This window comes from Dipteris shenzhenensis, chromosome 5, assembly GCF_047967505.1.
Source record: "Dipteris shenzhenensis isolate YYH24624 ecotype China chromosome 5, Dip_SZ_1.0, whole genome shotgun sequence".
In the NCBI taxonomy this organism is placed as follows: Eukaryota; Viridiplantae; Streptophyta; class Polypodiopsida; order Gleicheniales; family Dipteridaceae; genus Dipteris; species Dipteris shenzhenensis.
In genome coordinates this window covers 54297458-54441636 of record NC_141600.1, presented here as the reverse complement: position 1 = coordinate 54441636, position 144179 = coordinate 54297458, and the positions used below count along the sequence as shown (strand labels likewise).

General features: G+C 42.7%; 2 protein-coding genes across 6 annotated transcripts; both read right to left on the bottom strand.

The window, feature by feature from the left end:
- Positions 1–57200: 57200 nt before the first annotated feature.
- Positions 57201–60521, bottom strand: LOC147902208 (uncharacterized). 2 transcript variants are annotated; one of them, XM_087375261.1, is made up of 6 exons: positions 60372–60521; positions 58624–60248; positions 58358–58528; positions 58180–58245; positions 57929–57997; positions 57201–57691 (listed from the first exon to the last, which is right to left on the bottom strand). In XM_087375261.1, exons 2-6 carry the CDS (start codon positions 60100–60102, stop codon positions 57626–57628), a joined length of 1851 nt encoding a protein of 616 aa, XP_087231387.1. In that variant the 5' UTR covers positions 60103–60248; positions 60372–60521; the 3' UTR covers positions 57201–57625. The 2 variants fall into 2 exon arrangements, with proteins under 2 accessions (XP_087231387.1, XP_087231388.1); XM_087375262.1 differs by having other exon boundaries at positions 58624–60242; positions 60388–60512.
- A 17544-nt stretch (positions 60522–78065) lies between these two features.
- Positions 78066–141417, bottom strand: LOC147902207 (uncharacterized). 4 transcript variants are annotated; one of them, XM_087375311.1, is made up of 6 exons: positions 141198–141417; positions 110088–110152; positions 79885–80423; positions 79249–79726; positions 79049–79109; positions 78600–78736 (listed from the first exon to the last, which is right to left on the bottom strand). In XM_087375311.1, exons 2-6 carry the CDS (start codon positions 110139–110141, stop codon positions 78729–78731), a joined length of 1140 nt encoding a protein of 379 aa, XP_087231437.1. In that variant the 5' UTR covers positions 110142–110152; positions 141198–141417; the 3' UTR covers positions 78600–78728. The 4 variants fall into 4 exon arrangements, with proteins under 4 accessions (XP_087231434.1, XP_087231433.1, XP_087231435.1 ...); XM_087375308.1 differs by having other exon boundaries at positions 78066–78736; positions 79049–79726; positions 110088–110157; positions 141198–141415; XM_087375307.1 differs by having other exon boundaries at positions 78066–78736; positions 79049–79726; positions 141198–141415.
- Between the last annotated feature and the right edge of the window lie 2762 nt (positions 141418–144179).

Below are 144179 nucleotides of genomic sequence, written 5' to 3'. Positions count from 1 at the left end.
GTGCCCATAAGCACAGTTAGGTGGTGGTAAGCCACATAGGATGATTGAGAGAATCTAGGAGCAGATTGAGGAGATGATTGTGGAGCTATGAAGTCATCAATGATGTCAGTGAGCATGTAAGAGTGCCTACATAAGGACCTCGCTCTTCTTCATTCTATATGGAAGTATTTTGAATTTGTGTTCACTCTACTCTTTCCTTTCAGTTTACCAACATGGTATCAGAGCCCTTTGGTCCCCCTTGATCCCATTTCTACCACATCATCATCTTCTTCTCCATCTTCTTCTTCACCATCTCTTCCTCTTCTTCCCAAATCTTGCTTAAGCTTGTTCTCCTCTGTTTCTCTTGCTTAACTCCATGCTTAACTCCATGGTAGCCAAGTGGTGGACCAAACTGACCTTGCTAATGTTTCGAATGATGTTGAAATACCTAACATCATGCAATAATGCCTTGGACTTTAGCAGTTTGATTGGCCCTCAAGGAGAAAATTTGCTATGGAAGACCATGATGTGTTGTGCCACTTCATCGAGGTAATGGGATAGAGAATGATCTTGCCCAAATGCATTACAAACATGGCCCCATCGAGATGAGAGCTTATTGACCCCAAATGACTCTTTTAACAATTCAACAAACATTAGAAGACCAACAAAACAAGTTATATGAGAAGAATATCAAACCACAAAACATTGTTCCAATTTACCACTATAGCGTCACCATCTTCTATTCCTTCCTCCCTTGGAATGTTGATGGATCTCTATGATGTATCATGTTCCATTTGAGAGGTGGAATCTTTCTATTGTTTTGTCTTGAAAGTGGAAGCTTTTGCATCGGAGGGATGTGCATCATATATTAACATGTCTACATCTCTCAACTTAACTAGGGTTGTCAGCAGAAAGTCTTTCATTTTGTAGCCATCTAAACTAAAAAAATTTGAGATCTTGGACACTTGCATCAACATCAAACCCAGATATGGCTCCTAGTGCCTCGTCTCAATTCCAAAAAGCATCTCGATGTCATAGAGGAACACATAGTCTTTTCCAGTAACAATGAGGAGGGGGGACAATGACCATATGTTTGATGCTGGGTCAGTAGTCTCGGATGCAAATGCTTACCCTATGCTTGTAGGGGGGGTCTTGCAGTAGGTCCAATGCCTCAACTACTTTGATCTCCTCCCTTTCCTAGTCTAGATTCAATTCCACGTACAGGTCAGTATCTGATCTAGGGATGAGGATATCACCATAGTAGCCACAAAGACTTTGATATAGGGGCTTCTTAATGATAAGGATTCTCACAAAAAAGGGGTGAAGCACTTCGCAAACTTGGTTTCATCCAGGAAATTGATGTAATCTATCAAAACTCATCTTTTCAAAGACACATCAAATCGATATGAAAAATTAGTGAATTCTCTTACATCTAGTTGATGAGATCTTAGAAGTCATCCTTGGCTCATATATATGTGTAGGTAAGACATCTAAGGTCCTACTAAACACAAAAAAAGGCTATGTAGTTCATGTGATGAAATCATGGAAACACAGCTCTTGTGGAATCCATGGAACACAACTCTTGTTGAATCCATGGAAGATGTGCTCAAACAGTGATTGCGGGAGTGAGATTGTTTTGAGGGTGGGAGTTTCTATTGCTCTCTAAAAGTGAAAGTGAGGATGTGTGTTGGGATATCTCAAGGTGTATGCCTCAGGCACACCTTGGTTTCTATGTGTGAGTGCTAGAGGCACAATTAGGTGCCCATAAGCATAGTTAGGTGGTGGTAAGCCACATAGGATGATTGAGAGAATCTAGGAGCAGATTGAGGAGATGATTGTGGAGCTATGAAGTCATCAATGATGTCAGTGAGCATGTAAGAGTGCCTACATAAGGACCTCGCTCTTCTTCATTCTATATGGAAGTATTTTGAATTTGTGTTCACTCTACTCTTTCCTTTCAGTTTACCAACATGGTATCAAAGCCCTTTGGTCCCCCTTGATCCCATTTTTGCCACATCATCATCTTCTTCTCCATCTTCTTCTTCACCATCTCTTCCTCTTCTTCCCAAATCTTGCTTAAGCTTGTTCTCCTCCGTTTCTCTTGCTTTAACTCCATGGTAGCCAAGTGGTGGACCAAACTAACCTTGCCAATGTTTTGAATGATGTTGAAATACCTAACATCATGCAATAATGCCTTGCACTTTAGCAGTTTCATAGGCCCTCAAGGAGAAAATTTACTATGGAAGACCATGATGTGTTGTGCCACTTCATCGAGGTAATGGGATAGAGAATGATCTTGCCCAAATGCATTGCAAACATGGCCCCATCGAGATGAGAGCTTATTGACCCCAAATGACTCTTTTAACAATTCAACAAACATTAGAAGACCAACAAAACAAGTTATATGAGAAGAATATCAAACCACAAAACATTGTTCCAATTTACCACTATAGCGTCACCATCTTCTATTCCTTCCTCCCTTGGAATGTTGATCGATCTCTATGATGTATCATGTTCCATTTGAGAGGTGGAATCTTTCTATTGTTTTGTCTTGAAAGTGGAAGCTTTTGCATCGGAGGGATGTGCATCATATACTAACATGTCTACATCTCTCAACTTAACCAGGGTTGTCAGCAGAAAGTCTTCCATTTTATAGTCATCTAAACCCAAAAGATTTGAGATCTTGGACACTTGCATCAACATCAAACCCAGATATGACTCCTAGTGCCTCGTCTCGATTCCAAAAAGCATCTCGATGTCATAGAGGAACACATAGTCTTTTCCATCAACAATGAGGAGCGGGGACAATGACCATATGTCTGATGCTAGGGTAGTAGTCTCGGATGCAAATGCTTACCCTATGCTTATAGGGGGGGTCTTGCAGTAGGTCCAATGCCTCAACTACTTTGATCTCCTCCCTTTCCTAGTCAAGATTCTATTCCACATACAGGTCAGTATCTGATCTAGGGATGAGGATATCACCATAGTAGCCACAACAACTTTGATACAAGGGCTTCTTGATGATAAGGATTCTCACAAAAAAGGGTTGAAGCACTTCGGAAACTTGGTTTCATCCAGGATATTGATGTAATCTATCGAAACTCATCTTTTCAAAGACACATCAAATCGATATGAAAAAGTAGTGAATTCTCTTGCATCTAGTTGATGAGATCTTAGAAGTCATCCTTGGCTCATATATATGTGCAGGTAAGACATCTAAGGTCCTACTAAACACAAAAAAAGGCTCTTTTTTGTGATTTGCAAATGTAGTTCGTGTGATGAAATCATGGAAACACAGCTCTTGTGGAATCCATGGAACACAACTCTTGTTGAATCCATGGAAGATGTGCTCAAACAGTGATTGCGGGAGTGAAATTGTTTTGAGGGTGGGAGTTTCTATCGCTCTCTAAAAGTGAAAGTGGGAAGGTGTGTTGGGATATCTCAAGGTGTATGCCTCAGGCACACCTTGGTTTCTATGTGTGAGTGCTAGAGGCACAGTTAGGTGCCCATAAGCACAATTAGGTGGTGGTAAGCCACATAGGATGATTGAGAGAATCTAGGAGCAGATTGAGGAGATGATTGTGGAGCTATGAAGTCATCAATGATGTCAGTGAGCATGTAAGAGTGCCTACATAAGGACCTCGCTCTTCTTCATTCTATATGGAAGTATTCTGAATTTGTGTTCACTCTACTCTTTCCTTTCAGTTTACCAACATGGTATCAGAGCCCTTTGATCCCCCTTGATCCCATTTCTACCACATCATCATCTTTTTCTCCATCTTCTTCTTCACCATCTCTTCCTCTTCTTCCCAAATCTTGCTTAAGCCTGTTCTCTTGGAGATACACCTCGAAGGGGTGAACCCTTGGCTACAAGGAATTAACGAATCATTGCCTCTGCTTGTCATCATTTCACGCAGATCATCGACTCTTCTTCCTATGTTTTCTTTGAGAGTGCTCCATGCTTCTCTAATTCCTTTTAGAGGGAGCTTCTCCATACCTAGAGCTATGCTGTGCTGAAATCTGAGCAGCAATGGTTGCATATTCAAGCTGAAAACAGAGAAAAACCAGTCGAAAATGAAGAGACAAGCTATGGCGCTTTGACGTGGATTTGTGCCCCTTCTCCTCAGTGGACCTTCTGTTGTATATAAGCTTTCTTTTGCCTTAGAAACCCCCTTTTTCTTTGCTCTGGAGAGTGGGATACAAGCCCTCCAAGTTCAGTCCTTTGTTTTTGACAGTTTTGATAAGTTTTTGAAAGTGATGCTACATAAGATGCTACTTTAGCATTTTTGAGTTTTTGAAGTTTTCAATAGCATCAGTACAACTGTGGCTTCAGCTTTGCTTTGAGTTGCTATACCTGGTTTTGACTAGAAAGATTTCATTTAGCCACCTCTGTGAAGCATGTAAGAAAAAGCATCATTGATTAAAATTTGGTCGCTAGCCTCTCAGTTGTTATTCTAGCCTTGTAAGAGAGAAGACACTACCCAATACCTGGGTTAGACCCTCTCATGGCTACCATATTGAATATAGATAAGTTCAATGGAAAGGGCTTCCACACATGGCAGATGAAGGTGAAATTTGCATTGATGAGGGAAAACCTCTGGGGACTTGTCAAACTGACTTCAACTTCTTCTTCTACAGCCTCCAATGCTGGAGAATCCTCAGCTCTGACATGCCCAGCAAGGGATCCCGCTAGAGAGGAGAAAGCATATGGTGTCATTGCTCTTGCTTTAGGAGATGATTATATTCATCACATCTCTGACTTAGAGTCTCCTTCAGAAGCTTGGCAGAAGCTTGACATGATTTTTGGTGCTAGCTCTCACATCTCAAAATTATCACTTAAAGTCTCTTTCTTTGAATTGAAGATGGTTAGTGGCACTCCTTTGGCAGCCCATGTCAATTACATGCGGAGTCTTATGACTCAACTTGCTTCTATTAACTCTCCTATCACTACAGATGATGCTATGGTAGTGTTGCTTAAAAGTATGCCTAAAGATTATGATCATATTGTTACCACTTTCAAAAATCTTCCTTATCCTAATCTTGAAGGTATTATCTCTGCTCTCCAAGAAGAAGAAAGGCACATGGTGTTGAGATATCGAGCTCCACTCGCGATATGCCAGGGTGACTGTTGTGCATTTATGTCACCGACTTGTTAGCTGGAGATGCGGTTGGTACACCGCTCACGAATAATAGCTGGATGATAGCTATCCTTATCCACACTAGTTCGTGGCTCAGTTAGTATGCCACCTTAGTTAGTTGAGTTTGGTTTGAGACCCACATATAGGGTTCTTCTATTTTCTTTGTACATGAGTTCTTTTGGCTTTCACAACTAAGAAGAGGAAAACTGTTTTCAGCCTCCACCTTTGTGTGTATTCCCCCATTGTGCATGTGAGAAAGCCACAAGTGAGACTCCTTCCCTCTCTCCCACAATCTTCACATGGTATCAGAGCCTTGTTCGTGGTAAGGAGCTCAAGAAAGCAAGCCAAGTTCATGGTGTCCTGGTAAGAGGACCAGTGTTGCTTTCCTATTTCGAGTTTGGGAGCAAATCTCTACAGGTAGCACAGCCAGAAGTGCAGGAGTGCACTGTTTCAGATTGAGACGCCCTTCGCGATGTGGCGAGAGTGCAGTATATGCTGCGAGATAAGGGCAAAGCCCTTAGTGACTTTATTTTTATGATTTGAGGCCGTTTCGGGGCCCATTTTGAAGGCGGAAGTTCTTCGCAGGCACTCAGAAAAAGGCCCAGTTTTTTGCTGTGCGACCATCGTGCGCGGCTAGTCTCGGTGGAAAGGTGCCGCAGAAATTGCATCGTATGCCTGTGTGTAGAGATATTGGGAGTTGCAAATTCATGCCTGTTGCCTGTTGATGCAAAATCGTCACTAGGAAGTGACTGTGTGGTGAAATACCACTTTTGTCAGTTTTGCAGATTTGCCCGTGTGAGGCAAAAGCTGTGTTTTTTTGCAGTGACAGAATATTTTGCAATGTTTTGTAATGGCATCTGATTCTCTTTCATAGATTGTCACTGAAAAGCTTGACAAGAACAACTTCCAGGCATGGAAGTTTAGAATGACGAATTTCTTGATGGGAAAAGGCTATTGGGAATTCATTACAGGAAATGAAGAAGAACCTGTTCTTCCTAATGTTCCCAGTCAACAGGAAATGCAGGCATTTAAAGGATGGCATGAGAGAGCCAGGAAAGTTATGTACTGGCTGTCTATCATTATTTCGGACTCCATGATTGTGCATATTCAGGATGCAAATACGCCAAAGGAGGCATGGGATACTTTGGTAAAAATGTATAGCATAAATACGCAAGCCAGGAAAATGCAACTCAAACAGGAGTTGCAAAATGTGCAGAGAGAAAATTTGAGCATAAATGACTACCACATGAAAGTGAAGAAAATTGCAGATGCACTTGCTTCCATTGGGTCGCCAGTGGATGATGATGATTTGGTTTCTGTGACCTTGAATGGTCTAGGAAAGGATTATGCATAGTTCCGGACATCCATTGCCGTCCGTGAAAAATTTCCTGATTTTGAGGAGTTGATTGCTCTTCTAATTTCTGAAGAGCAGAGAAATGGGGGTGCATCTTCTTCACCAGGAACTTCAAAAGAAACTGTCTTCTACTCAAATGCTGGCAGAGGTAGAGGAGGCCGATCTGCAGGCCGTGGTAGAAATCAGAATATGCAGCAAACGCAAGAAAACCAGTCCTATGCAGGAGGACGTGGTAACTCTAGAGGCAGGGGGAGCCAAAGAGGCCGTGGTGGATGGCAGAGAAGCCAAAATGCAAACAGCAATGTTGAATGCTACTATTGTGGCAAAATGGGTCATATGGCTAAGGACTGCTACAAAAAGTAGAATGACATTATGAATGGAAAATTGCAGCAAGGCAATTATGCATCTTCTAGCAGGCAGGGTGATGATAGAAATGAGCATCTTTTTATGGTGCAGCATATGACCAATTCTGTGACAAGTGCAGAAGAACAAAATGATGTGTGGTATGTTGACTCAGGTGCGTCAAACCACATGACAGGTCATGCAGAATGGATGCAAGATATAAGGAAGATGGAAAAGCCAGGATTTGTGGAGACTGGTGATGATACTGCACATCCTATTGTGCAGATTGGCAAAATTCCTTTGTCTATGTAGGATGGGAAAAAGAAATACTTGTCTGATGTATTTCATGTCCCGAACATCACCAAGAACCTGGTTTCTATTGGTCAGATGGTTGAGCAGGGCTTGCAAGTCAGATTTAATCCTCATGGATGCTTTGTTGAGGATATGAAAAATAATGGTCGCTTGATAGCAAAAGGAAAGAAGAAGGGCAGGATGTTTACGTTGGATGCAGACATGCCTGAATTGAGTGCAGCAATGTTTGCACATGGGACCGGTGTAGTTGCAGATATTGATATCTGGCACAAACGCATTGGTCATGTTAATATACAGCGACTTAAATTAATGCAAGCCCAAAATATTGTTGCAGGATTGCCTAAATTCAAGGTTGCAAAAATGCACAAGGTTTGTGAAGCCTGTCAATTTGGGAAATACGCAAGGAAACCTTTTCCTAGGCATGTTCAAGAGAGTAAAAAGCCATTGGAATTAATCCACTCTGATGTGTGGACTACAAAAGCTACATCTATTGGAGGCTGTCACTATTTTGTCACATTTATTGATGACTTCAGCAGAAAACTGTGGGTGTATTTTATGAAAAAGAAAAGTGAAGTGTTTGGGCACTTCAAAGCTTTCAAAGCTATGGTTGAAAAAGAAACAGGCCTGCAAATAAAATGCCTAAGGTCAGATGGAGGGGGAGAGTACCTCTCAAATGAGTTTGCAAGGTTCTTGCAGGAGCATGGTATAAAGCAGCAATATTCATGCAGCCATACCCCACAGCAAAATGGAATTGCAGAAAGAAAAAACAGGCATATTGGAGAGGTATCTCGGGCTATGCTAAATGAAAAAGATCTACCAGATTATTATTGGGCTGAAGCAATTGCTACAGCAGTCTATATAATGAACAGGACTCCCACTGCAGCAATACATGGCATGACGCCAGAGGAGATGTATACTGGTAGGAAACCAGATATTTCTCATTTGAAGATTTTTGGTTGCATTGCCTATGTCCATGTGCCAGATGAGTTGAGGTCCAAGTTGGATCCAAAAGCTGAGAAGTGCGTCTTTATTGGTTATTCTCTGCAGCAGAAAGGGTATAGATGCTATAACCCTTCTACACGTAAGTTCACAGTGAGCAGAGATGTTGTTTTTGATGAGATGAGCAGCTGGTATAAACCAGTAAATGTGATGATTGATGTAGATGCACAAAATGGTAATGCTGCACAGAATGCACAGCAGCAATCACAAAATATCAGTGGACCTGGAGTGTCCTCTACGAGTGGTTCACATACTTCGCCATGGACAGGCAGATTGAGATCAAGAGAATCCCCTCAAAGCAATGCAGAGAGTGGTACGCAGGTATCACGAAAAGGAAAAGAGAAGGTAGATCAGCCCATGTATGATGTGAATGCAGGTCACTCTTGTGTGGATGGTGAATCCAGTGGCTCAGAACAAAGCATTGATGATGAGTTGGGTATTCCTTCTGTTGTTACACCTGGAGTAAGGAAGACCAGGGATGTTTTGAGAGCACCTGGAAGTGAGCCTATTTTGCGCAGGTCTACCAGGGTTAGGTATCCTGTGGATAGGCTGAAATATGATGGATTTACAGCCATTCACTATGCCTATATGGTCAAAGTGATACAAGAACCAGAACCCACTTCTTTTGAGCAAGCCATGGGAAATGAAAAATGGGAGAAAGCCATGGATGAAGAAATGGATGCCTTGGATGCTAACATGGGAATTGGTGCCTTTGCCTAAAAAGAATGCAATTGGTTGTAAGTGGGTTTATAAGATCAAGCACAATGCAGATGGTTCTGTGAATAGATACAAGGCAAGATTAGTTGTCAAGGGGTATGCACAAACATATGGCATTGATTATGAAGAAACTTTCAGCCTAGTTGCAAGGATGGCAACCGTAAGAGCAGCCATTGCTATGGCTGCATCAAAGGGATGGTCTTTACATCAGATGGATGTAAAGAATGCCTTCTTGCATGGTGATTTGCAAGAAGAGGTCTTTATGGAGCAGCCAGCAGGTTATGTTCATGCTACTCATCCTGACTTTGTTTGCAGGTTGAAGAAAGCCTTGTATGGCTTGAAGCAAGCACCTAGAGCATGGTCTGACAAGATAGGACAGTATCTTGTCACTATTGGCTTTCAAATTTCCAAGGCAGATTTCTCACTCTATGTGAGAAAAACAGAGAAAGGGATTATGCTGCTGGTCATTTATGTTGATGATTTGATCATCACAGGTGATAGTGATGAAGATATCCTTCATGTGAAAATGCTATTAAGGCAGAAGTTTGAGATGAAGGATTTGGGAGAGCTGCGTTATTTCTTGGGCATTGAGGTGATTAGATCACCAAGTGGGATACAGCTCTTGCAGAGGCAGTATGGATTGGACATGCTGTCCAAATATGGGATGACAGGCTGTAAGCCTATTTCAGTTCCTTTGGAGCAGAATGTGAAGCTGAGCGCAGATGCAGGTGAGCTTCTGGAAGACCCTACTATGTACAGACGCATAGTAGGAAGTTTGATTTACATGACTATTACCAGGCCAGATTTGAGCTATGCTGTTGGGTTGGTAAGTCAGTTTATGCAGGCTCCAAGGAAACCACATTTGGATGTGGCTAGACGCATACTCAGGTATGTGAAGTCCACATTGCAGTATGGACTATTTTATGAGGCTGGGGTCCAGATACAATTGCATGGATACACTGATGCTGATTGGGCTGGTAGTATTTTTGATAGACGATCTACCAGTGGATATGTGTTCTCTTTTGGGAGTGCTGCAGTCACTTGGAGTAGCAAGAAACAGCCTACAGTTGCCTTGTCGAGCACAGAGGCTGAGTATAGAGGTGCATCAATGGCTGCATGTGAGGTAGCTTGGTTGCATAAGCTACTCTATGATATGCATCAGGGCCAGTTGTCATTTATTGTGACAACATGAGCAGTATACACTTGGCAAAGAACCCAGTATTTCATGCTAGAACAAAGCACATTGAGGTGCATTATCACTATGTGCGGGAGAAGGCTTTACTAGGTCTTATTGATCTAGTTTATGTCAGCACAGAGGATCAGGTAGCTGACATATTCACGAAAGCATTGGGCACAGAGAAGCTGCGCAAGTTCAGAGACCTGCTTGGTGTGCAGGAATTGGGATTGAGCTCGAGGGGGAGTGTTGATATATCGAGCTCCACTCGCGATATGCCAGGGTGACTGTTGTGCATTTATGTCACCGACTTGTTAGCTAGAGATGCGGTTGGTACACCGCTCACGAATAATAGCTGGATGACAGCTATCCTTATCCACACTAGTTTGTGGCTCAGTTAGTATGCCACCTTAGTTAGTTGAGTTTGGTTTGAGACCCACATATAGGGTTCTTCTATTTTCTTTGTACATGAGTTCTTTTGGCTTTCACAACTAAGAAGAGGAAAACTGTTTTCAGCCTCCACCTTTGTGTGTATTCCCCCATTGTGCATGTGAGAAAGCTGCAAGTGAGACTCCTTCCCTCTCTCCCACAATCTTCACACATGGAGCTCAGGAAAGGCAATGACACAGCTTATGCCATAAAAATCCAGAAGAGCAAGTTTTCACCTTGCAATCATTGTGGGAAGACAAATCACCTCTCAAAGGACTGCTTCAAAATCAATCCATGCAAACACTGTGGCAAAAACAATCATCATGAGAAGTTTTGCAGAGCCAAAAAGGAAGCAACTTCAAAGACAGAAAATGCCAATCTACTTTCAGTTGATGTGCCTCCACAAGATGAGGCATCCTTTGAAGATTATGCTTTTTAAATCATCTCTATGTATGCTCCAGATCTCTCTTTTTATGTTGAGTCAAGGTACTCAGCCTAAATAGTCCTCCAAAATGAATGAAATAAACTATTGTGTTTTGTTTTGTAAACAGCTCTGGTCACCTTATGATGTAGGCCATGTGTATGTGTGTTTTGGTCCATGGTACCTCCTACAAACATTGTGTGCATGTACATGCAGGGGAGATAACCATTGGAAGGTCTTTTTGTATCCCTTTTGTTTACCTTACACCCATGGGAACCCTTGCTAGCTTGAGATCCTAGCCATTGATAGATCCATGACCACCATGAGATGGCATGAGACATCTTGTGCTAGCTGTATCCTTGCATAGCCTGAGGCATTCTCTTGAGGGGGGGTTTGTTGGGATATCTCAAGGTGTATGCCTCAGGCACACCTTGGTTTCTATGTGTGAGTGCTAGAGGCACAGTTAGGTGGTGGTAAGCCACATAGGATGATTGAGAGAATCTAGGTGCAGATTAAGGAGATGATTGTGGAGCTATGAAGTCATCAGTGATGTCAGTGAGCATGTAAGAGGTGCCTACATAAAGACCTCACTCTTCTTCATTCTATATGGAAGTATTTTGAATTTGTGTTCACTCTACTCTTTCCTTTCAATTTACCAACAATGTGTTGACCTTTACAAGCCATCCTTTCTTCCCAAACTTGAACTTGAAGATGATGCCCTTTCACTCATGCGAATATCCCCTCTATTTCTCTTGGGAAGCTCATGTGCACCTTTGGACGATCCCTTAATGAATATCCAATCATTCAAGCTGTAGGGTGCATGGGATCCACTCATTCAATGCATTTTTGGTGTTGTGGAAAACACAAGAGCTCACAACATCACTTTTTCTTATGCCCTTCTTGCTCAGGGGGTTCACCTCCAAAATTTTGGTGTACCATGTGCATTCAAAAGGAGGGGTATTTTAATCCCATTTTGGAAAAAAAATTACTTGAAAAAAAAACCGTTAGTTCATATGTAAAGAGGGCTGGTTTTATTGGGGAAATTTTTTTAGTTGATGGGCTTTTAAAATACCCCTTGAACGCATGTGATACGTAGGATTTCTTAGTAGTGCACCCCCCAAGCATGCATACAGAGGTCACAACAACCACACAAATGGGAGTCCTACATAGGTGGTGTAGCTCAGAGGGAGAGATCAGCTCCACCATAGGTAGAGAAGAGGGAGATGGAGAGTCACACACATGTGCATGTGCACACACACACACACACACAGAGAAGCTACTATTTCCAAAATGAGTAGAGGGGGAGGGGCTAGAGCAAGAGGGTGTAAAGAAACAGGGAGCAGAGGGTAATTGTGATAGAGGGAAACCCCATATTCAAAAAAAGGAGGGAGAACATGCTAGATTAGGATAGTGGACCAGAGAAAGAGGGTTAGGCCACCTAGAGAGAGGGGGGGAATCAAAGCTCACCCAAAAGGACCCACCTCCTATTTAATGTTATTTGGGGCTGATTTGGGGAAGGTGCACATGGAAGGAGGGTCAAGCATGGGTTAAGGGGGGGGAGGGATTGTTTGGGTGATTGTGAATTGCTTGCAATTGTTCGTGCATTGAAACATTGGAGTTCAAGTGGATCACCAAAGTTTAAGATATGTTCTTACCCAACCTTTGTTGAGCAATAAATGGAGATCATGGATGGATCTTATTTCTGAACATGACTTTGAGATTAAATATATTGAGGGAAAAGAAAATAAGGTGGTTGAGATTCTAAATAGACATCTTCTTGTGAATGCTTTAACTGGTGTTCATTCAAATTTAATGGAAAACATTAAGGTTGAAATTGAACAGGATTCTTTTTATGTTCTCATTCTTGAGAAACTTTCCAAAAATCCTTTTAAAAGAGCTGAGGGAAATTTTCACTTAGTATTGCAATGACAGACTTTGTGCACCTAGTCAACCTTCTTGTAATGCTAAAATTTTGCATGAATGTCATGATGCACCATTCTCTAGACATGTGGGACATAGCACATACATCAAGGTTAGAAAATATTTCTTTTCTCCTAATTTGAAGAATGATGTCCCTACTATGTTAGAGAATGTTTGCATTGTCAACACGTTGAAATTGAACAACACATAATGCCATGTGTAATGGAACCCTTAGAAATTCCCACTTTAGTGGACTTTATTACTAAACTGCCTACTACTAGGGCCTAGCAGTATGACACTATCTTTGATTATTTGACCAAAATCGCCCATTTCTTTCTTATGGAAAAAGAATGATGGCACCCTTGAGGTGGACAAATTGTATGTAAATGAAATCTTTGGATTACATGTTAGGACAAAGGGTATTGTTTCTAATAGAGATTCAAAGTTCACATCTAACTTTTGGCAAGTTACATTTAAAGCCATAGGAACTGAGCTTAAAATGAGCACAACACTTCACTTGCAAACAGATGGGGAAATTGAAAAAGCAAATCAATTTTTAGAAGACATTATTAGAATGTATGTCAATAAGAGGAAAACCAATTGGATTGAATTCTTATCTTTGGCTGGGTTTGCTTACATAGCTCCATTCAAATGACTCCCTTTGAAGCTGTATATGGAAAAAACTATCATTCAATCATTTTTTTGATTATGAGAACAAAGTTGAAGTTTCAAAACCAATGCTTGAAATAATGGGTGAGGAGGTAAAAACACATTAGACATTGTATTAAAAGAGTACTTGATAGACATAAATATTAATATGATAAGAAACACAATTTCAAAAAATTCAACCAGGGCGAATGTTCTTTTTGAAAATTATTCCTAAGAAAATTAATTTTAGTTCTTGGAATGGATACGAGACTCTCGCCTCATTTTTCAATACCTTTCAAAATCTTAAAGTGGGTGGGCTCTTTGGCTTACCAACTTGAATTGCCTTAGAATATCAAAGTCCATCATGTTTTTTATTTGAGTTTGTTGAAAGTTATGTTGCTAATCCCTCTTAGGTTTTGCAAGACACATCAAGAAGATGGAACTTTGAAGTTGGAACCTCAACTATTTTTGGATAGGCAAACAAATCAAATTAGGAACACAACACTAGTAGAAGCTTTAGTAAAGTGGGATAGCTGCCCTGTAGATGGTGCTACTTGGCTAGGTTTAGATTCATTGCTTGTTGAGTTTCCTTCTTTTAGACTCTGAGAAGAGTTTTCAAAGAGAGGGAGATTGTGACACTTAATAAGGCAAAATGTTGACCTCGAGTTACTAGCCAACGCGGGTCAAGTATAGGTCACCATGGCCAAATCGGATGGAAACATGCATGAAGGCATAGGTGAAAGTGACCAGCAAGTAGTGCAACTCTGAATCAATAGAAAAGGACAACAAGGACAACACAAGGAAACCAATCAACAACAGTGGTTTAGTGAGTTCTGAGGTCTTGTTTAGGAAGGCGGTACATCTTAACTACCTAGATCCATGGGTATTTAAAGGATGAGTCTGATCTAGAAAGGGGTCTCTTCCCATCCTCTAGTTTCATCTTGTTAGGAATTACACAAGCTAGAATGAGTTGATTTTGGCTTCTCTCAGAGAGTGTGTTGCCTTAGCTAAGATGAGAGAAACAAAGTGTCTAAGCATTGAGTTTGCAACTAGTAGCTATTTGTAATTGAGTGGTTCTCTTCTATAATACAAGTAATGTTTGCATCTTTGGTTTCCTTTATATGCTTTGTAGCACTTTTATTACTGCACATGCTTAATTACCTATCTCCATGAGGTTTTTCCCATGCAACACAAACCCCATGTTAATCTTTCAATGTCTAACTTATGCATCCCAAGCACCGTGTCTACTTACCCATCATCACTTAAACCTGGGGTCCCAACTCAATATGTATTATGTTATCACCCTCATCCAAAATCTAGGGATGGGGGGAAAAGTTTCATATATAATATACTTGGATTTCCTTTAAAAAAATTAAATATGCAAGGAAAATATATGAAGATCTCTAGTCCTCCCTACCACAAAGCATAAGGCTTATACTTCAAAAAATATGAAAGATTTTGAGATTTGCACATACTTTTCATAAGACCCAAGGGAGGGGGTCTTTTTGATGAGCGGGGTTAAAACAAAAAATATAAAAAACAAACTCCTTTCAAAATTATATCTCTTTTATGTGTTACCCAAATTTCAATATGTAAAGACATATTCGAAGATCTTTTAGTATAGAACACAATCATGTTAATTCGACTAAGTTTTACTCATGGCATATTGTTAAATTCATATCATACTCAAGTCTTGTTACATTGGAGCACTATGCACTACACTGAGCATGAAGTTAGGCTTTACCAGTCACCCCACAGGTGAAAGGAAAAGGCCATCAACACCATCCTCATCACTTGAGCTAGAGTCAAAATTATATGGTTTTGCTCTCTTCCATCCTAGCATCTTCATCCTCTTTCACTTCTCTTGATCTCACTGATGAGATTTTGTACCTTCTCTTGACTCATTACTCTGAATGGTCCCTATAATTTTATCTTCAAAATCTTTGCGCAATGTCAAAGAAGTTCACCTACTCTCTAGTATCAAAGATCTTCACATCAATACACTTCCATATCAATGTTTCAATATTGAAACCCATTTGATGTAATACTATCATCCATCCATTCATTAATACAATTTTAACATATCTTCTATTAGGGTGGTATTCTTTGCCTTTCAATAGTCCACACATGCTAGATTTAATCTAGCCTTTTCTCTTTCTTGGAATAATATATAAAGGCCACCTCCCCTATCCAACAATATAACCATTGTAGGTTGTAAGCATGACAATTCCTCCTTGGATAATTTGATCCGTAACATTAAATTGATGGCAATGCCCCTTTTATAGTTTGACTCATTCCCAGGGGGGTTGGGGGGGGCTCTATGTAAAAAAACCATATAGCATGTGCGATTAAGGGGTTATTTTAAAAAACCCCACCTACAGATTTTCATAACCTATATACACCCCTTTTGTAAATTTTGAGATGATTAAAGTATCCCTTATGTATGAAATTTTCCACTTTTTGAATTTAAAAACCCCTTATGTATGTATACTTTATGTAACTCCATAAAAATATAAAACCCCTTTTGTTGATTACACATGCTATCTTACATATTTCTTAGTGACCCCCCTGAGGACTCATTACATAGAACCATACCATGAATACATTTGCAAGTATATCCCCAAGTGCAGATGCGAAAATAGCACATAATGGATCCCATTCTGCTTTTGTGATGATCTTTGTTTCTATGCCAAAGGACCTTGTATGATAAATCTTGTAAGTTAAAAAGTCGTTGACATCCCAAGGTCTTGTAATTCAGCAAAGAAGAATAAAAATGGCATCTCCCAACCATTAGTCATCATCATCATGAAGTGGTCTACATCAATGCCATTGATAAGTACTAATTTTGTAGCATCCTTTGACAACAAAATATGATATATCATAGGAGACGCTATTGGTTGCATCCTACATGGTGCTCACCATGGCTTTTGTCTCTATCTTTGCATACATTTTCTCTAAAACCTTTGGAACCTTGGTTCTTATATCCTTTGTTGGTGAGTTGTTGGTGTACCATAAGTTCTTGATGACTTCATTCACTTAATAGCCCAAGTTTTGTCAACCATTTGAACAAGAGCACTGACAAAATATGAAGAGGGGAGAGGAGAAGAGTGGAGATGAGGAGAGAGGGCACAACTAGAAAGCATGCCACAAATGACTAACTGTACACTAGATTTAGTTGAAAATGTAGAATATATACAAATCCATTTAGGGTTAGGGTTAGGGCATCTAACCCTTTCCTTTATAGCATTCTATTGGGTTAATGCTATGCACATATGATCACAGGATGTTGATCTTGATCTCTCAACACCTTCCCTTAAGATCAACATCATGAAGTAGGCCGTTCCTCAAGATGATGATTCTGGGGAATCAAAGAAGGACTGAGCATTACATTCCATCACAACCCTTTAATTGGAATGTCCTTCCTCCACGTCAAACCAAGAGCTTGTTAGTGTTTCTCGAAAAGCTCTTTACCGAGTGGTTTGGTAAAGATGTCTACAACATTCTCTTTGCTATCACAATGTCGCAATGTGATGTCACCAAGTAAGACTCTTTCTCTGATGAAGTGTTCTCTGACATCAATGTGCTTTGTCTTGTCCAAAGTGGTATATTGGATTCTTGGCTAATGCTTGAGCCGATTGGTTATCACAGTCTATTTACTCATCAAAGTAATCTATTTTTGACAATAGTCTTTTGAGCCATATAGCCTCACATTCACCTATAGTGAGTGTCCTATATTTTGCTTCAATCGAAGACAAAGAAACAGTTGGCTGTTTGTTGGACAACCATGATATAGCACCTTGACCAAGGAAAAATGCATATCTCTGTGTGGATCTCCTGGTCTCATGATCTCTGACATAGTCACTGTCACAGTATCCATGCAACCATGGATGACTTCCTCTATATTCTATCCCAAACTGTCTTGTATCTCTGATGTATCTCAAGACTCTTGTGGTTGCATTCCAGTGAGACTATCTGGATTTGCCATAAATTGTGCAAGTGAACTTACTGCATAACAAATATCTGGTCGTGTGATAGTCAAATATATAAGAGATCCGATGAGCTGGATGTAGTATCTATCATTGACTGTCGGCTTTTCTAAATCTTTAGTAAGTGTCAAACTCTGTTCCATGGGAGTCGACGAAATCTTGCAATCTTCCATATGAAACTTCTTCAGGAGACTATCAACATACTTGAGCTAACTCATAAAGGTGCTATTTGAATCTCTCTAGAACTCAATACCAAGACAATAGTGCATAAGTCCAAGATCTTTCATGTCAAACTCTGCACATAAATCTTGTTTTAGCTTTTTGATGAAGCTATATTTACTTTCGGTCACAATCAGATCATCTACGTTCAAAAGTGCAATAGTAATGTCTTCCCCTTGAACTTTGTAGTAGAGAGTATGATCTACATTAGATTTCATGTATCCCAGATCAGCAAAATACTTGTTGATTCTACTGTACCAACTTCTAGGTGCTTTCTTTAAGCCATAGAGACTCGTTTTGAGATGTCAAACCTGATTCTCTTTTCCTGGTTCAACACAACCTGCTGGTTGTTGTATGTAGACTTCCTCATCTAGGTAACCATTGAGAAATGCATTCTTGACATTGAGCTGGTACACATTCCATTTGCTGAGTGTCGCAGTGATATCAAGAACCGTATGGAATCCATCTTTGCTACTGGAGCATAAGTCTCATCATAATCTTGACCGTATTGCTGTGCAAATCCTTTTGCAACTAATCTGGCTTTGTATCTTTGAATACTTCGATCTGGATTGTACTTCACTTTGTATACCCATTTCTCTGCTATGGCCTTCTTTTTTGGTGGAAGGTCGCATAATTCCCAAGTATTTCTCTTATACAAAGCATCCATTTCTTCATTCATAGCAGTTTGCCATTCTGGCTTGTCTACTGCATCTTCAAAGTACACTAGCTCTTCTATAGCCATGATGGTAGTCATAAGAGCATAGTTGGTGGTTTCAACCTTGAATTGCTTTGCCTTTCTGAGCATATGTCAATTTGGATGGAGGTCTACTTTCCCTAGTAGACCGTCTGAGTTGCTATGGCTCTGCTTGGGGTATTTCTGGCAATTCTTGCTCTTCTTCATTAACCATTTTTGTAGATGACTGTGAAATCGATGCGTAGCATGGTCGCATCAACAAAATAGTCAAATAAATTGTCAGAATTGAAGCTGCTTATCTAGCATTACATTGGATGAGGAGTTAGCCAATAAAACATATGATGTGGATAAGAAAAAATCACGTGCCCTTGTTCAAATGGTTGACAAGACTTGGGCTATTATAGAATTAGGATGAAGAGTTAGCTGATTAAACATGTGATGTGGATAAGAAAAAAACACGTGCCCTTGTTCATATGGTTGATAAGAATTGAGCTATTAAGTGAATGAAGTCATCAAGAACTTATGCTACACTAACAAAGTTTATTAGAACCAAGGTTCCAAAGGTTGTAGAGAAAATGTATGCAAAGGTAAAGACAAAAACCATGGCAAGCACCATGTAGGGTGCAATCAATATCTTAATCTATTATATATCATATTTTGTTGTCAAAGGATGCTACAAAATTGGTACTTATCAATGGCATTGATGTAGACCACTTCATGATCATGAGTACTAATGGTTGGGAGAAGCCATGTGTGTTCTTTGCTGAATTACAAAACCTTGGAATGTCAATGACTTTTTAACTTGCACGATTTGTATGAGCGATTAAACTTGTTATAGATAAAATCATGAAGAAGATATGTTGCAAAGTCTTAAATGTGAATTCTTATTTGGAAAGAAGGACAAGCATGGCCACATCAAGAAAATGGTCACCCAAATTATCAGAATTGAAGCTGTTTATCTAGCATTACGTTGGATGAGGAGTTAGCCAATAAAACATGTGATGTGGATAAGAAAAAAATCACGTGCCTTTGTTCAAATGATTGACAAGACTTGGGATAATTAGGATGGAGTTAGCTGATAAAACATGTGATGTGGATCAGAAACAATCGTGTGCCTGTTGAGAGATCACACTCAATATCTTGTGATCACATGTGCATAGCACTAAACCAATAGAGTGCTATAAAGGAAAGGGTTAGATGCCCTAACCCTAACCCTAAATGGGTTTGTATATGTTCTACATTTTCAACTATACAATTAGTCATTTGTGGTGTGCTCTCTAGTGTGCCTTCTCTCCTCATCTCCACTCTTCTCCTCTCTCCTCTTCATATTTTGTTACGGTATTAGAGCTCCCTTGCCTTCGTAAGGCATTGAGATCCTTGTGTGAGAGCGTGAGAGAGATTGAGAGATTGAGAGATTGAGAGTTCATCTTTCATTTCATTGATGAAAGAAAATTCAGTTCCGTTCATATGAGAATTTCTCTTAATATCCTTCCGTTTTCATTCATTCGAAAGCGGAATTTCCACTCATTCTTCTTCCTTTGTGTGAGAAAGAGAGACTCTGATTATGTGAGTGAGATTCCTTCTTCACGTTTGAGTGTTCTTAATTCGAGAGAGCGAGAGCAAGAATTCCGTCCATTTTTGTTCTCCGAGAGAGATAGGGAGAGACTATTTTAGGCTCCATTGTGAGAGATAGCCGGCTCCTACCAGCTTCAGCCACCTAGCAACTACGCAATTCTAGCTCAGCCGACTTGCAAGCCAAGTCTCTAAAGAAAGTAAGGCGGAAAGTAATAGAACTCTAAGGCGGCTCCTTCTCCAACAACAAAGTCAAAGGCGACTCAGCCTTGCAAACAACTTCTTGAGCTTGACGACCAACGACCTTCTGCAAAAAGGCGACATAGCTCCAACAACGAACCTCAACAGGCAAGCCTACAAACGTCTCGCCTCAGCAGCAAAAGCCTTCTGCACGGCCGACCATCAACCTAGTTGCTCGACTGCCTCTCCAACCATCGCCACAGCATGCTTCGAAAGTACCTTGAATAGGAAGGGCAGATCTGGTTCCCAACGTTCCAAGACCTTTTCGCCCAAAGCTTGTGGATTTTCTGCAAGCCAGTCTTAAGAAGCATGATAGCTTGCTCGCTATCGTCTAGCGCAATGAGTGAAGGGACCGACTCGTGAGTGCCCATCCACAATTCGGCATACAGCTTGTCTTCCAGCTTCGCATTGCACTGCAATGAGTAAAGGCGACCCACTTCGCTTTGCTCCCCGATTCGGCCCCAATCGTAATTCTGAGGGATGCATTTGATCTTGAGGGTTCTCCTCCTATCTGCTACCTTAGCCATGCCCATCCTCCCAGAGCTAGTAGAAGCTTCCTCAGTGCTTTGACAACTTTCAACTGCGTCTACAACTTTGTCCAACGCTCCAAAGAGCTGCCTCAACAACCGGCTGCTCCACCGCCATCTACAACAACTGTGCCACCAGCCTTCATAGAGTCTGCTCCACGGGATCTCCAAGGTCCACGACCAAAAGCTCCACGATGAGAACTCCACAGAGCCTTCATAGCCAGTGGCCAAGTGATCATCACTGACTCTCCAACAGCGTCAGCTCCTCCATCATACGCTCCTACGACACAGCACACGGGATTCCAAGGAGCCAAGTGGCTCCCCGACGTCTTCAAAGCCCATGCTCCAACAGCCCATACGTCCAAAAGATGCTCAAGCTCCCAGCTCACATGCGACTCAACTCATAGAAGACGACGTAAAGATTTTCGTCCAACGGAATCTTCAACGATTTCGTCAACACCCACCATATTCCCTTTGATCATATCCTCACTACCTTGTGACACGTGGTGCTCCCATAACAAGACACGTGGCACTTCCAAGGAAGCCCTTATCTGCAACGTGTTGCCTTATCTGCCACGTCATCCCCATCTACCATGTCATCATTGACTGACACATGGCATCAATTGCCATGTCATCTGCCACGGTGGCATGCCACATCATCTACCAACTGTCAATGCCATGTCACCCTTGCCACATCATCAATTGACTCATCATTGCCATGTCAGCTTTGACCAAGTCAAAGAACCACATCAGCACTTCCACGTGGCACTCTACTACAAGCACACAGTCACTCTGTAGGCACACTGTGCACTACATGTGAATCCTCTTGCCACCTCACTAGTGCTATGCAGTCACACCCCTCCACAGGCGCAGTTTACATGTGATCCTGACTGCAACATCACTAAGCACATTTTCACCCTTTGTGCCCCTCCACCTAAATCAACTCACAGCAGCAGGAGAGACCATGAATCTAGCAGAAATGGTTTAAGTCATCCTGAATGGACTAGGAGAGGGATACTAGAATCTAGTCCAGAGTATTGCCATCCAATGGCAAATTCTAACACTTGAAGAACTTCAGTCAGAGTCTTACTTGGTGAAGAACTCAGGATTTAAGCCATTCATGCACGCAAAGGTCATTCTAATGATTAGGCATTCACAACTTCAGATAGAAGCAGAGGTAGAGGCAGAGGGAAATCCTTTCAGAGAAGTGGTCATCATCAGTAATAAATTCATCACATCAAAGTCAGCATCAGCATCAACAAAGAGGAGATCATTCCAACCGAGGAAGATTCCAAGGACGAGGGAATGCATCCACCAACGTGTCAAACATCCAATACAGCTACTTTCATAAGTTTGTACACTATGAAAGAGATTGTTGCAAGAAGCACTACGACCAAGGCGGTCAATCGTAATCGAGGGAATTTTCACGGCAGAGGAAATCATCATGGTGGACATTCTAGTCACAGTCATTTTGCAAATGAACATGGGAATATGTTTCTTGCAAACGAGGAAATGCAGAAGACTGATACAGTGTATCTAGACACAGTGTATCTAGACACTGATTGCAATCCAAAAGAGGATTTCAGCTCTATCAAGTCAACGAAGCAGAGTAGGATCCTTGGTACATCGACAGCAGTGCATCATCTCATATGACAAATCATCAGGAATGGCTCACAAAGATGAAACCATTAGAAGGTCAAAAAAATGTCATCTACACAGTAGATAATACACCAAATCAAGGGACAGGCATTATCCCTATGAACAATTCATTGGTACGAAAGGATTGGTGAAATATGTACTCTATGTTCTGAAGCTCAGCAAGAACCTCTTGTCATAGGTCAAATGACGGAACACAACTATCGAGTCATCTTTGACAGAGATGAATGCACTATCAACGACAAATCCAAAAGATTTCAGCTAGTAGGAAAAGGAGTCAAGGAAGGACGCTTGTACAGAATGCTAGCTACAGTACCAGATTTGCATGCCATGTGAGCTCAATCACAACAGATGCCACTATCTACAAAATGGCACAAGAGATATGGTCATAATAATTTCAAGAGCTTGCTAGATCTCAAGAATCAAAAGATGGCAATTGGGATTCCTAAGCTACAGTTTCTTGGAAAAGTTTGCGAAGCATGCTACTTCGGTAAACAAAAGCGAACCAACTTTGGCAGAAACACCTCTCGAGCATGAGGTATTCTTGATTTGATACATACAGATGTATGGGGTTACGCTCAAATCCACAACATCAATGGTTCACTTTACTACTTGACTTTCATCAGTGACTATAGTAGATATTGTTGGGTCCACTTTCTGAAAGAGAAATCTGAAGTGTTTTCCAGATTTCAAAAATTCAAAGCCATGGTAGAAAACCAGATAGGCAGAAAGATCAAAGTCATGAGATCAGATAGAGTTGAATACATGTCTTCCGCATTCATGAACTTTTGCAAAAGTCACGGCATTTGAAGACAAATTTCATGTGCAGATACTCCTTAACAGAATGCAAGAGCTAAAAGGAAGAATGGTACTTTAGCAGATAGACAATGCTAGAGCAATGCTTAGTGAGAAGCATCTTTCAAATTAGTATTGGGTAGAAGCAATAGCCAATGCAAACTACTTGCCTAATCGTCTTCCGACCAAACCGATTCAAGGTATGACACCTTATGAAGCATTCAATGGACACAAGCCACACATTAGGCATCTCCGCATATTTAGTTGCATAGCATATGCCCACATACATGATGACCATCGCAGGAAATTGGATGCGAAGTCGTGAAAATGCATCATGGGTGGCTACAGTGAAGAAAGCAAAGCATATAAGCTGTATGATCCCATCAACTGCAACACAAACCCAAAGCTCCTGAAAACCCAAACCTGCAAAACATGCAGAAGAAACAATCATAAAAAAAACTCGATCAAGGCAAGCTAGCTCAACAGAGTGAAGGACTCATGAATCTGGGACATCCCCTCCGAGACACAAGCTGAGCTACTGGTACATCATCCAGCTAGTTTCCAACAAGCCTAGCATCCCATACCACCAGATGGTGCCCTGGAATAGCTGCTAGGTCTTGTGCTGCACTAGATAGCAGGCATGGATCTATACACGATCCAAGATTAGATCGGCAAGGAGGAATCCTTACCCGTCTAATCCTAGATCTAATCCTAGATCATGTGTGGATGCATGCCTGCTATCTAGCGTAGCCCAAGACCCAACAACAGTTCCAACACCCTTGAGCACCACCTAGTCATATGGGATGCTAGGCTTGTTGGGAACTGGTTGGATGATGTGCTAGCAATTCAGCTTGTGGCTCATAGAGGACATTCCTAATTCACAAGTCCGCTCACGGGCACCATGGTTGGCGGATGAGCTAGCCTACACATCTCCAACACCTTAACCATATCAAGTAGCCACAAATCTTTGATGATGTTTTCTTCAAAAGGTTTGCCATGATTATAGTGATGAATTCTGATGGACCAAAATAATAGGAGCTTAACATTACAAAATCTTTCAAGCTTTTGAGTATCCATAGAAGGAAATTCAACTCTGCAAAATCTCATTTATTCATCAAAGATCAATGAATGTTGTTGCTATCCTCATGCCAAAGACAAAAACAATGATGTAGCAACCTTACACAAGAGATTCATGATATTTTCTCTGCATTTTGGACTCAAGAAATAAGGTTATCCCCCAATAAGAAAGATGTTTGTCAAAAGAGGATAGGCAAAAAAAGCTACATGCATCCATTAGGAAAAAAAGGACCCCATTTTGGGGCCCTGTAAGAAATTCATGATTTCTTCTTTTTCCCTTTGTCCAATATGTGTAAAAATAATAAAATACTCAATAAAATATATACAAGTATTGTAAACATATCAAAGGAATGAGGAATAAAATATGACACTGTTAACCTCATGTCAGAGGATGTGGGAATAAAGATATTCTTGTACATTCAACACTCATATCCCATGAGATTTTGCATTCAAGTCTCCTATAATCCAATTCTTTATCTAATCCATTCTTTCATCATCTAGGCAATTGGTTTAGATTCTCTGTCAGGACCACATAACTAATCTTGCCATATCCTTGTTTTCCAAACTTTTCAAAGCTTACTACCATCATCAACACTTCTGCCTTATGAAAAGGTGATGAGATTGTGAAGCAATGGACAACATTGCTTGGAAAATGATAACGTACAATGAAAACACTTCTACCTTATGAAAAGGTGATGAGATTGTGAAGCAATGGACAACATTGCTTGGAAATGGCAGTGTTGTATAATGAAAACACTACAAAACAATCCAACAAGAAATGACACTACCATCTTCACATTGACTTAGCGAAACAATATGTACCTTTGCAAAACCAAGAGTATGTAGGTGCCATGCAAAGAGACAAATGGGGAGAGATGGCTTACAGCACATCGACTTATGGTGTGATCAAAGCATCTATACAAAATGTCTACTCAAGAACTCTACTCCTCCACTTTCCAATCCGACAACATTGCTAAAGTTTGTGGGTGATGGAAATAAAGGTATGCATGGATGTATTATAGCTCAACATGAAGTTGCACAATGTATAAGTGTATATATGAGCAAGAGGCACGACCACAAAAATGCAATAGATAATCACAAGCTCTAAGTTGAAAGATAAACTATAGAAAAAAATTGAAGGACGTACAAAGACAAAGGAAGATTTTTGGAAAGCAAGAACAAAAGCAACTCCATTGGGGAATAGGCTTAGAAATAGAAAAATCACATTGCAAAATTGAAAGCAGTAGTGGAGGGTGCAATTGGTGAGTTTAAGAAGCACAATAAATTTATTTCTTTTTCTTTTGCTATTTTGAATGCATCACAAAGAAAATGTTCAATATTGTTGTGTCAATGAAAATCAAGAAGGACTTTTATGTATGTGTTCCTATTGTAGGAAAATTTTGGAGCCTCAAAAGGAGAATGTTGATCCCAATGTCCTTCCCACAAAACAAATGAAAAGTTTATTGTCAGCTACTATTGCAAAAAGTAGGCTTGAGGAAAAGAAAATTATAACCATAAAACGTGACATTGAGTAAGAGTTTGTAGATAGAAACAAAGTTGATGTGAACTTAATATTAACCAAGAGTCTCTTGATGAGAGTAGAGTTAGCAAGAAAGTTTACTCTCCTATTTTCAAAGTAGTATCTTCAACTTTAAAATATTAGAGGATCAAACGTGTGCTCCTTCCAAATCTTACAAAAGTGTGGAAGCTAAGAGGTCTGCTCAACCAGCAAGCAGATGACTTTATTGGTCATTGTTTGCATATTGAAGGGTCTATGTAGTATGAAGGTAACAAGGGAAGCACTATGTATAATCCTTGGAACAACATTTTATTGATCTTCAACAATTACAAAGGACTATGGTTGAATTTTATGGTACATTCAAAGAGTTCCAAGGATATGTCATATTTGTTATAAAGCTAGACGAATGTGAAATTGTGAAGGAGAAAAAGATTGAAAGAGTGACCATCACATTTATGAATAGAGTTGGGTGTATGTATGTTAAGGTGCTGGTGGACCACTTTTTTGGTAAATAGTGCATGTGGGCTAGTTGTTGGCACTAGAAATTGAAGTTCAAAACTTGTCAAAAAATTTTAAAATCGTAACTAAAAGATAAGCCCATGCAATTATGAATTGAATTACGTGGTTGTGCATGTAGGATATGACTTGATGTGTACTCGCATAAGAGCTTCTTCTTTGGGGACATCGAGCTCTCTCTTTCTCCCACATTTGTGTTTGAATTCTTCAACAACTCTCTATCTAACACACTTTATCCCTAATCAATACTCCTGCATGCATTCTCCTTGTTGGGTCAAGTTGGCAGCCACTTCTCACAACTTACATTGAAGGTTCTCTTATTTCTAGCATAGCAATGTTGGCTTATTGCCTTCATATTTTGTTTCCTTGATTTCCTTAGTTGTTATTCAACTCACTTAACTTAGGTCAAAGTTTTGATCTCAGTACATTTTTTCTTGTTGTGTTGTATGATAGCCATGTCCAAGTTGCATGTGCCACATTTTGAAAATCCACAATAGGAGCTATTTTATTAAACAAAGGAGAACTTTAATTTTGAGTATGGCCTTAGCTTGAGTGGTGTGAACCTCACTATTTATCATCCCTCAGAAGTCTTGAATGATTTGTGGCTCTCTATTTTCAAGGAGGTCCATCAAGAGAGGCCCATCAATCGCAAAGTATGCCTCGCATTTGCAAAGGCTTTGCCTATGAGTATGGCAAGTGAGATGCCCATAGTACTGAAATGGTGCTCCCTATGGCATGGGCAGTGTTTGCGGATGAGTCAATTAGAAAATCAAAGAAGAAAAAGGATTTGGATAACAAATTACCAAGGTGGCATATTGTGAATGAATTCCCTAAGGATGGAGATGGTCTTGACCAGCAAGGAAGTAGTGTCCAAAGGAACAACTTTGACTTCATGGGAAACAACTAGCATTTAGCATGGTAGTGGGGAAGATTTTTTGCCATACTCTAGGGATGATGAATTAACACTTGAAAATATAAAGAATAGAGAATTGCTACTTACTAACAATAAGGCGACGCTAACAATAGCAATGGAAGAATCCTGAAAGGTAACTGTGTAGATGGAGGAGGGAAAATATATGATCCATCAAAGAGAGGTCATGTTCATGGCTATTATTGGCAGCCAAATTTGAAGATTTCATCCCTTCAAAAGAGCCTTGAAAACTACTATTGATGAAGCAAGTAAAAAACAGTTGCAAGATGACATTGGAATAGTGGAGAGTGTTTGCAGCAACATGCTCAAGGCTAAGGATGTTTCCAAGGATCTTGAAGAAACATTGTTGATGCACAGGTAAACATACAAATCTCACTTTTTTTTTAAATATAAATATCATTTCTATTGTGTATTTAATATGTGTTTGAATTCGCAAGAGCCGTTGAAGTCACAGGACAAATTGATGCAAAAGATTCAATTGGAGGTGGAATTTGCATCACGCATGCTGCTGCATTTTGTAGAAACCAGGTAGCATGTACCACTTATGTTGACTGTCCCAAGGTTCTTGCCTTGGTCTCAGGCATGCTTTTCATCTCACAGTAGGTGCATGTGTTGGGTGTGGCCTTGAATTTATGATGGATGATGATATGGTGGGTGTTTGCATGCTTTCTTGCAAACATCCCTACTAGATAATGTGCTTGTTGTGAGAAACCATGCTCAACATCATGTGATCATATGTGCATAGCACTAACCCAATAGAATTCTATAAAGGAAAGGGTTAGATGCCCTAACCCTATTCCTAAAAGGGTTTGTATATATTCTACATTTTCAACTAAATCTAGTGTACACTTAGTCATTTGTGGTGTGCTCTCTAGCTATGCCCTCTATCCTCATCTCCACTCTTCTCCTCTCCCCTCTTCATGTTTTGTCATTGTATCAGAGCATGGTTGTACTGTCCACTGAGGTGCCATCCTTCTCGTGAGAGACATTGAGAGATTGAGAAATTGAGTGTTTTCATTATTTCATTCCGTTGATGAAAGATATCCGTTCATTCCTCTTTGAGAAAATTTTCATTTGAATTTCTGATCATTGTGATTTGAGAGATTTCTATTGAGAGATGTTCATTGAGAAAGAATTTCCATCGAATCCTACTCATTTTCCATTATGTTATGATTGTTCATTTCGAGAGAAAGAGAGGAGGTTGTCTTGAGAGACTTGTGAGAGCTTTGATGATTTGAGAGAAGTGTCTTGTGTATTCTCTGTTCCTTTCTGATTCTCGACGAGAAAAAGAGAGAAAGGATTTGTGTGAGCTTCATGTTTTTTAGAGTCTCATAGTTGTTGAAGGTCGAAGTATTAGAGACTCTATCTACAACATCCTTAGCTCCAAGGCATAGCCTCCTTCGAAGGCTCAACTCCTTCTACTACAACGAACTCCATCGAAGAGTTCTTGGACTCAGCCCATGGCCTTAGCCCACAACATGTCCAAATGGGCTACTCTTCTAGCTAGCCTCAGCTACTTCACCATCAAAGGCACCATCGACCAGACACCTCTCCATAGTAGGACCACATAACAATGACCTCCGGTTGGAGACTCCCAAGTGCACCTAGCCTCAACCTACCTCCCATAGTTGTAACGCTTTATCAACCCATGGCATCACGTAACTACCACCAGCAACTTCAGCCCTCTAAACACCTTTCAAGGCAAGCCTCTACACAACTCCAAACACTCGACTAACTCGACTTTGCATATTCGACTGCAACTTCTCTACAACGTCCATTAAGCGCAAACGGTGCTCCCGACGTCATCACAGCACCCGTCTCCAATAGCCAACCTTTTCTTGTGCAACATCAACTATCTAGTGCTCTAGCAACCTAGCCTATAGCACGTCTACAATGCCATGCTCTAAACGACAACTTAGCAGGCCAACGACTTGATAGCTACATGTAGAACGTCGGCTTCTCTAGCCCAACACATGCCTCATGAACCTTCTCCAAACACGCTCCATGGCTAATAGCCATGGAGCCACCAATGTCAATGACATGGCTATCTTCTACTACAATCGACAATAGCAATGTCAAACAACACCAATCGACAACGAGCAGCCTAACAACCTTGTAGCTCATGGGACGGCCCCAACAAGCCATCTACAAATCGAAGGAGAAAGGGTGCGCGGGAGTAGAGCTACCAAAGAGGAAAGCTAGTGCCACCTCACCAAAGATCCTTCTTCATGAAATCCCTTGATGAATGAAATATTGAAAAGATTTTGTTGTCATCTATGGATATTCCATCACCCTTCATGAGGTTGGCCTCAATCATGCCATGTGTCACCTTACCTGGCCATGTGGCAACAGATAAGTCACCTCATCCGATGCCATGTCAACATCACAAATAATATACCACCTCAGTTGACATGTGGCATCCACACCATCAAGCCTGGGAGGCACACCTACCACATCAACAGCTAGGTCACTCATCCATGTAAGCATCACGTCAACATCTCGAGCATCGTGTGTCAGCACCTGCCACATCATCTACCATGTCACCAAGCTGACATCATCATCCATGTCATCAAGGCCACGTCGTTACTGTTTAGTCAACACTACCACCTTAGCATTGCCATGTGGCACTCACCCCTATCAAGCACGCTAACCTCCTACAAGGCACACACAGTGCCTTGCATGTGCACACAGTAGCCACATCATCCGTGCTCCACAAGAACAATCTCTGCATAGGCACAATTTTCTATCTTGCATGTGACCACACCTGCCACCTCAACACAAGGCTTCACGAGCACACCCCTTTGTAGGCACACCCCTGCATGTGACTCTGAGTGCCACATCATCATTTTCACCTTTTTTGCCCCTCCATCTTGATCAAGCGATATCTCTTGATCCAAGAAGAATTTGAGGGTGCTCCATGTTATTGCAAAACCATGCGGGTTAGCAACAGTGAACTATGAGGGGTGTGCGAGGTTAGGTTAGCCACAATGGTTGGCGGTTCAGTCCTCCAAGTGGTTTGAGTCTTCAACAATCTCTAACCAATAGTTGGTTCTTGTACCCATGCTATTACTAGCATTCCCTCTCTATTCTTTCCATATGTTCTGAGAACTCTTGCTCCGAAAATACAAAGTTACGCAATGTTGTGATCTTCTTATTCGTGTTCTCTGTATTGTTTTCGTAGATGTTGCGGATGTTGTTTTATCTCTATTCCCCATAGCATCTACACTGAGTTATGATGCTAGACATTGGCGATCACGATGTGCATTCTTACTATCACGACAGGATTTCGTGATCTGGCAATTAACTTGCTTCTGGCAGGTTGTTTTGGTGAGCTCATGTCATCCTCTCCTTGTTATCATTGCAGAGGCACTTCACATGGAAGGTTGCGTGCATCGGCATGCACTCAAGCGGAGGTTCAGGAGGAGATTATAGCGGTGAGGCATCACATTTGCGGCTTTCAAGATGAAATCCAATGGATGTGGACTGATCCCCAACACCCTGCTTATGGTCGATCAAGTGCGGAAATCCCCGTGAAGAACCTCATCTAGTGGTCTTGGTAGTGCATTCTGCACACACTCACAAGGTCCTCCTAATCCTTTGACACCAATGACATAGTTATAACAAAGGAGGAGTGATCCCAACCATGGATATCTTATGTCTTAGGGCTCTTTGGGCGGAGTTGACCATCGTCAAGGAATACCTTTACATTCACTCTCATCGCTAAGGCTGCAGTCAAGGCAGTAGGTATGGGTCTGGACGCAGGGTGTTGAGTGCATCCTCATCTCCAATAGTGGTTCTAGCTACTTCTTGCAACCTCTGTGGTCAAGGAGCACCATAAGGAGGAGGAGCACCAAACGTTGGAGGCACAGCGATGGTGGGTCAAGTCAAGTATGCTAAGTTTTCTGGGGGGGAAATCTGATGACCCAGATGCTCATGTCCGACAATTTGAGAAGATGTATGTGGTCAACAATCTACCACCCATGGCACTGCTCCGATAGGAGGCAGTGTTCAAATAAACCTTAGTAGGCAAGGCATCAAGGTGGCTTGCACAGTATGTGGTGGATTGATTCACCACATATGATCTCGTCCGCACCGCATTCTTGAGACAGTGATTCTGTAAAGAGAAAAAAATTTTGCAAACTCTGAATAGATTGCAACGGTTGGATCAAGGAGGTCAAGGAGATCAATTCACCACATATGATCTCGTCCGCTCCGCGTTCTTAAGACAATTTCGTAAAGAGAAAATGATTCCGCAAACTCCAGATAGATTACAACGGTTGGATCAAGGAGATTAGGATGTGGAGAATTATGCGTCCAAATTTAGTTTACTTATGCAACGTGTGCCACAAGCGAATCGGCCTGCTCAGGAGGTGCTGAATGACTACTTCATTTCAGGGTTATTCCGAGATCTGTGGATGGCATTGGCTATAGTGGATCGAACACAAATGACACTCACAACGGTCATGGCACAAGCAGTGTAAGCAAGGGAATCTCTGCATGGCAGGATGACCAAGAATCGCAAATCCTCAAAAAGCAAAACCAAGAATAAATTGGAAAAATCTAAGAAGTCGGATGATAGTGATGAAGATTTGAACGTTGATAGCTTTGAAGAAAGCTCTCAAGAAACCAATATGGAGGAATTCGACTTAGAAGCAGAGAAGAAGACCCGATGAACCTCTAAAGGGGGTAAGAGCACTCTAGTGGCTTTCGGAGATAGACCACTTGTCAAAGGTTTGAAAGGCTTATGGTGCACTCACTGCCAAAATCATGGTCATTCCACAGTCACGAGTGCGCCCTCAATTCGAATTGGTGTGCGATCTACTTGTCCAACACCCACAACATAGAAAGATGCCACTATAATGGCCGTGGCCAAAGAGCAATTGGTCAATAGTAGGATCCGAGTGCATCTTGTGTGCAAGAGGAGCAACCCCAATCGCCGTTCCAACAAGGTGGTGGCACATTACCACATTGTCCTCTTTCCATATGCACATTCGAGTAACTTGCCAACTGTGCAAGGGACCATGTGCCACTGCTATGCACGGTTGCACTTTCCGAGGAACTTTCCATTGTCGTTGATTACTCACTCGAGGATCTAAGACCCATGATTTTGAAAAAGATTAGCTCATGATTGCCAAAAAATGATGGAAATTGACGAAGGAGAGGGAGAGGAAGATGGAAGATTTCACACTAGATTCCCCCGCCCACCACTGAGTGCTCATAGAGGACAAGATCTAGGAAATGACTATGATGAAGACTTGGTATCAACAGACATAATTGATGGCCTAACTCAACAAGATCATCGATCCCATCTGGGTCTTTTGATGTGACCTTTGAAGACACATTTCCCAAACTCCCCAGAGAAAGAACACTTGCAGCTAACCTTCACCAGTCGAGCCTGAAAAGGTGTTGAGAGTTGTGGTGCCATGAGCACATAGATTAAAAGGCTAAGGTATGGTATAGGAAAGAATTAAAGTAGCCACCCTAGGATGTGGACTACAAGATGTGGAGATGTGGATTGAGGATATCCACAAGGAGAGATGTGGATGAGAGGATCCCACATGGTTTGACTATTCTAAAGGCTCTCTCTATATAAAAAGCCTATCATGTATTGTTGAAAACACATTGCAAGAGATATAGATTTGCTATTTCCCTCTCATGTCTTATTTAGTGTGCTTTGAGCCTCCTTAGTCCTTCCGCTGATCTTGTGTGCACTAGGCTTAGTGGCGATCACATGTTGACTCTTTAACATGGTATTAGAGCATAGGTTGCCCACAAGCCTAGGTAGTTTAGAGTGAGTGGCACACTCTTATCTTGATGTTAGGGAGAGTTTGTGAGATTATGTCCATGAGATAGTTTCAGTTCATGGTGGATTCTTGAGTGTTCATTAAGAGCTTTGAGATTTTGTGAGAGTTCTTTGTGAGAGAGAGTGTGTTCATTTTGAGAGAAATATAGGGAGAGATTTCTGAGAGGAAATTCCCTCTTTGAGAGAACCTTAGAGAAAGACAGTGCAGCCAGCTCCAGCTTCAAAGCCATATGGACTGTGACCGTCAATAGCGAGCAGCCTCCATAGCAGTGAGCTCCTCCACCACAGGTCACCAATAGCTGTGCCACCGGCTCGGCTATCTAAGCCGAATTAATCAAGACTACCATTTATTGTAACACAGCAAGCGCAATAGCAATCAGCGACTCCAATGCCATGACTCTTGGCTCCCAACAGCCAACGCTCCAGTTGACTAGTGCTCCAAACTCAACCGCATCAATGACCTGAGGCTTCTAGCAGCAAAGATGACCTTCTACCTTGCAGCACCACCAACAGCCACGCAACTGCAATGACTCCAAGCCAACTACGGGCTCTGGGCTCCAAGCCTCTACAAACTACTAGCATATCACCTGCAATAGCAGCCAGCCCACGAGGAATGATGCCAACTCGGTGGCCAAAACCTGCTTCAAGGACCTACAAGCTCCAAACTGGCACCCGATCCTCTACTCCCACGATCCTCCTTGTGATCAAACAACCCCTAGCTAGACGGAGACTCCAACATAGAAACAATGACCTGCTCAAAATGTTCCTTGCTCATGGCCTCTACCAGCCAAGCAATTCTGTACCTTGCGGGATAACCTCGCAGCAATGCTAGATGAGCAGTGGCTAGCCCACCATCCTCGACTCGGTTGGACTCATCTAACAACGACCAATGTTAACCGGTCTCCAAGCACCAACAACTCGACTGTCAAGGTCTCACCTCCTCCGTCCATGGCCCGTCAAGGTTCGACCTCCTCCGTCCATGGCCACTCAGCAGTCGACGCCACCATGCCATCTTCATTTCTTCTCTACATCTCCAAGGTTCACAACCTTAGGATATGACACGTGGCACTTCACTAACCTTACCATAGGGTCACCACTCACCCTAGGAGTGGTCTGCAAGTTGACACGTGGAAGGATTGAGATTTACCATGGTTGAATATCTTAAACGTTAGTTAAGACTATGGTTAAGTTAAACTCACCAATCAGCTGGGTTCGGTCAACTCGGTGCCACCTAAGCACACAATCCCTTCATAAGCACAGTTTGGAATTGCAGCATGTGAATGCCCCCTGTGCCTTATCATCAAAGGCCCTCTTCTTCACCAAATCTTCAACAAGTCATAACTCCCTATGTAGGAGGAATTTGGACATGCTCCAAAAAGGAAAAGTGATCGTCTTTTCGAGCTCTATGCGCTTGTTAAATCAGAATCATTGTATGCAATTACACACTACCAATATTGAAAGAAATCAATTGGTAAGACCTTTGCAACAAATGGAAAAGCAAAGCATGAATGCACACATCATTGTCATAAGCATGCCAAAAGCACAAGTGCATGAGATGACCATAGCACGAAGCATGGCATCCACACATAAAGCATCAAGGCACATGGAAGAACAAAGCATCATGCATCAAACTACGTCAATCGAAGAAGCAAATGCCATCGACATGAAGCATTGAAAAGCAAAAACCTTGCCAACCTTGCCTATGTTTTGTAAATCAAGCCTGACCACCTGTGAGTAGCTATGTAAGCACCCAGGGGAGGTATTGACATGTAGAAGCCACACTTGACCACCTTAAGTAGCAATGCAAGCACTAAGGGGAGGTGATGGAATGTAACTCACATCTGACCACCTTGCAGTAGCCAAAGGATTATGACACCAAGGGGAGGTGTTGAGAGTTGTGGTGCCATGAGCACGTAGATTAAAGGGCTAAGGTATGGTATAGGAAAGAATTAAAGTAGCCACCCTAGGATGTGGACTACAAGATGTGGAGATGTGGATTGAGGATATCCACAAGGAGAGATGTGGATGAGAGGATCCCACATGGTTTGACTATTCTAAAGGCTCTCTCTATATAAGAAGCCTATCATGTATTGTTGAAAACAAATTGCAAGAGATATAGATTTGCTATTTCCCTCTAATATCTCTTTTAGTGTGCTTTGAGCCTCCTTAGTTCTTTCGCTAATCTTGTGTGCACTAGGCTTAGTGGCGATCACATGTTAGCTCTTTAACAAAAGGGGCTTAGGGACCCTCATATAAGACAAACTTTCTCCCACTTTGAGTGAAAGGCCACTACCTCAGGAAAAGAATGGACGCGCATCGTCAGACTTCAAAGCTAGGAGGGGTGGTGCCACGATATCTTACTCAGCATGGCTACTCAGAAAGCTAGAGGAGGGGTCTTCTCCCTTCCAGTGAGAAGGAGCTTACTACTCGCTTTGCCAACTTAGGAAGGACAAAGGAGGCCAAAGAAGGACTCGCTACCTCTACCTTAGCCCCCAGGCCACAAGAAATCAGAGACCCCTAGAGCAATTCAAAGCCCTTCGATCGTACCGAAGGAGGTGAAAGAGGTACAAAGGCAAGAGAAAACTCTCTCAAGGAAAAAATGCCTCCCCTCATATAAACAGCCCCAATCCTAGGGCTAGAAAGGGAACTAAGAAGAATGTCACAAGTAAACCAATAGCCATCCTCTCACTCAATGTTAGAGGGCTTACTGACCCTGATAGAGGAGAAGAGTTAGCTTATTGGCTGAGAACTAATGCTCTTTCTCCTACTTTATTTACTCTGCAAGAAGTTAAAGTTTTTGGACCTTCTTTGGAGAAGATATTGACTGTTATTCATAAGAGAAGGAAATGGTTCTTCACTGACCATGAGGAGGGCAAGGGTGGGGTAGCAATTGGAGCTAAGAAACAAGACCTTGAGGGTGTGCTCTCTGCACTTCCTCCTTTAGATTGTTACGAACTCAGGTCCTCTAGTGTAAATCAGAGCCTTGGAAAAACATGCATCAGTTATGCAAGGCAGTTTATGATAAAACACTTAAGGAAAGTGCAAAATACAATGAAGCCTTAGCAGTAATCTTGGAGGTGTTCCTCACTATTGATGACTATTGGTGCTAAAGCAGATGTGGACATTGAACTGGGATTGATCAGTGAGAGTTCATAGGTAGCACCAAATACTAGTCATCATGTAGACAAGATAAGGTGATTGTCATGTGTGCACCACCCCTCAGTGCATAGTGATGTTTGTTGGAACATAGTTTAAACCACAATAAAGGTGCATAGGAGTACTTAATCATTGATGTTATACATGGTCCATTCTCATATGCCATCCCAGGAATCCTATATACAAATATATGCATGTAAGTGAAATTTCCAAAACCCTATTATAATCCTAGACAAGCGAGTTAGAGTTGTTATATGCATTAGTTTTGGACTACAATGTCATTTAAAGGATTCACACCTTAACAAAACATAAAAACAAAAACGAGGGCTCAAGTATGAAGTCTTGAGCATTGCAATCATCATTAACATATGGTTTTATCTCTCTCTCTCTCTCTCTCTCTCTCTCTCTCTCTCTCTCTCTCTCTCTCTCTCTCCCTCTCCCTCTCTCTCTCTCTCTCTCCCCCCCCCTCTCTCTCTCTCTCTCTCTCTCTCTCTCTCTTCCCTCTCTCCTCTCTCTCTCTCTCTCTCTCTCTCTCTCTCTCTCTCTCTCTCTCTCTCGCATGCACGTGCACACACACACACACACACAACAATCACAATAGTTTATCAATCGAGTACAAGTCATAATCCTCAAAAAATATATGCATGCATAGAATTGTTTCAGGGGGTTATCATTAGTACAACTCCTAATTTGAGTGACTATATGTTTATATGTTGTAGTTTAAGTCCTTGTGACCTATCAAACTAGGTGAAATTGTCAAAAACTTTTCAGCATGTGGATAAAATTTCATAGGGAAATTGAACATCAAACCACACTTTTAGCCAACACAACCTTGCACAACATTTCCACGTCCACACATAGAAAATTTTGTGAGGCAACTATGGGAGGCTAGTCTAGTGAAGAGTCCCATGTAAGTCATGTGATCCTTCAAGGGTCCCATGTAAGGGATATGAGCCTTCCAAAGTCCTTTTGTACTCTATCTGGCATCCTATAACCCACCAAGTTCTCCAGGTATTGAGAAGTTTATTCATATGTTTACCTTAAATTCATGCCAATACTATATCTAGATTCACACATCCACTTATGGAGCAAGTACTGCACTTGTCATACACATCAACCAATGGTCACTATGTCAACATGAGTATGTTCACTCAATTAGTCTTACACGTCACCTACAACATGCATTCACCACATGCAAACCACCTTCAACCTCATGCACACACCATGAAACATATATTTGCAAGTTTACTTCATCAATTGAATTAGAAGTTTCTCCATGCTCTAACAATCAATTTCTCCACATGTTGAGAACAAGATTTTCCATGTATAAGTCTTCTATGCATAAAACAAGCTTTCTACATGACAATAGGCACCCCTTGACCTAAACATGCTAAGAAGTGCAACCTTCCAAATTTTACTCCAAAATTCACACCCTCCCTCACACTTTCCTGCTTAAGATTACATTCCCAATCAATTGTTTTGAAAACATTTTCCCACAACCTTTCACCATAATCAATTAGGCACCATGTCACATGAGGAGCTCACCCACCAAAGAACTTTTTGTTAAGGAACAAAAACCGAAAGAACAAGGAGAATTCGTTGCAGTACACCATGATACTTTAGATTATGAAACTGCCACCTTTTAGAACTAGATTATTGCATAGTTCATTTGCATGCCTGGTCCAAGCACACAAAAGGTGAATCTTCATCTTCCTCATTGACAAAAACAAGGAGACTCCACATTAGAAAGATACTCGATGATGACAAACAAAAGGATCGTTGGTAAAGAGTGACTTATAATAATGTACATGGAAAAAAAATGGAGTACGAGACGATAGGCCACATAGTCGATGCCATGCAAGTCTTACTAGATCTAGAAGTGATAGTTCATATGGAGAGATTAGGATTGGCATAGCTTTCAAGAAACATTGTTTGTCTACTTGAGCTCATCAAAACATGCTAGTACATTCACCCACTACAAGCACCAAAACCAATAGTATCAAATATGAAAATGCAACCAAGGATTAATGACACAATATCATCTTGAACATTGACAATATTAGATCTCCTTTGAGTCTTGATCTAAAAGCCATTCAAGTACCCAAGATAATTGAAGAGAGAGTTATGTGGGATGATTGATTATGATAGCACCAAGTATAAGGCTGTAATATACTTGGAAGATATTTCAAACAATGAGTACACGAAGTGGCTAGAGCCCTACTATTGCTTCTTTTAGTCAAGTCACCAACCATCCTTAGCAAGTGCCAACTCATTTTTTGGTGACTCTGTAGCATAATTAACCAATCAATTAGACATGTAATTCTTTAAGGAAATTTGGAATTTTACAAAGCTCCATACAGAAACATTGGAAGCCCATGATTTTTCATGCCCCTAATCTGCTATCTAGCAAGGTGAAAACTACCTAAGGCAGTGCAGTGGAATGAAGTGAAGATAGAACTTGTAGTCGAATCAAGTGCAGATAGAACTTTAGTGCTATCACAAATCAAGGTCCCAAATACAAATAGGCCAAACAAATGTAGGGCAAGAAAATGAATGGATAAGGAGGAAGAATTTACCATTGTAGGAAATTTGGCACCAAGAGAGACCAATTAAAAGAGGCAGAGGCCAAGCAAGCTGCAGAAGAGTGGTAGCATAGGAGGCAAAAATGAAGGCCCAAGAGGATGCACATGAAGAAAGAGACTAATAAATTATGGAAGATAGGAAAAGGTTGACAAGAGAATGATAATAAAAAGAAAGGAGGGAGAAACAAGAGAAGGAGAAACCATAAAGAAAGGCCCACAAGTAGATGATCTCACTTTTTGCTTTTGAAAACATAGCATAGGTGAGGCCATTAGAAGTGTCCATCCTAGTACAAGGATAAATGTTGCAACCAATAATGTCAAATCTCAATAATATTGCAACCAACAATGTCAAATCCTATCAAGTCGGTAGCCTCCAAATCAATAAGAAGATATCAATATGCCAAAAGGTGATCCCAACATATATGAATCTCTTATCGAGGCAATGAATAACAATGATGATATGTACCCACCTTTTAGGTTCATCCGAAGGAATTGGAAAACAAGCTTGTATATACATGTTGGAGATCCACTCTTCACATATATCATGAAATAAAAATTCAACTCACATGAGATATAACAACACAACAATCTTGATCAATCTGAATAGAGAAAACAAGAAATACTTAGATAGTGGAAGAAAGTATGCAACTGAATCATTCACACAATAAAGCTCTGGATGTCTTTCAACCCACACGATTTGGACTCAGAACTTTGCCGCACCTCTATGAAGTTTGTTGGCAATTACATAGACTTGATAACTATTATGACTGCTACAAACTCTAAGCTATAAAGCAGCTGCTTGATGTACTAGTATGATGCTATTTCACCAACTCTACATGCACAAAGCCTCAACAAAAAGATTGACTTAATCGATTGATCACATATATGTAGAGTCATCCACCCATGTACGTAGAAGCCACCTCAATTTGATGCTCCCAAAATTGCCTTGACATTGCCACAGGCTGCAACCATGCATAGCTTGTCTAATCACCTTCCATATTGTAAGTCGCCTAATCACAGACCACCTCCAAATCATCACATGCACTCCATCACACCAAGTAAGCAACTAATGCACTCTATGAGGATCACCATTCTAACAATACCTTGGCCATTTAGAGAGCTAACTAAATCAAGATATATGCAAGCTTAGAAATATTTTCCCACAAAGTTTCTCAATATATAGCCCCTTAGCAAAACCATCTAGAAAGGGTAAAATCATGGTGTTGGAAATATACACTAAAGACAAGAGGAGGAGAAACTCTCCCCAACTTTGCCCTACAAGATATATGAGATGCAAATATGAGATGCAAACATGGGCATCCAACCAGACTGGAACTAAGTATACCTCAAGGATTCCATCTTTAGAAAGTTTATTGCAACACATTGAAGTACAACAGACTAACCTCACCTACATGCCAATAAAAGATGGTGGGCCTAGGATGCATTCAAGAGATTGCACCAACAAGATCATAAATGAGTTAAAACAAGTAACTTACATGGCATTGCACCAACAAGATCATAAATGAGTTAAAACTGGCAACTTATATGGCATCTTATCTACGATTTAAAAATCTCTCATATACACCATGAATGTAGCATCTCCCCATTGCTACCACCACATCTATGTCCAACTATAGAACACTTGATTTTACAAGCATGAGAAGAGACCTATGAAAAGCTAATCAAGAAAGGTTGATATTCTTTTTTATTGACTTGGAAAACCTCATTATTTGCTTTTGGGTCCTAGGTCATTCCACCACAAATAATGCCCTCTTCATCTTTTTGAATCCATCCCTTCTATGCTAATCAAATGTCCAAGAAAGATGCCACAAGGGATGACAAAGATACACTTTTTGGCATCAATTGACAAAGATACACTCTTTGGCATCTATTGAAACACATTTTTTATTACACTTCTAAAATCATTGGTGAAAAATCCATAGTGCCTTTTGACATGCTATCTAGACGAAGTTCATCTATGATTACTTTCAACTCCTCTAGTACAAAGTTGTTAAAAGTCTCATTCACAATCTTTAATATGCCTTAGCTAGGGCATTACATAACCCAAATGGCATCATATGGTGTCTAGACAAAGTTTTTTAATAATTACTTTGAACTCTAATAGAAAGTTATTAAAGGTCTCGTTCATAAATCTTTGATATGTGACTAGGGCATTACATAAACCAAATGGTAGCAATGTGACAAAAATTTTGTGAAGGTCATCTTTGGTTTGTCTAACTCTTTGATTGGAACATGATGGTGAAGGTCATATTTGGTTCATATGACTCTTTGATCTTAATATGGTTGTAACCATAAAAGTAATTCATGAAGTTATATATCACGATTGGCTAGCTCATCCAGCCGATCGATAAAGGAATCTCTATTGGTTTGTTTGTTTATTTTTTATAATGTACAAGAGCACTCAGCTTTTCTCATTTTTTGGTACCACCAAAATTGATGAGCACCACTCAAAATTCTAGATAAGGGAAATAACTTTAGTTGTCTTCAACTCAATATACATCCTTTAGCTCAAATGATGAGATGACCTCATTTTCTATTATTAGCCCCTTCTACTAGTACTATCTCATGGACCATAGGTGATGGTAGAATACCTTCTAACTCTATACAGGTTCAAGAAAACACATGCTAATATTCATTTTATTCATAGATTGTGGTCACGAACCTAATATAATGACTGTGATGGGAAAAGGTTATTAGACAAATTTACCCTTGTGGAGCATGTAAATGAATTTAGTCTAAAATGGCCAAAACAAATTGTAAGAAAAACACATATAATGTAAATGCAATTATATTTCATGTGCTCATGATGTTTATTTATTCTGCTTTTTTTAATTATATGATATATCTCAGGATAATGTTGTTTTATAATTATATTAAATGGAGCATATGTCCATGATGTTTATTTCATGTTCATTTGTGATTGAGCGAAATGTCTTGAATGCATGAGAAGTGTACACTCATGATTTTTAGTTCATGATGTTTTCAAATTATATTGGATGTCTCATGATGAGAATATAATAATTATATCAATCCTATCTCCAAGAACTTTATTTCAAATCTTTCTTTTCACTTTAATAATAATATTAATTGTGTCATGATGAGAATATAATAATTATGTCATTTGCAATCACTTTATTTCAAATCTTTCACATCTCCATGGAAGTGCTTACTTTCTCTCATCCTAATTTTCCTCTTCTTACTTCCACCTTTCCTTGTAGTTGTGCACTACTTTTCTCATCTTGTCGTTGTAAAAGAACTTGATTTTTTCTCTCATCATCATTGCAAAAGAGCTATAATTCTCTAACCCTTGTGTGGTCTTTCCTATTTCTCTCTCGCTCATTGTAAAAGTACTTACTTTCCTCACTCATAATCATTGTGAAAGCACTTCCTTTCTCTCACCCTCACTTGCTCTTTCCTATTTCCATCTTGCTCCTTTCTTGCTTGTTATAGATGGATCTTTTCACAGTAATACCTCAAGTCAAGCAATTAATAAGCACTAATTTAGATTGAATTATTGAGATCCAAAGACATTGAGAGGAGTAAAAGAGGGAACGAGAACCATTGACACAAGGTGAGAAGAAGAGTGTTCTCTATAGAAGGAACAAGAGAAGGAGGAGCTTGAGAGAGTAAGAGGTAGCAAACAACAACTAGAAACGTTATTTCAACTAGAGAATAGTGAGTAAGGTTATTGACTAAGATCTCTTATAGAAGGGCTCGTCATGGGCCATATCAAGCAAACCAAGCGTAAGTTATTAGAAATAGCAAAAGCTTTGCAACAAAGAACCTCTAATCCTTGGTCTTCTTCTATTGTTATAATTGTATTGATGAAGAAGAGAACCAAGAAGTAGAGGATTTTATTGCTTCTCAGATAGAGAGTACTAATATGTATGTGTTATAGTATAGATCACTGTGTAGACTACTCTTAGTGTATAATTTTAGATTGTGGTGTTTTGACAATATTTTGCTTTATTGTTTGGTGTATCAAAATCAAAAATTTGATGACTTGCCGAATTAGCACAATCTTAACCTCCACGAAGAAAGGGGATGCAATAAGGAGTGGAGTCAATAAGATGCAGCCCTAATGGAGTCCACAATCTCTTTTTTGTATCTTGATAAAGAAAACAAAATGTCTTCAATTTATTTTATAGAGGATTTGATTCTATAAAGCTAGTGAAAACTATATTAATGTGGTCATAGAAAGCATCTATAGGATGTGTGTTTGGATTATCTTTGAATGAACATGAAATATGAAAGGTCATAAGAAGATAATGAAAGTGGATTCATATTGTATTCCAATTTCTTTTGGGCATGCGTGCATGTGTGCCTCTGTGTGTGTGTGTGTGTGTGTGTGTGTGTGTGTGTGTGTGTAAGACAAGACAACAACCCCTTTTGCATAGTTAAAAGACAGAAGAGTTGGGGAAAAGGATAGAAAGAGAACATAGAATTAAGGAAGAGTTTGAGTACGTAGGCAAAGCACCTATGAAATTTGCAAATAGAAATCATCTAAGAGTTTTGATAAGAAGTGCCAATAATGTTTTTGCAAAAAAACATTTTTGCAAAGAATTAGAGCTTGGTGAAGTCCTGACAAACATCTCTTTTATTGAATAGGAGAGTTTGCATACCTGCCACCATCCAACAAGAAAACATGATAAGAAACATCTTAGCTTAAGTTTGGAAGACAGGTGTCATAAACACTCCTCCCTTGTTATCGGGGTCACAATAAATTAGAAGTTTAGCCATAAACTTAACCAGCATGAATGTAAAACACTAAATGTAAAAGATGTGTTTTTTTAAAAAAGTTGGGTTGAGTAGTTAGGTAGAAGGTTAGGTGTGGAAATATACAGGGAAATTTCGGTTTCAAACAATGAGAATATGGAGGGTGGGAAAAAATTACTTGGGGGAATTAGTAAAGGGAAAAATAAAATGGGGAGATATAAAGGGACAAACCAGGGGGAACCATAAAGGGAGATTGAAATAGATGAGAGGGAGGGAAAAAGGGAAAGGGATAACTTATATAATAGAGGGAAGAGGGAATGAAAAACAAGCAAGAGAGAGAATAAAATGAGAAGGGGGAGGGAAATTTTACATAAAGAGTAAGGAGAAGGCGAGCAAAAAATTAAACTTTTTAAAAAAGAAAGAGAGGGGGAATTTAGAAGGTGAGTTAGAAAACAAAATTAATGAAGTGGGAAGTGGAAGGGGGGGAGGGGGGTTTAACAAGTTTATGTGATAGGTGAAAAAAGTAAGAGGGGACTATTTAAAGTAGTTAGAAAGAAGAGGCAGGGGAGCAGGTTGGAAGGAGATAGTTTGAAGAGTAAAGAAATAGTGGGGAGTTTGCAAAAAAATAAGAGCGAGGAGGAAGCAAAATTAAAGTAATGGTAAGGCTAAAAAAATACTTAGGATTAGAGGGGGACAATTAGAAGTAGGTGGATAAGTTATGAATATAAGGACATAAGAGGGGGAATTTGAAGTAACAATGAGGAGAAGAGGGGTGGGGAAAATAGAGTGAAAAAAAGCCTATAAAGAAAGTTTAAATATAGTAAAAAGGGGGGTTGGGGGGTGGGGGAGGGAGGCAGGGTTTAATGAAGTAGAAGGGAAAATTTGAGAAGGGAGAGGAGGGTAAAAACAAATGAAGGGAGGGGGGGAATAACGAGAGGTAGATAAATTAAAAAAAGGAGGGGGGGGGGGGGTAAAGAGAGGTAGATATATAAATAAGAGAGGGAGGGGGGGGGGAGGGCTTAAAGGATAAAAAAGACATGTGAGTCTATTACCTCGATGAGGTGGAGAGGAGACTGAGGCTCAAGCTTCAAAGCTCGAGAAGGAAAGCTAAGGTGCACAAGGAGGTTTGCAGTTGCAATGATCGGGAACAGGCACCGTAGTTAGGCTTGTGCAAGGAAAGCGATAGGCATACGTACTACAATCGACAGGAGGTCAGTCAACAACCCACTATAGTGGATGGATTAGGGTACAAAGGTACAATAAGTAGGCTTTTAGGTGCACAACGAGGCATGGCAGGGCGTGTAGCAAATTGTAGGGGAGGAGAGTACAAGGACAAAGGGTATTGCAAGGGTAGAAGTAGTTGGTAGTTAGGCTTTTATAGCTAGGGGAGAAGGGTAGTCGGGGAAGGGAGAGTCGTGAAGATGGGGAGTTGGGGAGGTGAGACAAACAAGGGACTGTACCAAATAATAAAGGAGAAAAAGGGTTGTAGAGAGGTTGTAGATAGAGAGTTAAGCAATCTTTAGGGGAAATTAGAAAGGATTAGGAATAATTCTTAATAGAGAGGATGAAGAGGTAAAATAGGGGGGTTTGGAGAAAGAGAAAGAGAGGTTTTCTTGAGAGAGAAATAAAGAGACAGTAGAGAGAGAAAGAGAGAGAGAGAGCGAGAGAGAGAGAGAGAGAGAGAGAGAGAGAGAGAGAGAGAGAGAGAGATGGTAGAGAGAGATAAGAAGAGGGTAGAGAGAGATAGATGTGGAGAGAAAGGGGGGGCAAGAGAGAGAGAGAGAAGGAGAAAGAGAGAGGGGGGGATAGAGAGAGAGAGAGAGAGAGAGAGAGAGAGAGAGAGAGAGAGAGAGAGAGGAGAGAGATTAGGAAAAATAAGGAAAACTAAGGTACAAGAAGGGGTTAAATAATTAAATTCTTAATTCGAAGAATTTAGAAAAGTAGAGAGAGAGGTTTTAGGGGAATTTAGGAGAAAGAGAGGGGGGCAAGTACAAAGAGAGTGAGGGGGAAAATCTAGAGAGAGGGAGAAAGGGGGAAAGATAGTATAAATTGGTTTTGAAGGGGTTATAAAGGGAAGAGAAGTAATTAGTATGGTCAAAAGGAAAAAGAGGATTGTGTGTGTATGCGTGCGCATGGGCATGCGTGCATGCGTGCGTGCATGCATGTGTGTGTGTGTGTGTGTGTGTGTGTGTGTGTGTGTGTGTGTGTGTGTGTGTGTGTGAGAGAGAGAGAGAGAGAGAGAGAGAGAGGGAGGGAGGGAGGGAGGGAGGGAGGGAGGGGGAGAGAGAGAGAGAGAGAGAGAGAGAGAGAGAGAGTTCCCATTGTTGGCCCTAGGATCCTCGTCTAAGGATTTGGGGGGCGAGGGGGGGGCAAGGGCGCAGGAATGCACCTAGATAATGATATTATCATCTAGACATAATTCACACCCTTGTTTACATGTAAGCATCAAGTGCATTTTTCCTCTTAGATTGGGTCAAAATTCATATATGGCTTGTGATTTTGTTATTTAATGTAAGTAGTATAAACTTGTATGGTTCCTGTAGCCTCGATTTTATTACTTGTTGCATTTTCTTCAATGACAATGCATTTATGTTTTCCTCTAGATTGAGTCTTTTCAAATAAGGTTTTGTAACAAATTTTTGGATTTTAAAAGAACCCACCTTAGTTGTGCAAATGTATCTTGGCAAGGTGCAAGTCTTGTCAAGACCATTAAACCAAAAAACAAACTTATTAATGAAAAAATGTAACTACCCATATAGAGTTGTGGATCTTCTTACTCTCATTGAGATATTGCAAGAAAACATTCAAATTTAGGTTTGGGATCAAAATTTATGGCCAAAATGTTGTTGTGGTGGGTAGGACCCTCCCTAGGGATTCTAGGGATAGGGGTCGACATCACGAGAGTATTTTGACCATGACTTTTGATCCCAAACTTTGACCTAGACTTTGCTTGTGCTATTGCGATGAAAGCGAGACGATCTATAATCTGGTGATAGTAATTTTATATTTAAAGTCGTACAAAGTTTTAATAACATAAATTGTCACTTTTTAATAACATAAAGTGATATTTAAAGTCCTTCAAATTTTTAATAACATAAATTGTCACTTTTTAAGGCAAACCATATCTATAATATATGTGTATAGTATATTCAAATTGTTTGTATTTAGACATAAACGTTACCTATACGTGGTAAGTGAAACCTAAATCTACACTTCTATACATCTGTAACACAGATGAAAAAAACTGTAGACCATAAGGGTCCTTCAAAGTTTTAATGACATAAATTGTCACTTTTTAACGCGAACCATATCTATAATATATGTATATAGTATATCAAATTATATGTACATAGACATAGAAGTTACCTATACATGGTAAGTGAAACTTAAATCTACACTTCTATGCATCTATAACACAGATGCAAAAACCGCTAGACCATAAGGCATGGAATAGGTTTTTGGATAGTTCATTTCTAGTTATCACTTTCTAATCTTTGTTTTCACTTTCTTTATATCATTTAGGTGTAGACCATGACCCCATGAATGCAAAGTAGAAGGGATGCACATGAATAGGTATTAATCATGACCTAAAACAATAAGCTAGGTGTAGACCATGGCCCCATGAATGCAAAATAGAAGGGATGCACATGAATGTATAAATCATGTACCAGTTTTGAGGGAGTCCTCTTATTCGAATCTTCAATGCATTTTCACATCTGGCTTCATGCTCCTTAATCTATTTTTGAATGTCAACTTTATTTGTTTGAACTTCCACATTAAATTCCTTCTTGATTGTTTGTACTTAATTGTGAATGAAATCTTTAACTGTGGAGACTAGTTGAGGAATGGGTAGGGAAACCTTACATGCCTTCACAACTTCCTCTATGATTTCCTACTGGTCGAGCCCTTCAAAAAACTGGAATTTAGCTATTACAACTACTAATTGCACTTTTAAGGGGGGGGAGAGAGAGAGAGAGAGACCATGGCCCCATGAATGCAAACTAGAAGGGATGCACATGACTAGGCATAAATCATGACTTAAACAATAAGATGCTATGGTCTACATCTAAATGATATAAACAAAGTGAAACAAATATTACAAATTGATAATTGAAATGAAATTGACTAGAAATGAGCAAAGTGAAACAAAGATTACAAATCGATAATTGAAATTAAATTGACTAGAAATGAACATATCTAAGAATAACTCCATAATTTGATATGTTGCATAAAATGAATGGATTTTTTTCCATCTATTATGCAATTTTTATGTTTATGCATAAAATGAATGGATTTTTTTCCATCTATTATGCAATTTTTATGTTTACTTTTGGAATGCCCTCTTGATTCCTTGAAACCAAATGCAAATAAAGTTCACTCTTAAATTTTGTCCTTTGTAAATGTATGTCATCCTTGCACAAACATATGTAATATTGCATACTTATGAAAATCCTTAAGCATATAACCTAAATATGCCCCTAATTTAAAAACATTTCTTATACCTTAAATTCTAATTTATGTTCATAGTATGCATTTGCATGCACATGGTCCATGTGGTACAATCAACTATTGCTTCTCTAAGATGTTTAAAACCTTTCTATGACATGGATTCTTATTATGTTTGTGATGGCTTTTGAATTGCTTTTATACTCTAACTAAAATCTTATATGCACGCATGTCATATTATTTTGAATGTATAAATGATGCATTATTGTATCTATCACATCAAAGAGTTCATTTTTTTAATGTATAAGAGAAGCTAAATAATTTTTAAAATGCAACTAAATTTTTTTGTTAAGACACATTAGAATATAAAATCCCTCCTTAGAATTGGCATCATTGGGAGTTATTAGATTAAAGAAAAACTCCAAAAAACTAACTAAATATATCCCTATAGCCTAAAGTAGTACAGTGACAAAGCATCAATGTTAAGCTTATAGAACAAAACACAAATATCCATGAGAATATTACTATTGGTCTATTCAATAATAGTATTCCAGGATTGTTTTTCTAAACACCTACACACATCTCAGCTACTACAAGATCCCATACATATCGTCCTAATAATTAATATTACATATGCACAACCTGGTACAATTCAGGTATGCACAACCTGGTACAATTCATGAATACTGAGCATCACTAAGATTTAATAAAATTTCCACCCAAAAAAAACTAACCTAGTTAACTAAATACAAACAATATCGTAACTTAAGTACATTTGCAGCAATTATATGATAGACTATATAGAACAAAGTTTAGAGACATTGTTGTATAAAATGATAAGTGCTACATATATTCACAATCAAAGCATGTATAACTAACGTACATGGAAACTTTCATTCAATAAAGCTATCTTTTCATTGAATGTAAGGAATAAATAAAAATCAATATCCAAGAGTATGGATAATAGTCTCAAATCGAATTTAAACTCCACCTCTCTAGAACTTCATTACATTGGATATCACTGTGACCATATATATCTCTATGTCTATTGTATGACACATTATTGTCCAAGGAAATCCATCCCCCATGATTATTCCAACAGGTACATAAAGAATTCATCTACAAGATACAATCTTTTAAGCTAAATCCAAGAGGATCCTAGATTAGTACATACACAAAGCATCAATGCCATAAGGTATAGAGCAAAGAATTGGTATCCATTACCTATAGAAGATGATTCTTGGTCTATTGAATCAAAACATGTATAATCAATGTCCATGAAACTTCCATCCAAAAATCACTATTGTTAGTTCCAATTGCCTCTTTGCCAACTTTCGAGTTATGTTTTGAAAAAAAGATATTTATAAAAAAATATATATACAGCTTTTCAATAAGCGTTAAGATCCATATCCACTTGCTACCATTATGGGATGAATGCTTGATATATTGAGGTGCTACTTAGAGACAATCCCATAAAACCAAAATTTCAATTGATCTCTTGCAAAACCTTGTGGCAAGTTCTATGTTCATTTATTTGTAGCAATGATAAGCTAGAAAGTTGTAGAAATTCCAATGGTCAAGAGGTCGAATTCCAATCGTAGCAATGGCAAGCTAGAAAGTTTTAGAATTTCCAATTGTCAAGAGCTCAAAACATGGGATTTTGAAAAATGGGCTTAGTATAGCAACGGTTGAGTGCCCAAATGGTGATTTGATTGTACGAAAAGAGTAACCTTCTATAGGGATGAACTTGAAATGTGTAGGGTGTTCAATTTGGCTTGCAAGGCATGGCCATACGAGAACTCAACAATTTCAACTTCAAGGCATAGTTTTGCAATATCTTGACTGGGAACTTGAAGTAATGAAAATGGAGGGTTAGTAGGCATGATTTTGGAATCATCTGGTAAGGTGCAAGGAGAGGGGTAGAAATGAATGTTAGAGATAGGCCCCATGAATTGCTTGAACCATGAGGTATAATTGAGAAGTGCACAAGTTTCATAGGAATTTGCTTCTATTGGCACATACTTGTAGATTTTGACGTATAGTTAAAAATTAAGTTTCTTGCCCAAAAAAAGTTGCTTCATTCACACTTAGCCTTGTACCCTATATGCATTTCCATCCATCTGAAGAGACCAATGCATGCGTGCGTGCGTGTGCGTGTGTGTGTGTGTGTGCGTGCATGCGTGCGTGCGTGTGTGTGTGTGTGTGTGTGTGTGTGTGTGTGTGTGTGTGTGTGTGTGTGTGTGTGTGTGTGTGTGTGTGTGTGAGAGAGAGAGAGAGATGTATTAAGGTCCACGGGAAGCCTCGCAGGCCTATGGGACAAAGTACAAAGTACACCAAAAGGAAAAACTCATACAAGCCTCAAGGGGCGGAGCAACGAGCGCGCTAAGACCCTTGCTGAGTACTATGCTGAAATAAAGAGCTTAATAGCTCGAGCAAAAATAAAGTACAAAAATATATGCTATCTAAAATAGGCTGAGAGCTGGGACTCAGAAATCGAAACCCGCCACTATGGTGGCTCGTTTGTGAGCAATGAAAATGTCTCAGATCTGCGTATATCAAGCTATCTCACGCTGTGGTGGTAGAGGGGGACGTGGTCTCCTCGATCTCTCAACCCGTTGAGCTATGTTCAAAGTGACCCCTCGTCTCAAGTGGTCTCCTCTGAGAAAAGCTGTGATAGCCGGACCTTAATAGAACGTGCGCTAGTCACTCTCTGTGTTACAGATGGCCTCTGCATCCACACTGTCTACATATTAGCTAGCTCCTCCTCTATGACACGCCACTGTGTCTGGCTGACCTCTATATCCTGTGGTCTGGTCATCTCCTATTGCTCTCTGATTTGTCATAGTAGAGTCTCCCTGTGTTGGCACATTGCAAGCAGATAGAGCCCAATACAGACCTGGTCATGGAAGTGGATCAATCGTGATAGTGGGCCGAAGTTGCTCCCATCCCAGGAGAGGCAGTGGTATCGTCCCCTGATCTCATAGTAGGCTCGGCAGGCACATAGAAAATGATCCTCTAACTAAATCACTCCCAGTGTGCATAGCATGCAGATCCCTTGCCCTTTGGGTATACGTACTGCTTTCCTTATCTCAATCCTCAACTAATGGCATGAAATCTGCATTTGTCCAAGAGAGATCCTCAATCCATGCAAGACTCCTATATCCTCGAGATACTAGGGTCTGATGATGAATCCTTCCTTCAATACTCTCAAGAAGTGGTCACGATACAACTGGGTCTTGGTGGGGAGCTCATGATCTCCCCCCCAAGTTCAAGATGTGTGGAGTTGGAGATCTAACCGTATGATACAGTTAATATCATCTCATAGGATCGACTCAGGGGATGCATCCATACTGTACTGAAAGGGGGGAAGCCTGTCCATTTGAATCCCATGCCTGGCACACCATGTGGATATATATACGTGCATACCATGTGTGTGCTCTGCTCTCTTCTAGTTGTATGGATGACTCCAGGGCCAACCTCGATAGTCTGCATCGAGGTAAGTCCCAGACTCTATGAATGAATGTTACAGTCTGGAAGATGGCATCAACCTGCAGTGGTGTCATGGTGAACTCTGCATGTACTATCACATATGGAACTAAGGGCTTACTCTGGATAATCCTAGACCCCATAGTCACCTGTAGTCGCTCAAATCTCCTCCACTTTGCCATCGGTAGATTCGCATCCCCAAAAGGATACTGCATACATAGCAATCAGTCGCACTAGCATATTGAAAAGCTAGCATTTCATCGGTGGATCCTGAAAGTGTGCTTAGAAGCACCATCTCCAGAGCACTTCGTCCCCTCCTAAGTCGTGCCTGTGAAGAGGGATCCATTGAAGGATCCATTGAAGACTGCTCCCAAATATGTGTAGGGTTGCACTATCTCCATTGCTCATCACGATAAGCAAAGCTAGGTCAATGGAGCACTGCCATGAGGTGTTGAAGACCATAACCTTGGTCTTCGCAAGGTTGATTGTTAGGTCTCTCTCTCTACAGAACACCTCTAGGACCTCCAAATGTCTCTACATCCCTCCACTGAAGATGAGATAAGGACTTTGTCATCAGTGTATACCAATGTCTGTATCACGAGATCGGCCAATAATGATCCCTTGCCTCCTAGGCGCTTTCTGAAGGGAGTGATCTCATCGATGTAAAGCCCGAAGAGAGCCGGTGAGAGGGGGCAACCCTGCTTTACCCCGATCATACTCTTGACCCAATTCGATAGACCACCTGGGACACGACCTTTGCCTCTGACTAACTCATACCCCCTAAATTAGTGTCTCTAAAATCTACCTCTCCTCTGTAGTCTCTTGAACCGCGATCGTGAAACAGTGTCGAATGCCTTTCAAAAGTCTACAGAACATGTGTAGACTTTCTAGTATCTAGACCTCACCTCCTCACTAATAACCCTCAGAGTAAAGATGTGACCTAAAGTAGAGTGCCGTCTTTGAAATCCATCTTGTCCTAGTACGCGCTACCCCCTGAGTTTACTCTGTAACACCGACCCATAGATCTTGGCCAAAGAGTGACCAATCATGAGAGTGCGATAGTTCACACTATCCATAGGGTCCCCGGTTTTGTGTATCAGCACAAAGTGGTGGTACTCCAAGCAGGTGAAAAGCCGTGGCATACAGGAGACCGATTTAACATCTACGGAGCTAAGACCACCTGCTCATGTGCAAAGTGCTTAGTTCGTAGGCCCTCATGATCATGTTCTCTCCAATTGTGTAGCCGACGGAGTGCAACCCGTACATTCTATGTGGTGAACAAATGACAAATGGTGGGCCTGGGCATAGAGGATATGTCTGATGGTATCTGCATCTGGGCATAATAGAGGGAACATGCAGATGCTTGCCATACACTTGGGTTAGTGATTGGAAGAGGTGGCTTCCCCTCCAATAGAAACCCCCACCTAGTGGTCAGGTCTCCTCGAAAAGCTTTGACAATCTCATCCATCCTGCATGTGAGGAAGGCTTGCCTCGTGCAATGTGTCAATCGTCAAAAGATCCGCTGCACCTCAGATGACGTCAAATGGCCCAAGGCCTGCTCCCATGTGAAGTGGGCTCTTGCCTCTCTACACTCGTTGTCAAACCAAGGGTTTTGAGGCATCTTCCCATCACCAACCCATGTCGATCGAGTCGTGAAAAAGGATCTCATAGCAGCGTCCTGTACTACTAAGACAAAGTGTATCCGAGGCATGGGCAAGGTCTATGTCATCTCCAAGCAAGGTCGGAAGCTCCCTGCTAAGTGGCTCACGTATACGTCAAGGGCACGATCAAAGTGGATCTAAACATGTGTAGGTGTGGAGGGTCTCTCCCTGTGGCTGGTATAGTAGCGCAAAGATATGGATGGCCAAGTATGAGTGGTCAGCTCCGAGCAAGGGGGGGAAGAGGGGATACAACAAAGTCATGTATGCGCGAGACAAAGGCTAGTGGGCCTAGTAGGCAGTCCACTATACTCGTCCCACCGCCATGTGGGAAACTAGTGAGTCCTCCAAATGATGGCCATCACTGAAAGACCATTATAGATGATTATGTCATGGACTGCCTCTAGCTCAAGTAGATGTCGCCCGTACTTTCACATGTGGGACATCTGCAGAGTGCCTCAGTAGCCCGAGCTCAACTGCATCTAGCTCCGGGACTATGTGGAGATCTCTCTCATATGCGAAGTCTAGCAAGCCCACCTGCCTGTCCCCTGTCCGTGCATTGAAATCCCCCAAAAGGAGGGTGTCTCCTTGTCCGGAGAACTCCGTGATGTCACCATGGACCGTCTCATATGGGCTGTGTCCCTCTCTAGTGACCTCACGTGCATAGGATGACGTAGCACACTACAATAAAGATCGGTCGAGCATCCGACAACTGAACTCATATCCATATGTGCCGTGCATGCTTCTCTCTTCGTACCACAAATATGAGTCGTCTCAGGTGTGATTTGAAGAGGATAGCTACCCCTCCAGAGCCGCGCACTCCACTCTCTCCTCAATTCCCTCTATGAGCTGACTCCCATGTGTATCCTATCATTGTGGGCAGCCCTCTCTCTAGGCTCTCATGTGTCTCGGTGTACAAGATCATATCCCTGTCATGAGAGAGAGAGAGAGAGAGAGAGAGAGAGAGAGAATAAATATATTATAGTAGGCGAGAGACCGAAAGGTCTTTGAGACTGGGAAAACCAGATACTGAAGGCTGAAGCCACTAATGGGGGATCCAATCCCCCACTCCCAAAACCTACTTAGTTACATTTAGTTATAGACCGAGGGTCTTTAGGTTTACATTTGAACTCCTTGATGAGATCCTTGCCTTCATGATAGATGGCCCACTTACCCTCCTTTCTAGCAGCCTTCAGCCTCGCTTCCGACTCTTCTTGTTCTTGTTCTTGTTTTTCTTCCTTTAGGAGGACCCTTCTGTGCTTCGTGTTCTCTTTTTTCTCACTCTTTTTGGCCCTTTTGTTGCTTTTGTTACTGCTTTCTGCTTTTGCTTCTGCTCCTGCTTTCTTTTCCTTCTGATGTTTCTCCTCCTCCTCCTTCTGCGACGACTGCTGTCTTCTTTAACTCCATTTCTTGTCCTTGTTCTTCATCCCATCTCCTCCTCATCCTCATCCTCATCCTTCTGCTGCTGCTCCTCCTCTTCCTCTTCCTCCTCCTGCCGATTCTTCTTCTTCCACTTTGCTGCTGCTCCTCCTCTTATTGTTTTGTCTCCTCCTTTCTCATCTCATCCTTCCTTCTCCTATTTCTTCTTCTTCCTCCTCCCCCTTCTGTTAATTCATATTCTCTTCCTCCTTTCTCCTCACATCTTTCTCTTCCTCCTCCTCCTGTTGCTTTTCCTATTTCTTCTTCCTACTCATCAATCCTCTGCCGCTGCTTCTTTGCCTTCTGCTCCTTCTCCCTCGCCCCCAAATCAATCCCTCTTAGACAATCCAACAAATTGAAAGGGGTACGAAAGCATGGGCATCATAAGAACTCACTAGATCCCATCTTGGGCAAAAGGCCACTAAGCAGCAGCAGCAGCAGCAGCAGAAGGAAAAGAAAAAGAAACCGCACCAGCAGAAATAAAAGAAGCAGAAGAAAGACAAGAAGCAAAAGGAGCAGAAGAAAGACTGGCATAAGGAGCAGCAGCAAAAGCGGGAGATGGACCAGAAGGAGAAGAAGCAGAAAAATGAGAAAGAGAAGCAGACTGAAAAGGAGGAGAATAGTGAAGAAGCTAAACGAGGAGAAAGAGGAAGAGGACGTGAAATATAAGATGGAGAAGGTAGCAGAAGAAAAAGGAGGAGGAAGAGGTAAGGAGGAGAAGGAGAAAAAAAAGGAGGGACCCAAGAGCAAATCTAAACAAAACAAAAGAAAAGCCTGAAAAAAAGAAAAGGGAAATATGAAAAAAGGACACCATACATGCTAAAAGCAGAAAAGGAAGACTACTTAATAAGCAAAACATCTTTTATGAATCTCATTACTTAACAAAGCATTGGTTTGAAATTCACATGTTTAATTGCAAGAAACAGCGGACCCATATGTAACCATGTGCTACAATCCGTTACGTGCTACAGTTAGCACTACTCATCACTAAGGGCTATAATTAGGACAAGAACTGCTATTTTGTATGTTCACAAATATCAGTTTTGCAGTCCCCTATATTTTATGCTCTCAAACTGATCTTCCAAGGGAGTATCATCATTACTACATGGAGATAAGTTGGGAACTTCGAAAGCTTTCAATCAAGGGTTTCGACACCAAACGTTTGTAATGTAGCGCTTTAATGGAACTGGAGTTAGCACCATTAACAACCACGAAACCAAGCCCGTCTGGCCTTTTCTAGCTTGCATCATGATTCTCGATCATGATGATTAAAAAACTAGACTAAAATTGATGGCTAGATATTGCAGCCAAATTTAGGTTATAAAAGTATCCTGACGATATCAACAGCATAGGGTATGTGATGGATCCATTGGCTTGAAATTAAACCCTGTTTCCTTTGACTCAACACATTAGTACGGGGCAGAGATAGATGAGACTCACTTGAGATTTTTAAAGACTGAGATACATACCATCCTTTCTCTCTTCAGCTTGTGGCTGCCAAGATGATAGCACACCAAAAAGCTGCAGGTCATTTTGACACCCAAGCCACTTTCCTGCAATTGTGCCCTTAGATTTCAAAAAGGGATTAGAAAAAGAACAGCACAAAAGAGAAACAAATTGGGCCTAAGTATCGATCTCCTCTTTCTGATCCTTCACATATAAATGCTAACAGATGAATGACAATCACATAATATTTAATAACGAAATGAATTCATCTGCTGAGAGAAGGCATGCATGTGTGAAATGCCAGGAAGCAACATTGCAAGATGTGCTATTGATTGTTCTTAATGCATAGATCAAGGCGAGGTATGACATATAATGCCTTCCGTATACTACTTGTCTAATAACTGTTTCATCGGAGGCCTTTAATGTTAATATTTACTTTGATTATCCAGCAAGAGCAACCAATCTTTCTCAAACTTCGCCAAAGAAAAATGAAAAACAAGAGATGGAAAGGGCAGGAGGACCAAGGGAGCATGTCCTGCTATCCTGGTATGGAGAGAAGCTTCACACTTTCAATGCGCATTGTGGAACTCAGCTTGAGGATTTTATAGTTCATGTCAACCATTGAGATCCATCAACTTGTCAATGGATTTGAAGGACAAAGTGGCACGTTCACTTTCAAAAATAATACAAATGGACTACTTTGCATCTAAATTGAAAGCATACTCTCCTGTATTGTAGTAAACATCGCTGGTACCAAAAACAACATTGTACTTTGATTTTTATGTACAGAAATACATAAAGATAGGTAGAGCATCAGTCCATAGGTGCCATAATTGAAGATAGGGCCAGGAGAGGACTGTCTACCTGTCCTTGTCAATTCTTCAAGTGACGAACATGGTCTTCATCCTATTTAAATCCAAACATTACAGGGCAATATCTTTACAGTATCCACAACTTAGGTCTATGAACAACCCAAAGCCTCTATAGAAGAAAATTATAAACCATCCAGGTCTGTCGAAAACAGACTGAACATTTCCAATAATTCGCGAACCATAATTATACGGACTTTCATACTAGTTGAGTATCTAAACTAGCAAGACCGAGATTTGATGTGAATGCAGTCATGTGCAAAGCCATCTTAGGCAGCCTGTGGCACCTGGTGTCAGAAAATAGCACAACCTTAGAAAACACCTATCTTTAGTTCGGACCCAAGCTGTATTGACATTCTGACAATCAGGGCTCGTTTGGAACAATTTGAGATTTTCCCACAGACCAGTAAAAGTGCAATTTATTTCACCTGAACTTCCTAGAGCGACTACAAAAGCAATTAGTCTGTTGTTAAATTGAAAAGCGACACTATCCATGTTTGCAACTACACCCCCTTCAGACACATCACTGTGATCAAGGATACCTTTGAGCTAGAGTATAAATATTACAGAATGGACTCACTTCCTTTCAGTAGTGGACACATTACATCTGTGAGTTTGAACCATATCTCATCAACATGCTGATGTACCATCCTCTTTGTCCTGAGGAGGAGCTTCTGTACTTGTTTTCACATTCATATAGAATACAGGGTTTCATTGATCTCAGTGATGAAGGACCTGTGCATTCCAAAATATGCAAAAAGAGTATCTCCACTTCTACACATGAGCAACCTACTGTGAGGACATTTCGCTTACAAGAACATTCACACGTTGGCGGATTTTCTCTCAAGTCGTGAACATTCACATGTTGGCGGATTCTCTTTCAATTCGTGAACATTCACATGTTGGCCGATTCTCTCTCAATTCCTGTGCCAATAATAATGAGTCAGATATCGTAAGCTGCTTCAAAGGTCATGAATGGCAAAGAAGACAACACCACCTCAATTGAAATTTCTTACATGCCACGTCTGCCGGACTAAGCTAAATCAGGAGTTCTACTGTCTATTCATTAGCAATCACATGTGATTAAGAAATGTGAATATCCACATATACACGAGCCTTTATGTTATTTCAGGAGAAAAGGCATGTTGCTCCTTTCAATACCTGGACCTGTCGCTGGAGAAACTTAACGTACTCCACTGCCTCATCAAGCATATCTGCTGTATTTGTTTGCTGAAAATAGCCAGTGACAAGACTAATCAGAAAATCTTGGAGAGATACCAGCTGCCAGAAAGATTCTAGCGTCCTGCAATAGAAGCATTGTTACACTTGGAAAAAGCAGAAACCTTGAGGTGTCCCTTAAGGATTTCACTTGACAAGCCTTGAAACAAATTTCAGGCAAGAACCACACATACCTTGTCCATGTTTGGCACTAGCTCTTGCAACTTTCTCATACGCTCACTAATCTTAGTCCTCCGAACCTATGAAATTTGCAACCAAAAGTTGATTGCTTGCCGTAATAAGAGATACTACAGAAAATGCTCGAGGTACCTAGGCTAGCCACACTAATGCGTGCTAGAGAGACCCACTAACCCGTTCTGCAATGCTGCGTGGATGAGTAGCACAACCCCGCTTTGCTCTGGCTCGGCAGGGTACAGAATCAGAGGATAATTTGTCTGGAGAGAAAAGGTTCTCAGGACTGCTGGCGGTGGGCAAGCTGTAGTGGTTTTCTAAAGAACCGCCATGCTCTAGGGCATCTCTTTGCTGTCAAACGATCAAATAAAATCCCCTCTTAGTAACGCCAGTTTTATGTGATAGAATTGCGGAAATGTCAGCGAATCAGCTCGATATTTGCTTGCCTGTGAATCCGTTAATGTCGAGCCTGCGAATTCCAACTCCCGTATACGTTTCCTGGCTGCAAAAGCCGCACCATTTGGGGAGCCAACCATTACATTTCCGGAAGCAGCGACGTTTTCATTCCATGGATAGCTTCCGAGGAACGCATGCCCTCCTCTACCGTCGAGCGTGCCGTCCTCTGAAGAATTTCCGGAAGAAGAGGGCACCAAGATTTTTTCACCGTCGGCAAGTCCATCTAGATCGAGCTGCGACAATAAACCCGCGGGAGAACTGCTTTGCCGCAGAAGACCGCCTTTTCTTGGAGATGATGATGCACCAAGTCCGCCGGTCGAGACAAGCTCATCGCTGTTCTCGGTCGTTATCCTGCCTGCCCCGAAACAATTCCTCGTGGCGAAACCGGGGAGGAACGCTGGTGAAATGGTACTGTCGGTGAGGCAGTCGGATGGAGGCTGCATCGGTGGACGCGAGAAGCAGGGGTTAGGCCTCTCACTGTTTTCAACCTGAGCCTCCATCGTCAATCGAGAGAGGAGCCCTGCAGGGGAGCTGCTATGGCGAACGAGGTTGGATTTAGTCTCAGGCAGAGCGGTGTAACCAGGCGTGCCACTGTCGGAGACGAGGTTGCCAACTCCGACAGTGAGGCCGGTGCTACGTCCCTGCTGCTGCCCGCAGGAGAGCGAAATTTGGGAATTTTCGCAGAAGCTTTCAGCCTCAGGTACGTGCTCCAGGATTGCCGAGAGCGTAGCACGAGTGGCTTCGTCCACAATGCCATTCGCAGCAGCTCGCTTGAAACGAGAATGCGGAGAGGTCAATCTGGTGCGATCCGAGTGTTCAATTCGTCGCTGCTCGGCCTCAAGTCCCCTGCTTGCTCCCCCTCCTGCGTTGTTCAAGGTGCAAGATTTACTGATCTGCGGCAACGTCCTCTTGGAATCGAACTGCGAAGTAGGGGATGATGCAAGGTCGTCGGGGTAGAATCGAGGGAACTCGGAATCCGCCTGAGAAACACCCCGTTGCAGAGGGCCTGATGCCGGAGAGAAGAAATCGTCTCCCATTTCGACCAGGCTCGCAAGCATCGAGCTGGGAGCAGAGTGGTAACGCATGAGACCTGCCGAAGCTTGCATGCTTTCCGGCACTAAGCTCTTGAGCATCAAGGGGGATGCCTGGAGCTGCTGTTTGTGCGGGCGAGGGACGGATGATCCCTCCATAGCCATGACCTCTGCTTTGATGCTGTTGTTGCTGTTTTCGTGGGAGGATTGCTGAAGGTAGAACTGGCGGACCTGCTGCTGCATTTGAGAAGCGACCTCATCGGGCATGGCGGAGGTCTGCGACAAGCGCTGAAGATGAGCTCTGGCATGCTGCGAATCGAGCAAACCTAGGGAAGCAGAAGCCGGGAGAGCGAGGCTCTGGTCCGGAGCTTGGCTTGCGAAGATGGAACCGAACATTCCAACAGAGGAAGGGAGCTCGGAGGATCGAGGCTGCGCCATAGCTTAATATACGCAGCAGTTGGAGAAGAAGACGACGAAGAAGAAGAAGACGAATTTCAGAAATCTGCTATTTGCCGTTGCAAGGGTTGATTCTGTAGCTTCCAGGACGATGATGCTATGCAAGAAGGTCGTTTTTCTTGCTTGATCTGCCGGAAAGGCAGCCAAATCCATCAAAGAAGACGGCAATCGTGACGGAAGAAGACGGGAAAAAAAATTTCGCAGAAGCAATCGAATGAGTGATCCGAACGAGATAAATTTTCAGCTCAAACCTCGAAGCGACGCAACGCAATGGTAGCCAAATCCATCTGCTCTTGTTGTTACTGTTGTTGTGTGTTGAAGATGAGGATGACTCCCGAAAACCGAGAATTAATCATTGGGAGCGAGGGTGAAGTACTCCCCGGATGCACGGTTTTCCTCTACATTTGGAGGCGATTTGTGAAGGAGCCCTCGAGGGAAGGCCGGCCCTTTTACATTTAGAAAAAGAAGAAGTCGGCGGACAAAAGTAGCGCGATTTTGGAAACTCGCGCCGCCATATCTGGCGGCACCCGCCAAACCAGACCCCCGTGACTGCCACGTGGGCTACCTTCACAATTTAAAACCAAAGATCTCCACGCTAGATCTTTGCACCTCCGTATCTTCGTTTGCCATGCCACGTCAGCGAAAACCGCCAAGCTGGCGGGACACGTCAGCAGTGCTCGCCGTCCTGTGCCACGTCAGCAGACTCGCATGCAGCCGACACGCGGCCCATGGTGTGCCACGTCATCAGCTTCTCGCACCCCGCCACGGTGGAGGATCCACGTCTCCCCGTAGTCTCTCTCACATGCCCTGCCACGTCAGCAGTCTCCGCCAGGCATGCAGGGAGGGCCCCAGACGAGTCGCGCCGTATCACTACCACGCCAGCAGATCCCGCACGTACTCAGGCTGCCAGGCGTGCCACGCCACGAAGTCGCCACGTCATCCACTTCGAGCCACGTCACGGGTCGCCCCCTAAGATCCCGGATGGCGCCGTACTCCAAGGCGCATACCAGGTCGGCAGGTGTTTCCGCTATTCGCGGCTTTTCCGCCGACCCGCCAGTTTGGCGGCGAGGGGCTAAAATAGTTGGGGGGGGCCAGCGTGTATTTAGGGCATGGAAAAACACGCGCCCTCTCCCTTTCAGTGTTTCCACGTTGGTTGACCTGTCTCCACGTGCCCCCCGCGGGTCCCCCGCTTTTGCGTGCTTTTACACACGGCCCCTTCCCCTCCCCACGTTTACACATGCTCCAATTCTTAAGTTTTCCGAGAAAACCTTTCTTTATTATCCTTCACATTTTTTAATTGAAACTTTGCAGGTTCTCAGCAAAAATATAACTAAAATGCCTTGAAAATTGCAGGTTTTTGTAACCTGCAGTTTGGAAGCTTTTTATTGAGATTTTGCAATTTTAAAAGCTCTTTATTAATTTTTAGGCCAAAATAATAACTAACATGCCTTGAACTTTGAAAGTTTTAAAACTACCAATTTTTAAAGGTTCTTATTGAAATTTTGCAGGTTCTACGTGACATGCCTTAAAATTCCCAAGTTTTACAACCTGCAAATTTTAAAGTTTTTAATTGAAATTGTGCAAGCTAGTTATTTTAAAACCTTCTATTTCCAAATTTGACGGTCAATTTGCCATTCACTTGACATTAAGCCTCAATTTTTCGTGTACCACGTGCTGTTCCCCTTACATGGTGCTCTCCACTATGATATCCTCTAGTTTTGTCGTACCTTCCTTCCCTTCCTCATTTGTAACTTCCACCCCCACCCCGCTTGCTTCACCCTAACCCAAAAAAGAAAAGAAGCTATTCTTTTAGCACAATAGACTAGGTCCCCCAGTTAAAAAGCATCATAGACTAAAATCAAGGAATATTATAGATACATTTTAGCTTCAAAGTACATGCTATAGCCAATTTTCGCATTTTGAAATGTCATTGACAGTCCATGCACTATTCTCCCCTTTCCAAAGTTCACATCTTCATTTTTTTATGAGCGTATTTCATGATCTACTACATGCCACACCACAAACAAAAAAAACAGGTAACGTGTGAAGGGATTCGCTACGCACGTCCTTCATAGGTCCTCTTATCAAAGCTTGCTCTACTGAACACGCAAGCATGCACAGTTCGCCATCACACCCCCTTACGAGATGGTTTCTCATCCAACTATGCACCATGGGGGATTCAAAGGTTTTTATCCCCCTTCAAGTTTAGGACAATCTGCCGTCTATCATGCCCCAGACTTGTTGCATGGCTATGCTCTAGTTGTTCAAGCCTATTTGAATCGATGTATGTAAACTAAAGGTTGGCTAAGTGGCCCATCCATTGAGCCAAGCCTTTAAATAGGCCTTGTATTGCCCATGGACAAGATATGAATCATGCAATTTGTTTCAACTCATAGGGTGCTAGCCTTTGGAAGCAAATCGTCCTTCACCAACAAGAAAATCTTGGGCCAAAATCTTTCAAACTACAATCATACATTACTTGTAATTTGATGCATATTGTGCTTGCCAATCTACTTAGCCAAGCATTTGTACTTGCAAGCAACCTTACTCGATTTGATGTGTCTTTTCAGTACACCCCATGCCTCTCGTAGAATGATTTTTGGCCACTAGTGTCAACATGCAAGAGGTTCTATTCGAGTAAGGAATGCCTTTTGTACTTGCAAACAAACCTTACTTGATTTGATGCATCAATGCACTATGGCCCATGGGGATCATTAGTCCCAATGTAGAAAGTGTCGGTAACTTGCATGTTATCTTTGGATCTTCTTTCTATGTTACATGTTCCTTATTTTCCTTTTTTTTTTTTCCCAACCCTAGCATCATTAACTTTCCCCAAGTCATCATAGTTCTTTTACCATTTAGCTTGCTAACCTTCCCATGATGCTATGCTCCTTTAGAATCCCATCAATCAACTTCATGCCCCCCCCTACCCCGTCCTATTCATGGTAGTCATTTTGTCTTCTCAGCCCCTTTAATACCACACCTCCTCCATTTATTTAATGTTTCCTCATCATGCTCCCATCTCTTTACCCTCTCTTGCAATTCCCTCTCCCCTTTCTTTTTCATAAAAAGCATTTCCCATTCTTTAATTAGATCCCCATCCATATATATTTTTCCCATTAAACCAAAAGGGAGGGGCCTAAAGATAGTAGAGTCTATTTCCCACCTTCAAACACTTTGATTCTACTTGCACACTGCTCCAAGTATATAGAAATAAAGAAATCGTAAAGGTATACTCCAAAACAAATGAGCAAACACAAACATGAAATTCATCACACTTACATATTTTAGCACTGAGATACAATGCTATGAATTGCATATGTTAAAAGACTCCCAAGTCACTCTTCTTTTTGAACTAGCAATCTATATCCATAGCCTTTTTTAGTGTGCATTCACTTTCTCAAGTTTCTAGCTACATAAAGTCCATGACCTTACCTATTAACTTATTTATTTAGAGTACCAATACAAGCTTCACTTCCCATCAAAGCGCATGCCCCACCTTTCCCACTATTTCGTCTCATAGATGATGCCATGATTAGCCTAAAATATCATGTGTTGGTCCCTCCATACAAACTATATCCATGTCATTACGTTCCTCTTTAATTACCTTCAAGCGTTATGATAAAAATGCCCCTCTCATATCTTTAGTGTATCAAAAGTAATGAAACTATCCTAAGGTATCTAGACTTATAAACCCTATGCCAAAGAGTTTGGTTTTATTGTTTGTGTCTACCTACCCTTCAAATTTGTCTGATAAAACAAGGGCCTAAATAGTATCCCTTCCACCAAAGTCACCTTAGAGTCACACCATACTTGATGTCTTAAAGGGAAATGTCTTGCGTTCATTATATCTAGACAATGGTATCTAGGCCCTAATATTTGAGCACAATGGTTCAACTAGCTAGGCATCCTTGCACTTAACTACCTCTGCTATTGAATGTGGGCATCCTTTCACTCACTACAAAAAGATAAAAGACATTTATGACAAACTAAAGTCAACTAGATACCTTTTTTTTCAACACTATTGCTTTTGCCCTCCTTTTTCCAAACCCATATAGAAAACAGTGATCATGACCATGAATTCTAATTATTGAATTCTATGACTTTTATGAGTTCTCTAAGATATATCACTACATAATAAAAGGAATATATAGGATAGAAGCTTGTCATATCAACCTAAGCATCAAGTCTTTTATGATTCTCCATTGTATGTTTAGGTTATTGGCCCAAATTTGTGTGCTTGGAAAAACTCTAAATTCCTAACATGGGAAAAAGGTACAGATTACAATTAGTGCGATTTCAAATGTGTGATGTCTCCCAGGTGAATTGAATCTATACATAATTGGTAACTTTATATTGCAATATTTGTAAGTCAACGTAATCCTTTTACTTGTGCCAAAAGTTTCTCAATGCATAGTGAAGTAACATGCATATCAAGTTTTCTAGCAAATTAATAAGCAAAGGCTTCCACATATGGTTACTGATAGGCAATTGCATGTCTTCTATTTACATATTCTATAAACCATATATATGGCCTAGCTCGTGATAAAAAACAACTATCTTCATAATTCATCATAATATCATTTTAAAAACGCTCAATATTGCCATGGAATGTGGCTTTTGCAGCTTTAGGATTTGTTGTTATTTGGAACCTATGACTTGAAATCTTTGCCATGTCATGTGTTGTTCATGCAATTTCATTTATGAAATCACGATGCTCTCATGCTATATGTTTTCATTTCCTCATTTGAAGTTATTTCGCCTTAGACTCTCTCATTTATATGGATGGTTGCCCTAGCTAGGTTTTCTTATACACAAGTAAAATGGTTGGTTCTAATGTATATTACTTTTTTTGCTTTGTTTTACATGACTATATATCGTCCTAATGTGAAAATTTTCCAACCGTATGATTCTTTCTTGGTCATACTTTGTAAGTCCTATGTTGATCATACTAAAATGTTCTCTCTCATATCAAAATATATGGTTGATTTTGCTAGGTTTCTTTGATGAAATTAAATGTTCAAAATAGTAAATTAGGCTTATAATTGAACATGCAAGAAACCTCATAAATTATTTTTACTATTTTGGAGATTAAAAAACCTAGTGTTTCTCTTGTGAGGGTACAAGATCACAACTTGATAAATTAAGCATGAATGGATAATATATTATTGTAAAGAAGAATGTGAGATCTGTCTAAAGGAACTTAAAGAAATCTTGTGGGAATTCTTAGTATCAAGGCACACTTCTACCACATTTGCCTAGCTAATAATGTTGTTTAGATAGGTATTTCATCGACAAGCCCTATAAAAGCATATGAAGGACATTTATAAACAATTGACCACACATTAGTTTTGTATATGTCTATGCTAGCTAACGTGTCTTCATGAGGAAAGACTTGTACACATGTATATACTAAAAAAAGTGACATGTTAGGACTACTTCTTATCAATATTTGCTCATGTTGCAAAGCTAGAAATCAACATGATATGTGGAATTATTTAGCAACACACTTTCTTATGTCATAACACAACTTTGAATTGGAAAGCCCACTAAATATTTGGAAAGGGGCTAGCTAAAACAAAATGGTGGGTAGCAACAATATCTTTTAACATGGACATTAGCATACATAAAGAAGGTAGAATATGCAAGCTAAAATGCTTAGATGGTATTAATCATCACTCATGAACTTTTATTGTCCATTCTTACAATGATTGTTAAAGAAAATACCTTTCTACTAAATTAATATTCATGTCCAATCTAACAATGTATTAAACTATTCTAGAAGCAGATTTTTCAATAGAATGTACGGTACTTTGGAACCCTAGAGGGAGCACTACGTGATGTTTCACAAAGATATTAACCTTGTGATGCATTTATATCCAGGGTACTTTGGGACCTCATAGTGGTGTTAGGTTATTAGTTTAAAGAATGAGTCTTTTTTTTGCTAAATACCTTGTCATGAATTTGTAAGTATGGGCATTTTAAATTAAATTCTTATTTACTAAGAATGGGCATGCAAGGAGGATTTAGAGGCCTTTATATAGGAGGAGCAAAAAAATTTTGTATTTTTGTATCCCAAGTTATGATGCTCTTTCCCATAGTTCAGCCAAAGGTATTTTACTTTTGTATCCCAAGTTATGGTTCTCTTTCCCATAGTTTTAGATGATCTCATCATGTCAAGAAAAACTAAGGTAAAAGCATAAGAGTTTGTTCTTTCATTAGTCACAATTTATTCATATCTCAGTTTGTGTGTAGTTAAAGGGCCTCCCTTATGATGCTTGGATACACTAAGATAATGTCCATATAGTTTTATAATTTTAATGTCCCACTCATCAATTTAACAAGAGTATTAAATTTTGTAGGTTTGGTGAGTTCTTTTTTATAGATCTTTATAGCTAAGGCGTAGTGGTACGCTCCATAGCAATACAACTCCATTCTTAGGATTTTGGACACATATGACCATTGAAGACTACATACAAGAAGGAAAATGTTAGCAGCTTGTGTCTTACCTGCGGTTATTTAATCCTAGAATTCAACTATGAAATGAATAAAATATCTCATCAAAGATCATTGGAAATTATTTGAATTATTGTACGCTTTCCCACTTTGTGCTCTAGTTTTGTGCAAACAAACTAAGATGTTATTTTTTGGCTAGCATCACTTTGGCATTCTTTGTCTTTTCCTTGTCACATTAAAAACAAACATTGACTTATAAAAAGATTCAATTTTGCTTTCTTATTTCCAAGTTATGGATCCTTGGATTGAGGACCAAAATTAAGCCTTAACATCATGAGTATTTACATATCCATGTATAATTCAAACATAATATTTTGTAACACAATTAATGGTAAACCCTTCCAAAAATTCTTCACATTCCCATTTATCTAATAAAGCATTTATTGATGATCAAGATCATAGTGGTGTTTCTTGGAGAAGCACTCACATTAAGCAAATCAAGCTTGCAAATTGCACCTTTCCAAGAATACAACAAAGAGAGAGGAGAGTGTTTTAGATAGATAGGTAGAGAGAGCGAGAGAGAGAGAGAGAGAGAGAGAGAGAGAGAGAGAGAGAGAGAGAAATAAAAATATGTTGTCAAATGAAAGTTTAATATGCATGCCACCTTACAGCATCGAACATAGCATGTTAGGTCATGGAAGGGAAATTTTTTGATTGGGGGACTTACATGACATATAAAAGGGGGTTATTAAAATACTAATCTAATGCAATTAATTAGAGTGATATCAAGACGATTTTTTAAATTTTAAATTAAAAAATTATACATGCAAAAGAAAGGTACATAATTATGTTAAGATTTGTAAAATGTTAATTATTATGTTAAAACATAATTATAGTGGCATTTTAAACTTGTGCTTGCTTGCATATATTATGCATATTTTTATATAGTGAACACCCTAAAATGCATGTAGATGATGATCAAAGGTACCTTTTATATTCCTCGAAGGAAGTGTAAAACTAGTGCAACATAACCCTTCTTAGTCGTTGTAACCAACCCAATTAGAGCATAGTCTAGAGGATGCTTAGAATCAACCTACATAATTTGATCTAGTTTTTTCTTTTGCATCCATCTAGCTATTTCAAGTATGCCAATTTCCCCTACAAATTTTGTTGCACTATAGTACAATGATCATGGATTAATAGTCAAGTTTTCATTACTTATAAGATGTTAAAATTTACCCTAAGACACAATAATGGAAGATGTGCTTTAACACCTCCTTTGACGTTCTAATTTATAAATTACTAATTAATAGATAATTATTAGGTGGAGGATGATGTCCCTATGTTGAACTTTGATGAATATCTTTGTGAAGGTGCATACATAATTTTTACAAGTAATAATGCAACTTGGCTCTTAACTGTTGAATAATTCTTAGATATATTGGTATTAAACCATTATGCACTTTGTTTTTGCTTGACACATTTGGTTGACGCATGAAACTTTGGTTATTTTTCTTCATTTTGTCAGGTCCACATTTGTTGTGCTAATATTGGACGAATTTCCCCTTGGGACAAGAGAGATCAATGGGAAATGTTTTCTTAATCAACTAAGAAATTCAAAGCATATTTTGGAAACTTAGGTCTAGTTGGCACACATAAATTGCATAGCCCATGAATTGTGTCTTTTGACCCATACATGTGGTCATATCCTAAATTTCTATGCATGTATCTAAGAATCCTTTTGTTAGATCTCTTTAATCATTTCTATGTGAGGAAGATGAGAATTATCTCAAATTGACAATCATATAGCTTGTGATGGGATGTGTAGTGTAGAGATCGATGCTTTTTGTGGTAGGCTTTGAACAAAGAGTACCTCTTGAGTGTATCCTTATAGAGGTAGCGGCTTCCAATTATCCATTTCTTAGAATTTCCTAAACCTATCCCCATTAGAATATGAAAATTTGATCTAGAATCTGTCACATCTAAACATAAAAATTTATCAAAAAGTCAAAGGTCTATGATCTCAAAAATTCTTGAAGATAGATTATTCGTACCTCTGATCCTTTGTGAGTTGATATTCTAGGATGATCAAACCATCCACATTTAGAATGATCAACCCTTTCGTAATAATAAGTATGGGAGTGTGATTGAGACACATACAACTTTCTTGAAAACTGCATACCTTAATGTCTTCATAATCTCAAACTTAGTGATTACTCCTTAAAGATTTCATATGTATAGTCACTTTTACAATTGTTAAACTAGCATCGATTTCATGGATGAGTACATTTCTTTGTTGCTTGTGCAGTGATCATAACATTGAAGAGAAGGAACAAAGTTTAATCTTTCCATATGTGCTATTTCCATCATAAGCCCCTCAATTCAAAAAGCCTCCACATAATGAGTCTAATTGTAAAACACATGTTCATACATTGCACTCCATGCAGGATATATGGGACCCCTAAGGAGCTTGCAAAACAATGGTTAGATGAGTAGGAGTGCTGATAGAGTTTTTGAAAGCATATCTTGCTACAAGAAGTAGACAAAATATGAGATCTTGTGAATCTAAGAAGCAATCAACATAAATTCCATTAGGGACAAATTTGAGTGATCTTTCAAATAGCATGCAACCATTGGAAAATACCACATCAATGATTCTATATGTTGGAAAATACTTAGCTAAACACCTCAAAGAGAGTATATTTTGAATACGAAAAAAGTAAAAAACCATAGAAGTGTTGTAGAGCTTGCCTCAAAGGATTGACTCCCAGCTAAAAAGGATATGGGATCTTAAATAAGGCCCTTTCACCTTTGTTCAATCTACTTGTAATTCTTTCATCTTGTTAGTCATGTGCATTTGCTTCATTTAGTCATTCAAAGTGAAGGTATTACAAAAAGTAATGAGAATGCCAGTAAGCCCTAAATGTACTTCTTAAGAGATCATTTCTATAAAATGTATTTTGAGTATTATAAGGAATTTGAGTGAAAAAACAATTCATAAAGAAATGATAAATGAAAGTATTAGGGATTGACAAAATATGAAGAGGGGAGAGGAGAAGAGTGGAGATCAGGAGAGAGGGCACAGCTAGGGAGCACACCACAAATGACTAACTATACACTAGATTTAGTTGAAAAAATAGAATATATACAAACCCTTTTAGGGTTAGGGTTAGGGGATCTAACCCTTTCCTTCATAGCACTCTATAAGGTTAGTGCTATGCACATATGATCACGTGATGGTGCTATGTACACATGATCACATGATGTTGAGCATGAACTCTCAACACCTTCCCTCAAGATCAACATCATGAAGTAGGCCTTCCCTCAAGATGATGATTCTGGGGAATCGAAGAAGGACTAAGCATTATATTCCATCACACCCCTTTAATGGGAATGTCCTTCCTCTGCGTCACAAACCAAGAGCTAGTCGGTGTTTCTCGAATAGCTCTTTACCGAGTGGTTTGGTAAAGATGTTTGCAAGATTCTCTTTGCTATCACAATGCTACAGTGTGATGTCACCAAGTAACACTCTTTCTCTGATGAAGTGCTCTCTGACATCAATGTGCTTTGTCCTGGAGTGATATACTGGATTCTTGGCCAATGCTTGAGCCGATTGATTATCATAGTATATCTGAATACTTCCATCTGGATTGTACTTCACTTTGTATACCCATTTGTTTGCTAAGGCCTTCTCTCCTGGTGTAAGGTCGCATAATTCCCAAGTATTATTCTTATACAACATTCATAGGAGTCTGCCATTTTGGCTTGTCTACTGTGTCTTCGAAGTACATTGGCTCTTCTGTAGCCATGATGGTAGTCATAAGAGCATAGTTGGTGGTTTCCACCTAAATTGCTTTGCCTTTTTGAGCATATGTCAATTTGGCTGGAGGTCTGCTTTCCCTAGTAGACCGTCTAAGCTGCTGTGGCTGTGCTTGGGGTGTTGCTGGCAATTCTTGCTCTTCTTCATCAACATGTTCTGTAGATGACTGTGAAGTCGATGCTTCTATCTCCTGTGTAGGTGAGGTTTTCCATTCTGATTCCTCATCAAAGATTACATCTCTGGAGATAATGACTTTGCGGTTGATGGGATCATACAATTTGTATGCTTTGCTTTCTTCACTGTAGCCAACCATGATGCATTTGCGTGACTTCGCATCTAATTTCTTGCGATGATCATCATGTATGTGGGCATATGCTATGCAACCAAATATGCAGAGATGCCCAATGTGTGGCTTGTGTCCAGTGAATGCTTCATAAGGAGTCATACCTTGTATCGGTTCCGTAGGAAGCCGATTAAGCAAGTAGTTTGCTGTAGCTATTACTTCTGCCCAATACTGATTCGAAAGATGCTTTTCACTAAGCATTGCTCTAGCACTATCTGCTAAAGTCCCATTCTTCCTTTCAGCTCTTGCATTCTGCTGAGGAGTATCTGCACATGTGAATTGTCTTCGAATGCCGTGACTTTTGCAAAAGTTCATGAATGTTGAAGACATGTATTCACCTCCTCTGTCTGATCTCATGACCTTGATCTTTCTGCCTGTCTGGTTTTCTACCATGGCTTTGAATTCTTGAAATCTGGAAAACACTTCAGATTTCTCTTTCAGAAAGTAGACCCAACAATATCTGCTGTAGTCGTCGATGAAAGTCAAGTAGTAAACTGAACCATTGATGCTGCGGGTCTAGGCATAACCCCATACATCTGTATGAATCAAATCAAGAATACCTCATGCATGAGAGGTACTTTGACAAAGTTGGTTCGCTTTTGTTTGCCGAAGCCGCATGCTTCGCAAACCTTTCCAAGAAACTGTAGCTTCGGAATCCCAATTGCCATATTCTGATTCCTGAGATCTAACCAGTACTTGAAGTTGACATGACCATATCTCTTGTGCCATTTTGCAGATAGTGGCATTTGTTGCGGTTGAGCTAACATGGCATGCTTATCTGATACTGTAGCTAGCATTCTGTATAAGCGTCCTTCTTTGACACCTTTTGCTACTAGCTGACATCTTTTGGATTTGTCTCTAATAGTCCATTCATCACCATCGAAGATGACTTTGTAATTGTGTTCTATCATTTGACCTACTGACAAAAGGTTCTTGCTGAGCTTCGAAACATAGAGCACATCTTTGACCAATCCTTTAGTACCAGTAAAATTGTTCATAGGGATAACACCTGTCCCTTGAACTGGATTCGGTGTATTATCTGTTGTGTAGATGACTTTTTTTTGACCTTCTAACCACTTGGTCGACTTGATAACTAAAATCCTCTTTGGGATTGAAATCAGTGTCTAGGTGTCTAGGTACACTGTATCAGTCTAATGTAATTTCTCGCTTGCAAGAAACATATTTCCATGTTCATTTGCAAAATGACTGTGACTAGAATGTCCACCACGATGATTTCCTCTGCCTCGGGATATTCGATTACTGCTGGATTGATCGTCTTGGTCATACTGCTTCTTGCGGCACTCTCTTTCATAGTGTCCAAACTTGTGACAGTAGTTGCACTGAATGTTTGACACATTGGTGGATGCATTCCCTCGTCCTTGGAATCTTCTTCAGTTTGAATGATTTCCTCTTCGCTGATTCTGATGTTGCTGAGGATGATGCTGATGCTGATGCTGATGCTGATTCTGACTTTGATTTTGTTGATGATGACCACTTTTCTAGTATGATCTACCTCTGCCTCTGCCTCTGCCTTTGCCTCTGCTTCTGTCTGAAGCTTTGAATGCATGATCATTAGATGACCTTTACGTGCTTGAATTGCCTGAGTCCTGAGTTCTTCACCAAGTAGAACTAACTGAAGTTCATCCAGTGTTGGAATTTGCCATTAGATGGCATTACTCTAGACTAGATTCTCATATCCCTCTCCTAGTCCATTCAGGATTACTTGAACCATTTCTGCAGGGTTCATAGTCTCTTCTGCTGCTGCAAGTTTTTGTAGTCTTTGATGCGGAGTACATAAGCATGACCAGTTTCACTGCTGTTGTGGAAACTCTGGTTGATCTGGTTTCTTAGGGTGAGAATCCTGGATGTGTTCTTGGACTGGTAGAGAGTTGCAAACATATCCCATGCTTCTTTTGATGTCTTGACTGTGTTGAGTTATCCTAGCATGACATCTTGCACATTTTGCTTGATCAGGTGATAGGCATACTTATCTTTCTTATCCCATTCTGCTTGAGCTCGAGCAATGGCAAGATCTGCTACTAGTGCGAAAACTGTTTGTGTAGATGTAGATCCCTTTGCTGGTGTTGTGACAACAGATGGAGTAGAGCTACTGGTGGCTGGATTGTCCAATGGTCTAGGTGTCCCATCGACATACTCCCATTTGTCCTGAAGCACAAGAATGGTCTCCATTCGGTATTTCCATGTACCGTAATTGGAGTTGTCTAACTTAGCAGATGCCTCTAGATTGAGGTTGCTAGTCGACATGGTGCAAGAAATGTACTCAAGTGTCGTGAAAATCTCTGTATGAATCAACTGCAAATACACTGAATATGGCAAGTGAAATCTCTGTACCGTCGGTGAAGATAGAATTGCAGTATATAAAATATGACCTGTATTACAAGGCTTGTGGCAATGATGTCGGGAATAGCCAAGAGGCTTTACAAGGCTGAAATGATGTGCACAATGCCGTGAGATAGCCGAATAGGCTTTACAATGGTGGCATGTGTGTGTGAAATCAAATGCTATCTACCCACTGAATCAATCTGCAATGCCTCTGAACTCTGAAGTCTACTCACTGAACTGATGAACGTAAGGTTTCAGGTAATGTAATGATGTGAAACCGTATGTGAGCGTATGGACTGACTCCGAGTAGGTACTAGTTGAGAATTTCGAGCATGGCTTAGATTGGCAACTTGGGGAAATTCAAAGCGTCCCCTCTATGGTGATCTAGTCTACTTTGATCTAGATCTAGACTAACCGTCGATCGATGAAAGAACAGCAAATAATTCCTTTTCTTTTGTTCTTTTTAAGTGCTGGGTCAGATGCGTCGATGTAGAGGCAAATGTGCGTGAAGGAAGTGGTTTTGTCGGTGAGGCTCAAATGTGAGTATAACTTGCGCCGAAATGTGCGCATGATGTGACGAGCGCGTAGAGCACAAAAAAACGAGCGACTTTCCTTTTTGGAGCACCATTAAATTCTTCCTGGATCAAGAGATACGACTTGATCTAGGTGGAGGGGCAAAAGGAGTGCAAATGGTGCTCAATGATGATGTCACTGTGAGTCATCTGCAGTGATGATGTGGCACTGTGCCAAGCAAGAGGTGTGCCAGTGAAGCTCTGTGCTGAGGTGGTAGGAGTGGTCACATGAAGTGACTGTGAAGCACTGTGTGTGCCTACAGAGGTCAGTGCTGATTGGATAGTTGAGGTGGCAATGGCTGAGGTGGCACTGGTTGACTCAACTTTGACTGATGATATGGTAGTGGTGACGTGTCTGCTGATATGGCACAAGTGATGTGGCTAATGACATGGGTAAGCTGACGTGGCAACTGACGTGGCAATGATGACATGTCACCCGAGGGTGACGTGGCAGATAAGGTCTACCACGTGTCAACTTGCATACCACTCCTGGGGTGAGTGGTGACCCTGAGGATAAGGTTGGGTTGAGTGTGGGATGCCACGTGGTGCTACATGGAAGACTGAAATCTCTGATGATTCTGATGGAATCTTTGAGATTCTGTTGTCTTCTTCGTTACTAGTTGACACCCTCGAGCGGCAGGTGTCCGAGTTGCGCACTCGGCTGCAGAATGTGGAGGCTACCGAGGAGAGGCTCGCGTCCGAAATGGGGCAACTGGAGGCTGAAGCGCTTCAGCAGGCGGTTCACCACAATCGACTCGTTAGCTCTCTGAATGTGCGCTTGGAAGAGAAGAAACTGATGCTGGAAGGAATAAGGCGCGAGCTGCGTCGTGTCAGTACCTCCAGCACTCAAACACCTGGCAAAGGGGAAGGTAGCTTAGCCTCCTCCCCTATTACACATCCTTCAGAGAATGTGCAGGTGCTCAAAAACAAGGTTGCAGAAACAGAGAGAGCATGGAAGAAAACTAAGTCGGAACTCCATGAATCTAATCAGAATTGCGACATTCTACAACAAAGCTAGCGGATGCGGAGGCAATTCACTGGCAGCTTTGCTAGAGGGACCTGAAGCTTACAGGTCGTTGCGGCTGCTGAGATTTGCCAGTGGGCTCGTTCGGAGCGAGCATCACTGTGAGACTTTGGTGGGAGCCCGTTTGCTTCTAGTCATAGGAGACTGGAGCGTTGGCAGAGAGACGTCGCTATAAGAGCACTGTGTGTTCGGAGCATTGGTTGGATGTCATTGCTGTTTGGTCACCGATGGAGAGTTGCCTTTGCTCTTGCATGCCGGAGCCTTCTATTGGAGGGCTTTGGAGAGGCTAGCAGCCCGTGCAGGGAATCGGTGTACTAGCTGTAGATAGCCTTTGGACTCAGAGTTAGGATTATCCCTATTTTTCTCTCAAGAAGGAGCATGTATCTAACTCTGTTCCATGGAAATCTCTCCCTATTTTTCTCTCAAGAAGAAACACTCTCGATCTCTCTTAGAACTGAAATCTTTCAAAGGAATGGACACTCAATGAACGAAAATGTCTCTCTCAATGAAAGTGAACTTGCTTGAAGAACACTCAAGAGAACCGCTCGATCTCTCAATCACTCTTACACTCTTAAGAATCACAATGCCTCAACGGAAGGCAAGGGAGCTCTAATACCATGACAATATGAAGAGGAGAAGAGTGGAGATGAGGAGAGAGGGCACAGCTAGAGAGCACACCACAAATGACTAACTGTACACTAGATTTAGTTTAAAAAATAGAATATATACAAACCCTTTTAGGGTTAGGGTTAGGGGATCTAACCCTTTCCTTTATAGCACTCTATAAGGTTAGTGCTATGCACATATGATCACGTGATGGTGCTATGCACACATGATTACATGATGTTAAGCGTGAACTCTCAACAGGGATCTCTCAATGTCTTTGTGTGCAAGTATGCATGTGATATAGAATGCATTGGTAAAGAAGGATATTTGGCAATACATTAAGTCATAAGAAGAGTATTGGTATGTTAAGGCATAAGATGTGTATAATATATCACAAGAAGGATATTTGGCAGTACATGAAGTCATAAGAGGTATATTAGTATCAAGAGGTTATATAATTTTGACATCTACTACCTAGTCCACAAACGGTGAACAAGAAATCCTTTGTTTTTTTAGTTTGTCATCTCTTAACTCATTCTAGTATTTAATATCAAAGGGTAATCTACTTGGGTACATTAGTCGCGCACACTACTTTTTCAAACTGAAAGTGAAGCGAGCAAGACAAGATTAGAGACAAGGATGGATAACATTTGATAAGCTAATCACTTTTATGAAGAAAAAAAAGATTTAAAACATGGACTATAGGTGATAGAAGTGTTGAAAGAACCGAGAAAGAGAGTGTGAGAGCACAAGAGGTTAGAGACCATGCACATAAGTGGCTTACACATACACTACATTAAAAATCAAGAAAATTTCTATCAATACAATCCAGTGAATAGGGTTAGTACCGTTAGTCTACCTATGTTAGTTCACTTGGGATAGTGGTCCATGAATAGGGCTGGTTCCCTTAGTCCACCTATGGTAGTTCACTTGGGACATTGATCCATGTAGGACACCTAGATTATGATATTGACGCTTAAGTAGAGGAGTCATTTACAAAAAAAATTTTGGATTTGTTTTGAAATAAACAAAATTCATTACAATAACAAAGCTCATAAATAAGGAGATCAAAATATAATAATCATTTGTAGCGAAACTATGTTTTGGACACAATAGCCGACCCTTGGATTACACAACCCTCCCCCGAACTATGCTCGAAAGGAACCAATTGTCCCTAGGATTGTGCAATGGAAACTCTTTTTTTGGCAGACTACATTCAAAGCGTCTCTCTAGTCCTACATCGACCATATCATGACAAGTTACACTTAAACAATGACAATGAGTTCAAAATAAAACTTCACCCCAAATCGATTCCTTAATCACACACAACTCATCGAGGAGCTCCAACCCTTCTAACCAATGGCAAAATGTACATCAGCATTGACCAATTCCAACTATGACTACTCAAGGATGGTGTGGAGCTTGTGTGCCTCCAATGAGGCTTCAATAGGATATGTGTGCTCGCTCCGACTAACCTTGCTACTTGCCCACTGCTACTGTTGGTATTGGGTCCAATCCCTAACTAGAGCCTTTAATGGACTTCAGCAATTACGATCATTATCCCCTAATTTCCAATCGGAGACTCATCTCGAAATCCATGCATGGTTGGATTTTGTTCAAGATGCTTGCTCCAGATTAGGTGTCCTCCCCCCCCCCCCAACACACATTTTTTTAATAGTGAAATCACACACACACAAACATTTTGTTTTTGGGTGAAAATTCATGTCTGGGTGAGTGAATCCCAAAAAGCTAGAAAAACTTTCCAAAGGTAGCATTAGGAAATCTAGTTCTCAAACATTGCCCAAGGAGACCCAAGAAATCACAGGTGTGGGAGCAATGCCAAAGAAGATGAGGCACGGACTCCCTTGGAGACAAACAGACGGAGCAATATGTATGCGTACTAGAAGCTGCCCAAAGGGAAGAACCCCCAGCAAAAATCTCCACCAAAAAACTTCTTGTCGAAGGGGAATTTTAGAATTCCAAATCTGCCGCAATCTCTTTCGTCACCACTTTGCAGGACGATTCATTTGCCAAAGCTGATTTGCCCTATGTGAAACCTAGGGCGAGAACAAAAGAACCTTATATAAAGAGGATATAGTGATGTGCGACAGGCTCAAAGGACAGCATGACGATCATGGTGAATGAAGAGTCCCAATCCTGAAGCCGGTCATCAAGCTCTAGTGGCAGTACTGACTGAACGCTGAAGCATATTAGTAATAGTGTTACACACACACATTTTTGTGTGAAATCTATATACTTCATATTACAATGAGCGGATCCCAGAAAAGGAACATGCTAATACATCAGAAAATTTCATTACAAGACATGTAAGTAGAAGCATCTAACTGACGAGCACATAGACAATCATAAAATGATTGTCGTAGAGACATCCCAAAAAAGTGAAACTTGGAGAAGGTGGGATCACAAAAGGATCTATGGTTCTTGTCTTTCCACAGAGTCCCAAATAACAAACCCATGTGAAGAAAACATCAAAACCAGGTCATTGTGGATAGATTCCCAAATAGCCAGAAATGCTTTCCAAAGCAAGCTCTCGGAAATCTTGCCTAGAGACGGTGCTGAAGAAACTGTAAAAATAAGGAGTCTCAGGGCATTGCCGAAAGAGATGAGACAATGGTTCCCTTGAAGCCAAACATCTGCGACAAACTGCAGAAGCAATATGTCTTCATGCCATGAGTTGACCAGGAGGAAAAACTCCAAGCATCACTCTCCATAGAAAGACCTGTTGACGAACACACACACACATACACACATTTTTTTTGGGTGAAATCTCTCTCTCTCTCTCTCTCTCTTCTCAGACACATACAAAATCAATCCCAAACCCAAAGACAAGATTTTTGGCATTTGGGGCACATGAGTGATCCACCCATCGCTTAGGGTCACAAGCTATTCAAGTAGAAGCCAGAAATCATGTGATTATAGTACGCGGAGCACATGCTCTAGACCAATAGCAAGTCAGTCACCAGTTTTTTAATACAAGCCTAACTGTTCAAAGCTGAGAACTTCATCTTTGTAGGTCGGATAAACCATACAAAAAATAAAAAACTTTGCAGTGCTTTATACAATGAAGTGAACGCATATCATCGGCGATATGATATCATCAGCAATATCATTGACAGCTATCGAAACTTTGTAGCCAAGGGTGCAATATTGCTGAGTGAGAGACACTCCGAATAGCTCCTTTATAGGAACAAACTCACTATCAACATTGCCAAACAGAGAACGCTCTGGTATCCACCATGAAATCCAATTTTGAAAATGCTTAGACGCTCTCTGTCTCAGCTGGACCTTTTCGTTTGCTTATTCTTTGCAAAATTCGACTCCTAACAGCATCCCATTGATCAGGATGTATAGGGACCCCGGTTGCTGCAGCAACCACATAAAATACATCCTCAACAAGTTTGTCTTGAGTGGATATCTTTGCCTTCATGACGCTGCAGCAGCACAAGAGCATGTCAAACTTCACAAAGTTGCTTAGTGCTGATGTTCATGAAGACACATGTAGTATCTTTTGAGAAGCACTCAGATTCTACATGAGCACAGATAAAAATATCTCTTAATGCCATCAGGAATTATCTCAAATAACTTGCATGGAAGGAAATAACGAATAACTAGAAAAGCAGAGAACAAACTATCTGGCACATCCTTGTTTATGCGGCTACTTATCCCTCCACAATTTTACAATGAGAACTCTTTCACAACATATAGCCAGAAGGAAACAGCAGTAGTTGCAACAAGTGACCTACCTGACTCCCATATCATTGAATGCCATAGTAATGTCTGTAAGCAGCATGTCCTGATCAGTTCCTGTTATTGTTACTTCGGTTTGAGTGCTAAAATTTTGGAAGCGGACTTCAAAGTTAACTGTAGCTTCTTCTGATATAGTAGAGCTAGGAGACTGAACGACTTGCAAAGCTTTCGTATCATTCAAATCAGAGATGGATACCGATAAGCTCCATTGCGAATCATCCAAAGGTTGTGAAATGTGCTCAATCTCTGTATCCTTATTATTTCCTTCTCTAGAGTCCGAGGAGAATTTCTGTGCTCCTGTAGGCTGACAAACTTTGAAATTTTGATCAAGACCACTTTGAGATACGTTATCTGGAGGTTCAGTTTCTGATACTTCTGGCCCACCATTAATGGGATCACCATTTTCTAGAGGCGTGCTTGTCACCTCAAGACTTGCAGGAATTGAATCAGCTGCTTGTGCTTCCTTTAAACTGTCTACCCTCAAACATGCATCCAACTGTTCATGATGGGCACGTTGCACCCCCTCACCCCATGACAAAGCCTGACCCACCCTGTCTGGACGGACAGAACAAGTCAGTTCAAGAACGGATGATGTAGACGGTTGCTCACGTAAGCTATTATTTGTCTCTTCATTCCCACCATTGTTGGAAACTGAGCCGGAGTACCAAATCCTCCTACAAAATGAATGTTAACTTATAACCTCTGGATCACAAATTCAAGATGCAGAACGTGAACACATCGAGATTTCAACTAGAGTTGACAGTGCACTAACACATACTTTCTCACAAAAGCAATATTGTGGTTACTGTTTGGTCATTCATGTGAGACTTACCCTGATTTGAAATTTTCCCAGGACACCAGTTTGGTCACCTCAATGCCTCTTGCAAGTGGCAAAGTTGAAGAATCAACACCAGGTTGGGATCGAACATGCCGAATATATTCATTACAAGCCTCACTAAGCGCATTGTCCGCTGCAACAATTGCTCCATTCTTCAGATGCAAAAGATCGAAGAGCTTGATGTATTCCCTTGGGTCTCCCGTTAAAAAGGCAAAGTCAATATCTTCTTTTTTTGCTATCACATTGCTAGGCTCACTGACAATAAACTCCACAAACTCTGATAAACCTAAATAATCCATATGATGCCGAACAATATCTTGCTTCTCCTTGTCTGTGTGTACAGATACTAAACAGCCACCTGTTGCTCGGGCAGCAGCTGCAAGTGCTATGGTTGATAAGCCACAACCAATTTGCACAATATTGTGTGAATTAATTCCAGCCGCAAGAGCAGCAATAAACTCTGCACTGGCAGGCTCCAGCGCCTGGCGTGGAAAGGAGTATGGCAACTGCTGCCTTTCAAGAATCATTTTGCGCTGCACAAAGATGAACATAAATCAGGATCCCTTTTCTTTCAAAGAAGGAATTGAACTTTGTCTATGAAGCTTGTCTCACACATATTGTGATTGCTCCCAGGTAGAAAACAAACAGCGGTCTTCAAGGAAAGCATGCCAAACCTGTAACAACAAGCAAGAGCAGACCCTGCAGGCATCCTGGCTGCTTAAATAGACAAATTACTAGATGATTTTTCACAGGATATTCCCAAACTTTAATTGGTGACTAAATTGTTGACCAGGCAACCCATCAGCCAGGCCTATCAACCAATGGATAGCCCCTCAGCTGCCCCTAAAACAAACCACTCCAGGACTACATTGGGGGTTCTTCAGCACCAAGACACTGAATTTCAGCTTGGAGGGCACCGCCATGGAGAAGTACACTACCATCCTGGGTGAGCAGCTTCTGTGATTAACTGTTCTGACTTCATCATCGTGCAATGTTCTCTGCTTCAGAATACAAATAGGCTTATGGCTTACACGTATGCTGCTACATTAGAGTACCAAGTGAATCTCTCATGAGGCATCAGAGCCTTGTAGGTTTTTGTGACGATTTCACCGCGAAGGAGACACTACTTTCTCTCTCACAAACCTTGTAGTAAACATCTTGTGTTTGCATGAAGTATCTAAAACCCGTTCTTTAAGTGGCCTACTTATTCAACCTCTCGATGCCTCCCTTTTGTAATGAAGGGGAAAAAGGGCCAAGTTAGAGGCCCTTTACGTGGAAAACGTGGAGGGACTATATAAGTCCCCATCCACCCCCTACTATGTACCTTTTTGATGTGACATCTAATCCTATCTACTGCTTCCTCCTTCCTCCTACGTGCTGCCTACTCTCTCTCTCTCTCTCTCTCTCTCTCTCTCTCAGTGCCCCCAATATGCACATATCAGGGAGGACTACCAGCAGATACTGGAGGACTCCGCTCAGCTGACATCAATTCTCTCTACTGCCTCTCTCGCAGCATTGGGATCTTTTGTCACTCATCTTTTTACCTGGCGTCAGGAACTCATAGACTCCTGACCCCTCTCCTTGAGGAGACTCTATTTTACATTGTATTGAGACGGGTCCCATGGGTCATTTTTGGCCCCCCCAAGACGTTAATAGACTCTACTTCTACTTCTTCTACTTCTCTCTCTCTCTCTCTCTCTCTCTACCCCTTCCTCTCCTTCTTCCCCTTCATCTCTCTCTCCTCTCCTCTTTTCCCCCTTTTCCTCCCATCTCTGGTGCTTCACCAATTCAGCCCCGCCCCCCTTCATTGCATTGGCATCAGAGCAATTTCCTTGGGCCTTGTACCCTTGCAGTAAACAAAGGAAACCTACGAGTCAAGTTATACCATCGTGCCAACGTGCAAGCAAGCAGTCTATGACCAAGACCGTGACCAAACAATGCTGACCAGGGAATCATCGTCACATCTTCCAAATCAGCTCATCCAAGCGTGGTGGGAGTTTGCGTATGCTGGATTGCCTGGGGATAGGATACCTCACCACCAATCTTCCTATGAACCTCTCCAGCCTTTCTACCAACAGCTAACGTAGGCTATTTCGTCCAATTAGTGGACTGCAGGATCAAGCTGACGATACTCAGCACAGCCGAGCCTGACACGAAAAGACCAGATCACCAACGACGAGTTCCATCCCTCCAAACAAATAACGATCTGTTAAAGCCCGTCCTAAATCCCACCCAGTTGAGGGAATTTTTAGGTCTTGCTTCTTTCTGTAGGCGCTTTATTCGCAAATTTGCCAAGAGGGCAGCTCCTCTTACTGATCTCTTGAAGAAGGATGCTTTTGGGTGGTCAAAGGAGGCACAACGCAGCTTTGAAGACCTGAAATTTACTCTCACTCATGCACCTGTCTTGGTATGCCTTGATTTTTTGCATCCTTTCATTGTGGATGTCAAAGAACTCAATTACCATGTTTATGATCAGGAGATGCTGGTTATCTTGTGTGCTTTCAAGAAATAGCACCACAATCTGTACCGAAGTAAAATTAAGGTGAAAATAGATCATAGGACACTCACATTCTTCCTCATCCAGCCAAATTTGCCATATAAGCGGAAGTGGTGGTTGGCTGCACTCCAATCCTATGATTTTGACATTGAGTACAAAAAAGGGAAGGAAAATGTGGTTGCAGATGCCTTGTCCAGGATGTGGGCTTGCAATTTGTCTGCTATCTCTACCATATATCAAGAGTGGATTCATGGCATTCAAGAGGAGTATATGCAGAATTCTAAGGCAGCTCCCATATTTTCAGATTTGCAAAAGCCTTCTAGTCAGGGTCATCCGGATTTCAGATGTGGTGCCAAGACAGGATTTATTTAGTACCATACTCAAAATACCGCCAGTTGGTTTTACAAGAAATGCACTCCTCTCCCATGGCTGGACATGCGGGTATCACTAAGACATATGAAAGAATCAAGCAGAGCTTTACTTGGGAAGGCATGTGGAGAGATGTGGTTAAATACGTGGCTGAATGCTTGCCTTACCAACAGAATAAAGTGGACAGAAAATTACCCGCCGCACGTCTCTTGCAGCCATTACTCATTCCAGAGGGCAAATGGACACACATAGCAATGGATTTCATCACACGATTGCCTTCTATAGAGAGAAGATGGGACAACATCTTTGTTGTGGTGGATAGAATGACAAAACATGCCCATTTCACACCCACTAAGACTCAGTATTCAGCATCACAGGTTGCTTGCAATTCATTAAGCATGTCTTTAAGCATCATGGTTTCCCTCAGGACATTGTCAATGACAAAGATGCAAAATTTATGGGTCACTTTTGGCAGGAGATATTTACAGCAGTGAGTACTCTACTCACACCTAGCACTCCTTACCATCTTGAGACTGATGGACAGTCGGAAAGGGTGAACAAATGGGTGGAGGAATATTTGAGGCACTTTTGTCATTATACTTAGAAGTCTTGGGATAAATGGTTGGCACTTGCTGAATTTTGCCACAACAGACCGAGCATCTCTCCATTTGCATGAGCCCGGTTGAGGCGATGTACGGATGCAAGGTCAGGATGCCTTCTTCAATTGCTGACATGGCTGTGAAAAATCAGCAAGCACAGAATGACTTGGAGAGGATGGATGCCCCTTCTCCAGTTGGCAAAAAAGAATATGCAGGATGCCCAAGCCAAGAAGAAGAAATATGCGGATGGAGAGGTAGCACATCAGTTGGAGCTACCCAGTATCTCCGAGATCCATGATGTTTTCCATGCGTCTTTGCCACATGTTGGACAGCATGTCCATGTTAGTTGCCACCTATGGGTGAAGAGGGCCACATCCTCTATGTTCCGGAGCGCATCGTGGGTTTCAGAGACCATGTACTCCGAAACAAGGCCTATGTAGAGTATCTTATCAAGTGGCAAGGACTCTCTGAGGATGAAAATTCATGGCAGCCAAAAAGCATTGTCCAGGACCACCCCTATCTCCTACCGTATTGATTAGTAGTTGCTATTCGCTGCACTTCTTGGACAACCATGCTGTGAAATTTTGAGGGCAAAATTCTATGGGAAGGGATGGCTGTAATGAAGGGGAAAAAGGGCCAAGTTAGAGGCCCTTTTGACTCTTGAGGCTCTTTAGATGGAAAATGTGAAGGGACTATATAAGTCTCCATCCAACCCCTCCTATGTACCTTTTTTATGGTGACATCTAATCCCAAACTCTCTCTCCTTCTTCCCCTTCATCTCTCTTTCACCACTACCTCTTCCGCAACGGATTCGGCTCCCTCCCACACATGCTGCAGTTCCCGAATCAACGATGCCTAGCCGCTTTCTTACATGAGATGACTCGCCACCGAGATACCTCTCCGAGCACGGCGACACGAGCAGCACACACAGCGTGAGGACACCCAGCAGCCTATCACTGACTTCTTTCAGTCACACGATACCTCTTCTCAGTCTAGCCGACGACGCGGACGTGAGCGAGAGCCAGAGCCACGACAGCTGCGCCAGCGAACAGACACACACATCCAGGTCCATGACATCTCGTCTCTGCTCTCTGCCCGCCCAACCGGGGTTACCGTTGCCCTCATCCACAGGGCCACCCGCCGCCCCCGACGACCGAGCTCGACTAGGCCGCGTGACGTCAGAGGCCAATCATCTATCGCAGGGTTTTTTCCGACCTCCCATTTGACGGCCCCTCTATGATTGGTCTCTGACAATCACCACCTGCACATGTATACTGTATCTCCCCCCTTTGCCCCATTTTTGGTGCCCCCCCCTTCTTTTTTGTATCATCTGGAGGTAGACACATATTTTTTGTATCAGGACTAGACACACAGTCCTTCATAACCTCTTTTTTGTAGAAACGGTTGGTTGGCCCGTTTTGAGACCACCACCGTTATGCTCATTGTATCAATTATCTTTAGTCTCATAGACCTTCACGGTCTCCCGAAGACTTTAATAAACTTGCATTATATTGCGTAGCACTTAGATGATATTCGACGATGCCTCTTCTTTGGGGCACGTTGATTTTGTGCTATCTTGTATGCACAGTTCTTGATGTCCCATGGGCCCATTTTGGCCTCTAGTGGACAATAATACACTTTCTTTCTTTCTTTCTTTCCCTCTACCCCTTCCTCTCCTTCTTCCACTTCATCTCTCTCTACGTTTCCCTCTCTCCTCTCCTCTTTGTCCCCTTTTCCTGCCATCTCAGGTGCTTCACCAATTCAGCCCCGGCCCAGAGACACATAGCAGACTCACCAGTGGATTGAGGCACAAATCAAACTTAGAGACCTTCCCTCCACACTCAGCAAATTGGAGACACGGGCGAGGGCGATGGGGGTGACAGTCGCAATTGTCCGATGCAAGGCCATAGCTAGGAGACCACAATGGACCACACATACCAACCGTCACCAGCACTCTATCACAGGCTTTATGCCGGCGTAGCCTCATACACCGCCAGGCTCCCTCTTATGCTTGATGCCTCCGCCAGCTTATGGATGATCATCAACATGCTGCCACACCACAGCTTCCATCCTCTCCACCTTGGCTAAGAGACTTATTTTTATATATTGCTGTCTCTATGATTATGGCTATGTTATATTCATCTTGGGTGTTGACCCCACTTTGATGCTCCACCCTTTCACCTCATTGTATCAAGTTCTTTCGGTCTCATAGACCCTTCAATCTTTTGAAGACTCTTTAATAAAATTTCGTTTGTTCTTTCTTTCTACTTGCTGTAATTTTTAATTGGACACACTTGTGGGGTTTTTAGCGTCATCTCAGTTCTAGGAGTTGCGGGAAGTGTCCCCGCAATTAGACACCATACGGTCACCTCTCAAGCATTTAATTTCTTTATTTTCAGCTTGATAGCACTTGGGGACTGTTTACAGAAATTTATTCATTCTCTATGGCTTCTTAATTAACCTACCTACCTCTTAAAGAGTTTAGAGAGGCTCAAAACTTGGATTATACCACCTATCCATAAGGTCAAGAGTGAGTTTGTAGCTTGCAAGCTATGGAAGTTGATTAATGGGTTGGCCATAATGCCAGCTGACATAATGATAGGAATAACATCCATGTATGATTGAAGATTTGGAAAAGAAGAATGTAGATGCTTTCCCATCTTGATATGTGAACACAACAAACTGCATCACACGGCATCTAGACGGCCACAATCGAACAAGGTCCATGGACATCAAGCCTAGAAGTTAGTTCTTCTCTCTCAAGCTGTGAGAGGAGAAAGAAACAAAAGTATATTTACATATTCTGGAGACCTCACAGGCCTATGAGACAAAGTACACTCAAAATAGTATCTCATACAAGCCACCATAGGCTGATGCAAGGGCTCGCTAGGGCCTTGCTGAGTGCTATACTCATTGAGATAATATCCTTAGTGTGATTGGATTGTAAGCTTGGATAGGATTGTGGGGGCAAGGTTGCCTATTTATAGGTGGGACCTTTGGGGTATTGTGTGGAGCACCTAGGAGCCTTATCTTTACAAGGCTGATAGCATGTTGGCTCTATCCTCATTGTGTGGTCTCCTCCATCTTCTTCCTCATCCCACTCATTATGCATAAGCTCTCTTCTCCTCTCTTTCTCAACATGGTATTAGAGCCATGAGGCTCTCTCCCTTGGTCCTTTTCTGTTGTCAGTCGTCCTTCCAACTGTTTATCTACTGTCCTGCACATTTTTCTCTTCTGTCGTTTTCTCTATGCCTGGCTGCAATTTGACTTTGGCCCTTTCTATCGTGGTAGTTTTCTTGGAGGTGTCCCTTTGTGGAGGTGTTGCGGGGGCTGGTTGTGCCTAGCCTGGGAACTAGCCCTGGAACAGCCAACTGAATCTGCGGGAACAACCGACTGGTTCAGTCTGTTCCAGCTGACTTTCACAAACTGTTGCGGCTGTCAATTGTCACAGACGACACAAACCACTTCCAGGGCTATAAATAGGCCCTGACAGTGGCCTATACCTACTGTTTTTCCTGCCCATCTGCCACACAGACTGCTCCTGCCCATCGCCGCAGTTCCTGGGTGTTTCCTCCATGCAGCCAGTGCTCCAAACTGGTTCAGTCTGCTGCATAGTCCCAAATCCAGGTAACCCTAACCCACTCAGTCAACAGACTCCTTGTCTTCCTGATTTGAGGGCTCACATTGGGTCAGTGACTTCTAACAATATTGGGTTATTCAGTTAATTATCCGCACAGCGAAGGGAGAATCATTGGAAAGTTGGAATCTAGGCTTTCAGCTACATTAAAGGCACATAGGATTACAGCATTAGACTTAGTACAAGAGTGACACTTTGTGCCTAGCCTGACTCAGATTTGCCAAATGATTCAGACCAAGAGTTTTAGGTTAGGCAATCGCGTCATGATTGCACGAAGTTGCATTTCCTAGTTCAGCTAGGAGTGAGAAATATCAGTCCTTTCATTACTGGAGGTAGAGTAGTAGCTTCCATTTTGATTTGTGAGGGAAGAAGGATGAGATGGGTCTTGGGGGACATGACCTCTTCTTAGGATGAATCAAACATCCCAGAATGCCACAATTCGAGCTGTATTGCCACATCAAAGAATGTAGTATTTAATATACAAAACAAAGCACAACTTACAATACCACTTTGTTCAAGGAACGGCGGTCCAAAGCACACACATCAGTCTTATCTATTGTGCAACCAATTCGAATGCAGCAAACATTTTCATGAAGGCACTTAATCAAGGAACACATAGGCGCCTATTGCACTACTTGACATTGGGCCTCCTTCATACTTGACATACCCTTGGTCAAAGGTAACTGTTCCAAACAGAGGAGATTTTAGGGTTGAAAATGGGTAAAGATTTTTTATTTTATTTTTTCAAAGAAAGGAACCTTCTATTAATGCTTGAAAGACTTCATACAAAACAGCAGCCCCGAAGGTGCTGAGTATGGAAAAAACCGGGAAAAGGCTGAAAGAAAAACCGGCTTGTTTCAGAGAAACCCAACTCACTACCTAGGGAATCTCTGGTACTAGGGCTAACAGCCAAGTGGGGGGACTATACAACCAGTGAATCCCTCGCGGAGTGAAGATGTAGAAGACTCCTACAGGCAAGCCTTGCAGAAACGAACACGCCACTCAATAGTCGCTCTAGATCCTGGAGTCCCACGCTCCCAGGTGGAGCGTAGGGTGTAGATGACATCCTGCCAGATGGCCACCATGGTAGCTAAGGGTGGAACCTAATGCTCACCCATCACGAGACTACAATAAGCCACCCAGATGTTCCACGCAGTGATACTAGCTACCACCTCCCAAACACTGTCCTCCCGAGGAATGAGGGGAGCTAGGCTATCAGGAGGGACTGCCTCATGGAGAGCTATCCTCTGTATGCTCTAACCCTATATCTGCTAAGCTAGGGAGACCTCATCGATCTGGAACGCGTGTCCTCCCTCCGTCAACCAGGCCACCATCCCCCAGGTGTAGTCCCTCTGAAGACTCTGCATGCAAGTCATGATCTTGAGGGCTCCCATCCAGATCCTCGCTGCTCTGCGACAGCTCCAAAGGCAGTGCGGAATCGTCTCCAAGAAACCATCAAAGCAACAATGGCATTGCCCCTCCACTCGCATCTGCTCCAACCACAGTCTGATGGGCAAGCCTCCGTGGGCGGCCAGCCAGAAGAAGTAGGATATCTTCCTCGGCTGCAAACTGGACCATCACCGTGTCCAAAACCTGGAACGAACATCCCAGGGCACTCTCAATGGGTAAAGATTTTAAGAAAGCATGGAGTTTAGAAAGGGTAAGAGTGAAGTATGAAAAAATCCCCAAGAGTAAAGGCTCGAGGCAAGAGGACACCCTGTGCATGAGAAAAACCTGAGAGGGTCGTCAAGTCCTCTTAGCCTACTAAAAATCCAAGGTGAGGCTGAAAGTGCCACCTCAAACTTGTAGTGACATCTGACAAGAAGGGACAGCCTCTCTACTCCCTGAGAAAGAAAGTCCTCCTAGTTATGAATAGTGTCTATCCAAATACTAGCCATGGTTTGAGATGGGTGTGGGGCATATATGTAACAAAATATGAAGAGGGGAGAGGAGAAGAGTGGAGATGAGGAGAGAGGGCACAGCTAGAAAGCACACCACAAATGACTAACTATACACTAGATTTAGTTCAAAATGTAGAATATATACAAACCCATTTAGGGTTAGAGTTAGGATTAGGATTAAGGATAGGGTTAGGGTTAGGGTTAGGGTTAGGGGATCTAACCCTTTCCTTTATAGCACTCTATTGAGTTAGTGCTATGCACATATGATCACATGATGATGCTATGCACGCGTGATCACATAATGTTGAGCGTGAACTCTCAACACCTTTCCTCAAGATCAACATCATTAAGTAGAAGGGAATCGAAGAATTCTGGGGAATCGAAGAAGGACTAAACAATACATTCCATCACACCCCTTTAATGGGAATGTCCTTCCTCTGCGTCAAACCAAGAGCTAGTCGGTGTTTCTCGAATAGCTCTTTACCGAGTGGTTTGGTAAAGATGTCTGCAACATTTTCTTTGCTATCACAATGCTGCAGTGTGATGTCACCAAGTAACACTCTCTAATGAACTGCTCTCTGACATCAATGTGCTTTGTCCTGGAGTGATATACTGGATTCTTGGCCAATGCTTAAGCCGATTGATTATCACATTATATTGTTGTTGGCTTTGACTCATCAAAGTAATCTGTTTCTAACAATAGTCTTCTGAGCCATATAGCCTTACATGCACCTGTAGTGAGTACCCTATATTCTGCTTCAGTCGAAGACAAAGAAACAGTTGGTTGTTTGTTTGACAACCATGATATAACCTTGACCAAGGAAAAATACATATCCTTGTGTCAATCTCCTAGTCTCATGATCTCCTACATAGTCACTTTCACAGTATCCCATGCAACCATGAATAACTTCCTCTGTATTCTATCCCAAACTGTCTTGTACCTCTTATGTACCTTAAGACTCTTTTGGCTGCATTCCAATGAGACTGTGTTGGATTTTCCATAAACTGTGCTAGTGAGCTTACTGCATAACAAATATCTGGCCGAGTAATAGTCAGATATATAAGAGATCCGATGAGTTGCATGTAGTACATGTCATTGACTGTAGGCTTTTTTAAATCTTTAGTAAGTTTCAAACTCTGTTCCATGGGAGTGGCTGCAATCTTACAATCTACCATATGAAACTTCTTCAGGAGCCTGTCAACATACTTAAGCTGACTCATGAATGTGCTATCTGAATCTCTCCAGAACTCAATTCCAAGACAATCGTGCATAAGTCCAAGATCTTTCATGTCGAAATCTGCAAATAAGTCTTGTTTCACTTTTCTAATGAAGCTATCCTTGCTTTCGGTCACAATCACATCATCTACGTACAAAAGTGCAATATTAATGTCTTCCTCTTGAACTTTGTAATAGAGAGTATGATCTGCATTGGATTTCATGTACCCAAGATCAGCAAAATACTTGTCAATTCTGCTATACCAACTTCTGGGTGCTTGCTTTAAGCCGTAACGACTTTTCTTGAGATGGCAAACCTTATTCTCCTTTCCTGATTCAACATAACCTACTGGTTGTTGCATGTAGACTTCCTCTTCTAGATAACCATTGAGAAATGCATTCTTGACATCGAGCTGATACACATTCCATCTGCTGAGTGTCGCTAGTGATATCAAGAACCATATGAAATCCATCTTTGCTACTGGAGCATAAGTCTCATCATAATCTTGACCATATTGCTATGCAAATCGTTTTGCAACTAGTCTGGCTTTGTCTTTTTGCATATTGCCATCTGGATTGTACTTCACTTTGTATACCCATTTGTTTGCTATGGCCTTCTTTCTTGGTGGAAGATTGCATAATTCCCAAGTATTATTCTTATACAAAGCATCCATTTCTTCATTCATAGCAAATTTGCCATTCTGGCTTGTCTACTGCATCTTCGAAGTACACTGGCTCTTCTGTAGCCATGATAGTCATAAGAGCATAGTTGGTGGTTTCCACCTAAATTGCTTTGTCTTTTTGAGCATATGTTAATCTGGTCGGAGGTCTGCTTTCCCTAGTAGACCGTCTGAGCTGCTGTGGCTCTGCTTGGGGTGTTGCTGGCAATTCGTGCTCTTCTTCATCAACCTTTTCTATAGATGACTCTGAAGTCGATGCTTCTATCTCATGTGTATTTGAGATTTTCCATTCTGATTCCTCATCAAAGATTACATCTCTGGAGATAATGACCTTGCAGTTGATGGGATCATACAATTTGTATGCTTTGCTTTCTTCACTGTAGCCAACCATGATGCATTTGCGTGACTTCGCATCCAATGTCCTGCGATAATCATCATGTATGTGGGCATATGCTATGCAACCAAATATGCGGAGATGCCCAATGTGTGGCTTGTATCCAATGAATGCTTCATAAGGAGTCACACCCTGTATCAGTTCGGTAGGAAGCCGATTAAGCAAATAGTTTGCAGTAGCTGTTACTTCTGTCCAATACTGATTCAAAAGATACTTTTCACTAAGCATTGCTCTAGCACTGTCTACTAAAGTCCCATTCTTTCTTTCAGCTCTTGCATTTTGCTGAGGAGTATTTACACAAGTGAATTGTCTTCGAATGCCGTGATTTTCTACAAAAGTTCATGAATGCTGAAGACATGTATTCACCTCCTCTATCTGATCTCATGACTTTGATCTTTATGCCTGTCTGGTTTTCTACCATGGCTTTAAATTCTTGAAATCTAAAAAACACTTCAGATTTCTCTTTCAGAAAATAGACCCAACAATATCTGCTGTATTCGTCAATGAAAGTCAAGTAGTAAAGTAAACCATTGATGCTCTGGGTCTGGGCATAACCCCATATATCTGTATCAATCAAATCAAGAATACCTCGTGCACAAGAGGTACTTCTGCCAAAGTTGGTTCGCTTTTGTTTGCCGAAGCAGCATGCTTCGCAAACTTTTCCAAGAAACTGTAGCTTTGGAATCCCAATTACCATATTCTGATTCCTAAGATCTAATAAGTACTTAAAGTTGACATGACCATATCTCTTGTGCCATTTTGTAGATAGTAGCATCTGTTGCGGTTGAGCTGACATTCTATATAAGCGTCCTTCCTTGACTCCTTTTGCTACTAGCTGACATCTTCTGGATTTGTGTCTGATAGTGCATTCACCTCCATCGAAGATGACTCGATAATTGTGTTCCGTCATTTAACCTACTGACAAAAAGGTTCTTGCTAAACTTCGAAACATCTTTCACCAATCCTTTCGTACCAGTGAAATTATTCATAGGCATAACACATATCCCTTGAACTGGATTCGGTGTATTATCTGTTGTATAGATGACATTTTTTTTACCTTCTAATGGTTTTATCTCTGTGATACCATTCTTGATGATTTGTCATGTGAGATGATGCACCGCTGTCGATATACCAAGGATCCTGTTCCACTTGGTCGACTTGATAGTTTTATTTTTCTTTGGGATTAAAATCAGAGTCTAGATACACTGTATCAATCTACTGCATTTTCTTGCTTGCAAGAAACATATTTCCATGTTCATTTGCAAAATGACTGTGACTAGAATGTCCACCACGATGATTTCCTCTATCACGAAAATTGCCTCGATTGACACGTTGGTGGATGCATTTCCTCATCCTTGGAATCTTTCTCGGTTGGAATGATTTCCTCTTTGCTGATTCTGATGCTGCTGAGTTTGATGCTAATGCTGATGCTGATGTTGATGCTGACTTTGATTTTGTTGCTGATGATGATCACTTCTCTAGAATGATCTGCCTCTGCTTGTGTCTGAAGCTGTGAATGCCTGATCATTAGAATGACCTTTTCGTGCTTGAATTGCCTAAGTTTTGAGTTCTTCACCAAGCAAGACTGACTGAAGTTCTTCCAGTGTCGAAATTTGCCATTGGATGACAATACTCTAAACTAGATTCTCGTATCCCTCTCCTAGTCCATTCAGGATTACTTAAACCATTTCTACGGGATTCATAGTCTCTCCTGCTGCTACGAGTTGATTGTTGTAATCTTTTATGCGGAGTACATAAGCATGACCGGTTTCGCTGCTGTTGCAAAAACTCTGGTTGATCACTCACTGAACTGATGAACGTCGGGTTTCAAGTAATGTAATGATGTGAAACTGTATGTGAGCATATGGACTGACTCCGAGTAGGTACTAGTCGGGAATTTCGGGCACGGCTTAGATTGGCAACTTAGGAAAATTCAAAGCGTCCCCTCTATGACGATCTAGTCTACTCTGATCTAGATATATACCAACCATCGATCGAAGAAAGAATAGCAAATAATTCATTTTCTTTTGTTCTTTTTAAGTGCTGGGTCAGCGTCGATGAAGAGACGGATGTGCGTATAGGAAGTGGATTTGTCGGTGAGGCTCAAAAGTGAGTGTAACTTGCGCCGAAACGTGTGCATGATGTGACAAGAGCACGTAGAGTACGAAAAATCGAGTGACTTTCCTTTTTGGAGCACCCTCAAATTCTTCTTGGATCAAGAGATACGACTTGATCTAGGTGGAGGGGCAAAAGGAGTGCAACGGTGCTTAATGATGATGTGTCACTATGGGTCACATGCAGTAATGATGTGGCACCGTGCCTAGCAAGAGGTGTGCCTATGGAGCCCTATGCTAAGATGGCAGGAATGGTCACATGCAGTGACTGTGAAGCACTGTGTGTGCCTGCAGAGGTCAATGTGCTAATTGGACAGTTGCTGAGGTGGCACAGATGATGATGTCAACAGATGACATGGCAATACTGACGTGGCAAATGACGTGACAGGTGACGTGTCATTGATGGCGTGACAAATGACGTGGTAGCTGAGTTAGTAGGGGTGATGTGACAACCGACGTGACACATGTGCTGACAATGCTGACGTGTCACGATAAGGTGACACGGCAAGATAAGTTGTCTTGTTGATGTGGCAGACGCGGGAAGCTGTTGACGTGACATGAGGATAACCTTGATGACTAAGATAGCCACGTGTCAAGTTTGCATGGTGCCACATACCTTGAAGAGATAATCTCTTGAAGATTCCGTCAGTCAGAAATATTTCGTCGGTGATGTCGATTTTGTCCGTTATTGTGGGTTGTTGGAGCACGCTGGAAGCGGAGAGGTTGTTGGAGGAGTCATTCGTCGAAGGCGCTAGAGCACCCTTTGCTTGAAGGCTTGGGAGCCCCCCGTTGATACCACCTGTATGGCGGTGTAGAGAGCTCGTTTGATGAGCTGTGCGTTTGCAATGCATGCTACATTTGAAGCTCAGGGACCTTGTAAATGGCGGTGACTATTCAAGAGCTCGGAATGGAGGAAAGCTTGGTATAGAGGGTCGCTAACATTGGCGGATGGCTAGACCTTCATTGTCGGACGCCTCACTGTGTGGTCATGAGCACTGGAGCAAAGTGTTGTAGTAGGCATTGAAGATGTAGCTGCTTTCATTGCCCTCTCGTATCTGGTCAATGAGCCAGTGGTAGAAGCCGGTCGGCTCTCATAGGAAGCTGAAGACAGGCTCGTGAGATTTGCGATGGCGGATTGCATTGAAGATGTGTGCAGGTCATTTGGAGATGCGATGTAGAAGGCTGCAGAGGAGGCGTTGTTTGTAGCTTGGCCGTTGCAGTCCCGGAAAGGAGCAGTGCTAGAATCGTTGTTGATTGTTCGCTGCGAGGAGTCGTTGCAGCCCATGTGCTGAAGCGCTCTGTCGCCGGTCAATAGCTCCCTTGTAGGTTTCGTTGGAGGCAGCTGAGCTTGCAGGACGTTGCGGGGAGTCTTAGAAGTGGCTGTGATCTTGTTGAACATAGAGTTAAGGCTTGTGAACTTGGAGGAGCCGAGATCTCCTTAGGTGCAGAGTTCTATTGGGTTTGAGGCTTGTTCAGAGGAAGTCAATCTCTCTATTCTCTCTCACAGAGAGTTCTCTCTATTCAGCAAACAAATCTCTCAATGAGAGGCATGAACTTGAATCTCTCTCTCTTTCACACAATCTCACAGAGTGAATCTCTCTCAATTGGTCTCTCAATAGAAATCTCTCAAATCACAATGAACGGAAATGGATGAGATTCACGAAAATCTCATGAACATAAGTCTCTCTTTCCCTCACAGGAAACTACCATAAGCACTCAAGCAATGAACAAAAATATGGACGGAAACTTTTCAAATGGACGGAAATTCTGTCACTCATCGGAAGTGAAAGAACTCTCGATCTCTCAATCTCTCCATCACTCAATCTTTTTCTCACAAGAAGGATGGCGTCTCAACGGAAGGCAGAAACACGCTCTAATACCATGACAAAATATGAAGAGGGGAGAGGAGAAGAGTGGAGATGAGGAGAGAGGGCACAGCTAGAGAGCACACCATAAATGAGTAACTATACACTAGATTTAGTTGAAAATATAGAATATATACAAACCCATTTAGGGTTAGGGTTAGGAGATATGACCCTTTCCTTTATAGCACTCTATTGGGTTAGTGCTATGCACATATGATCACATGATGGTGCTATGTACACGTGATCACATGATGTTAAGCGTGAACTCTTAACAATATGAACATTCCATATACAACATACATTTCATACCAAAAGCTCCTAGAATACACTAGCATTTCAAGCTTTAATTTTCAAAAGTGAATGCCAAGACGTATAAATGACCTGTGAAAAATCGGACTTTTCGAGAATGCAAATGTGTGCAATGCATGCAGAATTTGAATGCCAATTGGCCCTCCAATGGGGAAGAGCGCCCTCGTGAGAGTACTTGTTTCTATTTCGGCCTACATGCAAGATGGGAGAGAGAAGGCGGATGAATGCAATGTGGTAGAGAGCATGCTACGTGAGATTCACAATGAAAGGGTGATACCCTTTCATCAATGTCCCTTCATATCACTCAAGTTCCATTTTCCACATGGATAAGAATTCTGGCCACCTTCTAGGTTGGTCATGGACATAAGCTCGAAGTAAAGTAATTATGGTTTGATTGACATTCTCACTTTGTCCATCCCCTTGAAGTTTTCTACTCTCATAAGCAATGGGATGCCCTCCTTGCATCAACACTGTCCCAATCGAGGTACCACTCGCATCCGTACATACAACAAAGAACTCTTTGTCCATGTCCAGAAGTGTTAACACTAGTGCAGTGACCAATGCTCTCTTAAGCTCCTCAAAAGATACTTGGTGAACCTCTCCCCAATCATACAAGGAATGATTCTTTAACAAATCTATTAGTGGAGAAGCAAGACGTGCCAAATTCTTAATGAATCTGCGATAATAACTACACATCCCTAGGAAGGATCTCAGCCCATGTATATTTTAAGGTATTGGCCAGTCAATTATGGCCTTGACCTTTTTAGGGTCAACCCAAATTCCCTCAGCACACACAATGTATCCCAAATACTCTATCTCTGTCATGAAAAACTCACATTTAGAAACAATCCATCCTTCCTTAGGAGCTCCATCACCTTAGCAAGGTAATCCTTATGCTCTTCCTCAGTCTCTGGCTGAAAACTAAAATGTCATCAAAGAAGACTATGACAAATTTTCCCAATTACGGTCGCATAACCCTTCTCATCAGCCTACTAAAAGTGGCTGGAGCATTAGTTAGGCCAAAAGGCATGACCAAAAACTCATAATGTCCAATGAGAGTGCAAAAAGCAGTCTTATGTTCATCTCCAACTTTCATCTAAAGTTGATGATAACCAAAGTTCAAATCCAATTTGCTAAAAACTTTAGCATCTTCAAGCATATCCAATAAATCATTCACTCTTGTAATCGGATACCGGTTCTTAATCATAAGTTTATTCAAAGCACGGTAATCTATACACATACGATATGATCCATCCTTCTTCTTGACCAATAAGACATGTGCTCCAAATGGAGAACTGCTTAGTCGAATCATGCCTTTTTGCAATAGATCTTCAATTTGTTTTTCTGCCTCCTGTATTTCTATCATGTTCATCCTATATGGGGCTCTACATGGAGGAGAAGCTCTTGGCTCTAAGTCTATGGCATGATCATCTTCTCTCTCCATAGGCAATTCGAATGAGTCATCTCTTGAAAATCGATCCTCATAAGCTCTAAGGAACTCATTTCTCTCCCGATCTTCTTTTGAGATATAAAGATCTCGTGAATCCCGTTTATATACAAGATTACAATCTGTCTCTCTTTTTACCAATCTTTTCGCTTGGGTAGGAGTAATCAATGGAATTGTATACACGTCTCGATCCCCTACGATCCTTATGTTTTCATCCTTATGTACAAAGCAACAATGATGAGTATGAGGATGACTAGCAGGGTTAAAATCATACCGCCATGGTTTACCTAGAATCATGTCAATGTCTTGTAAAGGAGCTACTAGAAAATCCCTTCGATCTCTATATTTTTGTAAACGGTAGAATCATGTCAACGTCTTGTAAAGGAGCTACTAGAAAATCCCTTCGATCTCTATATTTTTGTAAATGGAAATGAATATTCCATACTATGGATGTGTCTTCTTCATTATGTCCCCTAAAAGCTCCTGAGAGTGACATGTTTTTTATAGGTTCTGGTTTAAGATGGAGTAATTTTAACAATCTATCACTCACATCCATCTTCTAGGAGAACCACTATTCTTTGTCCATTCACGAATCCATACACCTTAAAAAGATCATGAGGCCCAAAAGTATCGGCTGAATGGACAGCATTCACTATTGGCTCAATAGTGATGATAGATTTCAAGGGTGACAAGGTAGAAGCCTCACCCTCCAGCTTGGATGCCTTGGCTTTCCCTTTTACTGAATTCGTCTTGGCAATTTTAGCCAAGAGAACGGGACACTTATGCCATACGTGCCCTGGCTTATGTTTCTTACACCTGAAACATTTTCCTTAATCAACTTCTTATTCTCTTCGTCTGTAATAGAAGGAAATGGCAACCATCCAGAACGTGATTGGATGTTCACATTCCTTACAAGAGCTTTACCCTTTCCTTTATTATTCTTAAACCGGTTTGGTTTCCTAAAAGTGGGTATGTTGTTGGTCTTAGACGTTGACCCACCCTCCTTATTGAAGGGTTTACGAGGATTCAATTTCCTCTCGGCTATTTCAGCCAGCTTAGTGAGGTCCTTAAGCGTGGTCGGGTTAAGCATTTCAACCTTGTACCTTACTTTGCTAAATACTTCTTTCTCCTATCTTCCTCACTCTTTTCGGATAACTCTAGAGAGAGTTTACAAAACCTAGCTGTAAAATCTGCATTACTCTCATTATCGAACTGCATAAACCTTTCCCAACAAAATGTTTCATGCCTCGGTGGCATGCTTTCGGTTGCTCCACAAACTTAGCCCATTCATGAATAGGCTCTTTTCTTGTTTGTGACAAAGACCACCACATTAGAGCATCCTTTTGCAGATGCAATGTGGCAAGAGTAAGCTTCTCTTACTCAGTCTTGTCCTGATGGGCAAAGTATAGCTCAAAATGGCGAATCCAATTGAGGATTTTGTCAGCCTCCCTTGCCCCATCATATTTGGGGAACTCGATTCTCTCTCGTGGTTGGAATTTGGATCTCTTAGAAGGGGCACTCAACTCTTCATCCCCAAAGTTTAAAGTCCTCTGAGTCCCTAATCTTGTCATAATGGACTGCTCAATCATATTGCTAAGCTGGGAAATCAGCTTATCAACAGGAGTCTCCTCTCTTCCTCTTGCACTTGGATTATAATCCATGTGTGCTGGGTTTCGAGTTGAAGGCATAAACTCATCACCTTGTTCTTGGCTGGTCTCATTTCTTCTTTTATTATGAACGGAGAACTCCCTATCAAGAGGTTCTTGAGGGAGAGACTGCTGTAAATCTGTTTGTGTATTATCATACTCAGGATGTGTGTAACTCTCACCTAATCCATCCTCTTCAAGAGGGGGTGAAGGTGTTCTTTCTCCCTCTCCTTCGGATAATGGATAAAAAGGAATAAGTTCATTGTTATATCTCCCTTCCCCTTCCATTCTTTCCTTTTAGTAATACAAGAGAGAAAATGACTTGCTGTAATCTTTTAAAAAAGGGTTTATTTTACAGCAAAAGTCAAGTGTTGTAGAGTTGGTGGGTACTTGATTCGCTTGTGTCCAAAAACCTCTTCAAATGACCTCTTCTTTCCTCTCTTTTATGCTTTTCTTCTTGTATTTCTACTGTAAACTGGTACACTTCGTTTGGGCTACTTATTTTGAGTGGATTGGAGCTCTAGATACCGTTATAGGGGGTACTTGGTGGGTGGATCACCCCCTTAAAATCTTGTTTTGATCTGACTTTCCGTTTCGGAGAACGGAGGGGCCTCTTTTCCTCATGGTTTAAGGATTTTAAGGGTACATTCACACAGGGGGTCACCCCGTTAGGACACCCCATTCCCCATTCAAGAGCAAAATTTTCCAAGAAATCCCTTATCTCAGACCCTCGAGAATTTAAGGTTTCAGGGAAGGAGATGTTGGTTTGCAGCCCGATGTTGCAAGTATGTACAAAATATGCAGAATATATTGTTCTCAGCAAATTCGTGCCAGACGAATGTTCCGTCGTTCGATTTCATTGTTTCGCTCTCTCGGATTGTTGCTTCTTTCTTCCGCGTGTCATCTTTGTCACCTCGTGCTTTCTCTCCGCTGTGCACGAGTGCTCTCGCCGTCACACCTACCACAATTCCACGCGGTGCTCCCTCACTCTCTTCTCGTCCCGGTCGTGGATTGTCACCGCTCTGATATCGAATGTGAAAAACCAGACTTTTCGAGAATACAAATGTGTGCAATGCATGCAGAATTTGAATGCCAATTGGCCCTCCAATGGGAAAGAGCACAGTCGTGGGAGTACTTGTTTCTATTTCGACCTACATGCAAGGTGGGAGAGAGAAGGCGGATGAATGCAATGTGGTAGAGAGAATGCTACATGAGATTCACAATGAAAGGGTGATACCCTTTCATTAATGTCCCATGAGATCACTCAAGTTCCATCTTCCCATTTACACCTACCCTTATCCTACCCCTGACCACCAACTTGCAAAGGCAAGCCTTGCATTGCAACTTTGGATCAATCATATGAAGGCCCCCTTCCAATTGGGTGATGATCCAACGCATTCAATAAAGGAATCTTTCCCAAGATCATGTCCTAACCTTTTTTTTTATACGCAAAAAGTAGTGCTAGTTATATTACTTGAAAGCGAGAGTACAAGAAGGCCTAAAGGCCAGCGGGCTGTAATCACAAAACGGATTCAGCCCGAGGAGTCAAAATGCTAAATACAAGCCTCTTAGGGCATAATCATCGGAGAGTGGACAAACAGCCACGGTGGAGGGGAGTAATGCCACTGAAGACTCTGAGTGGAGTGCTGGAAGAACAACTCCCGGTGGTCCCAGTCGCGAAGGAAACGTCGTCTCTTTTCCTTCCCTGCCCGGGACTCTCCCTGAATCTGATCCCACTGACCCTTGAGCGTGTGAATGATCGTGCTCCAGATGTCTGCTAGGGTCTGGGTAGTAGAAGTAGTCTGAGCTCCTACAGTCTGTGTGCATCTGGAAGTCCAGATATGCCAGCCTGCGATGCTCCCTATGATCTCCCAAACTGGGTGCCGAGGCATCGCTCCTGCATCTGTCTCTGTCAAATGCCAAGGGAAGCTGTCCATGTATGCCCAGGTGGCCTGCGTGATGAAAAAGACGGGATCCTGTCTAGAGAACTCATAGGCCAAGTGATGTCCCGGCTCAGTGCTGCACCAGCAAACGGCTCCCCAAGTGATCGGTCCTAGCTCGGGTGTGGCCCTCGCTAAGATCCCCATGATTCCCTTCCAAACCGTCTGCGCATGCGAGCAGCTCCAAAGGCAATGCTTCAGGGACGACTCCTCCTGAAAACACATCTGGCAATGCCCCTCCTGCCCCATCTGTCTCAACCAGCTGCCAACTGGAAGCCCCTTGTGTGCCACCATCCAAAGGAAGTAGGAGATCTTCCTCGGACGCCAGCTAGCCCAAAGAGTCTTCCAGAAAGTGTGAAGAAAGACCAAGGATATCCCCTGGGCATACCACCTATGTGCCTGTGTGGGTAGCCCACGCTGGAGAGCCCCAAGAGCACGCCGACCCGTGCATGCACTGTAAGAAAAGAAGGGGGTAGGGTTCTCTGAGGTCTCCGAAGGTGGCCAACGCCACTCTCCTGAATCCCACTCCACCTCTGTCAAGGAACGGCCCTCCCAAATCCAGAGTCTCCAATCCTGGTCCTGCATAATCAGGGGGTCTATATGCCACGTCTTCCCTTGCAGCCCTACAATGCAAAGGCGCTGCCAGGGAAGCTGGGAGTCGATCACGACCTCTCTACTCTGTAGGCGACTGTCATCAGTGACGGAGAAGAAGTGTACCGAGGAATCCGAGAAGAGGCCTGCAACCACCAAAGGAATGCCTCATGGAGTGAACTATCCTAGCCACCTCTCATCTCCCGGGAAGAGCTGTCCGGTGACTACGGGAATCCTCCAACCTGCAGGGATGGCAGCATCAATCTCCGCTCGCCGAGCCTGGATCCCACGTGCCGAACCTACTGCTGCTGCCAGCTCGCCTGGGCTCAGTTGAATATAGACGTCCCTCCAAACCCGGAGTGAGCGCGCGGGCCCACGCGCCCAGAGCGCCCAAGGGATATGGGATCTCTCTCCAAGCTGATGACCTGTATCATCTGTCACCTGGCTGCTCATGTCCTAACATAAGTCTCCTGACCACCAACTTGCAAAGGCAAGCCTTGCGTTGCAGCTTTGGATCAATCATATGAAGGCCCCCTTCCTCGGTAAAGTCTCCCAAGCCACCTTGGCTCTAGCATCTGTTGAACCATCAAGCCTTGGGAGAATCAAAGTCTCCCAAGCTACCTTGGCTCTGGTATCTATTGAACCTTAAAGCCCATTACATACAAAATTCTTGATCAGCCATTTGAGTTGAGTGATGCAGTCCTTAAGAGTGTCACTAACAAGAGCAAACAAATTGTGGCCAGCGATACCTCTTTGACAACTACTACTCTAGAAGCAAGGTAAAGTCTCGCTGAACTCCAAAAGAGAAGTTTCCTTGTGATGCTCTTCAACATGGGAGCAAAATGCTGCAAGGGAGAGATGCCCACACCTACCTGACAGCCCAAATATCTAACGAAGACACCCCTTTCAATCCATGTGAAACTAAAATCATCCCCCCAATTTGGGGTGTCCTCCTCACTGATCCAAAAGCCATTGGATTTATTCCAATTAATATGTGTACCTACTGCAATGCAAAATAAATCCAAGGCGGAGGAGTATGAGGAGTGGCATCCAAAAAACAATAGTCATGTGCAAGCTCACTATTTAGAGGGTCAATAGCCTATAAGGCTACAAAGAACCCATCTCCAAGACGAAAGCGACTAAACAATTAGGACATGAGCTTGGGAAAGATTCCTTTCTTGAATGTGTTGGATCATTACCCAATTGGATGGACAGACTAGGTGGATCGTTATGTCTACACATCATAGCATGCCTTCCTCTCCTCTTATGGCTACCATCCTAAAAGCTTGGGGCTGCTTTAAGAATTCTCTTCAGAGGAAGGAAGAGGTTGATAGGCTTCTCATCATGTGGAATGATTTGATTTTGATAATCATGGCAAACCCATAGGCGTTTCTAGTTACATGCAAGGATCCACATGGGAGAGAGGCCCCGCTTTCTCTATGGTCTCTTGGAAGGCTTTTCAAACCTTCAAGATGAATCAAATTTCAGGTGTTTAGTCATCTCAAAGGAAGCAAAGGAGCATTGAGTAGATTGATGCAGCCTTACACTTGGACTGGGTCCCTATAGACGAGAGACAGATGCTCCTATTAGAAGGATGAGAGCTTTTTCAAGGACAAGCATCCTACTTTAGGTCATAGGTCTCCGGCGAGATATAGATGGGGATGCCTTGGTCTTTGATTTGCACTCTAAGGCAAGTTATTTAGGTCCATGGATGAGGATATCCTCGTGGATGCACACTTTGAGTTGGCAAGGATTTTGATCACGTGGAGCGCATTGTCTTTTGGCTTTTGGCTGGTATTCAGACCCCCGTCTGGAGGACATCCCTCTGGGCTCCTAGAGAGGTTGGCTTTATGGGGGTGTCCCCATAAAATACTTTGCAGTGGGACCCAAGGAGTGGCAGTAGATTGATGCAAAAAACCATACGAAGGGCCTCTCATTTTTCCACTATATTGTGACTAATGCCAAGAGGTTCCAGCTTAGCGTTAGGGGCTGGAAGTTCTCTAACAGCCTCTCACTAGGAGGAGTTTCATGTTTCTGTAGGTTTGCATCATGTTTTCTCGAAGCCTTTGGAATTCTCTATGGAATAGTAAAATTACTCTTCTTTTGGGTTTCATCTGCCGTGGGACTTCTAGATCAGTGTACTAGTCACTGTCAGACTATCTGTACATGGTATATGAGTTGGTTACCTGCAGCTCTACCAAATCATATATTGCATGTATATCTTGTTAATCTCATAATCTTGAATATACATGTACATGTAATAAAATGGCTGAGTCTGCCAAATCTGTTGAGATAGTCTTGTGTTTGGATATGGTTTGCTATCCCGAGCTCTGCAAATCATATACATATGCAACCCCAGTCTTGTTGTGCATGTGGCACATTCTTGTAATGGCAGTATATGCCACTCTTACATGACAGTTCATCAGAGGGAGTATCCCTAAATCCGAGATAAGATAGCATATTGCGGTCACTACTAACATAGAGAAGAAGGATGGCCGATGTTATGCTCTAGTCGAGATAGCATGACCTCGGATAGATCGGTGGGCATTTTCTCTTAGATGACCAACTTTTGTAATTGTTAATGTGCGTAATTAAATGGTCAAGAGAAGTAACTGCCAAGGTCCTAGGTGAGGGCGTAATGGCATTGACTAGATAGTTCTAATAGGGCTAGGGCCTAGGTGCATCTAAATGTGCAAATTGCCAAGGGGCAATTGTTTTAAAAGGAACTCCAAGAGAGGGGTGAAAAAGGGTGCATCTAAGTAATGGCCTAAAATGTAAACATGTGGCCAGGAACTATCTAGGGAGATGTGGGTCTCAAGGATAAGTATGAGGGAAATAACGTAGATATGTGTGTGGAAAATACGTATGCAGTCCTTGAGAATTGGCTGGGAGGTATAAACAATTGCCATCGCCCGTGATCGTGATGAGTTAGTGCGCAGGTTCAATACAGTCAGGAACTGTAGATTAAGGAAACAGAGAAATTTGTTTAACACTTGGTATCAGAGCGCAGCAAGGGAGAGTCGACGGGCAGCAAGGGAGAGTCGACGCGCAGCAAGATAGAGATCGACGAGTAGGAGATGCAGATTAACGTAGGGCAGAAAGTATTGTCGATCAGAGCACACAGGTCCCAGGATCAGCCTTACGAAAGGGAAGGTGTGGAGCGTCGGTGACGACGAATAGTGGACGGGTGGTGACGTTGTGACGCTGCGCTGAGCGGGAGATTTGTTATTCATGTTGAACGGAAGGACTGTCGCAGCCGCCGTCGAATTCTTGGTTCGAAGATCGTTTGACGTATCGCGAGCGACGGAGTATTGGTACCACCGTGGGTTGTGAAGGTGGTACATGAGGGAGCTACATTTCCCTGCTCGTCGTCATCACAACGCAAGTGACGATAAGAACTTCCAACAACCCAAGTGACGATAAGAACTTCCAACAACCGAAACAGAAGCGGCAGAAATCTGAAAAAAGAAAAAAAGATATATCCATAGAAAAGACACCTGGTAATGGAAATGCTTCAAAAGAGTTGTCGCCAGCACTTGGAGTAAGAGTTCTGAAGATGTTCAGTTGGTGAAGATTGCACCTCGTGTATCTAATAAGGCGGAGTTATTTGCGAACTTCAAGGATATCCAGGGGGCGTCTCTTTCCTTTTATTACATATATTTCCAGTTTTCAGTCTGCAGTAGTCGTCTGGTACAGAAAGGGATTTGAAGTGCCGTACTTTTGGAGTTTCCGCAAAAAAGAAAAAAAATAATAATAAATAAAAAATAAAAATTTTCCCTTTCAACAAAATGGAAGCAGAAGGGCAGAGTTCAAGGGTGAATCCTAGTGAGTCTAGAGCTCAATCTACACAACAGATGTCACATCACGCAGCACCTACATTGATTGGTAGGATTTCAATATTAGAGGATGCTTTACAGCAGATTATGAACCAGCAGCTTCAGGTGAATGCTAGTCAAAATGAGATTAGGGAGATGGTGCAAGCCTTGTCGGCTAGACCGTCTAGGATTGATAAGGGCAAAGCTCCAGCAGAGCCAGAGCCCAGTGTACATTCCTTAGAGCGCGCAAGGGTCAAAGTGCCCAATATTGCTAATTATAGACCGGAGAAGTACGCTGGTCGGATGACCGAGCGCAGCTCTGATGTGATCGAGGTTTGGTTGCACAAGTGGGAAGAAGCCTTCGCCATTTGTGAGATTAGATCCGATCTAAAGAAAATCCGCGAGGCGCCACACCTGTTTATTGAGGCAGCGGACAGATGGTGGATAAAGCAACAGAAGGATCAAGTTGCTCCAACCACCTGGGAAGGGTTCAAAACTGAATTCAAGAAACACTTTCTCCCACCTGATGAAGAATCCCGAGCTTGGGATGCTTATAGAAATCTTCGTCAGAGGAGCTTGTCAGTGGCAGAGTACACTGACAAATTTAGGGAATGTGTTATGAAAATAACAGACCCTCTCCCTATGTCGGTTCAGTTAAAAGACTATATCTATGGACTGAACGACAAAATAAAAATGGAAGTTCGGGCTAAATATGTGACTACACTAGATGAATCTATAGCAGTAGCCCTGAACTATGAGGATGCCAGAGGTAGGTCTGGTGGATTTGTGCAGGCAGGGACTCAGTATGAGCACCCGAGAAAAGGGGGATTTCAGAGGAAATGGGTTTCAAAGACAAGTGTCTCGCAGCCAAGTGGCCAAACCAAGCAGGTGAAGCCGGTTGAGGGACCAACAAAAACAAGTACCACCGTTGGGGTGAAGAGGAAAATAACTCCAATGGCAGCCCGGGCTTGGTCAAAGTCCTCGTTGACCCCTGAACAAAAAGAGAAAGCTAGAAAAGAAGGATTGTGCTTCGGCTGCCTTCAGCGACATCAGTGGAAGGATTGTCCACTGAATAAAGATCGTCGCACGGCTAATATGATAATATCTGAATGCGACGTAGAAATGCAGGAGAGTCCCAGTGCGGAACATATGCAGATGCAACTGGCGGGACCTTCTCAGAGGTTAGTACCTTGTTTGTTGTGTGTATCTGTTGCTAAGTTAGTGACGAGTGCACCTGATAACATCCTATCTAAGCCCGCAGCAACGGGGTATACAGCCTTCAACGATACGGAGTTAATCAAAATGAAAGGGCAAGTGGCCAGTCATGATGTCATTGTGTTGTTTGAACTCAGCGTCAACTCACAATGTGATAAACTCCAAGCTCGTGAAGAGGCTGAAATTAAAGACAAGTCCATCTGGCTATGCTTATATAGTCAGAATGGCAGATGGAAGTTCAACTGAAGTATGGGACCAAAGGGTTACCCAGTTGGAGCTTCGAATTCAGGACTATGCTGAGAAGCTTGATTTTGAAATGACCAAGCTTGCTCATGCAGATATAGCCCTAGGAATGGCGTGGCATTCTAGGAAGAATCCAGCCATTGATTGGAAAAAGCACGTATATCAATTCAAGATGAATGATGTGCTTTATGTCTTGCGAGGTGAAAAAGATATACCTCAGGGACCATTGGTTTCCGTGATGGAAATCAGAAAGGCTCAAGTAGAGTTTTTATACCTTTGCACAGCATCGGTAGAGTCGGTGGATGAGTCTTCGGCTAGCACTGATGTTACGCAAAGTGATGAGATGGCCAAGCTGGCTAATCTTATAACAGAGGAGTTCTCTGAATGTTTTAGGGATGAACTACCTTATGGGTTACCTCCAGAGCGGAAAGTTCAGCATAAGATTGAACTGATCCCGGGGGCAGAACCTGTAAATAGACCTCCCTATAGAATGAGTTTTACTGAAGAAGCGGAGGTGCGTAGACAACTGGAAGAATACCTCAAGTTGGGGCAGATTCAACCAAGTTTCTCACCTTTTGCTTCACCAGTGATATTAAAGAGGAAAAAGGATGATACGTTTCGCCTCTGTATAGATTACAGAGCATTGAATAATATCACTGTTAAGCACAGGTATCCGATGGCTCGGATTGATGATTTGCTAGATGCATTACATGGAGCCGTGATTTTCAGCAAGATAGATCTTAAGTGCGGCTATCATCAGATCCGGATTAGAGCCGAGGATGTGCATAAAACCGCTTTTAGAAGCAGGTTTGGTCATTATGAGTTTTTGGTAATGCCCTTCGGACTTACCAGTTTCACGGTATTAGAGAGTGCTCTAATGACCAAGATCAGAGAAACTCAGAAGGTGGACGAGTTTGTCCAGAGCTTATGGCCTAAGGCTCATGTGTTAAAACCTGGGGAAAGTGAAAAGGATGACCTGGCATCCAGAAAAGGCCAAACTTATGCAAGATATACCATAAGGGATGGTATGCTAGTTAGAAATGGCAAGGTGGTAGTACCTGGTCAGAATGATCTCAAGCAGAGAGTCATTCGACAATGCCATGATAGCCCGTGTGCGGGACATCCAGGAGTCGAGAAGACCTATGATCTCGTGAAGCGAGATTTCTTTTGGCCCAAGATGAAAAAGCATATTCATGAATATGTGACACGGTGTTTCTCGTGTCAGGTAAGTAAGGCCGAGCGGGTGAAGCCACCCGGACTTTTACAGCCCTTGGAAATACCACTAAGTAAGTGGGAGAGCATTTCCATGGACTTTATTGTAGAGCTACCTGCAACACAAGGAGGGTATAATTCTATCCTTGTGGTGGTTGATCGTCTAACCAAGATGGCTCACTTCATTCCGACTAGAGAGTCTATTAGTGCCCCGCAAGTAGCGGAGTTGTTCATTAGACATATATTTCGTCTGCATGGATTGCCTAGATCCATAGTGTCAGACAGAGATGTCAGGTTTACCGGTCACTTTTGGACAGCGGTATTTGAGACACTAAGGACTGAGTTGGGAATGAGTAGTGGGGATCATCCTGAGACGGATGGTCAGACGGAGAGAGTCAACCAGACTTTAGAGGATATGCTGAGAGCATATGTGTCATTGAGGCAACATACATGGGACAAGTGGTTGCCATTGTTGGAGTTTGCCTACAATGATAGGAAACATTCATCTACTGGGTTCAGTCCGTTTGAACTGAACTATGGTTATCGACCAGCCAATCCAACTATAGTTGGAGTACCTCAGAAAGTGCCTAGTGCCGCGAACTTTGTAGTTCAGATGCGGGAGATGCTAGCACTTGCGAGAGCTAATATCCGTCAGGCTATGGATAGAGCCAAGGTGTATGCGGATGAAAATCGGTCTATAAGAGTATTTGAAGAAGGAGAAAAAGTTTTTCTCAGAATTCCTTCGCACTCGAAGTCGTTGACTTCAGGAGAGTGTGCTAAGTTATCACCTCGATACTGTGGGCCGTGCTGATGGAACAAAGCAAAAAGTTCGGTGCAAATGGGGACGTTTGCTGTGTTTCAAGAAGGGTCTGTCACATGAACGTGAATTTCTAATTCTTAGGAATTTACGGTGACTGACCTGGTCTCAAACTGATTAAAATTGTAAAGGACACTTCAGTGCAATTAATTCCATGGGCCAAGGCAAGGGACTGAAGGTTAGAGAGGGGTAATACTCCCGCTGCTAAAAATAGCTCAAGGGGCCATGATTAGCAAGTTGGCTTGAGGAGCAAGCAAAAAAAAGGGCGAAATTGGCTTTGAGGCAGTTTTCTAGACCATGGAAGAACATGAAGAGGTGCGTCACGGCCTGGGAAAGTGCTCCAGGGCTATTCTATCACATCGCCTTGTGGATTTTCGACTACCACGGCAGTCTGTGGGCTGTTGATGGGTTGCCAAGGCTGCCAGAAGCTCAAAAACGAATTTCGATTTTGTACCACGAACCTTCAGATCAGTTCGTTTTTGCTGTATGCATGTTGTTCATGCCTTCCCAGAGGCCCAAATCTGATTCGCACTTCTTTGAGGAGCCTTCCAAGCCAGGCGCCTATCAAAATCGGACTTTTTCGGTCAGTTTGGAGCTTCCAGTCAACTCGATTTGCTTCCAAGGCCTTGGATGACACCCAGATACACCCATCACAGGTATTCACGGGTATTTGAAGTGACACGGTTCACACTTTGATAGCCATATGGGCTCGCATGCAGGGCCCTTCACGGGCAGCCTCTTCTAGGAGGACTGTATTTCTTCGAGTTTGGAGGGGTCCCTTTTTCTCAGAGGTTGCTACCGGATTGAGATGGCACTATCAGCCCCAATCCTTTCTTTTTGGCTCTTGAGCTTTTCATGCATTGCATGGTGTATCCCGTATTCCCGTATGGAGCTTGCTCTAACAGTTTTCTTTAATACTTAATAGAAGTCTCTTTTTTGCAAAAAAAAGAAAATACAGTGGTCCAAGGGATAAACCTTGCACTTGGTGAAGGAATTAAAAAATTTTCACACAAAATAAGCTCATCGGTCTTTTTGTGATCCAAAACAGTTAAAAGATACAACAGGACATACAGACACACAAAGTTCCAGCATGACATCCTTCACGTGCTGAATGCCTAACTGGTTTAATAACACAATGTCAGAATGATGGAGAAAGACTGTGTCCAGAAAGATGCCCAGAGTCCAACGAGACATCATAACCCACAAGAGCTCTGCAAACAACAATTGAATAACAAGAGAATAGGAGGTTTATCCTGTGTTTAACCAACCAGCTGTGATCAGTCTGTCCAGAGAGGTGACCCTAACTAGCTGGTCAGTCAATTTACAGCCTAATCAGCTCTTGCCCAGGCTACAAGCTCTTCATCCGTCAGTGACTCTCCTTAGAGGCCCTACTACTACTAGCTCCATCCTCTTGGGCTTAGAGGCCAAGACCCTTATGGGGGACTTGACAAGAGATGCGTAGGCAGGCGACTTTTCAAATGACAGGTCAGACCCTAAAGACTTAGAATGGTGCACCACTGACATAGAAATCCTGTTTCTGAAGGGATTCCGTTTAATATTCAAATATGACAGAAAGTGCTTAGTAAATAGCATGATGCAGTAAGACCAGTCCTTCAAAGCTTTTCTGCAATTTTAGTGACAATATGAGTTTCATGAAAGAGCTTCAGGCGGGGGGGATATAAATGCACACCAGCTTGAGAGTCTCGCAAAAAGCAGGGGTTGCAATATCAGGGAACCACCGCATTGTCTTCAACACTGCACTGATTGTCAGCAATCAGACATTAGCATTCAGCAGGAATGGCATTTACTATTTTCACACACTAAAATTAATTCTACATATTCTGACACAGCAGGAAAAAAAACAAACATTGAAGAAAATTGATCAACGGCTATATGTGTAAAGAAACAGTTGGCCACTTTTGTCAAATCACAAGGGAATGCTTGATGTCAGTGCAACACAATCGTAATGTGTTTTTGCCACCTTCCCATACTATACTAGCCTTTTTATTTTTAAAGAAAACTGAAATAGAATTCTATTGAGAATGAGAGATACAGCCAAGAGACGACACTCAAGGCAGAGATACATGATACACAGCATGAAAATCCGGTGGTAAAAGTGAAAACTAGACAAAAACCAGGATTGTGACTGGAAATGCCATGTCACGCTTGTGATGGCCTCAGAAAAGAAACGTCCGCCTCTCCAAACTCTGAGAAAAACCATCCTCCTGGATGAAACTTGACCTGGAAGAACCCTTCATGCTAGACCAAATAGCAATGAGAGTGTATAGTATCTGCCCAGATGCAGGCCAAGGCATGAGCTAGGTGGACATTGGTGCCATCAATAGCCTCTATACATCTAGATCTTTTTTTTTTTTTCAAAGAGAGACTTCTATTAAGTAGTATACATCTAGATCTCGCTAGAATCTCCCAACAAGTGTCCATTGAAGGATGTGCAACAGCCTGAAGTCTACAAAACTGCACATCTTGGGGTCGCACCGAGATAGCCCAAGAGGAGCCTCGTAAAAGATAAGAGGCCGAGTAAGTACAACCCAGACCAAGGAAACTAAGTAGTGAAGAAAGGGGAGGAGGAAATTTTGTGCAACAAATCTGCAATCCCAATCCAAATATCCTGGCCTGTGTACGCTCCCAAAGGAAGTGCTGAACAGACTTAACAGCTGAAGACCACCGAGGACAAGAGGGATTAGCTCCAAAAATACTCCTCTACTCATACACTACAACCTCTCCATGGGTAGAAGGCCAAAGAGAAAAAACTGGATGTCAGAGAATAACCAGCCTGTTTCCTAGAGAACCCAACACACTGCCTACCGGAACAGGGGCTAACAACCAGGGTGATGGTCTATACATCCAGCGGATATCCCCTGCGCAAAGGGTGCAGAAGATGCCTGCAGGCCAAGCCTTGCAAAACCGCTCCCATCTTTCGACAGTCGCTCTCGATCCTGAGTACCACACTCCCAAATGGTGCACAAGGTAAAGATAATGTCCTGCCAAATGGCAACTAGGGTAGCCGAGGGAGTGATCTGCAAACCTCCGTCACCTAACTGCACCGCGTGACCCATATATTCCAGGTAGTGTTGCTGGATACCATCTCCCAAACATTGTGCTCTGGTGAGGGTGTCAGGCTTACACGGGAAGGTGGCAATGCATCCTCAGTCTCTATCCGGAAAACCTGTTGGCCATGGATCGTGTACACTAGTGAGACTAGATCAATCGAGAAGGCGTGCCCCCCACCATTCCCCAAGTAAAGTCACGTGCATGTTAGCCACAATCCTAAAGGCTGCCAGCCATATCCTCTTGGCTGCAGGACATCCCCATAGGCAATGGGGTCTCGTCTCCAAAAATCCCTCTGTGCAACAAAAGTGTCATGTGCATGGACCGTATCTTTTAGGCACACAGGACTAGCTCAAGTAGCCTGGGGAGGCTAGGGGTTAGGCAGGTGATTCTCAGGTTGAGTTGCAAGGGCAATGCACGAGTTAGATTTTTTGCTATTTTTAACAGTACTGGGCTCGAGCCTATATAAGGAGCCCTTAGGTTCACTTTTCAATCACGCAAGTTAGAGTAAGCTTAGCTCTTCCTTGCTAGTTTGAATCCCGAATCGTGTTGCGGACGCACACCTGCTTTCTAGCACAGCCCAAGGCCTAGCAGTAGTTCCACGGCCCTTGAGGACACCACCTGGGTGGTATGGGACGCCAAGCTGGTTGGGATCTAGTTGGGCGATGTGCCAATGTGCCAGCCGCTCATCCTATGGCTCGAAGGTGACATCCTACTCTTGGATGTCATGGTTGGGTGGTGAGCATGCCAACATCCCTCATCGTTCTTCTATGTTGGTTTTCTCGTGTTTGTTTGCAAGTTTGGGTTCTTAGGAGCGCTATGGTCGTGTCAGTTGGTATCAAAGCCAACTCTTCACGTACGAATCTCTATAGAGAGAAGGTGTGGACGGATTTTCCTCCAGGTATGACTTAAATTCAAACTTTCATGTGCTAACCCGCAAGAGCCTCTGAATTCACCACCTAGGGCAAGGAATTCGTCAGGTTTGGGATGGAGAGAATTAGAAAGAAGGATGCATGGATGAATCGTTGAAGAAGGGAGAGATAGACTCGCAGTGAGGGGTTTGGATTCGAGTTGGACTCCCACGCGGGGAGACTAGTCTGCAGAGGATTGTACGATTGAGGTAGGGGGCTGTTGCAAATCCCTAGAATAGGCTGGGTGGGGCAACGAATTTGCTGGCTGTTGGATTTGGGGTAGGCACTGTAAGAAAAGGGAAGGAGATGTGGGCTGGAAGCTATCTAGGTCAAGGACCTGGCTGGACAAGAATTGGCGGGCCTTGAAACCCTAAAAGCAAAAGCATCCGAATTTGGGAGGCTGACAGAATTAGGGTAGCTTCTAGAAAGCCTTGCTTTCCAAAAAGCACAGATTTATCATAGCCTATAAAACTCTCAGCCCACCCTCCTCCAGCCTCAGAATTTTGCCCAGTATTGGCACAGCAGGATCTCATGATCAGCCTCTCCTTCAACGATTTCCATCAGCCAGGTCAAATTTCTGCCAGCTTCATAGCCGAATAAATTCGTCCACATCTCCTTTATCAGCCCTGCTTCTTCCTCTCTCTGGCAGCTCCTAGTTCGCCACTTGATTGCCAACTCAATCGCCCTCCTGTCTTCTCTTCCCTAAGCTGATCTTTCATTTTCAATTCAGCCTCGACCCCTTCCTTTCTTTGCCACGACTCTCTCATTGGCTGATGCGATTGATCCTAATGTTCCCGAGGGGGAGCATGTCATGCATTTTTCAAGTTGGGGATGAGCAAGGCTCTATGATGATCTGGTTACCAAGGATGCTTTCAGCGATTTCATGACCACTCTTAATGCAAGGTTCGATCTGGTTATTTCGTATCATTCGGAGTTGACACAGCAACTTCAACTGATTCAGCCTTCTATTACTCTTTTGACCAGCATCATTCAAGCACTCACTCACGTGGATGCTTTAGCTTCATTGTTGGGTCCCAATATTACACCAAATCCTATCCTGGGGATCAGAAATCCAAGACGAAGGAAGTGGTAAACACTTGGTTACACAAGTGGCACGTGCACTTCCAATTTCACCCTTATTCTGATGATAAGAAAAATTCAACTTGCAACGAGGTATTTATCAGGAAAAGCATTACTTTGATGGAAGGAGTTGCGGCCGAAACCCCCCACCTGGATCAAATTTGAAGAAGTCTTCAGGAAAGAATTCCTAAAGAAGAGGAGGACTATGAAATTGTAGGGAAATTCAAAGCCCTAGATATGTCCAAGTAGAATCTCACTTTTGAAGTCTATCTCTAGAAATTCAAGGATTTGCACACTAGAGCCGCAAAGATGGATCCTGTTACATTATTGGGATTCTTTGTGGATGGGTTACTTGATTCATATAAATTGCAGGTCAAGAATAACAAGTGCACTTCTTTGCAAGAGGCCATGAATTACGTGCGCATCTCTGATGCCACCATGCCACGACAAAGGGTGCATCCACCTCAGATACTAGCGGGAAGAACAAGCAAAAGTTCTTCCAACCTTCTACTAGAACCGGGGGAGAGAAAGCCTTCCGATAACACCTCCAAGAAGAAACTGAATTCGACTCAGACTGGCAAAGCATGTTTCCTCCGTACCTTGAAGCTGAAAAAGGTTGGTTGTTGTTTCATTTGTGAGGAGCGTAGCCACATGAAGGCAAATTGTCCGAAGCGAAGAATCCTACACCTGCTCCAAGACCAAAGCTGCCTTCGGGACAAGCAACTAAAGCCAAAGGGGCTACCCAAGCAATGACGACAAGTATTTCTGTGAATGTTATTTCTAGCCCTCTTTCTTGTAATTACACTTTTCATAACTCACTGTTTGGAACCCATGACCTTTTCCGGGCTTAACGGAAGGTCAAGGACACCCAAATTCACTTTCTCTTTGACCCAAGCAATTCTCACAACTTTACTAATTATAAACTTGTGCAAAAGCTGAACCTACCTACAACACCTAGCAATCACACCTATGAGGTGAAGCTCCATGCAGCTAAGAAGAAGTTTTGGGATAGGTTCAAGATCTATCACTCCAGATTCAAGACTACACGGACATTTTGACGAGCTATGTGATGCACTTAGACCATGTAGACTTGTTGTTAGGAATAGAGTAGTTTAAAACCCACGATGTTCACATAGGATGGAAGGATCTTTTTTGGACAAAGGCACTCATATATGTATTCATGGTGATGCTATTCCCTCTTCTCAGGGACCTATTGTATCTGCGATGCAGCTTTAGAATATATTACAAACTTCTTCAGTATGTTTTGATCTCACTTTCTTCATTTGTTGCTTCAGTAATTGACAAAAATGACTTAAGTGTGTTGCAACCAACACCTGTCCTCTCACGAGCAGTAACACCCATTTCAGCATCACCAGTGTTACCTCCTTCGGGACCTCCTTTGCCAAATTTCCACGGGTGGTTCCATCGTGCCTCGCCTGCCCCATCCAACATGAGCAATCTCAGGGAGCAGCCTGGATCTTCCTCCAAGAATGGTAGAAACTAGAGCGCAATCTCGTGCTCTTCTCACAAGGACCTCAGACATGTCAAACCGCTCGCGTCCAACCTCTTCGGAGATAAGCAACTCTAATCCAAAAAAGACCCCTGAAGTAAATATACATGGCGAAGCATTATTTCAACTTCAAGTTTCTCAACTTCAGAACAGCATTTTCGATTTGGTCCAAAAAGTACAGATTCTTTGCTATGCCACCTGCCACGCAATATGCCACGTATCTCCAATGAGAATCACCCACCATGCAAGGGTTGATTTCTCCGACACCCCCCTCAACCCGAAGCTTGGAGAGTAAAAGTATTGTCAAATGGTTGCCCAAAACAAGTGCTTCCCAAAAGTGAAAACGAACCCGAACCAAAACAGCGCCCCCCACTTGTTAGAATTATAGATATAATTCAGCAGTGACCAATGTAATATAATAAGCTAGTTAGGGGCACTTTTCCCTCTTTAAGAGGTTTTCCCCCCTAATCGCAGTTAGTTCACTAACTATGGTTAGTGACTATTAAGGTTTTGTCACTAGGACAAAACTTTATCTTTCTTTCATTGTGTTGTACTCTCACACTCTTCTATTGCAACTAAGCTTTCAGCTTCCAAGCTTCCTGCTCTCACTCTCTTGCTCTCTCTCACTCACACTTTACTCACATTTGGTATCAGAGCAGGTTCAAGAGCTTCGGGCTCCCTGCTCCCTTCAGTTCCAGCCCTTTGCCTCAAGCTCAAGCCTGCTTCAACTCGTCCGTACAGTCCGTACGACTGTACGGAATCCCGACGTACTGCATCCGTACAACCTCCGTACTACCTCCATACAACTCGCGTGCAGTCGCCGTACAACTCCCGTACTATCTCCATACAACTCGCGTACAGTTTCCATACAGGTCGCCGTACAGTTTCCATACAGATCGCCCTACCTGCGCCACAACTCCCGTATAGTTTCCGTACAAATCGCCGTACCTCTGCCGCAACTCCCGTACAAATTCGCCGTACAGCGCCGTTGCTCCCGTACAGATTCGCCGTACAGATTGCTCCCATACCTGCGATGTCATTTCCGTACATGCCGTACAGTCCGTACGTACCGTGCCGTACAGTCCGTACGTACCGTACCGTACAATCCGTACTTACCGTACCAACTGTACCTTCCGTAGATCTGCGTGCAGTCCTTCAGTACCACACGTGTGGCAACAATCTGTTCATCCGTACAATTTGTACTTGCAGATCTGTATTTGCAGATTTGCACGGGTTTCCTTCAGCCACAGATGTTCTTTGGCAGGCACATCTTGCAGAAAACCATAGTTTTGTTCAGTTGTTTGGGAGTACATTTGGGGCATTTTGTATCTTGCAAACATTACAATCATTGTGTAGTTACCGAGCTACATCTGGAGCAAAAATTGCAGATTTTGTCTAAAATTTGGGGCTTTTACAGACAGATCTGCAGATCTAGTCTGAAATTTGGGGCTTTTGTTCAAAAATTGCAGATTTGGGGCTTTTAGTAATTTTGCCCCTTTCTGGTTGCAATTTCAAGCCACAAATTGGGGCTTTTGTGTTGGGAGAGCATTTTTTTGAGTATTCAGTTCATACTGCCTTTCTTGGAGTGTTTGAAGCACTTTTGGCAGATTTTGGAGAGTTTTTGATGCTTGGACAGATTTCTGACAGTGCAAGTACAGAAATCTAAGTTGCATTTACAGCCCGTGCTTGGCTGTGTTTTTTGGGAGTTGTGCATTTCATTCCCAGTAAGGGAATTCAGCTTTGTATCTGCTTCAATCTTTTTCTCAGAAATGGCCCATCAAAATCAGAATGAGTTCTAGTTCGGTGGTCTTTCACAAGAAGACAAGTTGGATGGTACCAACTACTCCTCTGGAGTTTCATGGTACGTAATATTCTGATTTCTCAAAATTTATGGGATTATGTCAATGGGGATGAGATCCAACCAGCAGATATTGCACCTGCTACCCCTCCTCAGCAAGGAGGCGGAAGAGGTCGTGCACAGGGTGCAGCTGCAGGACAAGTTGGTGCAGCTACAGTCACTACTCCAGAGCAGAAGAGATGGGATTCACGGGATGCCTTAGCTTTGTCCTGCATCTCTCTTTCAGTGAAAAGATCTATCATTCCGCATATCCGGTCGTGTAAGACCTCCAGGGCAGCGTGGGATATCTTGGAAAGCATGTATGCAGCTCGGAATGATGCAAGGGTATCTTTCTTGAAAAGAGAGTTGAGCAATACACATATGGAGGAGGGTGACTCCATGTCAGTCCACCTCACAAAGCTACAGGATCTCAGAGAGCAATTGTTAAACATAGATGAAATTATTCCTGATTCAGAGATGATTACAACCACTCTGAATTCTCTTCCTGAGTCTTATCTCAGCTTTCACACTTCGCTGAACTTATCATTAAGGGGGGGTGCAAATCCCCTCACTTTTCATGAGTTGATAGGACTTCTGCTTCAGGAAGAGCAGACCAGGAAAAATTTGGCTTCACGTGCAGGTGAACAAGCAATGCTCTCAAAATTTAAATCAAAAACAAAGGGACAGGCAAAGACATTAGTAAATCAGCCTTCCAGTGGGTCAGGACAGCCTTCACAAAAGGCCAAAAATGATGCAAGCCCAAAAAGAAGGGTTTTTGTCACTACTGCAAAAAGCCAGTTCATCACATAGCACAATGCAGGAAAAGGCTTGCAAAAGAAAAGAAAAACAGCTCAGGTATGGCTGTTTCAGATTCAGCCCCTCATACATCTGACAGTGGGGATGCTGCAGCCAACTTTGTTGGACAGGATCATGCCTTTTTATCTTGCATTTCAGATTCTAGGTTGGCTGTTCTAGATGCTCGGGATAGTACAGCCTCTTGCAGTGATGATACATATGCATTTATCTCAAAAGAAGATCCAAGCACATCACTTCTAGGAAGTGTCTTTTTACTTCCTTGCATCCACCTCCCGTTGGTAAGAAAGTCACTTGTGCCAACAACTCATCATATTCAGTACGTGGCACAGGAGAGGTTGAGCTCACTGCCATTGATGGCTCAATTTTCAGACTTTCAGATATCTTATATGTGCCTGGCATAACCAAAAATCTCCTTTCAGTGTCCACTCTTAACAGAGGAGGATTTCAGGTCATCTTTGAGGATGACAAATGTGCTGTCCGAGACAGGGAAGCTGACTATGCCTTAAGGTTATCTGGTACTCTGCTGCGTGGGCTTTTTCAGCTTGATATTTTTGAGAAAAGAGCAGCCCATGCTCTTGCAGTTTCTACCCCTACAGCTGCCATGCAAAATGCAGAATTATGGCATGCCAGATATGGCCACATGCATTACAACAGCTTGATGACACTTCAGAAGTTTTCAATGGTTGATGCATTGCCACCTCTTGAGATACCTCCTCCACATGCCTGTGAAGGGTGCATTTTAGGTAAGATGCATAGATTCCCCTTCAAGAAGGATGGTTCAGTTAAAGCTGTCCGCAAATTGCAGCTTATACACAGTAATGTCTGTGATCCCATGAGGACTCCGTCATTGGGTGGTCATCTCTACTTTGTTACATTTATTGATGACTACTCCAATTTTTCTTGGGTTTATGGGCTGAAAAAGAAATCTGAAGTGTTCACGGTGTTTAAACACTTTTCAGCCATGGTTGAAAATGAAACCGGACTCAAGATACAGAGATTGCGCACGGATAGAGGTGGGGAATACCTATCTGCAGAATTTAATGCTTTTCTCAAAGGCAAGGGTATTGTGCATCAGCTCACAGTCAGGCTGACCCCTCAGCAAAATGGCAAAGCTGAGAGGAAAAATAGAACCCTCATGGAGATGGACAGATGTATGCTGAAAAGCAAACACATGCCTCATAAATTCTGGCTAGAGGGTTTGATGTGTGCCAATTACATTTTGAACAGGGCTCCCACTAAGGCTTTAAAAACAAAAACTCCTTTTGAGGTCTGGAATGACAGGAAGCCTTCAGTGGATCACTTCCGAGTCTTTGGATGCCTTGCTTATGCACATGTGCCAGTTGAATTTAGGCACAAATTGTCAGATAAAGCCATCAAATGCATATTTGTTGGATACAGTGCAGAAAGCAAGGGGTACCGTCTCTACCATCCTGCTACACGCAAAATCATAGTAAGTAGAGATGTGATATTTTCTGAAAATTCAGCTCACACTCCGGCTGAATTTCAAATGCCTTCGTCTTCAGAGGATGTCTTTGAGGGGTTGCTACCCATTGCTTTGGGTTCCCCTGCTGATTTTTCTGATCCAAATCAGAATTTACAGCAACCTCCAGATGCTTCAGTTCCGCCACAGGATGTCTTGCCCCCTCCACAGGCAGTGGAACAGGTGGTGCAGCAAGAAATTGCAGACATACATGCAGCAAAAACAGTCCCAAACTGGCTGTTACAGACTCTCAGGGAGAGTAAACTTGATGCTCCGTTATCTGGCAGGACTCGTAGTGCAGCAAGGCACATGGAAGGTGCTAATTCAGTGGAATCAGCATATGCAGGTACTCTCCTTGATGAGGAGGAGCCTGCCACATTTGAAGAGGCAAAGGATAATGTGCATTGGATGAATGCCATGCACGATGAGTTGCAATCCATTGCGAAAAATCAGACTTGGGATGTTGTGGACTTGCCACAGGGTAAACATGCCATTGGCACACGATGGGTACTCAAAGTCAAACGGAAGCCAGATGGCTCCATTGACAGATATAAGGCCAGGCTGGTTGCTAAAGGCTATGCTCAGAAAAAGGGCATAGATTATGAGGAGACATTCGCTCCTACATCCCGGATGACCACCATCCGATCAGTAATTGCAATGGCTGCACATTTTGAGTGGAATGTTCATCAATTGGACATAAAAACAGCCTTCTTAAATGGGGACTTGCTGGAAGAGGTGTATGTCCAACCACCTCCGGGCTTTGAAATTACAGCAAATGCACTTCAAGTATGCAAGCTCAACAAAGCTTTATATGGGCTGAAACAGGCCCCTCGTGCATGGTATGCCAAGATACATGCCTTTTTGACCAGCAAGGGGCTGCACAATAGTCCTACTGAGAGCACCCTCTACATCAAGATGGATGGGGGGGGAATATTAGTCATCCTTCTTTATGTCGATGACTTACTGCTCACAGGGTCCAATGAAGAAAAAATTGCAGATTTCAAAGCTGATTTGCAGACCAACTTTGACATGTCAGATTTGGGGCTGCTTCACTTTTATTTGGGGATCGAGTTCTCTCATGAGAGACGTGGCACTGTTATGTCTCAGTCCAAGTATGTTCAGAAACTCTTGGACAGATTTAACATGCAAGAGTGTAAGCCCATAGCCACTCCTATGGAGCCGGGGCTGAAACTCACAATGCATAATGCAGGAGAATCAGTTGATGCCACACTTTACAGTCAGGCTGTTGGATACCTCATATATCTCTGCAACACTAGACCTGATATTCAGTTTGCAGTATCTCAAGTGAGCAGGTACATGCACAGCCCAAAAACTATGCATTGGCAGGCAGTTAAGTGCATCTTCCCTTATTTGCAGGGCACAAAGTCTTTTGGCTTGCTATTTCCCAGGGGGGGTGACTTGCAGATGCATGCCTACAGTGATTCAGATTGGGTTGGTGATTATGACACTAGGCAGTCCACTAGTGGCAATTGTTTCTTTTTGGGTAAATCTTGCATTTCATGGCTGAGCAAGAAACAATCTACAGTGGCTACCTCATCATGTGAAGCTGAGTACAGGGCAGCTTTCACAGCAACAATTGAATGTGTCTGGCTGCGACGTCTATTTGCTGATCTTCATCTGTCTTTGGAGGGTCCCTCTCCAATTCTCACTGATAGTCAGAGTGCCATTGCAGTGGCAAAGAATCCAGTGTTTCATGCTCGCACGAAACACGTCGAGGTTCACTATCACTACGTCAGAGAGAAGTTGCATGCAGGAGAGATCAGTATGATCTTTGTGTCCACACATGACAACGTTGTAGATATTTTCACCAAAGCACTACCACTTGAAAAGTTTGAGGCATTTCGCACTGCCCTGCCGTTTGGTGATTGATCAACCTTGTACATGACATTGGCACTGCAGGGGGGTGTTAGAATTATAGATATAATTCAGCAGTGACCAATGTAATATAATAAGCTAGTTAGGGGCACTTTTCCCTCTTTAAGAGGTTTTTCCCCCTAACCGCAGTTAGTTCACTAACTATGGTTAGTGACTATTAAGGTTTTGTCACTAGGACAAAACCTTATCTTTCTTTCATTGTGTTGTACTCTCACACTCTTCTATTGCAACTAAGCTTTCAGCTTCCAAGCTTCCTGCTCTCACTCTCTCTTGCTCTCTCTCACTCACCCTTTACTCACACCTCTTTCAAAGATCACAAATGAGAGAAGAAGGACAAATAAACTGATTCGAACACAACAAAAGATAAAGATGAAGCTGACGGATCTCTAATGAGTTGCAAGACGACTGTTGCCACAACAAAACCGAGAGATTGGTGTTGTCTCTTATTCCTAATGCAAACACAAAGTGCTAATTTCACTTAGAATGCCCACTCATCGTCAATCGGGCTAGAATCTTCAATACACACGCTTGCATTTCTTGCAGTAGTTGCAATTGAGCTGCTTCCATTCACCCTACATTTTTCTTCTTACTCGTGGCTGCATATGCATGAGCTTCTATTCCTTCCACAGTCTGACGTCATTCCTCATCCAATAGCATAGCAATCAACTCTTCCAAAGTCATGTCTACATGCAAACGCAAAATCTTTACAATCTCGTTGTAACTCGGGGGAAGACTTGTCAGAGGAACTACTTTGGGGTCATCATCTTCGACTTGGGCGCCATGTTCTGAAAGCTGGGGGAGAATGGATTAAGATGCTCTCCTAGTGTAGCTCCGTCCTTCATTTGCAAACTAAAAAACTCCTGTTTGGGAAGAACTTAAGAATTTTTTAGTCGAGCACCAAACAATGTATCAATTATAACCTAGTTGTAAGGTGCATTCAGAGTTCTAGGCTACTGAAGGTTGAGTTTGTTCAACTTTGCTGTGTGGTTTAGCAATAGAGATGTTGATCTCTTCATCCTCTTCAGCCCTTGCTCTCTCTTCCTCCTCCCCCAGATTTCTTTCTTTCACTATCCCTAACTTTGGAGAGTCTGGGAAACTGGATGGGTCAAATCACCCGATCTGGAAGGTGAAGATCCAGAGTCATTTAGTGGCTCGGAAGCTGGGGAAATTGACAACGGGAGTGGAGGCGAAGCCGAAGGATATGGTGGACAGACAGGGGAAGATACTCATGGCAATCGACGGAGAGGAGCTCGAAGCTTGGGAAGACAAAGATGCCCATGCCCTGGCATTGATCATAGGGACTATGGCGGACTCTGTGCTTCCTCACATCTAGATGACCGAGACGTTAGTAAGGCGTGGGTCATTTTGATATGGATGAGGGAGATTTGGTACATGACCACTTGACGAAGGTCAAGGTGGTGAGGGATGAACTAGAATCAGTTGGTCAGAAGGCATTGCTAGCGAAGGATTACGCTGGCAAAAGGAAGGGCAAGCCTAAGGGTGGCAAGTCCACGAAGGATGACCATGATGATGAGGACACTTTCAAGAGAAAGTAGAAGAAGTGCTTCTATTGTGACACGCCAGGTCATTTTGCGAAGGACTGCAAAAGAAGAAGGCGGATCAGAAAAAAAAAAGGACGAAGTCCGACTCAAATTCAAAGGATGACACAAAAGCCAAAGCGAATGTGGTAATTGAAGAGTTGTTCTTGGTGACATCTCCCTGTGTTACTGAGGTCAGATATGCTGACCTAGAAACCATAGTGATGATGTCTGACATTGAGATGTGGGTCGACGAGGAGTCAAATACCTTTGTCAAGGTGAAGGACAGCAAGGAGTGCTTGGTATCTTCCAGGTGTGTGGCTGGTGATATTGACACGAGGGTGGATTCCATGGAGTACCCTAGGGCTTCATGTTCAAATAGATGTTGTACTTCAAAAGGGGACAGTTCAGGCTTACACAGGCTATTGGTATGTGCCTCGATGAGGTGCATGGTTTGCTTTCAGATCAAGCTTACAGGTAGTACTACAAAATACTTGATGTTCTTCATTTGAGCCTTTATAGCATGCTGTGGAGAGACTCTACTTTTCATTTATCTCAGGTAATGCGAGATTGGAAGGAATTGGCCTTCTTCGAAGGCAGAAGGGGAAGTATGGGTGCTTCTTCAAATCTCGGACACAGATTGCTGGAAGGTGATGGACAAGGTGTACTAAAGCTAGAAGAGTACATGCTTGAGAGCTCAACAAGAATTCGTGGTCCAGGTTATCTAGAGATAGTCATTTGTTGCGGACCTTGCCGAAGGAAGAATGGTTTGAGATAGACCCTCAGAGCATAGTGTCTCGCAGACTCCAGGTTGTTCACTCATTATGAGGGGGACAACTCGAAGATCGTGACGGCTGGATTGCTCGAGTTCGAAGGTGGGAACGCGACTGATGATGGTGGTGCCAGGAGGTGCTACCAGAGATGGACCTATGTACGAGGATGGTGTGCGGAAGCAGAACCAGACCTAGTGAAGCAGGAGCCACTCGATGAAAAGCCAGGAAAATATTTCGACATCGAAATGTTCCAGAGGACTACAACCAGGGAGCTACTGGAGCATCGTCATCGACGTGTTGGCATTGGGCCTGGATGTGTTGGTGAGAGGGGGTGTTGGAATGGTCACCTCCCCATCTGTGAGCCCCCAAATGAGGAGTGCATTAGGGGTGGACCAGACATGGAATGGCCTGCCACATGGACAGCATCTTGGCTGTCATGTGGGCATGAGACTCATGGTGGCAGCATGTCGTGGATGTGCGGGCTGGAACAAGACTCTGATAAAGGCGCACAGGAGGCGGAAAAAGAGCTGGCACATGGCGGAGCATGGCAGGGCAAAGGTGCCTGCAAAGAGGACCACAAAGGCCCTTATATAGGGCAGGAGAGCCAGCCGACCAGAAGGTGGGCTGGTTAGGGCTGGTCAGACTGTCCAAGTTGGCCTGCATAAGGGGCTGGGCCCCTGCATAGAAATAAGGGCAAAAAGCCCCGGTATTAAGGGCCCCAAGGGGGCGGTTTTGACAGACCAAGTCGGCCAGGGAGAGGCTGACTGAGTCAGCTATTTTGCAGCAGGCCTTGGGCCTATAAAACGAGAGGCCCTCGGCCTCATTCATTATTCAACAGCTCAGCCATAGAAGGAGCAGCAGGAGCAGCTATACTCACACCCTCAAACCTACATCCAAGAGGCAGAGGAGACTTGGAGTTGCTGCTCGAGGTGGAGCACGCAGGCTCGAGTCTAGAGATAACCGGCACATAGGAGAAGGACCTTGTGGTAAGATCAGAGAACCACACCATTCGTGGGACTTGTGAGAAAAATGGAGAGCAAGAGTGAGCAAAGAGTGAGCTGAAAGTAGGTCACTCAAAAGGTGGACTGAATGAAGTGAAGTACAAGAAAGAGATGAGGGATTTTGTCTAAGTGAAAAAGCCCTATCTAATCACTAACCGTAGTTAGCAACTAGACTGTGGTTAGGGGGAAAAACCTCTAAGAGGGAAAAATGCCCCTAACCCACTTATTACATTACATTGGCCTCTGCCTAGAATATAATAATAATTCCAACACTCCCTGCAGTGCCAATGTGGTGTACAAGGTAGTGATCAATCACCAAAAGGAGATAAGTTTAGGGCACTGCAAAATGCCTCAAACTTCTCACGTGGGAGTGCTTTGGTGAAGATGTCTGCAACATTGTCATGTGTTGACACATAGATCATACTGATCTCCCCTGCATGCAACTTCTCTCTCACATGATGATAATGAATCTCAATGTGCTTTGTGCGAGCATGAAACACAAGATTCTTTGCCACTGCTATAGCACTCCGACTATCAATGAGAATTGGAGAAGGACCCTCCAATAAGAGACAAAGATCAACGAACAAACGTCGCAGCCAAACACATTCAACTGTCGCTGTGAAAGCTGCCCTGTACTCAGCTTCACATGAGGAAGTAGCCACTGTAGATTGCTTCTTGCTCAGCCAAGAAATGCAAGCTTTGCCCAAAAAGAAACAATCACCACTACTGGACTGCCTGGTATCAAAATTTTCAGCCCAATCTGAATCACTGTAAGCGTGCATCTGCAAGTCACTCCCCTGGGAAACATCAAGCCATAAGACTTTGTGCCTTGCAAATAACGAAAGATGCATTTTACAGCCTGCCAATGTGTTGTCTTTGGGCTGTGCATATATCTGCTCACCTAAGATACTACATATTGAATATCGGGCCACGTATTGCATGAGTATATGAGGCATCCAACAGCCTGGCTGTAAAGTGTGACATCCACTGATTCACATGCATCATACATAGTAAGCTTCACCCAGCTCCATGGGAGTGGCTATAGGCTTACAATCATGCATGTTGAACCTATCCAAGAGCTTCTGCACATACTTGGATTCAGACATAACGATGCCACGCTTGTCTAGTATAAACTGGATCCCCAAATAAAAATTTAACATGCCCAAACCTGTCATGTCAAATTCAGCTTTCAACTCAGCTTTGAAATCTGCAATTATATCCTCATTTGACCCTATGAGCAACATGTCATCTACATAAAGAATGATGACCAAAATATCCCCCCCATCCTTCTTGATGTAGAGGGTGCTTTCCATGGGACTATTATGTAACCCCTTCCTTGCCAGGAATGCATCAATCTTGGCATTCCATGCACATGGGGCTTGTTTCAGTCTATATAAAGCTTTGTTAAGCTTGCAAACCTGAAGTGCATTGCCAGAAAGTTCAAATCCAAGAGGTTGTTTGACATAAACTTATTCCTGCAAGTCCCCATTAAGGAAAGCTATTTTTATGTCCAACTGATGGACATTCCAAACAAAATTTGCCGCCATGGCAATAACTGACCGTATGGTGGTCATTTGGGATGTAGGAGAAAAAGTCTCCTCATAATCTATGCCCTTCTTCTGTGCATAGCCTTTGGCAACCAATCTTGCCTTGTACCTGTCTCTGGACCCATCTGGTTTCCTTTTCACCTTGAAAACCCACTTGGTACCAATGGCATGCTTACCTAGTGGCACATCCACAACATCCCAAGTCTGATTTTTCTCAATGGACTGCAATTCATTGTGCATGGCATGCATCCAATGCACATTATCCTTGGCTTCTTCAAAAGAGTCAGATTCTTCTTCATCAAGAAGAGTCCTTGCATATGCTATCTCAACTGAAAGAGCCCCCCTTGCGTGCCTTACTGCACTACGAATCCTGCCAGTCTCCCTGAGAGTCTGTAGCCACCAATTCAGAACTGTTTTGGCTGCGAGTATCTCTTGAATTTCTTGCCTGACAACTTCATCCACACCCTGTGGAGGTACAAAATCAACCTGTGGTTGCATCGGAGCATGTGGATCAGGAGGAGGTTGCTGTAAATTCTGATTTTCAGCATGAACCTCAGCTGGGGAACCAAATGCTATAGGAAGCATCCCCTCAAAAACATCATCTAAAGAAGCTGGAATATTAAATTCAGCATGTTTATGTGCTGAATTTTCAGAGAATATGACATCTCTACTAAAAAAAATCTTGCGAGAAGCAGGATTGTAGAGACAATAGCCTTTGCTTTGTGCACTATACCCAACAAAAATGCATTTAAGTGCCTTATCTGACAGCTTATGTCGAAACTCCATAGGCACGTGGGCATATGCAACACAACTAAAAACTTTGAAGTGATCCACTAAAGGCTTTCTCCCATGCCATGCCTCATAAGGAGTGATTGTCTTCAAAGCCTTTGTGGGAGCCCGATTCAAAACATAGTTTGCACACATGAGACATTCAAGCCAAAACCTATGAGTCAACTTTTTACTGGTAAACATGCATCTATCCATCTCCATAAGAGTACGATTCTTGACTCAACTTTACCATTTTGTTGAGGTGTAAGCCTCACTGTAAGCTGATGTGTGATACCTTTCTCCTTCAAAAAGGCCTCAAATTCATGAGACATATACTCCCCCCCTCTATCTGTGCGAAGTATCTGCACCTTGAGTCCACTCTCCATCTCAACCATAGCCACAAAGTGTTTGAAATGCATAAACACTTATTATTTTGCCTTAAGACTAAAGACCCAAGTGTAGTTGGTGAAGTCATCTATGAATGTAACATAATAAAGATAACCCCTAAAAGCAAGTGTCCTCATGGGACCGCAAACATCACTGTGAATGAGCTGTAATTTGCATGTAGCTCTCACTGCACCATCTTTCTTGAAAGGAAATCTATGCATCTTGCCAAGGATGCAACCCTCACTGCATGAGGAGGAGGTGACTCTAAAGGAGGCAATGCATCAACCATAGCATGCTTCATTAAGCTGCCATAGCTCATGTGCCCATACCTGGCATGCGATAACTCCGCATTGTGCATCGCAGCAGTGGGAGTGCTCGCTGGAAATGCAAGATCAGATCTCTTCTCATATATATCAAGCTGAAAAAGACCCCGATACAAAGTGCCAGACAACATCAAAGCATAGTCATTCTCTTTGTCTCTGACTGCACACTTAGCATCACTGAATACAACCTGAAATCCTCCTCTATTAAGAGAGGACACTGAAAGCAAATTCTTCTTTATACCTGGCACATAGAGAACATCTGAGATTCTGAAATCTGTGCCATCAGTGGATGTGAAAATTATGTCCCCCACTCCACACACTGAATAAGAAAAATTATTTGCTCAAAGTCACCTTCTTTTTAGTAGGTGGAGGAGAGATGCAAAAAGGCTCTTCTTAGAAGTGATGTGCTTTGAAGCACCACTATCAAAATACCAAGTATTCAGTGTCTCATTGACACTGAGAGAGCATGCATCCTTTGAAGGATTATAACTGTAAGTCAAGAAAGCATAAGGGTCATCCTCATAGTGGCTGTAGGATCTGAACTACCCACTAAAAAATCTGAAGTGCAAGACAGAAAGGCATAGTGCTCTTCCGCAAAGTTGGCTGTAACATCTCCCCCATCATGTGAATGAGGAGCTGATGCATCTAACACAGCCATACCTAAAGGCACACCCAAACCACCATTCTCTTTCAACATCTTCATTGCATCCCAAGGCGCATAATGGCACTTCCTACTACATCTATCCTCCACCCAAATAATAATGGGGCTAAGGAACACCCTGCTTCACTGATCTCTTGAGACCAAACCTACCCACCGGTCCACCTTCCTACAAAACTCAGGAACAAAGCTAGGACCAAAGCCTAGCTTATCCAAAATAGCAAGTATGAAGTCCCATCTAAGTCTACCATATGTTTTATCAAAATCAAACCCCAATAGAACACATCTCTACCCTTAAGCTGCAGCAAAATCCAAAGTCCCTTAGACATTCAAAATATTTTCAAAAATGTCTCGAGCCTTGACAAAGCCATCCTACTCTTATCCACAACTTTGGTACAAATTTCCCTAATTCTCAAAGCTAATGCTTTATAAGATGTGTTTAGCATAGTAATTGGCCTCCAATCCCTAACCTTTAGCCTATTTTGCCTCTATAGAGACAACTTCATTAGTCCCACATTAACATCCTCATACAACTCCCCTCTCTACATTGCCCAATTCACCATCTTCAGATAATCACCCTTAATCACACTCCAAAAACCACAAAAAACTCAGCAATAAGGCCATCTACCTGGTGACTTATCAAATTCAAGGCAATCCAAAGCCTCCCATAGCTCCTACTCTGAGAAAGGTCTTTCAAGTCAAGCTCTTTGAGCAGGAAAAAATCTGTGATCCAGATCCCCCAATGTCTCTTGCAACTAGTCTACACACACGTTACCTTGAACAGCTTTTCATCCCACAATGCATGACAATTCTTTTCTAAAGACTTCAACAATGCATGACAATTATTTTCTAAAGACTTTAACAATGTGCCGAAATTCAGAGATCAAATTCCCTTTCAAATACATCACTTTTTCAATCCTCTCAACCACATGCTTCTTCTTAACCACCTAAAAGAAAAACTTTGTAGGGTATTCTCCCAAAGACAACCACAAAACCCTGCTCTTCAACCTTGCAGACTTAGCACATTCCAATTCTTCATTCCTCAGAGCATCCTCCATTTCGACCAGACAAGAAAGGGTCCAGAGGATCCACACCTCTCACAAGGATCACTCACCCCTCTAGAAACCCTTACCCCAACCCTCTTCACCTCCTTACAAAACTCCACCCTCCTCTTAGAAGTCTCCTTGTCAAACTTAAAAGGGATGTCATAGGTCCTTCCAACTTCCTCAGGCATTGAAAAACCCCACCCAATTGGAGCATGCTTAGACAGCCCCAAAAAAAGGAAAATTCTTCCACCCATACGAGCGCTAAACCACCACCCCTCCTCTAACACATAAAACCCATCAATATGACTTGCACAAAAATCCATCCCCTCACGTCTATTATTCCAGGTGAACCTCCCAAGCCCTTCTAGTTCAAGTTCAAAGCAATCAACCAACCCCTTATCCAAACACAAACTCTCTCAAGCCTCCGACTCTCCAATAGAAATACCTCTCTCAGAATGAGAATGATCCTAACTACACTCGATCATATTCTAATCGCCCCCCAAAATTCACTTATTCCCAAAAATCAAGTCATTCCGCTCCTTCCAATACTCCTCTCTCAACCGAAAGTCATTAGAGGAAAACACACAAACTACGTTGAACTTAAACTCCCCCCCACACATCATTACATCCAGAAATTGACCTTTAGCGATAGCAACTCCCCCCCCTACCGAATTCACTAACACCTCATAACCAATCTTCTTGCAAGCTAGCCAAATCCCTTCATCATCAGCACATTTGATGTCCTGCAACAAAACCATCTCAACATTCCACTATTTGATAGCCAAGACATATGCGTTTTGCTTAATCTTACCACAATAACCTTGCACATACCACTGACACTGCAAGCCTCTTCCCTTCCTCACTCTTGTTGCTATACAACCTTATACGCATCCAGCAACAAATTAAATCTACTATCCTTTCCCTGTCCCATGCTCTTTCCATATTCTTGATTCTCTTAGAGTGACGCTTCGACGAGGACTTTGCAGCAAGCAATTATTCTAGCATCTTTGCATCCTGAGGCTTTTTTTGCACTAATCTTTTCTTGTGGCTCTTATCCGGTAGCAATTATTCTGTGGCATTGCAAACGGCAACCCCACTCTCCCTAGGGTGCCACCACATTTCCTCTCCACCCCACCACTTTCCATGATTCATCTGTGGTTATAGAATCCACTGGCCTAGACAACTCTGATCTTGCATCTACCTTCCCTACTTTCAAACATTCTTCTAGAGCCCTTCAATTACCTTGCATACCATCCAATCTACCACTAGGCATCTCATAAGCGCCGACATTACACGAAATCTTTGCCACACCATGAGCATCAAGCTCACGACTAGCCACATCACTCCCCTTATTGATTGACATTCGATCCAACCCGATCACATCATCCATGCTCGTTCCACAAGTTTTTTGTCTTCTCTCCACAAGACAAACTTGTAGTCTGGTCCTTGTAGGATAGCAACGAACATATTGACCTACTTGCTTACACAAATATTATATGCATCGAGAGATGGTGGACTATAAATGACCTTCTGCATGACCACAAGTCCTCACCCATTTGCACATCCATATATTTTGGAGTCTTCAGTTGCCTATCTCACTTTGGTCCAAACTCCTTTACTACTAATCCGGAACCCTACCAAGACCATTAGTAACCATATCAACTAACCTCCCTAGCTAAGCAGGCATGCTTGGAAATTTCACCCACATCAGGCAGTCCTTGAATAGAAACTCATCAATACTAAACAAGGGAGACCACAAAATTGCCACAATAGCAACGCCATCAAACATGCATGACATCCCAAGAACATCATTACAAATTTCTTCTAAAATACATAGTAATAAGACCTTTCCCCATTAACTGCACAGCATAGCATTTGAACGAAGTCTCACACTGGTATGCCAAAAACTCTCACAGCTCTCCCACAGTAGGAACATCACCAGTAAAGAACAAGTATACACTACCATTGGCAAGTTTTTTAATCTCAAGCCTACACACCGTTTTCTTGCAAATCCTTCTTGCTTGGCTCCACCTTATGCCTAATAACTTTTGCACACTAACAATTCCAAAGCCTCTTCATTAGATAACTGTGAAAATTGTTAGAAAATACCCAACAGAGGGTACACGCAGCGGAAGACTTATAGTAATGCCCAGGAGCTCACACAGTGTGCGGTGTGGGTGTGGAATCACAAACTTCTTTACTTATGTGCATTCAATAGGTGTGCAGACTCATCAATAGACAATGAACCAATCAGATAGAGAAACCACCAAAATATATATTTCCATCCACAACTATGGACACAATACAAAAGAGACAGATCCAGAGTCCCACCAATGGTGTGGTCCTCTGATCTTACCACAAAGTCCTTCTCCTATCTGCTGGCTATCTCTAGACTAGAGTCCGCGTGCTCCACCTCGAGCGTGAGTAGACTTTCCGTCTAGAATGATCTTCTCCACCTTGCTGTCTGGAAACCAGTCTAGGTGGGCAGCTTCCTGCAAGCTAAGTCTGCAGCACAAGGCACTTCTTTCTCCTCCTGACTGTAGGCCCAAAGGTAGCCCTGCTGCTGCTCTTTCTGCTGATGGAATTGCTGCTCCAGATGATGTTGAAATGAGGCCTGAATGGCCTCCTTATATAGGCCCCAAGGCCTGCACCAAAAAACCGACCAGTCTGTAAAAACCGACTCAGTCTGTAAAAACTGCCCTTAAAGGGCTCACAAGTCAGGCCGTTTATGGCCCAAACTTCCAGGGCTTTTGGCCCTCCATTCAAGGCAAATATGCAGCCTATAAAAGGCCTGCCACCTGCCCACTGACAGTCACATTCCTTGCTACAGATCTGAGCCTGCACTCCCTGCCATGTCTGCGCCTCTGCAAACAGTGCGCCTCCATGTCCTAGATCCTCCGCAATCTGTCCCAGACTGTCTTTCTTCTGCTCCGTACTTTCCTGGCCCTCTGACCCGCCCTTAACAGTTCAAGATGTGCTGCCCTCATGCCAGCCATGATGCTGTCTATGTGGCAGCCCCTTTCTCTCTTTTCCTGTTGGGTACTGCCCTAGGTCTCCCTCCCCCATGCTCTCCTCATATGGGGGCTTACAAATGGGGAGGTGACCTTTCCAACACCCCCTCTCACCGACACATCTCAGCCCAATGCCAACACGTCGATGAAGATGCTCCAGTAACTCCCTGGTTGTAGTCCTCTGGAACCTTTCGGTGTCGAAATCTTTTTCTGGCTTTTCATCCAGTGGCTCCTGCTCCACCAGGTCCGGTTCCGCTTCCGCACACCATCCTGGTACACAGGTCCGTCTCTGGTAGCACCTCCTGGTACCACCTCCTTCAGTCACATTCCCGCCTCTGAACTTGAGCAACCCAGCCGTCACGATCTTCCAGTCATCCCCCTCATAATGAGTGAACAACCTGGAGTCTTCCAGGCACCATGCTCTGAGGGTCTGTTTCAACCCGTCCTTCCTTTGGCAAGGTCTGCAACCAATGAATTTATGCAGATAACCTGGACCATGAACTCTCGCTGAGTTCTCAAGCAGGTACTCTTCTGGCTTCAGTACTCTTTGTCCACCACCTTCTAGCAATCTGCGTCCGAGATTTGAAGAAGCACCAAAACTTCCCCTTCTGCCTTCGAAGAAGGCCAATTCCTTCCAATCTCTTATCACCTGAGACAAATGAAGAGCAGAATCCCTCCACAGCATGCTATAAAGGCTCAAATGCAGAATATCAAATACATACCAGACTGTTGTACTGCCTGAATGTTCGCTCTGAAAGCAAACCCTGTACCTCAATGAGGCACCTGCCAAGATCCTGTGTAATCCTGTACTGTCCCCTTCTGAAGTCCAGCATTCATCTGACCATGAGACCCCAGGGCTTTCCATGGAATCCACCCTTGTGTCAGTGTCAACAGCCATACACCTGGAAGGTACCAAGCGCCCCATACTGTCCTTCACCTTCACAAAGGCATCTGACTCCTCGTCGACCCACATCTCTATGTCAGACATCCTTACTGTGATTTCGGGATCAACATACCTGACCTCGGTAACACTCGGTGATGTCACCAGGAACAATTCTTCGATTACCACATTAGCTTTGGCCTTTCCCTCTGAATCTGGGTCAGACTCCTGTTTGTTTTTCAGATCCGCCTTTTTCTTTATGCAGTCCTTTGCAAAATGTCCGGGCGTATCACAATAGAAACACTTCTTCTTGTGCTTCCTCTTCGAAGTCCCCTCATCATCAGAGTCATCTTTATTGGACTTGCCACTGTTAGGCTTGCCCTTTCCCTTACCTACAGAATCCTTCACCAGCATCGCCTTGTCATCTTTGTCCCCATTGTAGAGCTTCTCCCGAGCTTCCTCCTATAGCACTAAGGGACACAACTCCTCAAATGTCAGAGGTTTGGTCCTCTGTCCTGCTGTCACAGCCGTAACAAAGCTCTTGAAACTCCGAGGCAATCTCCTCAATACCATCAAGGCTAGATGACATGAGTCCGTCTTCTGACCAATTGCTGCCAGCTCATCCCGCACCACCTTGACCTTCGTCAAATGGCTATGTACCGTATCGCCTTCTTCCATATCAAGATTGTATAGTTGATGCTGAAGAAGCACGATCCGGGAGGTATTATCTGTCTCGTACAGATCCTTCAGTGTAGCCCACGCCTCTACTGACGTCTCGGCCAGCTGGATATGCGGAAGAACAGAGTCCGCCGTAGTCCCTATGATTATTGCCAGGGCATGGGCATCTCTTTCTTCCCAAGCTTCAAGCTCTTCTCTGTCTACTGCAATGAGTACCTTCCCTTTACTGTCCACCATGTCTGCCGGCTTCAACTCCTCTCCCGTGGTCAGCTTCCACAACTTTCGAGCCACTAAATGACTCCGGATCTTCACTTTCCAGATCGGGTAATTAGTCCCGTCCAGGTTCCCAGACTCTCCAAAGTTAGGGATAGTGAAAGAGAGAAGACTGGAGGAGGAGGAAGGGATAGCAGGGGCTGAAGAGGCTGTCAACATCTCTGCTGTATATACCACACAGCAAAGTCAACCAAACTCAAATGCAGTAAACCAGAACTCTGAACGCACCTAACTAAACCTGAGTCACCCTCCTTCTCGCAAGGGCACAATCCTCCAGTCGTGGAAGTCGATTCCCTAGAGCTTCTGAATCAGGGTCGTCCTTCAGCAAGGTCCCTACCTTCAGGCTCCCACACCAGTGAGCCTCCTACTTGTGCTCTGATACCATGTTGGAAAAAACCCAACAGAGGGTACGCGCAGCGGAAGACTTATAGTAATGCCCAGGAGCTCACACAGTGTGCGGTGTGGGTGTGGAATCACAAACTTCTTTACTTATGTGCATTCAATAGGTGTGCAGACTCATCAATAGACAATGAACCAATCAGATAGAGAAACCACCAAAATATATATTTCCGTCCACAACTATGGACACAATACAAAAGAGACAGATCCAGAGTCCCACCAATGGTGTGGTCCTCTGATCTTACCACAAAGTCCTTCTCCTATCTGCTGGCTATCTCTAGACTAGAGTCCGCGTGCTCCACCTCGAGCGTGAGTAGACTTTCCGTCTAGAATGATCTTCTCCACCTTGCTGTCTGGAAACCAGTCTAGGTGGGCAGCTTCCTGCAAGCTAAGTCTGCAGCACAAGGCACTTCTTTCTCCTCCTGACTATAGGCCCAAAGGTAGCCCTGCTGCTGCTCTTTCTGCTGATGGAATTGCTGCTCCAGATGATGTTGAAATGAGGCCTGAATGGCCTCCTTATATAGGCCCCAAGGCCTGCACCAAAAAACCGACCAGTCTGTAAAAACCAACTCAGTCTGTAAAAACCGCCCTTAAAGGGCTCACAAGTCAGGCCTTTTATGGCCCAAACTTCCAGGGCTTTTGGCCCTCCATTCAAGGCAAATATGCAGCCTATAAAAGGCCTGCCACCTGCCCACTGACAGTCACATTCCTTGCTGCAGATCTGAGCCTGCACTCCCTGCCATGTCTGCGCCTCTGCAAACAGTGCGCCTCCATGTCCTAGATCCTCCACAATCTGTCCCAGACTGTCTTGCTTCTGCTCCGTACTTTCCTGGCCCTCTGACCCGCCCTTAACAGTTCTAGATGTGCTGCCCTCATGCCAGCCATGATGCTGTCTATGTGGCAGCCCCTTTCTCTCTTTTCCTGTTGGGTACTGCCCTAGGTCTCCCTCCCCCATGCTCTCCTCATATGGGGGCTTACAGATGGGGAGGTGACCTTTCCAACAAAAATCCCCCTCTTAGTTTTCTTGTCACCATTTCCATATACAACTACTGGCTCTCATTTGGCCTCGGCTTAGAATTCCTCACAATCACCTCACACACCACTTCACTTCCTAAATCAAACGATTATACATCAGTCCACTCACATCACGTTCCTTCTCACACCTCCTTCTCTTCCTTCCTACATTGAAACACTCAATAGATGAGACACGTCACACATGCATGCACACACCACCCTACGCTCCACTCACCTCCAAGACCAATCGCAAACCATCACCACTTTAAATATTTCATGCAAGGATCCTTACTGATAGTCTGTACATCTTGATGGCAATAAACTAGCAAAGATACCTTCTTGTCTACTAGCTCAACCATGACCATTAGCAGCTACATCATCTTCCTCTGACAAGTGTAGATGATGAGTTTATGAAGATTGCTAGATAATAACAAAATTTCCAATTTTAAATTTTTTGTACTTCTTGTGAAGTTCAATTAGTGATTACTCTATGATACATAAGACACATAAGACACATTTGTAAACCAAGCCAATGCAACGACTATTTGGCACAAATATGCCAAAATTTGTAGTAACTTTTCAAGTCCCTACATTTTGGGCCAAGTAATAAAGAAATTTGCAATTAAACCTGTTTTGGACAATGAAACTTTGTAGACTTTGTATTGGGAAGCGTTAGATGAATTGTAACTTTCGAAACGATGGTTCATGAACATGTGAATACTTCAATTTTGTTTGTGGAAACTTAGTGCAAGAGATTTACTTTTGATTTAGTACAAAAATAGTGCCATATTGTTAGGGAAACTTATGCAACATCATTAAAAATTTTCCCTAACTCATAAGACTTCCATTCATGATTCACAAATTCATTTGAGAGAATATAAGTTTGAGAACTTTGCAATGCATATATTATTGTAAACTTTGCAATGTTTCATACAAGAATCCATTTCCATTGATTTAACTATCTACTTATAAAATAGCAGTTTCATCTTGAAAGGATGTTACAAACATAAGTTTTCTTAATGTCAACATTGAGCTTTTTGTTATATCTTCAATATCGTGGGAAAAAAAAGGCCTTCACAATAAAAGTCTAGACTTAACAAATACAATGCAGTTGTTTGCTACTTCTAGGTTGAGAGCACGTGATTTGGAGAGGTTGAGTTCTACCTTTAGCTAGCCCAAGGTGATGTTAAGTTCATTGTCATCTTCAGCTAGTGGAGGGTCGAGAACCAAATCGAAGGGGGTAGTGACCATAGGGGGAGTCTCAGTCGATTCTCGCATAGCAGTTATGAGGACCTATCCACCATAGGAGTATTCAAATGTTTGTGCTTGGAGGAGGGGGAAGGTGGAGGGGATGGCTCCTTATGACTCAAGCTCTCCGAGACAACCGTCAAAACTTGCACCCAAACTGCCTACTCGAGCTATCAGAGTCGCTTATGACTGCTCCTCTGACAAAAACAACTGCCGATAAAAATCCCTGGTCAGCTCAAGGATCTCCTAAGGGTCCGTGTGCATCTATCCCTGCTCGTCTCTCGGCCTCTAAAGCTGAGTTCCCACTGACCAGGGCCCAATGGTATGGAATAACTATATGGTCATCCTATCCCCTTGCTGTACCCATCTAAACCTGGAGGAGTGGTACAAGAACTCAGCCCGATGAGTCTGCGTGGCCTGCAAGTCAAGCCATACTTGTCGCGAAGCCACTGGGAACTTGGGTCCTACTCTCAAAGCCTCTCCATGGACGCCAGATCCTGTTGCAATGCTCGCTCTCTCTGCTGGAGAGCATGTCTCCACCGAAGGGCTTGGGAATTTAGCTCCTAGCTACTCCGTTGGATCGTATCGGCTACCCATGATGCCCAACCCTCCTTGGCCTGTTGAACCTCCGCCTCCTATAAGAGATCGTCTCGAATGCAAACCCCCTTTTGGGGGAGTCCCCGGTGGGGCTGCTCTAGGTGGAGGACGACTAGAGAGTGATCTGACATCGTGGTACTTGCTAAGATGCCCGTGGAGCCTCCCTATGCAGCACCCAGTCACCAACATAAAATATGTTCAAGCGCTCCAACAAGCTATCATGTCTCCTTTGACCAAAAGAGAAATGGACGCTACTAGGGAGCCTAGTAAACTTTGCCTCCCTTCAGGTGTCTTTGCCACTGACTGCAAAAATACACTGCTCCCAAGTGCTCCTATCTATTCCCTATATCTCAGCAAAGGAGGCCTCTCCCTACTTGTCCTCCGCGACGTGAGTAGGGAGGGGGCGCTGGAGGGGGGGGGGCCGTGACTAGGGTGATGACAGCAAGGGGGGCATGGGGAGGGAGGGGAAGAGGAGAGTCCAGAGGGCGGGAGGAGGGGGGGACGGGCAAGGAGGATGTCCACCAGTCTCGCTATTGCGTGGGCCCTTGCAAACTCTAGGCCTTCCCCTCTTCAATGGTGAAGGGCGGACGGGAAAAAGCCATAGCCTCCAAGTGCTCAACCACTCCTATAGCCTACTGTTGTTGTGGGGGGGGGGGCTGTAAGCTCGGGCTCCCTACTCCAACAAGGGCTACGAGAGGGGCAGATGCCCCACCTTTCGAGGAAAATGGGACTCCTGTCTGCTCCTCCTGGGAGTGGGAGACTGCCTGCACTCTCCTCCTGTGGTCGGCCCACTGCCTACAGCTCTCTGTGGCCCACCGGCTCGATTTCTTCTTCTTCTTTTCCACCTCAGTCCATCTTCCCTCCGAGGGCTCCACCGAGGAGGTCTGGGACTAACGCTACTACTGCAAGTAGGGCCGCTGGGTCCTATCCACCTGAGGCTCCCTCTGTTGTCTCAGTCCATCCTACTAAGGGGAGAAGGGGTCCGACCATAACCCTGACCTCTGGTGCAACAATCTCTGGCTAGGTGGCCCATCTGCCTGCAACGTAGACGCTAACCTGGTAACCCAAATACCTCTAGCCTCTGTCGGAGCGTTCCCCCCTCAAGGGTCTCAAGGAGATTCACCTTTGGAAGAGACGTTGGGTCCTCTACAACCACCCCGAGCCGAGGGACACTATCATCTGTCACTACAATAGTCTCCATGGGGGACTCCGGCACGGTACCAAAGGCCCGACCCATGGAGGGAAGGATGGCTCTGTACTCCCATGGGAGGCCCAGGAAGCGTAGCGTCACTGGAAAAGGAACATGATGGGTCGATCCATGTCCTCCACCGTGAAGCCATGGTACCAAGGAAAGAGATACACCAAGTGGGGGCCAAGGAGGATGGGACTTTGCTCCACAAGTACCAGGATGGTGTCGGGGGAGCTCAGCTGGAGGAGGAAGACACCTCTCCCGTAGTTGGTGACCACCTGGATGTGGTCCCCTTCTAGTGCCAAGCTTGCTTGAATCCAATCTCACCTGTCTTGTCTTGGGTGCGAGGCCAATAATTCTGCGTACTACCGCTCTGTCCTGGAGTGACTGCACTACTTGCTTCACCTGTTGCTTATCATCTAGAGAGAGGAGAACCTTAATGGCTAGGGGAATCGAGGGTTCTGCCATAGAGGCCCTCTAGCCAAACCAAAGGTCACCACCGAAAATCTCTTACTCCAAGAAAAGCAAAAAACTGCGCCCATGCGAAGAAGAAAGGGGGGGAAAGAAAAGGAAAAAGGCACTTGGCGAAGGACAGATGGCACCAGCCCTTAAGCCAAGAGCAAAAGAAAGTGCAAAAGAAGGGAAAGGAGGAGGGAAGCTACCAAAAGAACCTGCCACACCTGCTAGAGACTACGGCCTGCTAGTTCTTCACCAAGAGGCAAAAAAGGCCCAAAAAACTCAGCAAAGGAGGCCGTATAGCAGGGAAACAGCCCAAAAACTCTCCCCGAAGCGGAACATCAGCCTTGAAGCGTGCTGTGGAAAGCCAAAGGACCAAAGCAGCTTGCCACGAACAATTTGCCACGGACTCAGCCACAAATGACCCGTCTTGAGACCAGCTCCCAAAAAGAAGCTGCAGATGCCGAAAAAAAACGAAGGGGGGGCTGATTACTCCACACGAACCTGGGTTGGCCAGTCGTTCATAGATAGCAGCACTTTGGCTGTAGTAGGTCAGTCCCCAAATATTTTTGGATTGGCTCTTGTACATACATCGTGGAGCAAGGTAATGAAAATGCTTTGTTGCCTGTATTGCTGAGTACTTCCCCAGACTTATGATCTACTTGTAAGCAAGCCCTGTGAGGGAGATCTGAGAGTAGTGTGATCCATGGGAACATTCCGCTGTAAGGGTTTAGCTACAGCAACCATTCTCTGTATATTTCTGACAGCAATTGCCCTTCGGCCCCAACCCCTCACTTCCCAATCAGCTGAGAGTATTTTTTATATTCCTTGCACTTGAATACACAAATGAGAGAAAAGACACTAACGGCTCCGTTGGAGTTGTCACTGAAGAGAAGGCACATCTGCCTTAAGGCAGCACTGCTCCAAATTCATCATAACAGGACGCTCTAGAACCTATTTGTGGTGCTTCCAACCAAGTGCTAAACTGTTGTGCTAGAGCCGCCTCTATGGGGTGAAATGGACTGCTTGTTGGGCTGCTCTTGGGCTCCTCCAAGATGCTCCAACTTTTGTGAAATGGAGATGAGCCCCTGCTTATATATGCACCCCTCAGACACTGTGTAGGATTGTTTTTCCAGATCAGGCCATGTCGATTCTGGTTGCCACTGCATTGTGCAACTAGGGCAGTCCCAGATTAAATTACTTTATTTGATTTCACTTCAACCCCATAAAATAGAAACCTTGCACTAAACAAGCCAAATTATACAGCATTGCCAAAGAAATATCATGTATGCTAGCAGGCCAGTAAGCCTCGAAGGCGGGATCACAATAAACTTCACCAGGTCCCAATGCAACAGCTCCTCAAGACGTGGGGCTGAGACTTAGTAGACCCTTTCCACCTTGTGTCCAAGGCACACAAGCATTTTGGCTGCTAAGCAGGCAGACAAAAGGCCGGTGAAGTTGGCAGACACTCAGAACACAGCAAAGTTCACACAGTTTGGCTGCCCGTTTGAGATCTCTGAACCTGGGACACACTTTGGTGAAACAGTCCCCACATATACTTGCTCTCTTCATCAGCCCAGACTTAATTTTGCTCCGTTGCTCTCCAGCCCATTGCATTTCAGCCTCCTTTAAAGGCCTCTTACTTCACAGAGGTGCCGAATGATGGCAAGGAGCTGCTAGTGGTGAGAAAGCTCCCTCGATATGTTGATTTCCCTTTTTCCACTCCAGTGCCACATAGCGCCTTTCCAACCAACCCAGCCCACAAAGTTACCCAGAAATTGGTCATGCCTGCTGCGAGTCCCTACTCAATCATAGAGTCAAGCCACACTATTGTTTGCCATTTCTGAACGGCAATCTGAACATTCATGAGTTTCTTAGGGAAGTTCATGCATGCGATGACAAGATTTTAAGGGAGAGTCATATAAAAGGCCTTACTCTACAAAAACACACTTGCTTAGCGAGCAACTCAAACTAAAGTGATCTGAGATGACTACAACAACCAAGATTCCGTTGAGTAAATGGATTGTGCCTTCCGAAGCATGTCCACCACACTTCAGCACATATTCGGAACTAAACTTGATACACAGTATGTAAGCGCATAGACATAAGTTTGGACAAGGACACTACCAAGCTAAGATCGATCAGCGTTCTCAAAATAGCATTTCGCAAATGCGACGTACAAAGTTTTCGTTCGCATGACACACGATGTCTAACAGGCTATCCACAAATTGAAGTGCGTTTTAACTGTATTGCGTAGACTCTGGAGTTACTCTCAGCGTCACCCAATATTGTCAGGGCAACGGGAGCACGTTGCCGCTGGTTAGAGAAAAGAATAAAGCGCTAGCCAGCGTGAAATGGAGTACCAGAAAGCGTACTAAGTGTTTAAGACCATCAAAGCGAAGTTTGCAAAGAGACCTGTATGAGTTAGCGACAGAAGAAGCCGAAGGCAGCGATCATGGTGTTGATCTGATTGGTTGAAGCTGTCTGAGCATGTGTAGATCAAACAGTGAATGATGAGCTTCTGAGATTCCAAGCCAGGAAGCGAAATGAGGGATGGCTAGCTGAAGATTCGTGTGGCGTCGTGTGAAAGTGAGAGTGTGAGTGAAGAGAATCTAATGGTGGCATTTAATAATAGTTATAGTGCCCCCGCATCTAAGGAGATCATGCATTTATTGCCTTCGTGGTGATTTTTGATTCGAGGAGAGATTATATTGGCGACTCTCCAACATGAAAAAGGTCATAAGGAACTTGCCACTCACCCTCGTCGGGAGCCTCTCACTCATGTTGACAGGGGCCCATTCAACTGTTTTGAAAGCACCGACTCCAATCGTTTCACTATGATCAAACGCCAGCCGCGACCTTGACAAGATTATTGATGCTCAAGGGGATACACACCACAGAGGTGTGCCCAAACTCCGCCCAACCTGTGGCTAACCAACTAGATTTGAGCCTTTCCGTTGTTGAGCACATTACTACTAACTTGAAATTGAACCTGAATCCTAGGATCTTATCAAAATTTTAAAGGAAAAAAGCAAATGAGTATGTGGACATGAGACACGACACAGGGTCTGTTTGGACCCGATCCTCCCTGCAAATGTCAAGGGTGGTGATTTATTATTGATTTCATGATGCCCATATTTTGGAACCTGAAGTCAAACAAGTACATGAATAAGGCAAATCAATAACTGATCATCCTTGCCGTCTATACAATCTTGTCACATGGACTACAATTATATATATAAAGGTGTCGATATCTTTCGATTTTGCATCAAGCTTGGATTTCCTTGCTCCCTAGTGTCAAGAACATGCATCGAAAGAGAGGAATGTTGTAAGAATTTAGGAAAACAAGCAATTTTGAATGGATGAATAATTGAAAATATTTGTGTGATAATATATAATATATAATTATTATAACCATGCATAGTGTGGGCAAGGAGGCTGCGCGCTTCCTTGCCCAAAGAGTTAATCCAAGTAAACGGGCCCTTCCCTGGGTGTTGACAATATCAATGTTGAGAATCTAAACGTCGAGAATAAGTCTCGTGAATGGATAAGATATTGGCATATTACATGGATGTCAATAGTCATAATCGTAGTCAAACACCGGTAATTTTACCACGAGCGACTGCTAATACTTTCTTTCCTCCACCTTTTGCTGCAAACAATTGGAACCATCAAGGTGAGGAAGAAGCTTGGGGCAAGCTCTCCCAATCTTCACCTGTCTTGAGTACCAAAGAACATGATGAAAGGGCCAAAAATTTCACACCTTAATATGCATGTTCCACACCCAAGTCCATCACAATAGCTCCTTTCAACAGTAGGGGATTTCTTGTGACTACGTCGTAATTGGAGCCAGTGTTGTAGGCCTGGCCATTGCAAGACAATTGGCTATGAAAGGCACGGTGTCTATGTGGTTGAAGCTACATCTACTATAGGCACTGGCACAAGCTCGAGGATGTGCCATGAGGTTCACTAAAGGTATCTCTTAATATTGCACGAAATTCAAAGAAGGATTTTCCTACCAAAAATACCGGCTGTTAAGAGAAAGAAGATGTAACTACAATGGGACTGAAGAAAGCGTCCCATCTGCAGTCGAATTTGCCCTTGATTACCTGACTGGGTTATGTATGGCTAGGCACATCTGTGCATTCAAGGAAGGCTGACCATATATTCTTATTGCCATGAGCATGGAGTGCCTCATAAGCAATTGGGTAAGCTCGTTCTTGCCCCACTGATACCAAACAAATCTTAACTTTGGAGTCAATTGAAAATCTGGGGAGAGACAATGGTGTGGACGATCTTCCTCAACTGAGAATTGAGGACGTGTTTTAAATGGAACTGCATATAAAGTGTGTCAAAGCACTGTGGTCACCATCTAAAAGGATTTTAGACTGTCATTCTTTCATGATGTCACTCCGGGCAATGGCCCCAAAATCACTAGAAGATTCAAGCAATATTGGTGGAGATTTACAGCCTTTATATCGCCTCCACAAACTACTATAAGGACCCAAGAAGTCAATTGCAGGGATGCTAGTCATTTGAAGTTTATGTGGCTCAATGTCCAGTAACCCAGAAAGTTTATTGTGGCCGGTAACCCTGCGAATTGGCTGATAGCCTTGCAAATTGGCCCAACACGGGATGATCGAATTAACACCTTGATGGTCTCTTGAGCTGGTCATGTTCTCAATATCTGCTGCATATTCGCAGGCATACAATCGGGCTCTTTGGTTGATGATATATATTTGTGTTGCAAAATCAAAAATTTAGAGGCACTGACCTCGGGGGGTTCATGTAAACCCTCCATATCACATGCATTCAAGGCCTAATTTATAAACCCCTTATCTGTAATTTTTTCAAGAATAAAACACACCCTTTGTCCACCTTCTACGTTTTGACAACACTCGCATTTTCGGAGTAGGCTAAGAGCTGGTCCAAATTCGAGTAGGCTACCCACTGCTACTATTCCTGCTCTCTTTGCTTTGCGCTCTTCGTTGAGGGTCATAAGAAGCTCATACCCTATGATGTTGTTTCCCTGCATTCCCCTGTTCAAAATGGCGCTTCTGATTATCATCTTTTCAATTCTATCCCACGCAATGGGTGTGGTTCCTACGTTCTACCTGTAGCTGATTACGCTGAGATTATCAAATACCCTTTCGATTTATGTGGACATTACACCCAATTTCGGCCACAAGTTTCCAACTTTCTAGATATGTCCCTACTTATCACTATGAAAGCCATCCCGCATATGCAACATTCTTCTTACCAAGTTCGTTTTGATAATCTTATGACTCGAGGTTGTCTCTTTCCTTATGCCAGTTAGATTATCTTGAGAGACATGAAGCACTTTCAACGCCTACAAGCTTCGAGTTGAGATGGAATGTTGTTGAGAGTGCGTTAAGG

What these genes read in the sequence shown, in the direction of transcription:
- LOC147902208 (XM_087375261.1), bottom strand. Translation starts at nt 60,102, where the DNA reads ATGGCGCAGCCTCGATCCTCCGAGCTCCCTTCCTCTGTTGGAATGTTC. An exon ending in CACGCAGCATTGCAGAACGG is followed by an intron (nt 58,246 to 58,357) that starts GTTAGTGGGTCT and finishes CAAATTTCATAG; the next exon opens with GTTCGGAGGACTAAGATTAG. An exon ending in TTCTCCAGCGACAGGTCCAG is followed by an intron (nt 57,692 to 57,928) that starts GTATTGAAAGGA and finishes TTATTGGCACAG; the next exon opens with GAATTGAGAGAGAATCGGCC.
- LOC147902207 (XM_087375308.1), bottom strand. Translation starts at nt 110,141, where the DNA reads ATGCGGTGGTTCCCTGATATTGCAACCCCTGCTTTTTGCGAGACTCTC. An exon ending in TGGGAAAATTTCAAATCAGG is followed by an intron (nt 79,727 to 79,884) that starts GTAAGTCTCACA and finishes TTCATTTTGTAG; the next exon opens with GAGGATTTGGTACTCCGGCT. An exon ending in TTCAATGATATGGGAGTCAG is followed by an intron (nt 78,737 to 79,048) that starts GTAGGTCACTTG and finishes GTGCTGCTGCAG; the next exon opens with CGTCATGAAGGCAAAGATAT.